Below are 137,398 nucleotides of genomic sequence, written 5' to 3' on the forward strand. Positions count from 1 at the left end.
ATTATTATTTGACATATTGCCTAGAGTTCTCGATGATTTAAAATTCGTTAAAACAATAAATGAAAAAGTTCTAACCATTACAATTTTTTCTTTTCCGAGGAGTTCTGTGCTATTTATATTGTTATTTGGCATATTGCCTAGAGTTATCGATGATTTAAAATTCGTTAAAACAATAAATGAAAAAGTTCTAACCATTAAAATTTTTTTTTTCCGAGGATTCTGTGCTATTTATATTATTATTTGACATATTGCCTAGAGTTCTCGATGATTTAAAATTCGTTAAAACAATAAATGAAAAAGTTCTAGCCATTAAAATTTTTTCTTTTTCCAAAGAGTTCTGTGCTATTTATACTGTTATTAATATAGCCGCACTGACAGCCACTATGACATTCTGACATTCGCAACACGAAGTTCAAACCACACGAAGTTCGAGCCAAGCGAGAGAACCAATCAGCATCGCGGAAAGGCGGCCTCAACTCTTAAAAAAAGAACTCCAAGAAGTTAACACGCCTTTTTTAGAATAGGATATTTAAACTTATTTCAATCTTTTCATAGATTCTTTGATTTGTAAAAGGAGTTCGCGTTTGCCGGTTACGCGAAGAAAAACTTCTCGATCTCGATTTGAATGACAAACCCCACGGTGACTTTTCCGCCGGTTCCCGCGATCCCTCGGCGTGCGATCTGAACATTAGAATCTCAGAGGAGGACTCTGAGAGATCAATCTGAAATCTAACACCTTTGTGTCTAAGCGCGGTTAAATATAGTTTGCGCATCCTTTACATTCCAGCAGCGCAGTTTGCGAGCAGACCTTCACTTTCGATCACTCGTAACTCAAGGACTCAAGGACTATGGATGTGCCTGAACAGTCTCGAGAGAAAGAGTGAGAGAGCAATTCACTGTCTCAAGAGAGAGAGAGAGAGGAAGGCTCGACTTTGAATTAGTTGAACAATTTTCTGTTAAATTATTAAAGTCGCGGTTACTCTTTATCGCACATTTATCGCATTTGACGATTTTGTATATTATAAGTACATATTTTATATAAAGAGAACAATAAATTTCGAGGATCTGGATGGATAGGCGACAGGCAGGACCCTCCACATTGAACCGCGCCATTTCCCGCTGATTTAATGTCTTTCTCTTTGCAAACTTTTGTACAATAGATATAATAATCGTGAGGCTCGAAATTTGAAGATCAGGTAGAAAGTAGGTGTCGTGTATCTTTTTCTTTCTGTTACACTTCACTCTTTTTTTATTAAGGAGAAAACGAGTTACATGACATCTGTCTTTTTCTACCTGATTTTCACTGCCAGTAGAGAACACGCTCGGTCTATTCTTACTATAGCTATATATAATGCAAACCAATAACCATAAAGATGATCGGACGACATGTTGGAAAACTAAAAAATATGAAAGGAACTCCAAAATAGGAAAGGAAGTTATTATATTATATTGGACACAATAAATTAGGTGTCTGCAAAAGTTCCTTATTAGGTCATCTTTCTTCCTTCTAAGGGTGATCACGCTCACTGTCCACAAGAAGTAGAACAGTAGGGTTTCGATCAATCGCGTTGCTCGATACAGTTGGCTCAGATCGAGCAACGCAATTGGTCGAAACCTTACTACGCCCTAAATCTTTCTCAAATATTTCTCTTTCTTTTCTGTTTTCAAATGGCGGGAATCCCGCGGGATACTATTAACTCCAAGCTGCAAACCTCGGAGTAGCCGCGACTTTAATTGTAACAGGAAATTTTTCAACGTAAACTATAATAAAGGCAATTAAAATTGCAAGTCACTCAACATACGATTCTTTTATCATCGCTAAATAAAATACAAATTGTGTTTGAAAAATGTAGGACAGAAGGAACAGTTTCAACGAATGTCCGACATTATTTTACAGACAACAACACTTTATCTGCTGTACACAGCTGGGATAAAATTAATCGTAATCGCGCGGCGCACGATTGTTGCAACCAAAGTCGAGGCCACCCGCGGCACTTGTTGCGAAGGAAAACTATGATTGCGAGATAATAAAGCTCTTTTTTCCCGTGGCCGCGACGAGAGGCGCGATTATCTCGCTTGGACTCGCAGGTTGCAGTTTATTAATGGATCTCGCGCGCGCGCGCGTTTATTTAAGTCGCTTTTGCAGATTTACACGGCGGGTAGGTCGCAAAAGTTCACCGGTGCGTACATGCGCGCCGAGCTAAAGGTTAATATTCCCGCGGCTGCAAATAGATTTCAATGCGCGTGATTCGTGGACTCGATTATAACCGTGGTATTCCTTGACCTTAAGTGAATCGAGTGCTCTTCAAGTGCCCGGCATTTGTCAGGCTCACGGCCGCAGCGCAACACGTCCGCAGCGATGTGTATACGGAGTGTCCCGTGAAGACCGGATCAACGCTTAAGGGTAGATTCCTAAGATGCTTTTAAGTCAAAAAGTTCTAAAATGTCGAGGCTATGATAGTTGCTAGTTCCTACTTTCCTTCCTTTTTTCTTTTGTACGCATGTTTCTTTCTTTCTTGTATTGTTATATATGTATCTCGTGTATCATATTTTTGGATCTAATATTCGAATTGTGTTTTTTTGTGCTCCCGTAGAGTTTTATGGAGACAGGAGGCCCATATGTAACCTAACTTAGTTCTAGTTAAACACTAAGGTGGTCCAAAGTCGTAAAGGTAGAAATTTTTTAGGAAATGAAAGAACGAAGTTTGGAACTTGTTTGCTTCTTGACTTATATGCGGTTTTGTGCAACTGTTCTCGCCAAATTTATCAAAGAAGAGGACAGAGGATAGAAGAAGAGGATAGAGGGAGCAGAGACGTTATGACGTTAATATTTCTTTTCGCTTTCCTTGTTAGCTTTTGAAGCGTAGAAAATTTCACAATGAAAAAAATCGATTTATTTGTGAGCTCAAAATTTTATGACACCATACGTCTTCTTTTGACTAAAGAAAAGTGTGACAACGGGCATAGAAAATAAAAGAATAAACGGTGGCATTTATGGTAGTGACGGTTAAATATATTTTTGTCAGTCTTCCGCAAATCCCTACGGAACAATTACGAAGGACAATGCAAGTTCATAATATTTTATAAGTTTCAATCTTTCGGTTGCCGCTGTATGTGATATATACCTAAAGTACGCCATTTTTACGAAGTCTCCAAAAGTTTATCACAGAGTTTATCAAGAGTACATCATTAGTTTATCACAAGTTTCATCTCTCGGACGAAAGATTTGGACAAAGAAATTTTAAGCTTTCCTCTTTGAATTGTTTTAATTCCGCAAAGTTTACGCCTATATTTGTCTAACATTCACACCATATTTTCAGCTCTGCAAGAGTCATTGAATTATCAGATTACTTGAAAATTGCTCGCTCCAGGGGTCTAACAACAGGTCAAAAAATATGAAAGACCCTGCTTATTAAGCAATACCTCCAAAGGGATAATCGATTCGTTACGGAGATTGAATTTGCTATAATATTCTGACAAATCTGTATATATGCAATGTGTGATTTTACGGTATTTCAACGGTAATATTACACCTACAATTATTTCACGGTATAGTCCGTTACTAATGTCAACGAATTCCCGATCATGTCCTCCTGAGCAACGCGATAAGTGCTCCTTTTCTTGCTGTCCTTTCTTCTTCTTGCATAGTTACAACGACGTATCTTCACCCTTATTAGCATCAGCACTATTGCGGTCCACTGTTGCGGTTGCGGCGCGACGTCACATCCGTCTCCATCGGAATTCATCGGCGCACCATTCTCGACCTAATTCCGCGTACGTCCCACGTTGATGTCGACGACGATGCATCATAAAAAGACGAAGACGTCGCCGCGCGTTGAGGAGGATGTCCACCGACGCGATTTCCCAGCCGAGGTCCCCGGTTCGTAATTTTAATCGATACTTCTTATGCAACTCCCGAGGCGCGGAGATGTTAATTGCGAGCGATGGAAATCACTGTTTGCGATACAATTGCGCGTTGAATGCGCCAATGTGTAAACTTTGCACTTTGTTCTTGCACGTATCAGGTCAAGATGAGATTTTCTCCTCACAAGGACACCCAGTATCCCAGAGATTTCTTTTGAATGCAACAAAGGTTACTTGTTGAATTGTTCCTTGCATTTTTCTTTATTATTCCTAAGTAGTACAATCAGCTAACTTCAAGAGCTCAGCAGGCAGTTAATTATTTTCAGGCTATTTATTGCTCTGGACCTACAATTTTCATACGTTACTGATATCAGAACGAAGGCCGTGCGCTTTGAAGAAATGCCGAAATATCAAGTTAGTTTATAACAAAGACCGGTGAAAAGAAGAGAAATTTTTGAGCAAATACACGTGCCCTTGTCAAACTATGTCAAAGTTTTCTTAAACGGATTGTGTTAGAAAAGGAATTAGAGAAACTCGAAGAAACAAGACGCGCTTATTCGATAACGAAGAACAGATTACCGAAACCGGGGACAATCTGCATACTTACGTGCTGAAACGAAGCGAAGAAGTTTATCGCGTGTTATGCTTGCGTTTTAAATCTCCTTTGTTTAGAGGGAAAAGAGCGGTTCTCTCGTCATCCCGTCGGGGGATGAGAACTGTGAGAACGGTGCAGTCTTCAGGCAAACGCTCCTCCGCAACCCCCTCGGCGTGTCTCGGAAACGCGGAAGCCGCACGTAGATTACACGGACCACAGTTAAACGAGGGTTGCGAAGAAACGGGAGAGATGCAGGAAGAGGAAGGGAAAAAAAAGAAAAAAACGGAACGCCGTAACACCGCTCTCGAGGGGCAGCTTGCTGCCGGCGTGCTGACCTAACGGGACCGCCGTAACCGCCCCTCCGAGGGGATTAAAAATAAAAAAAACATACGGGATGAAAGAGAAAAGATTCGGCGGTGCCCTCAACCCTTCCGCATACCAGTGTTAATCGCGAGCCATTTGGAAAGCACATTTCTCCGATCCGGTAACCGGTGGCCCTTTCTCCCACTCCCGCCGCCACCCTAGATTCAGGGGGGATTACCGATTTTTTTTCCTTCACGTGCCTCCAGCCACCGCTGAGCTTCCTTGCGCCGCCGTCTTCCTCCGGATCGCGGTGAGACCACTCGAGAAAGACTACTCTTCCTCCACCAGGTGCCTGAAATTTCGCCAGCTGTGTGCTCCTCGTCACTTCCTGCTCCGAGAAGCAATCGTTTCGTCTCGAAGACGCCTCGAAAACGCCGCGAAACTTTAGTTTCGATGAAGCAGAGAAAGCGGGACGCTTCACGTCGTTGTCTTAATCTGCACTGCTCTTTCAGTCTGATAAAGCAAACGTAAAACGTCAAAGACATCTAGAAAATGCATCTTTTTTTCTGAATATCGTCGGAATAATTTCATTTAGAGCGATAAAAAGTGCACGATGCGTACGTGCATACATCAGTCATCTTAATTCTGTAACCCTGCATGTATATGTTGTGTGTGTTTGTGTCTGTGTGTCGATTATCTTAAGATTCGTAGTCTCACTAAAGCGTTCAGTTCTTTGGCTTTCCTGTAAAATTGTAATTTTGTGAGATTTTTAGAAGGTTTTCTAATTAAGCCGACGATATACATGCAGAATGCTTCTATAAATGGAGAGTATTCACAACGGGAACGACTGCATCTTACGCTGCATCTTGCGCACGTTGTGACTAGCGGGACGCAAAAAATAATGACACTGTAATATTCTAATCGCGACTGTAAGTGCGAGAGAGTGCGCGCGGCAAATGTACATTAATCCGAGCGTCTCAATCAGCGCTTCACGGCCGCGCAGCGCAGCGCAGCGCAGCACTGCGATTCACCGCTGGCCGATTCAGACGCCAACGCTGACGCTGACGTGGAGGATGTTGGTCAACAGAATCCATCATCGAAACGGCGTCCCGTGCGCCTCCTCGGGATACATCACGCTCTTATGTTAATTCGCGATAATTACGTATGCGCGCGCCGCTGAAACCGGATTTCACCGCGTGCGCACCGCGGATGATACATCACGGGGTGCTATGATACATCCAGCATCCTCGGACGAGATTTTCGAGCAAGCGATGACATTCTTCTTTCTCTCGCGGCCAATGAAAATATCATAAAACGTCAACATCCTCATTCCATTCCGCATTCTCACGGAAACGAACGCGCGTGGAGGCGCGTGTCGCCTCGCGGACCTGATTTGCGAAGATGAATAAATATATTTATAAAAACATTTGCAATTTTTATCTGACGTCTCGTTTTTCGGTCGACGACGTTGCAGCAAGAGGACGCGGTCCACCTTCGATCACATTTCCAATATCCTATTTTCCCTCCTCGCTACTCGGATGAAGCGCAACTCGCTTGTCCCCCCCGCGACAGCCGAGATGATCGTCTTCCGTATCACTTTCGGTTTTAAGGAAGCCTGCCACGGCGTCCCGCGACAGGAATGTATGAAATCCGTGACGGCACCACGCAGGAATCTCCTTTCGAATCCTCGAGGAGCGAGGACGACGAAGAAGGCTCAAAGGTTGCTGCGCGATCGGTCGCGCGCGCGCATCTGCCGTCACGTCGATGATAAAGATCGACTTTGTCGAACCGACGAGCGAAAGTCAAAAGTGTCGCGCGAAAAGGTTCAGGGACGCCGTGGCCGCCGCCTCCGCTCTCCATCCTCTCGATCTCCACCCCGGTGGAGATCGATCTATAGCATCACGTCGCTCCGCGTCATGCAACTCTTCTTTTTTTCATTTCTCTCTCTTTTTCCGCCGTCTAAACCGCAGATGTAGTATACGACGGACCGCGCCGTGCCGCGAGCGGGGCTCACTGACCCCTGAAAATATGCGGATAAGCGGAGGAATCCTCTGGTATCCTAAGCACCTCGACGCCGAACGGACGAGCGCCCGCGCCGGTGCCCGAGCACGATGCATTAATCGGAGAGCGTGTGCGCGTACGCGAAATCGCAGTGGTACCTTGATCGCGCCAATCGTTTCCCTTATTAATTTCCGCCGACGATTATTCCGTCGTGCAATTATTCGGCGATCACGGCCGTCATCGTCAATGATCCTCGTGGACCGAGACCTCCCCGACCTCGGATTCTGCCGGGCCGAATGAAGACGTCGGCGCGCGAGCGCCTCTGAATAACGCGGTGGCGATTTATACGGCCGATTAATCCGCTCGGCGGTCGGAAGACGGGCGCGATGCATTCACGATGAAGATTCACTCACGATTCGCAATTTATCTTCGGCGAGCCGGACCACGCGCCTGCAGATCGAACGGGCGTTCGTCAGAGACGAGTTGAGCTCGACGAGCCGGTATGCTCTCTGCCGATATGCACGACCATATATTACTGGTGGTCCCACACGCGAGGGAGGTCACGAAAGCGCCGATTGCATTTAGCGAACACCAGGTCCATTGATCGGTTCGTACGAGCACACTGGCTGCCGCTAATCGTGCGTGTCGCCGCGTCTAGACAGGCTGTTTAGCCAGGGGCATCGATGCTTATTCATTAAAGGCGCCAAATATGCCCGATTTCCTCCCCTGCGACTCGTAATTTGCCATTTCGCTGTTGGCGAGCGGTGCGATCGCACGTAAAAATGTTTGCAGGGCTTTTTGCTTGTATCTACTTTTATTATCTCTCTCCGTGTCATTTGATTTTTATTTATTAAAAGTAAGCTTGTATACATATTTTTATTTTTCATTTTTCAATTTTTCTATATAGTTAAATATCAACGAATTTTAATTTTTTTTTATTATCAGTCGACGATCAATCTTGCTCGCGGCTTTCGGGGATGCTTGCTTCATCAACTGTTCATCAAACTAAATTTCACCCTGGAAAAGAAATTCTTCGGCGAGTTAGCAGGTCGTAACGCAGTGCGGCTCGGGAAAAGATTGACAAAGGACATGAGAAATGGAGAAAGAATCAAGCAACGTTGTTTCGCGATAAGGACGACACCGAAGACGACAACGACGAGGCTCCTTTTCTCCCGGCGAGATGTTGGGGTGCAATCCTAAGTCCGCTCGATCTCCCGCCCTCCCAAGATCGTTACTTATATCAAGAGCCGAGTAAATTTAGTGTCCTTCCGCAACGTCAGCCGCCTTTGATACCGATCGCGTGCGCGCGGAGCAGATCGCCGGAAGATCGGCAGGGAACAACAATGTTCCGCTCATTTCGGATTCTCGCGCGCCTCGTTCATCTCCATTCAGATAGCGATCGAGCGATCACGGCGGCGGCCTCGCACGGGAAACCTTCGGGGAGATCGAGGCGCGTTTTCATACTATTTGTGAAAACACAGCCGGGGAGGGCCGGGGATTGCAAGCCCTTTATGGGCAACCCTTCGTTGAAAACCTATCGATAAACGATGAAAGACTCGTGAGAGAATAGAGTCGTTAGCGGTGCCAAAATAAATAACTTAAATCGCTCCGCCGGCGACGTTTACCTGTCTCCTCCCCGACGCGTCGGAGAGATGCACCGCACCTTTCTTTCTTTCGCAGGTCCCATTATAAATCCGGCACTCGTCCCGCCTCGTGCTTTCCCTCGGAGGATTTCGTTATCGCGATCTGACGGTGCTGGATCTGACGGGCGGGAATATCGGCCGTGAATAGTCGGCGGCCTATTTCTGCTGCACCTGTTACACTGTGGCACGGATGGAAGAGAAACACGTTCGAAAGTGCTTCACTGCTCCGCAGGAAAAATTCGCTACCTCGGACGCATGAAATGCCACGGGGATTAAATGTCGCCCTGCAACCACGTAATTGCAGTACGCAATGGTATTATCGCCGAGAAACCGCATAATGAACAAGTTTCTGTACTTGTCTACTTTGTGCTTCTGGCGTTTCTCTTTGCACGACGCGAGAAATTGCCTCAAAGTAAAAGGTTGCGAGAGAGAGAGAGAGAGAGAGAGAGAGAGAGAGAAAGAGCTCCCCCGGAGCTCTGACACACGCTGACTGGTATCGCGTAACTTTGAGAAACGGGAAATCGCTCGTCGTGAAAAAAGTTACGGGGCGAAACCAGCTGAAACCAGCTGAAACCAGCGGAAACTGCGACTGAAGACACACAGAAGCCAAACAGAATACTGAGGAAAAATGTCAATTTCATTGCGTCACGTGTAAGAGAGAGAGAGAGAGAAACGGCGCTCTAACGCATTTATAAAAATCCCTCTTAAAACTGATCTCTGCGGAATAAAAACCCGCTGTTTTTAATCGCGTTGTATCACGTCGCAAAAATGGAGATTGCACTGTGAAAAACAATTGTCATCAAGGAAAGTGGAGGATGCGTGGAGGATGTCGTGGTCGGCACGATTCACGATTCACGTGTTATTTCGAAGGTCGCTGCATGCGGTCGTATTCCGGCATGCCTCGGCTCGGGACGCGGAGGAAAATCGCCGTTGGAACTAGCGCCGGCTAGAAAAAATTCCGCGTCGTCCCGGTGCACGCGTCAAATGTCACATCACGGCGCGATTAAATGTCGCCGCGCTGCACAAAGTAGGTAATGGTATTATCCAATCCAGCCGTACGATTATTATGGTGATCCCGCGGCGAGACGCGCTCAGGCACGCGGCGATCAAAAGGGAAGAACGCGAGGCGGCCTGCACGTTTTATTAAAATTCACTTGGCCGCACTTGGCGCGCGTGCAATTTTTTCACAGCGGGAAAGACGAAAGATTGTTTAACGAGCGCCGTAAAACGATATCGGCAAAATTGCACAATTCGCCGACAAGCCGCGGCAAGCGCATAATGCGCTCGCCGAGTGTCGGGACGATCGAGTATCAATTTCGCGTTACGCAATCGCGCGGGGAAGGTAAGGCAAGAGGTAATAGGGGCGGGGGGGAAGGGAGGAGAAGGGCGAGAGGAGCGAGAGAAAGACGGAGATGGAATCGAAGTGCGTCCCGCGCCGAGCTAGTCCACACAAACTTTCTTATTCCGCCCCGCAGCCTCGCTTCCGGTTGTGTAACAGGCGCCTACGCCGCGTGTTGCATCGTTCTCTCATCTTCCGTTCTCTCTCTTTCTCTCCGGCTCCGTCCGTCTCTTTCTTCGCTGCCGTCCTCCGGGCGCGTGCACTCGAACACCCCCTTTTACCGTGTATCACCACAAAAGATCGCCAGCTTTATACAGACTTTTTAATAGAGAAAAAAGGAGGCGCAGGGCACACGGCAAAGAGGAAAAAAAAGAATGCGAGAGCTAAAGAGAGGGCGAGAGAGCGGATCCGTGCAGCTTGACGATGGCTCGACAAATGCCGGCAGTTTTTCACTCGCCCACTGTCTATACACCAGAAACTGGGAATACGGAATGCAGGAAGTAACGTATCCTGTGCGATCGATCGCACAGGGGGTCGTCCGCGCGATACGGACACGCATCCCCCGCACGCTCACGTTCGATTCGACCACCTGCGCGCGCCAGTCGCTCCTCGACACCGGACTGCCTAGCTAATTTCGATCATGAGTCCGTGATGATGTTCATTTTGTTTCTTACATTAATGTAGATTCTAGAAATGACGTTATAAAATATTTCTTCATAAAGAATCTCCATAAAGAATTAACAAAAGCATTTCTATTTGAGTCGTTAAAGCGGTCAACCGTGTATCAGTGACTGGCGGTCGTACTCGCGATGAGTCATGCATCCCCTATATCTGAGTGTTCCGCCTTTTCGCGGAAAATCGTCGGAGAAATCGGGAGGATTCGACGCAACATCCGCAACGAGCTTCCTCCTTCCTTCGTTTTCGCGCGTTCGTGAGAAAAGCGACCGCGTGTGTAAACTGCGAATTAGCTGCGAAAGCTGGAAACGCGCACCGCTTCTCTTCCGCCCATGCGAGAAGAGAAAGAATAATTGCCGGCTAGAAAAGTCGATCTATCGTATGATCGTTTGTCGCAAAGCCGTGCTGGCGCACTAAACGTCTCCGTCGTTGTCCGTCGCAGGATCCACTGCGTGTTTCGGATCGCAAATGAGTCGGACGCGAAACGAGAAGGAGCTCCGTGAGGTCGACCGTGAGAATGTGGTCGCGCAAGAGAGTCCTCTCGAGATCAGTCTTCGTGACGTTTCGAAATATGCTGCTTAGGGCGAACGAATCGCGAAAGGCGAGGATATTTTTCACGAAAAGTGCAGCCTTTATTTTTATAACTACATCCGTCGGTTCGACATTCGTTATGCCCGGTCTACCGGAGGATGATCCTACTTGTGACTCATTCGAGGACAGTCGAAAACCATATGTTGAAGTTGGTTTGTCAATAATTAGAAATTGTTGGGTTGGTAGTATTGGTATGACTGAAAACTCTGAATAAAAAAAGTTTTTCTATTATTCTGGATTTTTTATTTTACTAGTACAACACAGACGCGCGCTATTTTATTTTTCAATATTAATAATGTTTTCGATTAATAATATCTATAAAATTGTTTTCTTTTTCCAAGGAGTTCTGTGCTATTTATATTGTTATTTGGCATATTGCGAAGAGGTCTCGACGATTGAAAATCCTTTAGATTTAGAAAAGAAAAAGTTCTAGCCGTTAAAATTTTTTTCTTTTCCGAGGAGTTCTGTGCTATTTATATTGTTAATTGACATATTGCCTAGAGTTCTCGATGATTTAAAATTCGTTAAAACAATAAATGAAAAAGTTCTAGCCATTAAAATTGTTTTCTTTTCCGAGGAGTTCTGTGCTATTTATATTGTTATTTGGCATATTGCCTAGAGTTCTCGATGATTTAAAATTCGTTAAAACGCGAAGACAGCCGCGCGATGGTAATCTAAACTGAACATAACGCACAACGTGAATCGAGATAACCAATCAGCGTCGCGGAAAAGAGGCCTCAACTATTCGATAAAAAAGAACTTCACGAAGTTAACATGTCTCTTTTAGAATAGGATACGAACCTTGTCTTGAAACTTATGAACCACACTTTCTCAGATTTAATGTAACGCGTCGGAGCGTTGAAATGTACCGATGAAACCGGTGGGAAAAAATCCGACAATGTGTTTCGCGACGCGGAAACGCAACGGGAATCGGCGGTATGTATAATGTAAGTGCGAAAGAAAGTCGGTAATCTAATGGTACCAATCATCGCGCGGGGAAAACTCGATCGCGAGCCTCACGACGACGTAATCGCCGTACGCGCCGCGAGTATACTCGCGCGACGGCGCGGCGCGGCGTACATACGCGCGCACCCGGAAACTCAAACAGCTCCGCGGCAGATCCTCGCGATGATTATTAAAATAATTTAACTGCGCGCGCAGCAACATCGCAGCGTAATAGCGTAAAGTTTGCACAATCGTGCACGATCTCGATAATGCGATAATCACGCTTTCTAGAGAACACGCGGGCCGACGAGGCGCGGGACATCGGCATTCGACAGGCAGAAATCGCTCCGCTCGCCGAAAAGGAGATCGGGTGCGATCGGATATTCTCTCTTACACTTCCGGCGTCTTAGCGCGCGTCCAGGAGAAATTGCACGGGTGAATGAATTCGAATTCTAGAATCGGTTCTCGCTTTCACTCTTCATCGCCTTACTCGCCTAAATTCCGCTAAACGCGACACTGACGATGACAAAAAGCTGGTCTCGAGGAGAAAGAAGAGAGAGAGGAAGAGAGAAGAAAGGAGACAGAGGAACAAGTGAGAGAATTTGAGAAAAAGCAGATTGTGTGATCCAAAGACAAAGGGACAAATGGGTCGAGGGACCTAACGTCGCCAGGATTATGTCCATCCTGTTGTGCCGCGCAAGTGTTTTAAGACTACGACGACTATTGTAAACCCTTTCGGTACGACGAAGGTACGCCGCATCTCACCTCGTGCTGTATTTACCTGTTATGCGCTTAAAGCAAAGCGCAAACTTTTACTATATCTTCTGGTCAATGTGCTTTTTTTCACTTACGCGAAAGAACAGTGAGAGTAAACCTGGCTGGTGAAAAGCCGTTTGTTTAAACTGAATGCCGACAGATTTCGGGATGAGAGATTGTCGACTGCAGAAACACAAAAGAATCGTGTTGAACGACCCAATGGCACACGCCTCCCATGGGATGGGGATTAACGATTTTTCGAAGTAGGGGAGATCGGTGTCGATTGTAACAAAAATTCAATAACATTTTTTTTCAGTAAACCGTTCGCAATTTTTGTTTCACATTTTTTTTGGAACAAACCGTCAAGTTTGGTGCTACTTATCAGATTTTTATAATATAGCTATCGGGAATCGTCTCGAAATATATTCCATTTTTATCATAGTGCGACGAGCGTTACTATCGACACCTCTCTGGTGTCAATTGTAACAAATACTTTTATTATAAATAATATCGAGTAAACATTGAAATAATGAAACGAGAACAATTAAATAAACGAACAATAAAGCAATAAGAACCAAACAAAACGAAATTCTAAAAACCAAGTGAAACATAAACAAAAATATTAATCAGAGAGACAATTAATACATATAAAAGAAACATTTTTATCAGTGCACTGAGATGTTTGGCAGATTATTCCCCTTTCGGTTTTTCTTGGTCTTGGTTTCACCATTTTTCACCCGGTAGCTAAATAATTACCAAAAAATGTATATTAAAACATACGAAGTAAATATGTATAGATCAATTGTAACATCCCAGGATGTTACAAACGACACCGTTTTTCGTGTTACAATCGACACCTCTATGCCATTTCCGAAATTATCCTGTTATTTTCTTATATGTTTCTTTACTTAAAATATCTAACCTACACAATAAGATAGTTCAGGCAACATATAATAATGGGCTGTTATCGAATTTTGAATAAATACAGTAACCTAAGTTGTGCACCAAAAAAGATTTGTGAGAGAATATTTACTTTTGGTCGCAATTTCCGTAAATTTGGGGATAACGTGGACAACAAGAACGTTACGATGACCACATTCGGGACGGTAATGCGAAAAGTTGTCTCTTATTACTTAATGAAGGCTACTTCGTGTTTTTATATAAGGTGGCTCTAAAATAAGCTCTGTTACATTTGACACCTGTTACAATTGACACCGGTCTCCCCTACGAGAAGAAGGAAAAAAAAAGAAGTTTAAATACTTTCTTTTAAGGAAATTGAGGAATAAATATTCAAGCATGTTTGAACGAGTTCTCACGATGACTACTCACTTTAGCGTGCGTCGGGTGCAACCGTAAGTTTATTTTAATCAGTGATTGAAATTCGAGAAAAAAAATTATTTATCTTGCAACCTTGCTGGATTAGTCGGTACTTTTGCGATTAATACAGAGGAATTTGAAGAATTGCAATTACTCGACATTTATTTTATCGCGTCGTTTGAACGCGATTGTTCAAGTGCGATTTAATGTTTGTATAATACGTAAATCAAGTTGTTTGAACTTGAAAGTTGTTTTCTGCAGAAGACGTTGAATGATCCACGGAACAACGGAAGTAAGTTGTGACGGTTGATAAAGAAGATAGATCTCAGTGATCCATGGATCACCGGTAGCTTCCCACATTGTAAGCGCCATCTCACATTCTCTTCAGTTCATTCTCCGTCCGATATTATAGCAGCCTTACCAGCCGAAGAACATATAGTTTGCAAAATCACAATATAAATATTTCTTTTTCAATAAGAAATATATATATATATATTTTCCTTCAGCTATAAATTTTGATAAATAAATACGTTTTCGTAAAGAATTATTATAAAAATTATTTCACTATTTTTAAAAGATGTAAACTTAATTCAGAAAATTTATATATAAATGATATGTCATATTTATCAGTTTAAATTATTTAAATTTGATATTTTTATATAATATAATTAAGAGAACTACTTTTTATTTATGATATCTTACAGAAACATCGTGAATGTATTAATTACGTAAAAGCATGCATTTCGTTTTAATTAATCATATTATCATTCTATAAAAATTTAGATTTGATCGTTCTCATTACATCCATTTAATACTCTAAGAATATTAAAATATTTTCACAGAGATGTTCGAATTGGAACTATATACAAAATACCAATTTATCTTTGAAAGGATGCTTTTATTAACAAATGCAAATATAATAAATAATAATAATGTCACATGAAAAAATACATGATCGACGTTTACCGAAGGAAGGATAATCTCACATTATTCGAAATATATTTTGGCGACGTATTCGTACATCAACAATCACCGATAATTAACGATTAATCCTCCGCTCCTCGTGATTAATGCTTTGTACACTTTAGTGCGTGCAAGGAGGATGGCTAATTAATTACCCTTCGATGCGTGCGTGGTGTACTCTCAAAGAGAATTAAATGTCGAACGGCTTCGTCGGTCCTCCGCGAGTGCTCCTCCGAAAGAATTCAGAGTCATCTGATTTTATTCGCGCTGACGCTGGTGCACGATTAAAAATACGCACCGGCCATCAATTAAAGCGAGCATCTCGGATTTCTAGAGGCCATCGGGAATTTAATCGAGGCAACTAATTTCTCGATAGGCCGACAGAGACGCGACACTTCGATGCGAGCCTTCGCCGACGAACCGACAAAACGATTCCACTTTTACAGTAGCCGACAGCCGGACTGTCGACAGTCTTTGAATGCGGAGCTCCCGTAACGAGGCCGACGAGGCTTGATTGACCAGCGTGGCCGATCGATCGCGAGCTGCTTCGTGATTATTTGGCGTGCGTTTCTTTGGTCGTGTCTTATTTGCCGACGCGCGATCGACGTGGACTCGTCTGGATGCTGTCAGACATACATCGATCGTCGCGTCGTTGGCGGCATCAGAACGACTCTAATAGTTCGTTGAGCTGCTCGAGGACGAGGACGACGGGGAGGAGCCTACCGAGCTGTACGAGCTCGAGCTACCGGGCGAGTAGTAGCTGTAAGCGAGGTTTTGCGCCTCCACACTGTTCGTTGGCGTCCAGACGCGGGAGTAAGGGCCGTTTCCATCCCACGTGTTGACGGGGTCGTAGCTCGACGTCGTCGAGGGCAAAGGTGGAGCGCCGTACGCCGATGGCGGTTCTATGGTCATTCCTGCGAGCAGAGAAATTTCACTTTTTCCACGCGAACGTACTCAGCATCGTGTGAACCTGGATCTCGTTCCTGAAATCTGGAACGTTTAATGTGGAAGGCTTCCTTTCGCGCGGCGATTAGCGAAACACGTTTCGTTCTTGAAATTTAGAGCGTTGGGGCAACGGTCAAGGACTGGCGAGTAACGCGATGACTAAGGATATCATACAATTCTCCTGAGAGAGTTTGAAGAGGACACGTTAAATATTGAAATTGTTCTCCTAAATTAGATGTTTAATGCCTTGATGAAGAAAGAAAAAAAAGCAGAAAAAATTCTTGTTAAAATCAGTAGGACGAAAAATTGTTTCAAGATTGAAATAGGCGTGTTAATAAATATAATAATAAAAATTGCAATTTTAGATTAAATTTCGGAGACACCGTATGCGCGTACGTACCCATCGGCATCATCATACCGCCCTTCTTGAAGAGTTGCATCGCGACGAATCCGATGACGATGAGAAGGGCGAGTTTCGACAGGATGAGTGCCTTCAGCGCCTTGATTCCGATGATGGCGACGAAGATGGGCATCAGAGCTTTCATCTTCAGCTTCAGCAGCAGCAGGAACGGCAGCAGAAGCTTCTTCTTCAGGAGTCCTCGAGCTTGACTAGTAGCCACTTCGTTATCCTTGAACTCGACATCCAGGTCGGCGAAGCTCCTGCTGGGCCGGTACTTCAAGCTCGCGTCGACGAAGGGCAGCCCAACCCCGTAATCAAAACTCTTCAGGTACTTGACGGTCCTAGCGACGATCGCCTCGTCGACGGTTTCCAGCGATCGCGCTTCGGTAGTGGTCCCCAGCCTGTCATCGAGATATCCCAGCAGCTGGTGCTTCAGACAGGACGTCCAGGAGTCCGCGCTCACGCACTCGTTCAGGGAACTCGTCAGGAAGTCGTGATCTGCCGCGCGGCATGATCCGCAGATCAGCAGAACGATCGCGCCTACTATCGATGCTACTAGTCGCATTGTCGGGATGCTTTTCCTTTCTTCGACGGGGGAGATCACGCTGTCCGCTTTTTCCGGGCTATCTTCTCTCGTTCTCTTGTTCGCTCAGGTACCGCGTGTCAACAGGTGCGATCGATCGTCCACCCGTGCGAGCGAGCGATGATCGGCAATCGAACTGCGACTGACGGAGGAGTGGCCCGCCCCTTTTATTTAATTTGTCCCCCTTGAAACTATGTTATTCGGTCGCGCATGCCGGGAATCGACGATCGAAGGGAAATTATTCAAATTTCACTGGCATAGAGCGTCGTGCCGGCACCTTCCCCGTCGGAACCCCCGCGCGAGCCTCCCCCTCGGAGACACACGTCCATTCACTCGCGTGCGTTACGTACGCACGTACACACATGCACACACGTGCTCACGTACCTGTCGATTGTTGTGCCCCGCGTACGGCGTACACCATGGCATGCGACGCGGGAAAACGGAACTTGCGTCTCTCTTGCGTTCCTCTCTTGGCTCTCTTGGCTCGTCGTTGAAAACAGCCAGGCGGCCGCTCCGCGGCCCGTATGCCTTCTATGATGACGATTAATGGAATGAATAACTGTTGCTCGTCGTAATACACGTGAACACCGCAAGCACCGTATGGCTGCGATTTAAAAGGATGCAGATGCTACGCTTCCGCGCGGCGTTACGCGCTGCAACACGTTCTCCACATTGTTCTCCGGCGATTACAGTGATTTACGCGCCGCGAACTGCACTGTGATGTTGCGAAGCGTGCGTAAATCTTGTCGCAAGGTTGTGGGAGATGATAAAATGCTTCGCATCGTGAGAAATTGGGTCGGTACATTTGTCACTTCTAGAACTTATTTTACCTGTATTTTTATCTTTTTTTATTAGTTGTATTTTTCCGGTTATCTAAAATGTGGAAATACGTATTCATGTATTCATGCGGAATAATGCGTCCGTGTATGCAGTAATAACAGTTTCTCGTTTCTGAAAATTGCAGGTCACGTAATATGTTAAAATAGTGAAATGACTCCTTATAAGGATTTGATGACTTTCAATCAACTTTCGTGAGAGTGAACGCATGAAAGTGATTGTGTATATGTATATCTCTTTAAATATTCTGCATATGATGTCTTGAATAATTCCAGAATGCCAGAAGGAACTCGATTGCCTCGTGAACGCGAAAGAAAATAGTTGACTTAAATACTATCTAGAAAAGCAAATGGAGTGTGATACATAGATCTTAAATGTAGAATAGGAAGTTTTAGTTTTAAAAAGGCTAAAAAGTATTAAAAAAAGAATGTATAACTTTATATGTAAGAAATTTATTTCAAATCTTACGAGCACGTTTATTCACCTATGTAACTCATGTATTAATACAAAAGACATTAATTAAGCATAAATCATGCATTGGTTACAGTTATAGTTTGTAAAAAAACAGCAGAAGCAAATTTAAAGCACAATTCGTTTTTGAAAAACCATAAAATATTTATAATACTAGTACAACACAGGCGCGCGCTATGCGCGCACTATTTTATTTTTCATTTATATTTATATTGTTATTTGGCATATTGCGAAGAGGTCTCGACGATTGAAAATCCTTTAGATTTAGAAAAGAAAAAGTTCTAGCCGTTAAAATTTTTTTCTTTTCCGAGGAGTTCTGTGCTATTTATATTGTTAATTGGCATATTGCCTAGAGTTCTCGATGATTTAAAATTCGTTAAAACAATAAATGAAAAAGTTCTAGCCATTAAAATTTTTTCTTTTCCGAGGAGTTCTGTACTATTTATATTGTTAATTGGCATATTGCCTAGAGTTCTCGATGATTTAAAATTCGTTAAAACAATAAATGAAAAAGTTCTAGCCATTAAAATTTTTTTCTTTTTCCGAGGAGTTTTGTGCTATTTATATTGTTATTTTTCATATTAATAGTGTTTTCGAATAATAATATCTTAATAAATAATAGATATAAGATATTATTATTCGATCTATTATTTATTATACGCACAATTATCACACTCTACCAAATTGTAACCTCCACGCGAACACAGCCGCGCGATGTTAATTTAAACTGAACATAACGCACAACGCGAATCGAGATAACCAATCAGCGTCGCGGAAAAGAGGCAACAATGATTTCGATTTGATTTAACACAGCTTTTTTAAGAGTGGATAATACATATTCTAAGAAAAATTTTTTAAAATTATCTTTTGTATATATAATTATATATATTTGTATATATATTATGATTGCATTCATACACGCATAATTTACTTTTTGAACATATATATATATATATATATATATATAAAACTTATATATAAATTTTACATATTAACTTGTACATATAATTCTCTTCTGTCTTAGATTTTAAACATCATGTATAATATTATAGTATCGAGAAAAGGAAGCAAATATTTATATGTACGATACAAAATGACTTGCAATAATAATTTATTAAATTATTAAATAGACAGAACAAATAGGAAACTAAGTATTTTACAAAAGCAGCATTTCGATGGGCGACAGTGGATACTAGGATTGCGCGTGAGCGGAGTATGCGAGGTTGTGCGCGAGTTGCGAGGAGGTCGCGAGCTGATCCTGATCCTGGAAGGACCTGTACTGCGCCTGGTACTCCCAGGGGCCATGGGCGATGGGCGCAACGTGGCCGTCGGCGGCGATCTTCTTGCACAGCTGGAAGATGGCCATGCCGACCGCGACGATGAAGCTGAAGAACGAGAGCTGCAGCGCGTTCCAGGCCTTCAAGCCGAGCACGCCGATCGCCAGCGGGATCAGCGTCATCGCCTTCAGCAGGACGAACACGACGATAGGAATGATGACCTTCTTCAGCTTGGATCTACGGGCCTCGTCGACGGCACGGCCCTGGCCGAACTTGACGTCGAAGGTGAGATGATCGTCCTCGATGTTGCGCGAGCTCACCTTCACGGTGGAGTCGAGCGGCAGCTTAAAGGTCACGTCGTGAGAGGCCAGGTAGGACTGCACGGTGTCGACGAAGGAACCCTCGCTGCGGGCGGAAACCTCCTCTACGGGGTGCGTGTTGCGCGTCACCTCCACCGTGTCGGACACCTGGAAGAATCGAAACGGTGAAAGCTTCAAAACGGAGGTCAGCTTCAACTTTTACTTCAGCTTCGAAACGAGAAGAAATTGAAAACGTTAGGTTCAAGGGTCATGCTGCACTGGTCACACTGTAATTCGCTATTTTAATCACCCAGATCATCTCGAAGAAGCGCTGCTACCAGCGTGTACTTGCCTTGAAGCTGTCCTTGCTAAAGATCTGATCGAGCAGATTGAACACTTTGAACTTCATGCAGGCGACCTCGTCGTTCTGCTGTGAACATTCGCTCCTAGACTGACCGACCATCTGGTCCACGGTGCTTTTCCAATTATCGTTCTTGGCCGGCTGCGCGGCGGCGAACGCGAGCAGGGCGCACAGGACGAACAGCTTCATGGCGCAAGGGGGTTGTGTATCCGCTCAAAGGGAGTAATCCGCGTGATGAAGGCTCCGCGCGTGCACCTGCGTGTATCCTCGGGGTTGATGACGAATGAGGACGATCGCGGCACGACGACTGATGCCGATGGGTTGGGCAGTACGGTATTTATACGAATGCCTATCACCGAATCGCGCGGGACGCACGTCCGTCGTCGTCGCCGTCGTCGTGTACTCGCTCGATGCCGCTCCCGAACGCCGCTTCCCCACCTCCATCCGGATGCGTGGATTTTCTTTTCGTTCAGTATGGTCTTCGATTATTGAGGCCTCGCCGGCGGATCATGCTTCGACTACCTGATGAGGGGAGGATAGATGGACAATCGCGTTGTGCGTCCGTCCGTGTGAGTGCGTGCGATCGTCGCGCGGCGTTCCGCACGCGACGTCGTGCGAATCGGGGGTAGCGGAATACGCACGATGCGCCGATAGGTCGTACCTTTGTTCACGAAACGCGATGGAATCTATGATATTAATGAGCAGTAGTTTGCTTTCTACAGACGATATCGGGGGACCCACTTGCCGAGCACTTTTTGGGCCACGGCCCGGAATTGAAGTTCTGATAAGGAACGCAGCCGGACTTCGTAATCGGCCTGAACCCGCCGCGACCCGGACGACGCGGGGGCGCAAGTGGAATCATTAAAAAATTATGTGTAACGTCAGCAGGAGAGAAAGCCAGTTCCTCGATCGAATGATGATCATGGAATACCATGGAGCATCGACAATTGGTTCGAATTAAAATTTCCGCTGTGACAAGAATAAGACGGTGTATGAAAAGTGCGTGTATTAATGCTTATAAATTATGTAATAATTTTTTCTCCTGTTAAGAACAAAGTTACGTAGTACTCTGTGATGATTATGTAACGGTGACTGCGACGAATTCATCTACATACAAAGCTAATTAAATCGTTCCTCAGTCATGCAATTTTCCCACGTTCAATGCGCTAACGTTTCATCTGTTGATTTTTCCGTCGATTTACAGCACGAAGAAAGCTGATAATTAATCATTTATTCGATGATTAATCATCATAAACGATGATTAGACATAATTCAGTAACATGTAAGAGAAAGCAAAGTCGACAAATTTCTGGAAAATAATTGTGAATGCAAAATTGAAGGTTTCATTGTTTCCCGCATTTAAAACGATTAACCGGAAGCTACGTGTTCTATTAAACACGCTAGAAAGAGTCCTTTATCCCTAATTGATATAGGAGTGACCGTAACATTGGCATTGAGTCGATCATTCATTCATGCCACGCTCATAACTTTCCACACGAGCGCCCCGTTAAAACTCCCCTCCGTGTCTCCCCGCGTCCCCTCGTCGTCGGCTCGACATCTAGACGCCGCTAATTTCACCCTGCCAGACCCAATTATTAAGTTGTAACTCCCGATCGCGCCTGAAGGGAAATAGCACGTTGGCGCATCAGCGATGCGTGTTGCGTGCGAGTTTCTCGCGCGGGTATGCGCGAGAAGAGACACTTCTGTGCTGCCCGACTTCTGCTTTGTCGCAACAATGAAACGACAACTGGAATTTTGGGTCGAGTTTGCATAAACATTCAGGCCGTCAGTCCGACGAAATGTCGATCGATGTCTGTCGCGTCTTGTTAGATCAATCTATTTCTTTCGAATGAATGAAATGTCTGCGGAATTTTTCTGCGATGACAAGTGCCGGGTAAACTGCAAAACGATGTGTTATTTATCGTGGACATCTTATTTTTCCTTCGGATATGGCATTTTAAAATGCTAAAAGGTCGGTGAACCATTTGACTGCTCACAGGACGAAATCGAAATGAAATTCACGCAGGTCTATTTTAATATTCGTAGGTTTAATTAAATAGTGTCAGTTATATGTTACGTATCTAGCACACACTTACAATTTCTCTCGCGATTCCTTAGTTCTAATAGATCGTTTGCATATCTCGTCGTTTAAATCACTCGCTCTATTAAAATGCAAGCTACTAATCGGCAAATTTCGCTTTCTCAGTTCCCACGCTCTCTATTTTCATGTATTTGTTTTCTACGAAAAATCACTTTCCGCTGCTAGTGAAATGTAGTCTTACAGCTGATACGCACTAAATTAAGAAAGGTTGAAAGGCGAAAGTAATCAACAAGATTCGTTCGATGGAACAGTGAAGAAATTTTTATTACACAATTAAATAATGCATGCGAGGCGCTGATGAATGAATATTAAATAAATATTAAATAAACAATCTAGGCGTATAATGCGGCGATCAATCTCTCGTTTGTTCAATATCATTCTATTTTCTATAGGCTCTATAAGGTCCATGAGGTGCGGTGTCCCAGTGAGGCGGATGTTCCACAGGTGGATGTCCGTAGTGCACAACCTCGTAAGCGACTTTCGGCTTAGTCAGCTTGAAGATCAGCATTGCTCCGCTAAGAACCAACGATAGGAGACCAAGAGTCAGCGCCTTCCATGTCTTCATAGCGATCAACGCCAGAGCGAGGGGCACCAAGGCGGTCGCTTTGAACTTGAGACCAAGCAGGAACGGTATCATCACTTTCTTGACGAAACCACGTCCTGCAAGCATAAATAAAATGAATTTATACACTCATAGCAAATTATTTTCAAGATATTTTTCCCTTGCAACTTGATTTATATTATTTGTCACGAAATTACCTTGTCCATTGGAAGAGTCGCTGAGGGGGATTGTGAGACTCTTGGGCATACTCTCCAGCAAAGATCCAGGAACGATGTTTGATCCCACAATCGCTTCCGGTAGTTTAGCTTCAAGCTGATGGCTCGACAGATACGCGTCCAATTTCTCCAGCATCAGCGTTCGCAGGAATTTCCTCTTGGACGGATCCGCGGCGTCGTACTGCGAGGGGTAGTAATCCTTCTCTGTACTATCCTGCGATGCATCTCGGGATTTAACCACCGCTAAGTCCTCCGTAATTGCCAATCTGTCCTGCTTTACAGCGTCAGTGACATAAGCCAGCACCTTCGGTTTCACGCAGGATAGCATGGATTCGCTATCCGCGCATCTGTAACGTTCAGAATTTGTATGAATGAAGCATATTGCTGCTCTGATTCATTAACAATGCCAATCAATTCATACATTAGTTATGATTGTCGTTATAACTTATTTTTAATTTTTAAATGTATATAGAGTTGTTAAAAAATTATGACTTACTTGTGATAAATTTTTTGCAGGAAGCTGACAGTAGTTTCTGTCTGTTGCGCGCCGGAGAGGGTGACCAGGAGGGCTACTGACGCAAAAGTGGTTAAGATCCTCATGATGGTACCACCGATTTGCCAGGCTAAACACCGAATGCCAGTACGAACGAAGACAACGGGGTTTTATAGCCGATGGCAGCCGCGTACGAACGATGAATTTTGATCAGGAACGTGTTGCTGACTGGCTGAAAGGAAAGAAGAAAGTCTCATTATCTGGGGTGTCGATATTTTTACGACTCTTCGCTCCTTTGTCCCTCTGGAATCATTTTGACATACGCAAAAAGAAATTTTATATTATTATATGTATTTGGTGAACTTTGTTCAAGTTACAATTGAATGAACTGCAAGCGTTTCGAAAAGCGTTTCCAGTTGGATTGCAAGACTTTGAATACTTGCAGGATCCAAGTATCAAATACTAATTATTATTTGCGCGATCCGAAATCCTTTTAGTCATGTATTGATACAATTATGTCATAAAAATTGATGATTTCATTACACGTGATTTTATTGCCTAATTATTATAAATGTATGAAATAGATAATTTAATGTTAATATATAATTTTGAATCGAAAACACATAAGCATTTCATAAATCTCTTGATTATATTATCGGTCGTCGGAATTAATAACCATTAAATTTTAACTTACAGCAATTATATTTGTATGTAAAAACTTCCAAGCTTTGTAAAATAATATTATATAATAATACATAACGTTTAGTAGTAACTTAACGTTTAGATATAACGTCTCTAACACATCTTTATGCTTTTCTCGTATTAAAAATCTATTAAATATTCTTGTCAATCAAGAAATAATAGAAAATAAAATAATTAAAACGTATTGATAGAACTAACTATGCACAATATTTTCGCTTAATATTGTTCAAGCGTAATGGAAAAGATGCGGCACGGATTATCGCTCATATTAATGATTTTAAGAAAAATTCAATGACACGAAAACATGTAATGCATGAACATATTATTTGTAAGGATAATATATAATATAACAGAAACATTAATTTAATTTTTTATTGCACATAAAGTAATATACATGATCGAATTATACAACTATTAAAATATTAATTTTTTACATTTCGATGTTGCGTAAGTTTGTGGAAAACTCAAGATATATAATATTAAATAATGGATAACATTTTTATTGCGTATGGCATCCGGATATGTGTGTGACAGTAACAGTGATTAATTATATTTAACAAAATAAATAGGCCTTACATTTATGCACCGGACGCTACTTAACTAATTTTTACATAGCATCACATAATGTAAGCATCTATCTTATTATACAATAATTTAAACCTTTTTAATTTCTTGTTGCATATCCAATTATCGCGGAGCTAGTTAATTTTACGGGTTGTAGAAAGATTGTTCACATCGCATTACGTTACATGTACTATTAAATTTTTTTTCTCGTTTATGAAACATTCGCATAATATGAAGCGACTTTCTAAATGAATAAAATTTCTCTTGCTATTTTTTAAATAGCCTGCATTGCAGGTAAAATTAGTCCAACAACTTATCCCATAAAATGCCACGTAATCCAATTCAAATCAGCGATTTTGTTGACAATGTGTCAATAGATTACGCAAACTTTGACGCATCATCGCACAAAATCCATCGATCTGTCTACTCTCTAAAGCCGGTCGCTAAATTCGAGAAGCTCTCTATCGTAAATCACGACAAAATTACATTCACCGTGCCGATCCCAGCTTCTTACAACTAAGCTAATTAGTACACCGGCGACAAACTGGCGACAAGGATTCGCGCATTCCGATTTAATTTCTGCTATAGGACAAAAAGAAGAAAAAAGAAAAGAGAGAAGAAATCCTCAAGTACGAGTTCTCGCACGCGTATCCGTAAATTAAAATCCGTAAATCATAATGCATGGCAGTACCGTCGGACTCCTCGTTGCACCGATATCGATTATTACGCAACGTTACATCGTTGATTTCTGATATAATTTCTCGAGCTCGATGAGCAAATGTATATGATTAGCGGCACCTGCTCCAAGCAACATCTGTCGCATGCGATCAGACAAACGCGGAATACATGCGAGCCGACGTGCGTAAAGCTCGTTGCACCAGCGTTTACTCGACGTTCACTCGGCGTTTACTCGGCGTTGCTGCGACAAGGATACGTTCTCAGGCAGTCTCCGCCGTCCTGGCCGTGCCTCGCCGCGCTCAGATACCTGTAGAACTTTTGGCTGGACGCACTCTCCGTCCCACCACGCTTGAGCTCCTGTGGATCTCTGCAAGCAGACGCCATAGCTCTTAGGAATTAATGTGATACCATCATAGCGCGAGGCAGCGCGATGTCTTTACGAGCGGCGATGGTCATGCGTCGCAATTAGCGTGCCCGCTTGTTCCGGACCGCGCCGACCCGATTCCGAGCGTTGCGTTCCTCGATCCTCGTTTCCGCAATTATTCAATGCAGCATGCATACGCAAAGTGATACGATTCTGACACGGCAGACTGCGAGAGTTAATCGAAGATCGAGCCGAATTTTCCGAGCCATTAAAGAAAATTCTTATTCGCGTACTTTCGCTCGCCCAGCCGTCGAGAGCCTCGGTCGCAAGCATCTTGATCCTAGCGTCTCCTCGATTGTCGGCGGGCTACTAATTGTAAGCGCACAGGTGCTCCTGGTGAGCGCGGCGATTCGCGATCGCCGTGTTCAAGAACCGGCAAAAAGGAGCGACGCGACACGAGAAAAAGAGAGAGAGCCAGAGGCAACGTGACCCGATTAACGCGATTCGGAGCGCGCGCCAGCGATCTCCACCTTTCTCTTTGTGATACGCGGGCGATATATCGAGGTATTTTAATCGATAATCGCAGTGTGCTATATTGGAGATTTACCTGGAGAGCTCGTGCGACACGATGTTACTGTGCGGCGAGTAGTTCGCCGGATTCTTGTACATGCTGCAGATCAGCATCTCCCGGCAGGTCTCCTCGTGGAACCTCAGCTGCCCGAAGATGTCCTCCAGCCGGGAGACAATCGGCCCGTAGTACTCGTCGTCAGCATCATCCTGACGAGAGATAGACACGCTCTTGGCCGGCGCCACCACTCGCTGATAATGATGATGGTGAGCCGGGCGCAGATTCGGCGCGAACACCGCGTACGGGTTGCTCGCCGATGGCTTCGCGCCGGCGACCGCTGGTCGCCGGTTGTACTTGTCGTTCAAGTAGCCGGAGTAGGCCAGGTTGTGCGCGCTCGCAGAGACCGTGTTGTCCAGGTAGGACGACGCGAGCGGCTTGGCATTCGCCGCGTATTGCGGAAGCCCGTAGGATCCAGAGTATCCGGGCCCGGAAGCGCTCGCCGACGCGGGAGCCGGGACCACGTGGTTCAAGTGCTGGCCCGGATCATTGTAGGGCCCCTCGTAGGCCTCGATGCCCCATTCCTTCAGCTCCTCCATGTCCTTTCGGTACTGGATGTGGGGATGCGAGTACTCGTAACCATCGTAATCATCGTGATCGTGGTGATGGTGATGATGGTTGTATGGGATCGCCACCGGCACCGGCACGTGATGATGATGGTGCGCGATCTGAAACGCGAATCATTGAGGAAACATTCTGCGAAATTTGATGGGAATTATTAGGGATATGTAGAGGAGCCTACTTGGTGGTGATGATGATGGAACTTGGTGGCGTGGGACGTGTAGTAACTCGAGCAGAGCTTGAAGATGTGCGCGAACGCGGGGATGAAGAACAGCAGCAGCTTGAGGAAGAGCTTCTTCGCGGCGCCGACGCCGAATAGGAACGGAATCACGAATAGGAACTTCACCTTGATCAGCTTGATGATGAGGAGAAGCGCCAGGAGGGCGGTTAGCAATCTGGTCTGTATGAACCTTTCTGGAAAAAGATGGATTATTAGACTTTCATTCGCAATTTATGATACATTTCATTAATTTTTTGTCACACTTTCTTCCCTTATTTAATAAAGGATATAAAGAAATTCTTGGTTCTTCTTACTGATTTTCTTAAAAATACGTCCCTGCTGCTGTACAACGGGAGCCCCGAAATCCACCCTTAACAGGGCACCGTTCTCGTCTATCTCGCGCGGGCTGACCTTCACAGTGGCACCCTCAAAGAAGAACTGCGGCAGCTGGATCTCGTAATTCCGCGTGGACAGGAACTTCACGGTTTTCTCTCTCAGGGCGTCCGTGATTTCCTCCAGCGGCGAGTCCGGTTCGTCTCGGAACTTTCGACCTTCCGCCTCCTCCGTCTCCTTCGCTTTCCCGTTGCAGTTGTCCGTTACATCGACGTCATCCACGAGGTTCTCGCGAATGTCGTGCCGGTTCTCCAGTTTCGGGCACGCGTCGTAGGTCACGTTGTTCCTCGTGAGTACGAGCCCGTCGAAGACGGTGATGTTGTCCCTCTCGATGAACGCGTTGTCGAGGTACGTGTACGCGTTCTTCTGTATGCAGGAGAAGGTCACCCTCTTGTCGCAGTCCTTGAAGAGCCCGTGCCAGAGCTCGTTCCCGGTCTCGTTGATCGCCAGCGAGTCCAGGCTCAGGATCCTCGCGTACCGGCGGAGTCTCTCGACGCTGAAGAGCGTCGCGCGCGATAACGTTATCGAGAGACACAGCAGGAACAACGTCGTCCCCCAATGCATCTTCGACGGCGCACCGCTCGCTCGAGACCACGTTCCTACGTCACAAACCTTATCGTGTCTCTCTACCCTTGGATTCGATCCTGTACTTAATTCCTTTGCACTTACGATTACGCGTGTTACACGTGACCACACACGTACGCGACTCTTCCGTTCGCCTTTACGCGTGACCAGAGGTGTGAGGTAACGTCCCGGAAGCACTGCACGCTCTGAATGTACACCACCGCGGCGGTAACCACACACACAAAAAGAGAGAGAGAGATAGAAAGAAGGAAAGAGAGAGAGAGAGAGAGAGAGAGAGAGAGGGAGACTATTGCTCATCTAGCAACTGGAAGCAGCGCGCACTTTTGATTTTCGCGAACGGGGTCAACGTCATCGCGCGCGTCATCCACGTGCACCCCGGGGTTCTTTGGTATCTACCAGTGCTCATCACACGTTCTTCTTACTTATGAGAGGTCGCACCGGGGACCACGGGATCCAGCCTCGAGATCCTACCCCTCCTCCTCCTCCACCGAAAACTCCACGGTCTTCTCCCACCGCTCTGCGGGCCTCTGGTGGTCCTTCTCCTCCTCTTCGTCGAGAAGGTTCCCTCCCCGTCGTCGTTTCGGCGCGGCGCAAGATCGGCAGGCTCCTACGCGGTTACGATCACGTTGCATCGCAGACGCCGGAGTCCGTCAGGGTGACCGGCGTGACCGTCGTCCGCGTATATCAGGTCCACGTCTTGGTCAGGTCTCCCGACCTGTCTGGTCACTCTTCTTCTCCTCTCTCTCCTTTTTCACCTCTTCTTCCCTCTTCCTGCCGATCTCGCACCCTCTCTCTCGCCTCCGGAGACGCGCTCCGTTCGATCTCTCCGTCCGCACTAACCACGAGGCCTCTCCGCTCTCGGTTACAATTCACCTGAGCGTCAAGTGTGTCAAAGGCCCTCCTACTCCGTCGGCGAGCTCCTCCGTGGAAGGTCATTATCGTCTCCTCTCGGACTGCAGCCGAACGAACGAACCTGTGGTTACACGTACATGCGCGCGTTTAAAAGCCGTTTAAAGCTGTTCGGCTTCTGCCTACGTGAGAGCTGGCCTGCACGGCAAGTGCGCACGCAGAGGGATACCTTTTCATCGAGTTGGCGGCAAACCGGCCAGCCCTGATCAAGCATGAATACCACGTAGGCGTTCTTCGATGTTGGGAAATACGGACTGCTCGAGTTCCAGAAGCCGATAACATCGGCAACGCGAAGTGCAATGGTCATCTGGTCAACTTTGGATGATCTGAAAAACCAGCAATGAAATTTAATTCCGATATTCCGATAATTCGATCATTTTTGGACGTTTGTATGTAATCAGCGTGCGATGTATTCTTGTATGAGAATTGAGTTATTTTCATGGAGCTCCTGATAATGTATTCTTTATTGTATTTTGCGCCGGCCGTTTCATAAATTGCACTATCTCGCGATAAACGTATTTAAGATTGAAGCGAAATTGGAATTTAACGCGCATTACATGACAGCATACAATGTTCTCCTAAGTCGTATAAAATAGTTGATTGTAGTCATTTGTAGTCTACGGATTGCAATTTACTTCCTCGAAAAATGATGGCAAAAAGTCTGCCCGCGAGTCAACACGTAGACGAATCATCACTATGGTTAATCATTTACACGAAATTGCACGAGAGTGCTACATGTTTGTTACGGTTGAAATCCAATTCAACTTCCTCAATTCCAATGTGTGCCGACGTGATAAATGCGTCTGCAACGCTTTGAGATTCGATTAAGATATAGTTACAATCATAAAAGGTATTAAGAAAAATATCAAAGCATTTTTGCGGAGATAATTAATTGCAAAATTAATAGATATTTGGGGAAAGTGCGAAAGAAGAAAATTTTCATCAAAACTTTTATTGATTTCTTGTGCGTATATGTATAATAAAAGAAGGTGATCTCAAACATTTAAGCTTTTATGGCATATACCGTGCAGCTATATTCCAAGCCTTCATGATCTTGATTCGAAATAAATGGAAACATAAGAATATGTTTACCGATGTGTTCGCAGACTGAAGTACAGTTACGATAGGCAGCCACGCGATGGAAATCTACATCCAAATAGACGATAGACGAGATTCCGCCAAACCCCATATGCATATATGTATAGATTACTAGAAACATCCTTTCAGATCCTCGAATGTAATAAAACACTCGTGAATGAATAGCAAATTGTGTGAGCGCGCATGTACGTGTGAATGACTTATTCCGCGCGCGGATGCCAAGGCGTCGCTCTTACACGCTCGGTGCTTTCTTGCCGGCGCGACGGAATGACACCATGTATATTAAAACGCACAAGTAAACGCCACGACACTGCACGGGCACCATGAAGCTGCAGATCGCTCGCAATCCATGTAAGTGATATCTAAATAATACAAATCATTTATCATTGATCAGCTGCTCGACGTAATAGACTTTTACTAGGCGAGCTAGCTCGCCGACTAGCTCTAGGAGACACTTAATCGAACGTGCTTAAAAACCTGCTTTGCAACACTTATCTGCAGCGGATCCGATATAAGTAAAACATCACGAGCTGATGTAAACACCATGCTGTTACATTTAACTGACCAGCCGCGCCTCGGGCTTTTCACTCACGCGGATTCCCGGTGAAGGTGTTCTCATTATTCCGACCAGCAGCTCCAACGTGTAGAGTTCATCTTCAAGCTGCAGCTTGTCTGGCATAGCTAGCTGACAGCTAAAAGCGTCTTCTACGTCTCGTCAGTAATATCCTTAAGTGGCTTCGATCAGGCGTATTGCGTTGACCATTACAATTTTACCATTCATTACAATCCGGCACCTGCACGCTGCTTTCCCGTGCATGAACAGCAAAAATTTAAGTAAATAAATTTCTGCCGTGAATTGAGAATTAATTTTCGACGTTGAAAAATTGGAAACTTTAATTGTAAGATTAAATTGAACTTTAATTTAACAAAATTCGAATTTTTTCGTGAAACAAGATTAAGTCTTGAAACTCATTAAATTAATTAATTTAAATTTTAGGTCAGAGCCTCATTTCAGTTTTGCTGAGAGGAAACATCAATTTCCTCAGCAGGATTTCATCACAATACGTAATCGCCTTTAATATCTCACGTTATGGGATCACGTTTTCGATTCAGTCCTCATGAAGCACGCAGATAGTAACGTTAGACGCTTTGATTTCCATCGCCACGTACGCGCGCAGCAACATTGTCCGCATGCAAATTGTCGAATGCAAGGACGCATTCGGGAAGTAGCGCGTTGATCTCATCACATGATCGAGATCTAACGTTCACGTAGGCATAGAGGTCAATACTACGTCAATGCCGGCGAGTATCCGTGGAGAGAGACTGAAAGTTCGGTCTCCCGCTCGGCACTCGCGCTGACCAAGGCGATCGGGTGGGCCAAAGCGAGTGAACGAGCACAGTTCGACCGGATGAATTCCATTGACCTACTAATGGAAGGTGGTAGGTAGGTAGGTAGGTAGGTTGAGGCGTATGACCGGCTTACGCGCGCGCGTGTTCGACGCCGAAAAGCGCGCGTATACGAGCCGCATTCAGCCGGAAGCCGGATTTCACGCTCGGAATTTTTCGTTCCGCCGCAGATTCGTCTTCGTGGTGGTGTGCTCTCGCGTTCCTGCCCGTTCGCCCGTTGACGAATAGTACGACGAAATGTAACGCGTGCGAGGTGAACTCTTTTTTTCCATTTCACTCTGCTCCTTCTCGGGGAGCTCCCGATACCCATGGAGGAACAAGGGGCCCGCTCGGTATTCCAGCGTAACCCAGATACGTCTCGGCTGCGCCATAATTTATCAAATGATGATGATGACGATGCAGACGACGACACTGCCGGATACTCCCGCGCCTCCCGCGTGGAAATGGAAGCAACAATGTCGCATGAAGAATAGCTCGTGCGCATTCCGTTTGCTGCAGCTCTCGACCGCCTGCGGTTACCATGTAGAATGTTCAACATTTATTTTTAACGTATATTATCACGGAAAGTATGCTGAGATATGTTTTTCTTTTTTTATTGCGAGTTGTTATTACGTTATTATTACTGTGCAAGGTTTGCGCGAATTGTGCCGCTGATGTACGCTTAATGGAATCGTAATTCAAGTTTGGCAATTGAATTGTGGGCAATCGCGCTCACGAGACTGACCGATCTCCTTGCTCCTTCATTATATGAAGAGCTTCTAACAACTTCTTGATAGAAGGAAGCAATTTGTGCCGGTCTGACTGTGGCGAACCGCTTGGAATGTGCCGGTCGCCCGTGACACATGCGACCGTACGTTAGAAAGTATTTCGAGTTTTAGATTTAACTGGAAAAATCGCGGAGCGCGTGAACCAGAAACGTAAACTTCAATGGTCGACGGTGGCCCCGACAGAAAGTATTTGTTTGCGGTGCACCGAAACTGGTTTGTACGTGCACAAAGTGAACCAAGCAACTGGGACGCATGTCACATATTGAGTAAACGAAAAAAATATCAGATTCATCAAGCACAGAAGGAAGCTTATTGTATGGTGATTGACGAATATTTATTCGCACACTTAGATGAATGCTCAAAAGGTTTACGATAGCAAACCTAAGAAGAAATTTTATTGTCGAGTTAATAAGCATAGACGCTAATAGACTTAAGTCACAATCAGCTGATCGAGGTCTTAATTACCTCGACGTATCTAGTTTACATGTAATTTGCTGTTGAAATATTATCTGTCAGAATGAATGGAATCTCCGTGAAACCGAACCGTAAAGATGACAGCCATAATTTCTTCATTCTCATTTTTTTTGACGAAGAGTGACGACGCGTGTTCACCCACTTTTACCTATCTCTCCTACTTCTGGCTATAGAATCCGGCGAACATGCAAATACAACATTATCGCACTATCTCTGACGGAACAAATAGCACATCGTGCATTGCCTCGTGTATTACGCGGACACAGACCGCCGTATAATTTCCGTTACGTCAACTGGTGAAGTGCTGCGGGGAAATGGCTTTCGGCTTTTGTGACAGACTTCCGATGTATGGGAAATATGGGGGAACAAGCAAACGGCGATGTCGCGTTAAAGATGTTCGCGGAAATAAGTATGGGCAACAAACGGCGTACTAAAATATTATAGCTGAGCCAATACTGAGCGAGTGTCATGACGGAAAACAAATGAAAAATTATAACACTCCTTCAAGCATCGAAAATATATTCCCTCGTGGCACAGAAAAGCGCGATTATTTGCCAAACGTTTATATCTTCGTAATTTCTATGACTGCAGTTTTTGTACATAGGGTCTTGTATTTTCAAGTTAGGCAGAGAAAGCGCATGAATATTTGATAGGCGCGAATAAAAGCTGACAAAAGTGTTACAAGCTATTCCTCCGAAAACTATTAGAGGCAGCGATAAAATTTATCGGCAGTATTTGAAAATTTAATAACTTAAAGGGATTTCGCCGTCCGAGGAAATAAAGAGGACACGCTGTTTATAAATCAAACAAGAAAGCTGCAAAATAACTCTTCAAGTTCCAAACTATCATAAACACATCAAATCGGATCTTCAAAATAGCGACGCTATTTATCTTCAAAACGGTTACGCTGCTACTTGCGAGTCTCGAGATCATTATCGCTACATCTTGATCTTGTAGATCCTCCAAGATCTGCAGATCTTGACGGTCGGCGGCTCTCGCGAATTGCGGTGGCGCAGGAAAGTGAACCGATCGATCCGAGAACGACGTCGCGCGTCGCAGCTATACTTCCGGTGCCGGTTTCCGGACCAGACGAGCACTTTCGCCGATTTTCCCGATCGGTCGCGAAAGGAGGAGCGACGTGGCCGATTTCGCGTTGCAATCGATCAGTAGGTTGGCTAACGGTGATTGACGGGCGACCTGGCGACTCGAAGCGGGCGCCTCCTCGTCGTCTGCGCGCGCGGAGGAGAGAAAACCGAATGTGCGCGGCCATAAACGCGCGTCTATCCGCGACCGAGCGCTGACAAATCCGCCTGCCGTTACTCTTTTCAAATCAGATCGCGTTGCCACCGAAAAGCCTACGTGTCGTGAGTCTCAAGAGGACGGTTCGACGCACTAATGTGGGTCGGCCGCTGCGAGTAAAAACCTCGAACGAGCCGGGAATTTGGTCGTGCGTTAGCGTTCGCGAGGCATAATTGAGTCCGCGCCAAACGGCGCGAAAATGTAAAAGAGTTAGAAAATAATAACGATGCGAAAGTATCGCGTGGCGAGGAATGCGTTTACGCTTGCTTGACATAATTTTTATTTTTCTTTGAAATTTATCGAAAATTAAATATTTTAAATGCAAGATATATGTACCTTTCAAACGGCTTTGTTTTATTGGGTTTGTTTTATTGGTCCTTCGCGCGTTGATTTGATATTCAATTTCTCAAGTTATTATTATGTATGCTTAATAAATTAACAATTTATTTATGTATTTAGAAAGCTCGTTGCCTGTACGGTGTCTCAATTTTTGTCAATAATTTTCTTGGCTTCGTAATATCGCAGTTTTATCGGGCATACATTTGCTTGCCGGACCGCGAGGGAGAATTTAGTGAATTAAGGAATGCAGTGAAACCCATTAACACTGAGAAGTAAATATGTTAACTGTAAGTAATTGCGTTAAAAGAAAAACTCGCGGATCGTGACGCGAGAGAAAAACCGTTATAGACCTGAAATATGTTTAATATGTCCTTCTTTGAGGCGATTCGACAGGTACATGCATCCGTGCAATCTTGAACTTGACCGAATGCGCGAATAGCCTTCGATATACCAGATGTCGATGTGACTCAGGCGGGGCCCCTCGATCGGTATACCCCATAGCTGTACTCGATAAAATGGATCCCGGATAGCAGCACTTCCGGCGACGTTCAAGGCCGGTTACTCGTCGTGAAAGGCGTGAAAGAAGAAGCTTGGAAGACTCTTCAGAAGATCGCGCCACTATCTTGCGTTTAAATGCAAAAAATTAAAGATTAAAAAATTTAATTCATGAAAAATTTGCAATGATTATTATTGCTCTAATAATTATTATTAATTTTCTTAAGTTTACTAACGAACGCTGGCTGCTGGATTTGGACGTAATTAATCTAACGAATTTTTCAAGATGATAAATAATATATTTTCATAAAAGCAGAAATTAACAATCTATTTTCAAACGCAACATCAGCTTGCGATGATCCATGATCTAATTGCCATCTTAAATTAAATGTTTTAGAGAGAATGCTAGGAACAATGCGAGACCAATAAAATTCTTTGCGCAATAGCTGCAAGCCTCCTTATCTAACAATAAATAATACGCAAGGTGATTTAAAAAATTAACAATAAATGATCTAAATTCCACGCAAGAGGGGCACATCCCTAGAGCGCGATTCGGTTCGTCGCAATTCGACTCTCGCGTGCGGATTCGACGACGAAACGTCGCTGGGATTTATTTTTTCGGCCATAGCTTGCCACTCATCCATGTACGCCGAATTTGCATCCTCAGTTGAATCAAATTGATTTGTGCTTGCCATCAAATCAACATTTTTCTCATCGCCAACGTCGGTTTTGGCGTTAGACGAATTCTCGTTAAACGCGAAGCCTTCACCTTTTGCATTCGTCGTCAATTTTAGCTTCGAGTCATTTCTCACGGAATTAACATTTACATTGTTGTCTCCGTATTCGTAAAAGGCAAGATTGCTCGTTGCATTCCAACGAGCAGTCGTGAAATTTGAGTTTGCGATTGGCGGTTCTTGATAGTCCTGATAATCGAGATTGTCCGTCTTCGAGGTGGCTTCTCCTACCATCAGAGTGCGATTAGAACCTTCCTGCGTCTTGATCACGCCATCGTATAATAATGTCATCGGTCGCTTGTTGAAGCTGCGGCCCCATCCGCCTCCGCCGTAACCTCCTCCTCCTGATGGGGCACCATAACTGCTGGCTGGAGGTGCACCGTAACTATCACTTGGTCCGCAACAACCACCACCACCACCATGATGACCACCTGACGATTTCGTAAGAAGCACGATCTCTTTGAGCTGGCCTGGAAAATGTCGTGAAGTGTGAGATGTAAATTGTCATTAAATATTTAATCATTATTACGTAGTAATACCATTTTATGAAAGTAATCGATTCTTGTATTACTTAATTTCTGTTGAAACATTGCTTTTACATTTGGCTTCTTTTGTTCTTGAATTGGATTGAATTCTTACGAAAAGTTTATATTAAATAAAAAATTTAATAAAAGTTTATATACAAATTAATCATATTCTTTTAATAATATAGGATGTCTGACATAAGGCGAAAAACCTCTCGCCCACAGGTAGATCTCGTCAAACTGAATTAAAAAGTCCTGTACCATTTTGCAAACCACGTAAAATTTCGAGTAATTAAGTAAAGAAAGTTCGCTAATTCAGCGGACGCGAGGGAAGAATGAATGAATAACGTAAAAAACGCGAGCGCTGGCGTATTTCTTAGAAGAACGCGATAGCGGCGAGTATCGGGTTATACCGGCAGGCGAGGCGACGCGTGGACAATAATTTCTCAGCGTCTCATTCACGCGCTCGAGTTGCCGAAAAAGTGTTGTCGTATTTCTTAGAAGCGTCGTCTCGCCTGCCGCTGCAATCCGATACTCGCTGCTATCGCGTCGCGCGCGCGGCTAGCCGGTTTTTTACGTTATTCATTCATAATTCCCTCGCGTCCGCCGAATGAGCGAACTTTCTTAATTACTCGAAATTTTACGTGGTTGTTTGCAAAATGGTACAGGACTTTTTAATTCAGTTTGACGAGATCTACCTGTGGGCGAGAGGTTTTTCGCCTTTTGTCAGATACTCTGTATAACCGCGATAAACAAAGAGGAATGGACAGAAGAATACCTCCTTGCCAAGGGCCGCCTCCACCTTGCCAAGGGCCTCCTCCCTTTCCGAATTTCTGCATCAGCAACATCATCATAGACATGCCGCCCATCATCATGCCTTTTATCGCCGCCAATCCTGTTGTATACCAGGTCCAATTATTTATTGTAACAAAAGTGAATTATTTTGTCACGACAAATTTTGCTTGTAATTATACTTTACTTTAAACTTTGATTCAGAAATTTCAGTAAAATTTATTTAAAATCTAATTAAGAATTTTGCTTAGAAATTTTGCAGGACAAAAAGATTTAAATAATATTTCAAAAATGTTTATAAAATTTGTAAAAACATGGAAAAACCGAATAGATGCAACAACATCCTTACCCAGTAACTTCATTTTGATCATCATTATCATGCCCATCATCATCATATTGCATCCCCCCTTCTTGCCTCCACCGCAGCCACCTAAACCACCGCCACCGCCACCGCCACCCTTCCTTCGTCCTGCAACAAATCACATGTACCGGACTTAGCAAAGCAAATAACAATAATTTAACCGAATGGAGAACAATAACTTGATAAATAATGCAACAATCTTTTTTGAAATTTGTCAAAAACAAGAAATCTCGAGATTCAAGATGCCTCTCTTAGGCATCCTTATGACATTTCTCTACATCCGGGTTACATCTGCACTCTCGCATCCTCTATACCTTCCACGGCTGTTTCGTCCATCATCACATCAATCTGATTCTTCTCCCGCTTGTTGTTCCATCTGGGCAGGGTGATACGCAGGATGAAGGAATCGAAGAAATCGTCGACGGTGCGCTGGATGCTGACGTCCGAGTCGTTCATGGCGCGGGCGGAGTCAGGCCGGCTCACCGCTCTGCTCTTCACCAGCTTCACATCTTGGCCATGCAGAGTAATCTCGTCGAGACTGCTTATCGTCTCCAGATAACGAACGAAGCGCTTCCTGATGCAGCCGAGCGAGAACTCGAAGATGCACTTGCCGATGTCTCTCACCGGAAACGCCGGGAAATGGTCCTCATCATCGTCGTCCTCGCTCTTCGCCGAGCCGTTCCTGTACGAAGGTATCACCTTCACGTCGACCTTGAAACCGTACTTCTTCAAGTGGAACAGCTGGCGTTCGACCGGCTCCTTATCCAGGACGTAATCCTTGATGTTCCGGATGCCATTTCTCTCGTACGCGTTCGCGTGGATCGCGCACGTGATCAGCAAGCAGAGGACGAGCATGGACATCTACACGCGGATCTGCACACAGCGGAAGAGATCGTCGCGGGCGAGAATTTTCGGAGGATCACCGACTGACTGACGCTGACTGATCCCCGGGCCATCATGATCGCTTATATACATCGAGATTTATGTCATTCGCGGTATCGCAACGGCGCGATTGTCACGATTGTCATTACTCGCAGCAAGACAAGTAGTCCCCTAATAATAGTCTTCTAAAAAGATTTCGAGAGGATTGGCACGAGATCGCTTCTTGAGTATCAGCTACTTACTATAATGCTTGATGGTGTACGTAACAGTTGGGCTAGACGTTTCCGGATGCGACATTGCGAGCTGCTCGCGATACGCTGACACGCTTAAGAGGTGGTCTCAAGAATGAGGCAGTTCGTGCCACTTACCAGTTGATTATGCTAAAACGAAACATGGAAATTGGACGTTCAATTTTTGCCGCAACAAGAGTAAAAATAAGCGATAGTAATTAAATTCTCGAGCTACTTGGTACACATTACTTAATGGAAACGTCCGGTGGAGTCTCTTCTCTCATAGAATTTTATTATTTCGTGCCGTATAATTGTTACAAGAACGTGGAAAACGGTAGACAAGCAGAATGCGATTACTGAAAACTGAATTAATTAAATCAGCCGATACCAGCCGCAATCTGAAAGATAAAAATAAAAATGCGGAATAAAACTGCGCGAGCAAAAAGACCGAAATATTTTCAAAAATGAAAAATTAAGGAAACGAATCTGTGTGTGGTGAATAAATTATACGGCAAGTGGATCCGCGTGCCAATCAAGATACCAGGATGTAGGAGCTCCACGATTTGGCCATCGATTTCATCGTGCATAACGTACACGGTATCGCGCCCGTTAAGGATTGCAGCGCTTCGTGATACGATACAGAACTGCTATAGCTGGTCCAACGTGGTGAAGGTGCCGGCCTTGTTACTTCTTAATTAGCCCGTACGTTCACCTTCAGGGATAGCCATGCTGAAGCGGAAGGATTAAATTGCCGTAACAGAAAGTGCGAACGCGCTTTTCAGCGCGTGATGCGCTTACGCTACACACACGATGCACTTACGCCAGGCAGTTAGGAGAACTCGACGTAATTTTCTCATTCAGACAAATCCTGCCGAGAGATGATTATCGCCGAGCGGCGATTATCGTGACAAGCGTTTTTGCAGACAAACTGGATCGTTCCGCGCGTTACGCGATTTCCGCGAGTACCGCGACGTCGCGGTCGCGTCGCGGCAATGAGAACACGGTGTGTCTTTACAAATGTTTTTTATTATTACAACTTTACACAGTAACGAAATAATAAATATTCAAAAATCATGTACATGATCTTGGGCGATCTCTGCGTGCACGGCGCGACGTGGTACGTTTCCCCCCTCGACCTGTACCGGTCGGGAATGCAAACGAGAATGCAACCGTAATAAATACCTACGTGACTATAAATAATAATAAGAGTGACAGAAAACTCGTGAAATGGATCGAGATGAAATGCGACCAGGCGAGATCTTAGAGAGAGAGAGAGAAAGAGAGAAAGAGAAAGAGAGAGAAAGAGAGAGACCGAGAGAAAGAACGATGGACAGGAAGTAAGTGATGGCGAGCGAGAAACGGAGACGGGCCGGCGAAAGAGAACGAGACGAAGAGGAGACAGCAGGGGAGCAGATGGAGGATGAAAAGGTGGTTGATCGACGGTGCAAGATGAGGACGGGAAGAACAGCAAGGAAACTCGGTGAGGTAGAGATGTGTGCTAAAGGTTTCGTCGTGTGCCGGCGAGCGCGGGGGTGGCCTCGTCGGGGTTGATCGGGATGATCGATTAATTCTGCAGGATCGATCTACGGTCGCGCGCGTTCCCGTACTTGAGCACGGCCTGCTGCAAGGAGTCGTGAACGGAATCCAGGGACCTTCCGTATCCGGAATGCCCGTAGGAGTGGCCGTGATGCTCCTCCGCGCTGTGCGTGTGCGAGCTGGAGTACACCGGCTTGCTCACGATCTCGTACGTGGTCTTCTTGTCGCCGCCGCTGGCCAGGGACTTCAGCCCGATGATGGCAGACAGCATGAGCGCCATGAGACCGGTCATCAGGGCTTTGCCAGCGAGAAGTGCTAGGGCACCGAACCCAACCGCGCCCAGGGTTCCCTTCATCATCATTAGACCGGCCAGCAGGCCGCCGTAGCCGCCCTTGTCCTTTTTGCGTCCTGTTGTTGAATAAAATTAACATAACCAGAGTTCTAAGACGTGACTGGTAAGAGATTCAAAGCAATTATAAGTTTATATAAAATAATATATAATTATATTATTTTTAAAATATTATAGTATCACAAAATATATATTTTACGTAAAAGTTTTAGTTTTAAAGGATTTATATTCTTGTTATTTAATACGGATAAGTAAATGTTTAATAATTTTCTTACCTGTTTCAACATTTTGGCTGCTACCGAAGCCGAGTTGCGCGAGCGCCTCCTCGTTGAAGCTCCTGGCTGCCTCGAAGGTCTTCGGATCGAACAGCTTGATGGAGATCGAGTGGCTGTTGAGGTAGCTGCCGACTTTGTGTACCAAATAGGCGTCCAGCCTCTTCTCGACGTCATTCGGGAAATCCCTCGCCAAATTGGCGACCACCTCCGACGTCGGGACGTCAGTGGAGCCGTTCTCCTTGATCACAGACACGCCCGGCAGGATGCCGATGTCCTCCTGCTCCGACAATTTATCCAGGAAGGACACCACGTCCAGCTTGAGGCACGTGGCACTGTACGACTTCCCGCAATCCTTGTTCAGGTTGGACGCCAGATTTTCCGGCGCCTCCTGCACCATTTGCCGGGCGGTGCGTCTCTCGATCTCCGCGCTGGCGCATCCCGAGACCAGCAGCAGCAGGAGCAGGTGGTGACAGCGTGACAGTTGGACGACGTATGTGACACCCTTCATCGTGACGTTTCGAGACAATCCCTCGTGGAGCCGGTTTCGGAGAGAATTCGCACGCAGGCCGTTTTTCGTCCTTCCAGGTGTACGGATCGCCAGCAGCGCGACGATATCCTCGCGAAGACGCAGGACCTTGAAGCTGACGGATGAAACGCGTATCGTGTACTGGACATACCCTCGGATAGTTGCAGTATATATAGAGCGAGTAGTCCTTTTTCCTTTTTGCCTTTCGGTCGTTCCATACATTCTCCGTAGTCGAGAGCACCGGCGACGGACGGAACTCTCTTCTTTGCGGACGTCGAAGCGGAGGCAGGGGCATCTCGCCGCCGTCCAGCAGCCGCGGCGAGAGGGAGCGTCAAATAGAGCGGAGAATTCGAATCTGAGTCAAATTTACAGGAAAAAACGTTCGCCAATGAACGCCGACCGCCGGGATGACAAATGAGAGCGAAGGCTCATCAGCTTGTTCAGCCATGTTCAAAATTATAGATGCGCCGATCGATCCTTCAGAATTAAATTATTTTTTCGCCGCGTATCATCCGCTCTCCATCTGCGACGTTTATCCACGCACCGTGCACCGTGAGTTTCTCCAGATTATTTCCAATATATTATTTCTTATACAATATTTATTACGAAGCGGCTCCACATACTGACCGCCACCGAAACTACATTAAATTTTTTGGTAAAACTTTTATTTCATATAAAAAATGTAATTAAATAATTAAATATAAATGTATGAAATGTATAAAAAATGTATTTTATTTCATAAAAAAATTCTTCGATCCTGATTAGATGGTTAAAAAGTATCTTCTAATTTAATGCATAATTTTTTTACAAAGCGACAAGCATTTGGGCTGCAATATAGGACGTGTAGTGCAAGGCATCTGTATTTCGCGGATCTGGATGACCTAGAAATTCTTATCGAGAGGAGATTAACCATTTTATGAGGGGGTGGAATGAAAGCTGGCTCGCACAAAACACAACGACGACGATCCAATCTGTCCACTCGAAACGCCCATTTCGAGGTCGCTCGTATCACCAGCGTCCGATCACCCGGCACGAGGAGGTCACTCTCGGTTTCAAGAGCGAAACCGCGAGGGCGAAGCCTAGGATCCTGAAATCTGAAAAGATGTCGCGTCGATACGCGGTGAAGCTGCTCGCGATTTTGCAATTAAGATTGCGAGACGGGCGAGGCGAAACGCGCGAGACCACGGGAAGTCCTACTTTAAATCAGCCCAGTTAGCCGGCTCGTAGGAGATCCGATTTTCGCGCGCCACGCTCGAGCAACGGCGCTTCAGACGGATCTGCCGATGTGAAAGTACGCAGTCGATTTTCACGAGACCGTGTGCCGATGAGGAGGATCTTTATCGCGGCGTGTGCGTATGCACACACGGCGGGGCGCGTGCACACGATCCCCCGATATCGCGCCGACAAGCGCGCCGACTTAGAACGGGCCAGCCTTCTTCCCGAGGCGTACATCTCGCGATTTGTTTCTCGCTTTTCGTGCACGGTGCCTTCCTTTCGTTAATAATCGCGCGCGATCTCGAGCACGTTCCTGTTCCCGCCCGGGAGAGAAGCTATGCGCGACAGATCGTGGCCGGGCGTCGCTGGGCGTCGGCTCCGTGCTCGTTAGCGTCGAGAGCGACGTGCCGAGGACCATTCTGCATTTTTATTGCTAATTAAATCGCAAAATTCCGGGAGCGAAGAAAGGTACCGCGAATCACTAACCATACGCGTTCATTCACACGCTCGCCGTTCGTGATTTTAGCCTCCTTTTATTTCATTCAAGTTCATCGATCGAATGATTCACGACTGTGCTTCTTGGTCATTTTTTGTGAGATGAGCGATTGACCAGTGTCCATCAATCGTTGATGACTCTCAATATTCGGCATGTAAAAAATGAAGTTGTGTTATCCCGCGATTCAGCATCCAGCAGCAGCGTGCAACAATGAGAACGCAAGAAGAGTGTGTTGTACCGTTTATATTTATTTATAATAGATTTATTATATTTCTTTGACATTGGCAACAATTTTCTCATTTCGAAATAGATAAAGTAATATAAAATTTCTATTATAAATTCAGGATTCAGAAATGAATTTTCGCAAATTAAAAGTTGTTCCTAAAATGAAATTCTTTCACGATTCAAGAAAGACAGAACATCGGGTGCTTTACATTTCCGAAAATAATGTGCATCATTATACATACGCAAGTGCGAACGGAATTTCACGGTGAATGAATTTGTACGAGCACCATGATCGCGCGCCTCGTAACACCGTGGTTACCCCGTTTTCAGTCGAAATTGCGATAGTCGTCGTTTCAAGAAAGTCGCTCGCGTTCACCCAACAATTTCCAACGATTCAGGGGAACGTTCACGCTGGATCGACGAGGAAAACGCGCCGATAATTCCTGCCGGACGATTACCGTGGCGAATCCGCGTTCTTACGTATATCGAAATTGTTAGGATCGTCGGTGGCGCGCGGTACTGTTAGGAATTTAAAAAAAAAATATACGTAACTCTCGGGGAAATTGATCGTCCTGGAAAGCTGGAAATTGCGGTGCATCTGTGCAACGTTGTTTACCACATTATCCGTTAATAAACGGTACCTGCCGACATTTTTACGGATGACTTGCCTCCTTCTGGGAAACGAAGTGTCCTTCTCTACTTTTGGTACACATATTCATTGCCATATAAATTGTTATCATCGTTCATGGGTGTTCATGGGCTTTGATACTATTGTTCCCCCGCCACAAGAAAATTGCAGGTTCTAGCGTTTCAAAGGAAAGTTTCAACAGGAAGTTCCGCTTTAATTCTATATATTTTCTATATTTGCGCAAAGATTTCTTTATTTTATTATATTTAGTTCTTCTGTAAAATGACTATTATTTTTATAGTAATATAATGTTCGCACTATTCAAGTCTACTTACAATTCAAATCAGATAACATAAATTAATACAAATATGTATAAATATTGAAAAAGAAGATTAACATTAAGTATGTAAATTTTCTGAGTAAGGATGTCTCATCTCTAAATACATGAAAATTAGTTATCAAAAACTAATATATCTAATCAAAAACTAATATATCTAATTGGCTCTATATAAGAGGATTATGCACATCTTTCGTTTGCATACGCTTTTGCGTCCTTCCTTTTGCATCGCGATTGTCAAAAGATGTTGTTGTCATCATCGAAAGTATTGTCACAACTCGGAAACTATTTTTAGAAAGTGTACGAATTGATGTTAGGAGAATGTGTGGTACGAGTACGCGCATGTAGTGCATACACGATTTATGCGACGAGGTGTGAAACAGGAATGAAAGAAGAAAGGTGATATTACTGCCTCTGTTATCCGGTGCTGCTCGAGTGATTGCATAGACCTCGTTAATTCAAGAACGCACATCCGTTACTCAAAATATTCTATGGCGTGCATTGGAACTTTCGCATTTCTTTCCGCAGCGATCTCAAGCGAACACCGAATGTTGCAGATTTGTGCAGTGCGCCAAAAGGTTCATAAAAAGAGAATGCTGTAACTATAGTATTGCCAATATCATTGTGTACGTTGCGGTTTCTCTCAATGAGCTCATTTCAAGCAGATTGATTGTTGGTTCGATGGTATTAATTCCGAAATGATTTATTGCCATGATTGTTAAAAACTTCATAAAGGATTTCGTGATATCTACTTTCCTAATTGAAATAAGAAGTCTATATATGAAAAGACATTTGTTAGACTGTACTTTAGTGTTATAAATTTGATGTACATGTTAGATCTTTTTATAAATCTTACGACATTTATAAAGTAATTTAGATTTTGTGAAGTTTCCGACAAGATAAAAATAGAATTCTAGAATTATATATGATTATATATTAAATATTTTTTCGCGCAACTTATTATTAACGATTTATTATATGTATAATGAGAGTTAACAACAGTTTGATATTGATTCAATATACGGAATCACATCGGCAAAGGCAAAGAGAAAGGAAAGTTAAAAGCAACATATACTATGATAGTAAAATAATATAAAGAGAATTTGTTAATCTCTTTTACATTTATATATTTATATGAAATATACTAGAGAAATCGCAAAAAATAACAAAATTACTTTTAAAAATATATATCGATATAGAAATTTATTATAAAACATTCCAAACTAGTTTTATCCAACTAGTTTTATTACATTAACAAAATTATATATTTTTAGAAAGTTGGAAAAATATCATAAACACAACGAATTGCACATAACAAGCTTAAACCGTTTTCTGAAAGTGCATTCAAAAAACTCTATAATTGAACCTTGAAATTGAGCCAACCGAAAACTAAGTCTAAAACTAGTCATCGCTAATTTCGAAACCTAAATAATTTAATCTAATTTCCATCTGAAATTTTCTTGGAGACAACATTCTCTTATGAAACAGCCTGCATTTAATGTGAAACTCAACAAGGCGAGTTCCTTTTTTAGGAATTGGCGGCGTGTGCTGTCCTAATAAACGACAACGACGACGATGATGATCAGAAGAAGCGAAGAGGCTCAGCAAAGACGAGCCGATCAATGCCTGCGTTCCTCATCGTGTGTCCGCCACTCCTCAACGTCCTCTCAAACAGTCTATATATACCCGTATTTCCCGTCCCACTCCTCCCTTACTCGACTAATCACAACCGATGCCGTTATTCCAGCTCCCACCAGGGAAGGCCACGGCCGCAGCCTCGCTGGAGCAAGGTGGAGGTGGTGAGCCACGTGGAGGCAATGACACACTGACCTTGATACTGACGTAGACGCTGAGGGGGAAGCTGTGGGACCAATCGCAGCCGCGATCCGCTTTCCTACCTTGCCCGACCCAGTAACCCCATTTCCTTCCTCTTCCTAGTTCCCCACCTTGATCCGATCTTTCTCCGGCGTCTCCCACCCCCGCAGCACCATCATTCTACCTTCTCCCGTCCGTGAACCTCCATCTAGGTCATTAGCCTTCTCGTCTGACCGACTGAGGAACCCGCTTGTAGCTATACATATGTGCGCGTGCGTGTGTGGGTATGTACGTGCTGCTATGGACTATTTAAATAACTTAAAGTAATAAATAATTTAAAATAAAAAGGAATATATATATATATAATTTTCTCTCCTTAATATTTTTTTAATTATTTGCGCACTGCGAAGTTTCTATCGTAAATGTTCCAGAGATAGATTTGTCATTAATGCTCTGATAATAAACCTCGAATAATAAATCCGATCCTCGTTATTGTTACCAGGAATTATGTGTAAATAATTTACAGTTGTTGCATTATTCTGCACAACTTGCGAAGTTAATAGCTAACGTCAATATTTGATCTTAACAATGTTCACTTCACAATGACGCAACAACAGTCGCCAATCAGAGATAAACAGTTACCAATCAATGATGCAGGCAGCGTTTTTACAAAAAGACTGCATTTATTGTAATAAATACAAAACGAATACGCGCAAGCAGGCAATAAATAAATAAATGGATGAATGATGGCAAGGACATCGCGATTTTTACGGGATGTCGTGATACGGGTATTGTTCGCCGTTGTATTCCGGTTGCCAGCCTCTGTAAGGACTGACTTCTTGTTCTGACCTGTGCCAGTGGTCATGATGAATTTCGTGCGGTCTTACGACTCCATAAGAGACCCTTGGTGGCGGCGGTGGTGTAAGAACGGCCTTTAGGGCTACCGCCCCAGAAATCAACAGCGACATGAGACCGGCGCCCAAACCCTTCAGGCCCACCAGAGCGATCATGGAGATTACGATGGGCAGGATGATCAGTGCCTTCAGTTTCAACAGCAGCAGCAACGGTACGATCATCCTCTTCAATTTCGTGCGCGCTGTAACACGCACAAATAAAAAATTAAATAATTATAAATAAAGGTAACATAAATAAAAGGAAGTTTGGGAGGAACTTTTATTATCTTAATATTTTTAATAATTTTTATAACAAAGCGAATACTTTGTTACAAAGCTCTAACTCTGATCGAATTGAAATTAACAGAAAGTTGATCATCGATAGCTTAAAGAAATAAATAATTAGTACGAAGGGAATCAAGCTTGAATTCACGAATTGCGATGGGAATTTGGAATTCCGAGGCTCAAAGGGACTCGTTAGCCACGAGGCCGAAATACCTAATGCGGGAAAAATGTAGGGCGCGATTAACACGCAGAGGCGATCGCGGTAATCGCGCGGAGTGCCTCGATGATCGAGGAGCGATTTTCTAAAAGGCGATAACGGACGTCCATCATCCAGTCTACTTTCTTCGACACGCGACACTCTCGTTCAAGGTTCCTCTTAGACGTCTTCCCGCGGTAGCCGTCCCAGAAACCCGGAATCCTGCCGGAGACCTACCAAATGCTGGTGACCCACTTTATTTCGCTCCCACCTCCGACATTTGTTTTCGCAGATGCGGTACAAGTGGGACGCGCGTCACGTTACGGCTTTCTATGTACGAATCTCTTCGTTCCGGTCGCTTTCTTCTCCCCCTCTCGAGTAGGGCGGTGCCGGTCATCGATGACCGTCAGTAAGGCGTACGCGAATTTTTCCCGGCTTTTTTTGGGGATCGCACGACAAATATTTTATGCATTATAAATATGTAACTGAGAGAAAGAGAGAGAGAGAGAGAGAGGGGGGGGGCGGAAAGAATTTGAGAAAATTTATGGACACCAGAAGAAAAAGGAATTAACTGTGCTGCGGGAGACGCGGAGATGTGAATGGTCGCGACCTAATCCAAAAAAGAAAGATGAGGCAAGTTACACTTTCCAGCCAATGGATCCCAAGATTCTTGGACTACTTAAAGCCCATTGGTGAGACTTTAGAAAGGTAAGGCGCTATAAGTTTGCGCCCACTGAATGATGTATTCATACCGGCCGGAGCGTCTGGGAAGAACAAGAACTTTTATGTCGGATCCACGCTGGCAGAATTCTCTTAAAAATCTGATGTTACCACTAATAAGAGAGAAAATACTAACAAGATCGACAGATTTTATTTAAAAAATAAAGTATAGAAGTAATGATTGACTGATCACACGATAAGTCAATCAAGTCTAGAGAGATTACATCTATTTACCAAAAAAATAAATTGCATAGGTGTTCAAAGGAAGTAGCGTTTATGCTGCGTTATGTAGAATGTTATGTAGAAAAATATAATTTATGTGCTAAATATAAAATTAAAATATATTTCACTTTGTAAATCAATTTTTTAAAGATAGTAAATCTTTAAAATTATATCAAACGTTTAAATTAAGAGAGATAAGTAGATTTGGAAATTTTAGGATGTTCCTAAATTTATTCATGGAGATATGATAGTATTGAATAAAAAGTATAATTAAATATTATTTATTCAACATTCTATAATTAAGAATTATGTTATTAAGAAATAAATTTCTTTTTGTTATACTCTTAGTTTCTATTATAGAATTCTTAAATTTTTAACAACTTCTTACATTATTAAATAGATACTTATAAATGTCTGTGTCTTATGTATATAGACTAATATCTTTATAAAACGTATCAGCCGGAAAAACTGTCATTCTGCGGACCTGCTTTTTAACAAATTGTTTAAAAAATTGCAATCTAATAGTTGTATTAATATTAAATACTATAATTACGCCATCAAAATGTATGCTACATAACATTCTCGAAACAATTTCAGTAATCCAGAAAATTGTCTATTATTACTCACATTTTCCCCCAGAAATTATCCCAATTACAGTCTTGTCATACAAATTTACAAATTTACAAAAGAAATACTATTCCAATTGCTTCTAATCTACAAACTTGCCAACTTTCGCTCTGTCTCTACTCTGTCAAACCTAAAACTATGCTAATTCCAGAGTTCCGGTCTTTTTCCTCAAACCTTATAGAAATTTTCTCTTTCTCAATCGTCATCGTTTACCTTCAGACGTTCCCTGCGCCAGACTCCGCAGCTCAATGTCGATGTTCCTCTGGCCCAAAGCGCGTCCGAACAAACCGGCAGTCGAGGTGTCGTCCGGAAGATTAATTTCTATCTTTCGACTTCTCAGGAATTTCTCGATCCTGCTCACGAGCGGATCCGCGCTGTCCTCCGACAGTTCTCTATCCTCCACTTGGACTTTTTCCAAGGTAATCATATCACCGTAGATATCGATGGTGCCCTTTCCGTTGAGCTCGTCCATCGCTCTGGTCAATTTGCCTTCTAGGTATTCCAAGCTGTTTCCATCTTCCCGGCTCGGATTGGCCGTCACCAACGTCACCAGTGCTAGGACGATGATCGCTCTGGTCCTCATTGTGTTGAAGGTGCAATACTTGAAGCGCGACTTCGAAGCGACGAATTTGACTGTTTGCCCCCCGGGTCCATTTTTCTTTTATACGATTCGCGATCGATGGGTGGTGGGGCCGGGCTGAACCATTTGGCAAGCAACGTACAAGAGCTGAAACGTCAAGAATTTTAATTTCGCCGAGACTCTTTCGAAAGAGCGAGCGCGCGAGCATGCACTGCGCGGAGAATCGCGTGACGTAGAATGCGCGCCAGCAGGAGGTGAATTTTCCTTTTACTCGCGGTCACTTTCAGGCTTCGTATCTAGAAAATTTGAGCCTCGCAGACTGGATCGCGATTGATCCCGGCATTGAGCAATCTGTCAATTTTTGCTACGACAGATTCAGTGATTACATGCATATTCTTCAGATTTTTATTTGTCAAATATACATGTCGCACATTCTTCAGTTGAGCAGGAACCAATTTTATCTTGTTAGCATAAAGTAAAATGGGCACATAAATTTAATGAAAAAATTTTACAAAATTAGAAAGTGGAAGCTCTCTCTTCTTTACTTCTAGATTACTGTTGAACTTAAAAGGGTTAAAATTTCCATAGAGATTTAATCACACATAATGATTCTCGTTGCCTTTCCGATCGCGCCCCGCGTTCTTGCATAAATCCATTTTGCTTAATGTCTCGTTTGTCTACGCGCACCTGCGGCTAATCCGCATGCCTATGCATACAATCGCTTGCGAGTAGCGTAAGTCGTCGCAATTACCATCTCCTGCCTGCGGTTTACGATTGGCATACATCATCGCCGCGCTCGTCCACGGGCTTTCTGGTGAAAATTAGATTTCCGTGTCTCTCGGTGACACGGCATGGTATGTAAAACCCGTGTGTCCTGAATCATGTAGTCGGAAGCCGGAGCGAACAAGAGAAATGGAACGAACGCGCGACAAAGGTGACGGTCGGAGGCGAAAGAAAGACCGAAGGTGACGGAAGTGGGGGTGCAAATGACCGGCTTGTCATCGATATCATCGCCGATACAAATCGCGCATGAGCTCGATCGCGACTGCAGCTGTCCCTCGCCGTCAATATTCCACCATTTGGCGAAAACTGATCACGTACGAGTGATCACGCGCCTCGTCTACGCATGTGATCATCGCGTATCGATGAATTTCTCCAAATTAGAAGTCTGACCCTTTCTTGCGTGCCGCAAACGCGCTTTCTGCGCGTCCGATAAATCCTCTGCCAAAAAATTGTTGCGAATTGCCGCAATCACCGCAGCACGAGCGCAAGTGTCGCAAGAAACGAGAGGCCTCTTCAGTGGATAATTTATTAAATACAAACGATTCAGTACACTTAATACACACACGATTGGTCAATAATTTATAATAATTATAAGGCGATAAATTACATGCTCGGCGTACGCATATAAATACTAATCTAGCAGTCGCAGGTGGGTCCAATGGCCTCGGGGAGGTTTTTTGGCTCCGCGGGAGATATGGCTTAATCACGAGTCCTTTGATGTCCCTCGCGAAGTACGAAGGGTCCGGGAGAAAGGTCCATTTTAATCGGCGCGATTGTCGACCAGAGCGTGCGCGGAATACGCCAGATTGTGTGCGTCTATCTCGGCGTCAGCGAGGCTCCTGTATCCTTGATGCTGCACTCCTGTTACGCCAGGGGCCCAACCGGCGGCTGCGGTATTGTCGTACCAGAGATTCGGTGTAGGATTCTTGCCGAAGCTAGGTAGGAAACTGCCAGCCGCGTTGCTACCGCCGAAGAGCCTCTGGAACGCCATGACGCCGGCGACCAAGAGGGCGATCTTGCCGAAGAAGAGAGCCTTCAGCGCCAGCAGGCCCAGGCCGCCGAGCAAGATTGGCACCAGCGCGAAGATCTTGAGCCCCGCTGCAGCGATGAGCGGTAAGACCATCTTCTTGATCTTGGCACGTCCTAAGCAAAAGGAGGATTTTCTTGTAGCAAGGAAAGTTTGTTTAATTTTAGTGAGAACAAAGAAATTAATTTTTCTGACGTCGACGCGTGAAATTAATCTACGAAAAATATTGTATGATATTAAAGGCATGTGATAGCTAATCTGTGAGGTTGAATTTTCTAAATTAATAAAATAAGCTATTATTTTTGTGCATGCCTGAGAAATATACAAATTAAGACATTAAGCAGATTTGAGAAGAGAATAATTGATTCGAAGATGGTGTAATTAATAAATGTGACTCAATTCTAAACACAATCTAATAAACCTTTTTGGATACATTTGAGAAGGAAAGCGAATCTCATTCTTTCTTGAAGAACGAGTTTATCCGGAACAGGTCTCCGTACATATAGATATTACGAAGGTGAAAGGCATGCTGAGGCGCTTATTCGTTTATACTCATGACGTCGCGAATCCGTGACGTTAATCGTCTAGACGGAATCGAGGAGAGATGGACGATTGCGCAATTGAGATATTTCAGCTTTTTGCCGAGGCGAAGGGAGTAAGACTTACCTTCGACCATGGCGCGGGAGATGGATCCCTCAGGCATGCTGAGCTTCAAGCTATGGCTCTTCATGAAGGAGACAGCTGAATCGTACAGCATGCCCAGAAGCTTTATCGTTCTGTCAGAACTATCACGTGGCAATTTATTCATGATCTCCTGCTCGGATTTCTCTAAACTCTTGCCAGCGCGCTCCACTGTAACAAGTTTTTGCAATCACATGTTAATTACAAGTGCAATTGAACTGCTATTTTCTCTTTATAATATAAGCGAAACTTGCGGACGTAGATGTAAATTTTATATTGCACATGATACATATATGTACACAACATATTCGTCTTTCTGTTATAAATTCTATTATAAGTTTTATTATTGTAGTAAGCAACTGAATAATTTCTTTCAATTGTATCACAAATTTTTGAAATTTTATACCAATATTTTTATAATTTATAGTGTACTAATTATTGTACAACAAGAAATTTAATGTTGCTCAAAATGAACGTAACAACTTACTCGGCGTCTCTCTGACGAAAGTGACGCCATCGATGATCTCAAAATCGCTGGATCGAGCCGCCCTGTCGAGGGCACTGACGGTCTTCACGAAGACGCAGCTGAAGAGCTCATTGTCCTGATCGAGACAATTCAGATCCTGCGACAGCTGCGCGGGTCCAGCCGTGGGTCCAGCGGCGGCACACGCGGCAAGAAGTACCAATGCCAGCAACTTGTTCATCTTCCTCCTGGTCTTAGCCACTATAGGTCGAGTCAAGTAAAGCAAGCGAGTCGGGCTGAATCGTCGCACGGAACCGAGCACGAGAGCCAGCGGCCGGAGCGAGTTGGTGCCCGGAAAATTTTCGGAACAAAGTGTGACCTGGCCCTGTGTCGCTTCAATCTTTATAGGCGTGTGCACTGCGTGTAGGACCCACCTCAAGTATCCCCCACTCTGGCCGACGACGATGACGACGACGACGACGATGGTGTACGACAACGGCAAAAGACGAACGACGAAACGAGCGACTCATCGCTGCAGGTAGACGGAGGTGCTGGGACGACCACCTCCTCAGAAAACTTTCTTCGATAATTTTTTAAACAAACGCACGCGCATGGAGAGACGCGTCATCGCTCTGGGCGGACCCTATCCGGGAGTAGCTCTCCCTGGCGTCTCTGAGCGATCGCTTCCAGCCGCTGCACGGTAACCGCACAGTATTTGGGTCAGTAGGGGAGATAATGCTCGTCAAGGATCGGGGATTATTTCTACGAGGGGGAGAGGGTCCTGGGGTCGTTGTATCCGAGAGTAGATAGTATCTGCTTTAATCGGGCTTTAATCGGTTTGATCTTCGAAGCGAATATTCGCGAGTTTGATGCGGGTTTTAGCTTAAGATGTAACGTTTCTTCATGCCTCCGTTAAAATAAATATATAATTAATAATAATGATTTACTAGTGATTTTTGGCATTCCTTCTCTTGGAAGAGGGGGCAAACTCGTTGAAAAGAATAGTAACGATAAATGTTTGTACAATACAATACGGCACTTTCTAATTTTTCCTAACACATTCGTGTGCCGCAAACTGCTTGGAGAAGCGGCAACAACGATGATGACAGGTTTACATACATTTCGCGCCTTCGTTCTAGACGTCATTCGCGGCTGCTGCACGTGCTTCACGGTCTTCTTTTACGGGTAACGTGTGCGCGTGCATTTAGGCGACGCCTAATGCAAATGGTTTCCGACAGTCGTAATTTTCCTTCCGACTGACAATAAGAACAAACTCAATTTTGCACACTTAATTGTAAAACGCTTTTATTCCAATTAAAAGAGAATTTCTAATAAATTCGAGGCAATTTAAAGCATCAGCTTCTTCATGAATATTCTATAACGTACTGATTTGAATTTAGGTTTCTCCTTGGGACGATCGAGACACCATGGCCCAGCTTCTCTCGCGGAGTAGACCAATGCATTCCCATATAACCACGTGCACCAAGAGCTGCTTGCCTTGACCCAGAGACACGCTCATCGGTAATACGTGAAGATTACGTCTTCGACGGGTTTTCTGATATAACTGAAGCTAATAAAATGTTTTTCGTTTGTTTACTTTTCATATCCTTATTTATCTCAATTTATCTCAAAATCATTATATCAGCGTGACACTTAACACACTCTCGAAAAATGGAGAACAGTTGATTGTAATAATTGCAGTCTCTCCTTGATTTGGGCGACTTTGATTGAACACGATTCTATTAACAGCACTCGAAGAATAAGCGTGATTCCGGATTGAGAGAAATTGGTGTCATATGACGAAACAATAATCCATGGTAAAAGCGTCATTGATGCTGCCTTGCAGATGACGACCACTTTGGAAAGGTAGCAGATAACTTATTCGCGCGAGGTATTCCATTGTGCTCCACACGGATCTCTTTAAATATTTAACAGGTACCCGGGCGACTTCGTCATCTTCGTTTAACGGTATCCGTTCCTTGCGGAAGGAACGGAGACAGTTTTGCGATTAATTTTCTGGGTTATGAGTACCATGGGCGCCGGTTACTTCCTATTACAACGAACGTGGTAATCTTCCGATGAGATTCATACGGCGATCCTCACTCGTGACGAATCCATCGACGTCTTCAAAAAAATACGTTTCCCTTTCGGAGAACGCTCGTAATTTCTTCTACTAATTATAAGATTACAGAAAATGATTGTCATCATGGCTGATGCATTTGTTCAATTAATTTTAGTTATAGATTGATAGCCAGTAATTATAATTGCCAGTACGATATTAAAAATTATAAGTGAGGCAACGTCGAAGTGCTCGTGTTCGAAGCGTGCATGGAGACCCTTGAAGGGCGTTTCCGAGTGCATAGGATTTGGAGAATCGAGGGTCGACGTCCTATATTCGGGTCAGAGTTCCAGCCTTATCTTCATTTCTTCCCGTCTTATTCTTCACATGTATTACTGACGTCTTTCGTTTCTCGCTTTCTCTCGATCCTCTGTCGCACGATGTATTGTTCGCATTGATGTATTCCATCGTAATCGTCAAAAACCACCGACTCCGAAAGGACAAACAATATAATAACAATTTTGCAATGACAAAAAATATATATATATATCTACAGTAATTTTAATATTTTATTTTCTCGAAATTAATAATGTATTATTTGTATCTTGATTATGACGAATCATTGGATTGTAATTGCACAGCAATGTCAAATTTCTCCTTTTGCTGTTGAACAATTTAACTTTGACAGTCACTGGGAAAAAGTCACGTTGCTTAGAAACTGGTTCCTCCACGGAATCAAGAAACTTTCTCCCATTCTTACATCATACCAGTGAAATGAGCTTGGATGCATGCGGATGACTCATCTTAAAAAACGACGTGGACTGTGCTTGTTAATGTCGAGATGCAACAAACGAATTGCAAGGAAATAAACTGTGTGTATTTGTAACGCTGCACCGAGAGTGCATTCCCGTTTACAAGCTTCATCATCGTCTTCTTCTGAAACTTTCACAAATGTGTACTGTCGATTATATCGCAATTAGCACAGTTAACACGAGCGGTAGCACAATGTTCATCGTGAAATTCTCTTTCATCGGCGGTAATTCGGATAAGAGGAAGCTTTTACAGCACTTGGTAAACTTTGACAACGATTTATGTACGAAGGTATTGTGCTTCTTTTATATTTGTTGTATTTACAATATCCAATTTTTACGTAATCGTATACTTAGATGCTAAGATGAACAAATTAACTAAATTAGACAAAATAAATAAAAAATTTGATTAATGCTAAGAATAAATAATACAAAATAATAAATAATAAATTTTACTGTTAATTTTCATACAAGACTTAAATTTTATATAAAATAGCTATTAACCTGATTTTTACGTAATCTCTTTTTTTTCTGATTTAGGATTACTGATGCTCCAAATATTAATATTAAAGTGAGGACAATTTCAGAGGAACCGACAAGGAATTTCATAGTTTCTAATTTCTTCTTGCTTCTATCTACGTTCTGTAATGTAAAATCTGTAAGGCTCGAACTCCTGCGGGTCGGTCACGAAATCGAACTGTCCTACTGTGTCCTGCCGTCTGTGCTTATTCCCGTCGTAGTAGCCTTCCTTCTGGGCGACCTTTTTCAATCCGATTATGGCTGCCAGTATCAGACTCATCAAACTCAGGACGACGGCCTTTCCGCTCAGGATGGCCAGCGTCTTTAACGCGATCGGCAGAAGGATCGATTTGATCAGTACGAATCCAACGATCAACGGCAAGACATACTTGTTCAGCTTGAGCTTCTTCTTGCGCTCTGAAAACAATAAAATAATAATAATAATAATAATAATAATAATAAACCGAAATGCAAAGGTATTTGCGATGAATCCAGGCAGCTTGTTGATTTGTAGCTCCAAATAATCACTGTCTCGTCGAATTCAATAATATTAAATTCCGAGCGTGCTCATGCGTAAACCGTGTGTAAGTGCATTATACATATATCGTAAATTTATGACGTCACATATCTGACATTTTTCGTAACGTGTCATTAATTACGTTGACTTCCGGACATTATGCTCCACTACGGAGGAGTCTTGCTCGAAAAAGCAGGATGTTGGGCTTCATCGAGGTATGTATACTTCCCTTATTAAGCACGCTCGTCACGGGAATTAATAAGACGAACTAGAGTAGAAAGCACTTATGTTTCTGCCCGGCATCGTAAACCCAAAAACGTCATAACATAATGGACAACGCGCGCAATTATACGCTCCTTTAACGCCGTTTGGTTAGCATGTACTTTATAACCATCGTTCGTTTTTACAAACTATTTAATTATCAGACAATTAAGTATGAAGTACCGTACTATATTCGCCATCCCGTTACCTCTCTAACGTAGACGGCACGAAATTTGTCGTAAAAATATGTTATCAAAATATATGATACATAAATTCTACATTATCTCATCTCTAGTTCCATATCCAGTAATACATTTATTAAAAATAAATAAATTGTAATTATATTCCTGTATAATTCCTAATTTATATAATTTATTAATAATCATAAAAGTCGTCCACGGTATCTTGTTCTTGAAATATAATGCGTACATATATTTTGTTTGTTTATGTACATCAATTTAATATAATATATTTTTAAAAGTATTTAATATAAAATCTACGTTAAAGTTTTAAAGAAGCTAAAATATATTATTTTTAAAGTAGATAACAGAGAACTTAAAATACGCGCAAAATATTATAAAACTGAGAATAATATTAATAATTAATCTCATGATAACGTTACTTCCATCAAAATTATCTCCATTATTTCATCGAACTCAGATATAAACTTTCTAGAGAATAAAATCAATTCTAAACTTTCTACCGAACATCAAACAATCGGAAAAGAGATCAATCATCTTTTCCCACAGCATCCGGTCGCAAAAATACACATTGCTGTCAGTGTACCTTCTGTGCCGCGTAATTTCGAAGCTGGAAGAAACGCATCGACGACGTCCAGGAAACTCTCGCCGATCCAGTCAAGGGCGTCGCTGGCGCCGTCGGCGCTCCGCAGCATCCGCTCGCGGTCCAGCGTCTTCATCGATCGCGACGGTTCCTGCGCCAGCACAGCGAGTACAGGCAGAAAGAGCAGCACGTACGGCAGTAACATCCTTTTCTCATGAGTCCTTTTGCCTGTTTTAGCTTCTCCTGGTATTTCTCTCTCCTCCTTTTTACGGCACACACCAAGTCCAACTACCCTCCACGCACGATTTACACGTCCCACGAGTCTCCCCGTGGCCGCTTTTACATCCCGCGAGAACCTACGCGCACCGACAACACCCGTTGCCAATAATATTGTCAACTGACAATCGTGGCAGACCGTGCCATTAGTTTATATAGTGGGACCGTGAAAAGCCCAGAGGAGGAGACCGCTCATCTAACTTGGTACTGACGCGTGACGAAAGATCCAACGTCCAGTCCCGGTGCCTCTCCCCAGCCCCGGGTCTGCCGCGATCATTGGATCGGCCGTGTTCGGAGGGATCTTCCCCGGAATATTTCGGCCAGGGTAAGTGGATCGTACCCGCCGTCGGACCGTGAGAGTATGCGGCGACCATTATCAATCGGGTTCGTTTCACACTCGAGTAGCCGCGAGTAGAACACGAACGTTTCGCCTCGGCTCTCAGCCGAAGCGACCTACGACCCGCTTACCCGCTAAAAAGTAAACCAGAATTAATGTAAATTGAGTCGTTTCATTCCGAAAGCGAGTGTAATGCCGAATCGGTCGAGCTCCGATTTTAATGGAACGATCATCGACAGTCATTGCGCGGTGAAATCGCGGAGCCCGCGATTTTGCATACATTGCGCTACATTGCAGACGTACATTAGATATTATGCTATACTATTACGTGATGATAAAGTGGCATTTCTTAATGGCATTTCCTGATGGATATATTAAGAGATTAAATATTACTAACGTGTCACGTATTTTATGTAGAACAATTGTAGAAAAATTGTAGTGCCACGTATAATAATAATTAACGACAGAAAAAACTTTGTTTTAGGATCGATGTTTTAATTAATAAATGCAAAGTAGAATGAACACTGCAAAAGACCGCTTCTCTGGTCATAAGGCGGTGCATTTGTTATCAAAAAATGAAGTTGCATTGAGAGAAATTACTTTTCCGCACCAAAAACGAATTGTCGGTGAGTTTTGTCGAATCTCATTTGTGCTCGTTACATTTTTCATTCGAAAAGCAATTTATTTGGAGACTTTTATGCGTGCTTAACTTTGTGGTACAACTAGGTACCTTTTATTATTTTATACCGTTACGGGTACTTAAAAAAATTTTCTTTAGAAATGGACCTGCTACGTCGCTAATGACAGGCTCCTCCTTTGTGAGTGTCTTATTCATCAAAATTAGGACCGTAGCTAGCGGTAATAGCAGTAATATAGTTTCACATGAATAAATCTGGTAAATGATATTCATGATAATCATACAATTTACATTTACAGTAACCACGCGGTCATTTCTTAATACACTATAATGGAATCTTACATTGCTGCAGTGTAGAAATACTTGATAGCTGGAAAAAATGTAATAACTAATAATTAATTAAACTTTATCTCGAAAAATACATTTATGACAATTATAATCAATTATAGTTATAACGTATTGCGTAAGACAGAGAATATAATTTATTTCGATTCCGATATATGATCGATCGCAGAAGTTAGCTTATTATAAAATTCTATCGTAATAATAAAAAGAATAATATTATAATAACGAGTGGTAACAGTGATTTGACAGGCGTAGCAGAGTGCGCAGCAACGTGCTCGCCTTCTCCACTTTGCATCCGGTGTCTATTCACTGGTCATTGTCATTTCCAAGCTCTAAGCTCGCGGAGGAAGCGGCGAAATTATCCTACGCTTCCTTTCCGGAACTTCAAAGTAATACGTCCAGGTGGCACATGAATAAAACTGCCGTCTCGACATGTGGGTTGCTGGCTTCATACACGAGGGACTCGGCTAATGTGCCGGTAGGTAATTTGTCGTCGAAAAGCTGGGTTTCAGGAGCGACAACATTGATATATAGCTAATAACGAAGAGGGAACCGATCACGACATCCGGGCCGAAGCGATAGAGCCTCATAAACAGCCCTCATTAGCGACGCGCGAGAAACGTGTGCCCGTCAGAAACGTCAGTCCTCTCGGACGCGTCTCTCGATGCCGGCACGCACAATTAGTGCGTGCCGATTTTTCCTGCGATCGCAGATGTTATGTATGGCTCTATCGCGGGATAGAAATCGGCTCGGCGAGCCGACTCGAGCGAATATCCGAGAAATGATGAAAGTCGCGCGGAGAGAGTACCACGAGCGCGCGATAATGCCCGCTAAACGTCGGTTTCCTCGCGAGAAGACGCGGTGCCCGCGCGTGGTTTTCAGAGCAGATAACGTTCTACGGGGGTAAAGAGGATAATATCGCGCGGCGAACGCGAAATCGCTCGAGACATTTGACGAGTATGCTATTAATAATCACCTCGGATGGAGGATGGAGATGCTCCGCGGCTCCGTCGCCGCATCAATCTCGTCCGTTTCAAGCTGTCCCGCGTCCTGATCGCGCTTCGCAATTTCATCGCTTTTCACCGTTCTTCCTCGCTTTTTCTGCTCCGACGCGCATTGAGAAACATTATCCATTATCCCGAGCCTGCTGAAAAGCAAGACGGGAAATTTACTCTGCCGCGTGAATTTCAATCTTCGCGTTTCATCGCGAGCGATCTCGCGCGCGTAATTCTGCTGTTTACGGGACAAATTGCACGCTTGCGAATTGTTCTTTTCTTTTTGCAAAATTATTTTTCTTATGTGGAAACTATTTTATTTTTGCGTGTTCCAGATTGACGTTAAATAAAATGCGGAGAATCTACTGGACCGATTAGCTGATGCTTGATATCCTCGTTGATGTCTCAAACGTTGCGACTTGTCAGTTCTCGACATCAGTAACATCTTGGAAAACCGCGAATGGAAAGTGACTGAATGAGCAACGCGCACATAAATATTTTCGAACCCATATACCTAGATACGCAAATGAGTGCATTAAACGCAGCAGGACGAGAGTATCCTCGAGCTGCAAGGATCATTTGAAGCTGTTGCGGCTTATTAACGGCTCGCGTGCCTGCTGGGCGTGACTGTGAAAAATGGATTCCGCCAGAATCATCAGGCGAGCGTCATTTGCGATTTTTGCATATTGCACATGTGGATTTCTAATTTCTTATCCTGCGGGTAATCAAGATACGTGTTTATATCGCCGACTGTTACGGCAACGTGCAACATTCTGCCGCGCATTTGAGCGGAACCACGTGCTTCGGGTATGTCCAGATGATCCAGATAAATATGTAGCAGAATGTAGGATATGGTGCAGTTCGCGATGCTCTCTCATGGATGCAAACTCGTTGATGAAAATGATAATCGGTGCATCAGTATGATCCTCTACGACGGAATTGAAAAGCGAATCGCGCTGAGTGAAACGGAATAACGCGAATCTGTTGGTATTACTCCAGCCAGAGAAAAAAGATTTATTCAAAATTATCAAGGATGTGTGAATAATAATTATTATTTTAACATGCAGAGACCTTATTCAAAGGTAACATTAATAATAATATCTAAATAATTTAATTTAATTAAAATTGTAAGTTAGAATTGATTGTAATATTTTACGCAATTTTTCAGCAAATTTCGGTAAAATTTTGGCCAGACGAAAAGGGCTAATGATTTCTAAGACGCTCGGAATAATCCTGCAGGGTAACATAACTAATTGCACAAGAAGATTATCGGTTACATATAAATCCCCGGCGATCGGCGATAAGCGGGGGAATAATCAGGAGCACACGCTTGAACACGTGTTATTGCACATTATTGCAAATTGAAAAGTTGGCTGCAATAGTGTGCGAATCGCTTTCTCTCGAGAGCAGATAAAAACGATCGTCGCCGGAGATCCGATCACGCACGATCGGGTACAGGAGACGCGAGACCATTTCCAATCCACGCACACACACTCTCGGATCATTCATCGAGTTCTCGTCGGCCCGGATGCTTGTCCGGCGTAACAGAGAAAAATCGCATCCGTCGCAAAACGACGGCGACGTCCCACAAGATTATTTCCGCCCTTATAACGCGCTCGCTCGCGCCGAGGCGCTTCACTCCCTTTCTCTTGCGCGGCGGAAACACCCGCGGGAGCAACCTCAAGAGGAACGACGCGAGCGACGACGACGTCGGTGACGGGTCCCCGTGTGCCGTCATTTACCGTTCCGCGATATAACTTGACACATATATCGGTACTGACAATTTGGATCGTAGTGTTTACCGCGTAAGCGTATACCGTCGCTGCCTTCGGCCGGTCGGAGCTCATTTTTCACGGACTGCCGATTTTCCCGGCAACTGAAGCGTGCTATCCGACGTGGTATCCGCGTGGCCGTCCGTCCGTTCGTTCGTCCGTCCATCCGCTCGTCTGCTCGGGTTTGTCGTCGCGGAATCAACGGCGGATCGGTTAGTCCGCGGTTGTTCGTTGCACCGTCCATTGCAACGCTTGCTGTCCACGCTTGCACGCCCGCTTGCAGTCGCGTGGACGCCCTGCGGCCATCGCTCGTTGTCATTGAGCCAACGACAACCTGGTATCTTGCGTAAATCAATCAGCCGCGAGCCACTGATAAAACGTCGGCTGGACGAGCGGAGAGAAGACGAACGCGCGCAGCCGGCAGAAGGGGATGACAGCGGAAGTGGCGTGACAGTCATCGTCGTCTTCAGGGATCGCAAGAGGTGAAACTTGTACTCGGATGTCACCGTGATCCTCAGGTGAACCCACCCCGTGCTCATCATTTGGACCACCGTGGACCGCTGAAGGATGCCTTGGCGATGAGATAGGAGGAAGCACCCTTCCCCCCACCCCCTCACGAGATTCGCGCGGAGCGAAGCGCCCGGAGCGGATTCCGTCAGTGAATTTCCGGCGTGAGCCCGTTCTTCATGAACGCGAGGAAAGATGCTGTCGGGAATTAGCTTGGCTATCGCGATACTGCTCGCCCTGAATTGCGCGTGTCGCGCGATGGACCATCCATCCATGGCGGCCACGGCCACCCAGGAGAAGGAGTGGGCCCTCACTTCCGGCAGGAGAGTGCACAGGCACGCGTACGAGAACGTCACGTCCGACGTCGTGAGCGTCATGACCGACGTCGCCAGGGACGCGGATGAGGGCGAGCTGACGTTCGACAGCCACGAAGACGACGTCGAGGACGCCGATGGCGCGCAGTCGAAAATCGGCGTGGAGGAACGAGGTAATCAAAAGCCGTAGCAATCGCGCGATCCGCAATCGTAGCGGTATAATGATGGTAATAACGTCGTCGTATAACGTTTAATGGCAGAGGCGTTCTTCCGCCGGTCTGCAACGTCATAAACACACCGGCACGAGAAAAAAATGCACCGGCGAGCATCAGGTTGTCGGATTGTCGCCTGGTGAAGCATGATGAAGGGTACCGTTGTCTAACGGCTTCCTCGGCGTCGCGATGCTTCTTATTGTCGAAATCTATGCACTCATTGCTTGTACTTTTAAATACCGGAAATCCGTGATCATCAATGGGGCCCCCTCCGACGCCATTTTATGCGATGCGTGCCAATTTCTTCGTCCGTGCATAGCACACGCTGTAACCGTTGCGAGGAGTCTCTTCGGTGATCATGAATCAATAATATCCTCCTCGATTATGTAAACTCGTGAAAAAAAATCCCTTCACATTTAATTAACTAATATTAATTTTTTCATACGAATTAATATTAAACGGTCTGCCATAATAATCCGAGGATTTCGCAGTTTCGTGAATTTAGCTCGACGAGGATGCGCGAAGGGCGGTTTTCACTTGAATCCATTGGGATTTTGCAGATCGGCCCCTGCACAGGAAACGAAGGACAGGAAAGGACAAAACGATGATGGCGATGCTGCTGGCGTACAAGCTTAAAATGATCGCTCTGATACCGATGATGCTCGGAGGTCTGATCCTTCTGAAGGGAACGACGCTGCTCGCAGGATTCTTCTTCGCCCTGTTCGCCGCCGTGCTCGGGCTGAAGATACACTGACGCACTGACTCCAGTGGGATCGTTGGAGGGGAAAATCGCATGGAGAGAACACGCAAAGAAGTGAGAATGACATATGACTTTATTTCGTAATAATTTACACAATCAGGTTAAAGAAAGAAGCTCACGTGTAAGTAACAGTAATCGTTATCGTCGAGAAAGTATCGAGCGCCTGTGCGTGCACAAAGTAACACCTTATGCCGAATTTATAATCGCTTCTCGGGTATCAAACGTACGCTGTTAAATCGTATACATCGTCTCGCGGCGCCGAGCGTCTTTATTATTATTCCATGTAACAATCAATCCAATCAAATTATCTGTCGGCATCTATGAAAATAGCATAAGTGAGATACGCGAAGAATTGATGCGCGCCTGAAGATTGCAAACTGCGAGAGCGCTCTCTGAGAGAAAATGTAACATATATATATATATATATATAAATATAAATTATTATTATTATTATTATTATTATATAATAAATATTGTGTCAGACGGAGTTAGTACTTGTTACTCACTACGTTCTAACACTCGAACGTTTTAGTTGTCACGCTTATCCTACTGAACACACGATTTTAGTAATACATATGTATGTCAGCTGTTGTTATTCGTGTAAATGATCCAGAGCAAGTTACCTGTCGCAACACGAGCGACACGTTCCAAAAGCTACGGGCTACCTCATAATACGTCTACGCAATAAATACGCGTCGCCGTCCAGGTATAAATTATGTTATAAATATATAAATTATAATAACACTTGTAATATGAAAATTATAAGTGCATAAATATCTCTCCCGCGTGCTGAGAAACGACTGCAAATTCGGCTAGTATAAATAATGTTAATAGCGAAGTCGAGTATCGTTCTACTACGACTTCGTGGCTGATCGCGTTCCGATTGTCAATACAAAAACCACCGGCCGGCACCGTTAGAAACTCGCGTGCGTGAAAATTACTCTCTCGCTATCATTTCGCTGGATCATTTGCCGAGACAGCCGGCAGTGGAAAATATCGCAAACAGCTGTCGTTACGCGAGTTCTTTTGTTTTACTGTCTGCATTGCTGCTGCCAGTTTGCACACGATGTCCAGCGATGGCCCACGCATTTTTTTTTCTCCAGCTAATTATCCGTTTACTATATCGTTTATTATATCCGTTACTAATTATACATGCAGGCAAGACAGCAAGTTATGTTATACTGACGAAACCGTTAATTTCAGAAGCGGGGAATCGGTAATTTTTAATCGTATCGACAATCATCCGGAGGCGATCAGGCTCCTCGAAAATTCACGCGTGTGAGAGACAGTTCGTCTACTTGCGCACTTCTTCTACTCCTTGCTATTCCCGCCACTTGTGTCGTACTTTTATCGTATTTTACTAGTTCAACGCTGGTGCCATTGCGAGAACTTTACACTCCTCCTCCCTCACGATATTTATAAAAAAGTGTGACATTTTACAGACGGTACATCATAGAGATTTCTCCTCAAACTACATCAAGTAACTAAGTCTACTTCGAACTGTCTCTGAAACCGCGTTTATTATCTGGTCCTTTGGATACAGGCATCGCTCCCTCTTTCCCTCCCAGTACCTAAAAACCTCCCATTTGCTCCCTCTCGCCGTCTCGTTGATCGTTCAGTGCTTCTGCCGCGCGCCGTACGCCAGTGTCTGCGCGTACTGGCGATCAGCTTCCGTCATTGACGGAACTGGTGTACCGACGACGTTCTTCAGGCTCCTGTCCCATCCTCCGCTCTGCTGCCAGCCACCATGGTCATGACCACCCTGCTTCTGGCTGAGCAGTTTCTTCAAGCCGATGATCAGCGACAGCACCAACGCGATCTTGCTGATGATGAGAGCTTTGCCAGCCAGCAGGAAGAGCACGCCGATCGCGATCGGGACCAGCGCGGCGAGCTTCATCGCTATCCCCATCATCATCATGCCCATCATCTTCTTCATCTTGCCGCGGCCCTCCTCGACGCTCCGCTTCAGCTCGCCGGAGTTGGTCTTTGGCAGGCTGATCTGCACGTTGAAGCTGTTCATCAGCGCGGCCACGCGCTCGAACAGGATGTCGTTGAGGATCTCGTCCGTGGCGCCGCCGTTGGTCCTCGCCAAGGTCTTCTCCAGGTCGGAGAAGCTCCTCGAGCTGTCGTCCGGCAAGGGCGCAACCCTGACCAGCTCGAGGTTGTCGCCAATCGGCAGCGTCTGTATACGACCGAGTCTCTCGAAGAAGGAGATCGCCTTCTTCTTCAGGCACGGTGACACCGCCATGTTACGGTGCTGACACTCCTCGTAGACGCGATAGAGAGCACGGTATCCTCGCTCGAGCATACCGCCGTCCTCGTTGCCGTGGACGATCGCACTGCAGACGAACAACAGCAACACACACTTGGATAGACTCCCGATCGCCGACATCCTGGACCTTCTTGGTAGCCCGTATAAGATTCACGCCGAACTCGGAGTAAATCACAGAATCACCTCGGTGGTGGAGCTTGCTCGAGGGGTGGCGGACACGCGGCGAGACACGCGACGAGGATTCTAGCCGAGCGAGCGAGGAGGAGACGCGCGCGGATGATCCACGTGGCGGATGATCCTCGACTAGAGAGAACTGGCGCCAGGACGAGGTCTCCGGGCCGATATATACCAACCGAGAGATCCGAGCCATCCTCTCCGGGTGCCATCCTTCTCGAAGGGGGTGAGGCGCATCTCCCGCGTGTACGAGCGAGGACGGATGTGCCGGTCACGTGTCGACGCTGCGGACTTTCGCATGTATGGGTACGCGGATGATCCTCCTCCATCCTCTCCCTCTCGCGAAGCCCCCCTTTGTCCTTTCATCCTTCTCTTTCGTCTTCAGCGCGCGCTAGGCAGCTGCCGTTGCACGCGCGCGGCGACGGCGGCGGCGGCGGCGGCGCGCGGGGATGGGGTAAAAATTCTCATCGCTCTTGAGGAGCATGTGACCCTTCGTGACACAGAGACCCACTCACGCCTCTCGGGATCGAGACATTGAACGGCCGCCACGCTATTCGTTCATTAAATTTCGCCGCGACGACTACGTCCGCCTAGGAAAGTTCGCGCGCGCGCGCGTCGAGATTCGTATCGTCGTCGCGCGAGAGGAGAGGTGACGAGGAGATGAGGATACAGCCGGAAGGGGGATCACATCGACAGCGTACCTGGCACCGTGATCTCACTGACCCCCCGGCAGAACGTGGGGATGCTAGAAACTGGTTCCCGGTTGCGCGGATAGCCCGTGACCTTCCTATTCGTAGGTTCCCCCGCACGGCGCGGGACGCTGCGAGGACCATCGGACGTGGATGATCTACTTTCCCTGCGTCATCTTCGTGCATCGCGGTGCAGCATCCCGCGCGCGCGAGGAACAATGGACCAAGCGTCTCGTTTTTTACGTTAAACTCTTTTATTTTTCCGCTAACGAATCGCCGCGGGTTTCGTCCGCGTTTCGGAGCGCTTCTCACGTTTTATCGATTGTCGCCATCGCAGCGCTCTGGACCAGATTGTAAAATCGCGCACACGTGAACGCGAATAGAAAACGTAGGAAGTTATGAAGTTATTATTGTTTTCTTGCCGAAGCGTAGTTTCTTTTTCAGAGGCGAGGCGTGTTCCGTTTCAGATTTATTGGCAGAAAACGCGCAAAGCGAGGCGAGCGCGATAACACGCTCAGCAATTATACTCGATCCCGAGCATGGTACTGTTCTGTTGCGCAACAGTAAATTTGCAATTGCGTGGCGCTTCGCACTTTTGCATAAATTGCGCCTCGATGTTGATGCACGTCCATCAACACACTCGTACACGTATCGCACGTAAAACCAGTTCGCGCTCCTGTTGCTTTTCGATGCGATTGAATTGAGCGGGAATTACCAGTAGCATATGAGAATGCGAATTACGCACAGTTATGCATTAAAGCAGATAATCAGCTGATTTACTCAGCTCCCCTGCCGGCGCGGCGTCTTAATGTGCATGCTGCACACACATGATCGTGATTGCACCGAGATATTTATCACTCGCTCGAGACTCACCGCCGCATATTTTCACGTCAATCCGCAGCTTAAAGGATCAGTGTCATTTTCCTATCAGATAATTAAATGAAAAAGGATTTTCGGACTTTTCAATTAAAGGAGGTGTCATTTCCAATCAGATAATTAAATTCAGAAAAGGATTTTCAGACTTTTCAATTTCAAACATTTGAACATTTCCCAGTAATTAATTTTTTAATTTTTCGATTTTTGAAGTAATTAACTGTGGAATGAGGTACAGCCGGGCAACAAACGTTTCTCGTTCCCCGCAAAAAAAGATCGACACAGAATGCACGCGCGCATCAAGAGGATCGCCGCGGGTCCTGGGGGTACAAAAAATCACGGCGGTTGACCTCGAAAGGATTTGATATACGGTACATCCGGTATTCCACCGGAGGAACGTAAGTGCTCATTGCGAATACGATTTTCGTCGATATGTACCACCGTATTAGGCGCACAGGTATTATTATACCCCTTTTTCCGTTATTAAGAATACTGACGTTCAGGAATGCCCATAACTTATCCGGCGGTGTAACAGCCGCGCAGGAGAACGATCGGGCCGAATGTATTCTATTTTCTGGCATCACGGTTCGTTAGGAGCGTGAAGCCCGACAGACTCGATCGAGGCTAGCGCATCTCTAATGCGACAACAGCCGACGATGCATCCTCCACGCGCTCTTACCTACTTCGCGATTATCCCATAGCCGGTGCCATGGTGGCCCCCACACGCGCGCGCACACACGCACGCGGACGGGAGTTTAACTGTATTAAGGCCCGCGTGCCACATCTCGTAAACGCGCAGTTACATTCTCACGAGATGCGGTGCGAGAAATGAATTCCGAGCCGCGGGTTCTTCTTCTGCCTACGCACGGAGGAGCGGACGGAAGAGCGAGCTCATGCAACACGGTCGGGCCTGAAATTATTATTCGTTATCCGACCCTCGACTTCGAGCGAGCGAGTCGCGCGAACTTGGACTTTCGATTGTTCGCAAAAGTAGACAAGTGGAGCGTCCCAGCCGCGGGGACGTTTATCTTGATGACATCGCGAATTATCTCAGTCAGTCTTTGCTGCTGTACGAGTCGCAGAAAAAATCCCACCGGAAGGGCAATTTCGTGAACCGCCGTTAGGCCTGACGCGCGACTTGAAGCTCTTCGTGAACAAAAACGCTCATTAACACCTGGACCGCCTGGAGGTAATTTCAAGCGCGAGCCTTGTGATAATTGTTCACTTGGTTTTTGTGTTAAAATATAGTTTATTGGGTTGCAACGTATATTTATCTTGTTTTTTAGTGTTTAATAACGAATATGTATTACAGCCTATATTATTAAAAATGCTAAAAAATGGGACGAATATATGTTCCAACTCAATACGAATGATATTTTAATATTATTCAATTATTTTATTTTATTATTATTCAATGTCTGAGCAAACGATTGATAAATCATTCCTACTTATTGCAACCATGATCCATGTACGGGTGACGCGGCAGTTTAGGTGTCAAGTGGCTTGAAATGGAGAGATCATGGAGAAAATGATTGATTTTGCGATTCGATCGCAATAAACTGTAATGCACAAAGTCCGGAAAAAAGTACGGCTTGCGTAATGATGGCGATTCGAATGTGGGTGCGTAGGCCTGGTTTACGGTGGCGAACGCAGGTTTCCGGAGTAATAAAAGTGAGGCAATGGGTTAAACCGTCATGAGCGATTTCCTCGAGAGATATTTTAGACAAGAACCAGACGTTTCTGCCTGTTATTAGATTCAGGTCAACGATCCGCGCAACAGGTGTTACCGCTGCCGATTCGCACGCGGCAGCTCCTCTGGCTCAGATCATTACTGGATCATGCTCGCGCGAGCGCGATCGTAGAATTTAGCGCGCTCGGCAAACCATGGGAATTTACATCGAGCTTTGTCCGAGATTACTTGATCGAATGACTTATCGCGTAATGCGGCTGCGAACAATCGGCGAACGTGATCTCTCGGCATGATTGTCAGAAGAAACCAAGCGATCCGGAGAGATCTCAGAGGTATACGCGTGCAGGCACTGCAGATTTAAGAACAGGTCCATGTAGCAACGTTGCAAAACAAATTTTTTTACAGAGTAGCGCTGCTCGGAAAAACATTGTAAAATTATTTTCGAGGAGAACCGGCGGTTCTCTTGATTGACGTGTCGTGTTGATTTACAACGAGGATCGCCGGTTAGGCATTAAACTCATGCAGGAACCGCATTCTTCGCAACGTGCTAGGACACGGACAACCAATAGCTGGTAACCTTCGGAGGCTGTAACCCTGCATACTCCGAGTAGTGAATCGAGGATGCTCGATTGGCCCAGTGGCACACAAAGCACTGGTCGAAGAAAAAGATGGTGCTTTTTAGGCCTTATTCTCCACTTTCCGTCGCGGAAGAATCGTGGGAGCTGGAACAAGTGAAAAGCAAGCTTCCTCATTCACTCGGCGACAATCTACTTATCATTCTAATTCAGCTGAGGTATGCATTTAATATGCAACCGCGGTGAGTAGTAAAATCGGAGCAGTCTCTCGGCCGTAATCCAACGTCAATGATCTTCATTGTTACTTGTGTATGGCTGAAAGCTGGCGGCAAGGAGAGGCATTTTCTTCGAATTGAAACAGCGCGAGAAAATTGCCGCGAAATTATTATTATTAACATAGCGGAAGACTCAACAATTAATTAGCTGCTATATTTTCTCAAAAACATTTCTCCTACTATATTGACACATTGTACATATATTAAAATTATATTTTACATATTAAATATAAAATCGAAACGGTAACTGTAAGATTAGAATGAAAACGTGTAAGAAAGTAAAAAACGAATGAATTACAAATTAGAACTCTCGGAAATTACGCATGGTTGGCAAGATAGAAATTACATGTTATTTTGGCATGATAAAAATCAATTAAATTTTCCGTTTCACGTTACTCTCTACTTTCCTTAAACGTTTTCTATTATCGGTCTATTTGTGACATAGTAAATAAATTACCTTTCTCGCGAGCAGCAAGCTCATAACAATTACGTATAACAGATAAAACTAGTTGCCAACTCTGACCAAGATATTCATCGATGCCTGGCGTTCGATTTCGATAAACCCTGAAATTTCATCCACTCAATTTTCTCCACATTGTTCCTGTTCTGACTACCTTGCTTCCTTTTCTCTGTCCCTTTCTGTCTCTCTCTTTGATTCAATTGAACGAGCCAAATATGAGAAAATATTTTGTATTTTTATTAAAAATTATCCTCGTTAAAATAGTGAACAATGCAACATATCCATGTGTAAATGTAACAAATTGTTAAACTGAGTTAAATTTATAGTCATTTAATCTAAATATTAAAATAACATATTTTACATGTAATAGTAGAAATTTCACTCCGCAACAATTATTGTATATTAAGTCAACCTTTTTTAAATATTAACGCGATGACGCACAGTGCGAAATTGTGCGAGCTGCACAAATAATGCCTCGATTTTAACAGAAATGTAACGTTATTTTTCTATGTAACGCGCACCACTCCTACGCATGCACTCCTACTCATGATTTATCCCATTTGAAGATCAGCGCAGCACAGTGATGCGCTAAAATTTAATTTTGCTCGTCACGCCTCGCGTAACACTCCGATTAACATTGTAAGTAATCGCGATACTAACTGCTGGCCGCGACACGTGCATGCGTGCAATAACATGCGGAAGTTTTGCGGCAACGGCGGAATAATTTTATGTGCATGATGCATTTTATCATAGACGCATTCACGCTCTGTATGTCGTAACACTGCTTTGTTCCACCTTTGCCGCTAATTGCTAGCGCCTATAAATAATGACGATCTCCAAGAGGCTCCAGTCCCTGTCGAACATGCTTCGGCGGATCTTCGCGTTTTTGATATTGGGCGGTCTCGTCGCCGTTTGTTCTTGCGAACCTGTCAATAGAACGCTTTTGCTGGAAACTGCGGGGACCATCAAGTGCACCGATGATGAGGGTGATACGTCCCCATGCCGCACCGGTCAGACGACGATCGACACTTCCACGCTAGAACCACGCGAGAATCAAACGCGGACCGGCAGGAAATTCGAACGAACATTTTTGGAAAACAGCGATGATGCTACGAGTAAAGGTGAGAAATTCTGCTCTGATTTTTTTAAATACAAATTTGAGTATTTATATGTGTAACACAGCGCGTAAGAAAGTTACTTCCACTCTCTGTGGAATAATTTTGTTAAGAACAGACACAATTTTAAAGAGAAAGAGAGAATATTTCTAACGATGGATAATCGATGGATTGAAAAATTTGATAGATGATGATCTTTAATCGCAAATCTTAATCTTTATTCAAACGTTGACGGACTGCAATGGCAATGTTTGGAGAAGTTGTACCAACAAATAATTAAGAATTGTAAATTTGTTTATTATATATATATATATATATATATATATATATATATGTGATAAATTGTTTCTTTAAAGTGTAATGATAGTCGCAAACGTGCTATAATGTATACAATCTTCTATCGTAATGTCGAGCTTAATGTTATCAATAAATCTATATAATTAATTTAATGACGTTTAATGTAGAGTGATTTGAACCAGGTGGTATAATTAATAAATAATTGTGATTTTTAGTTTCTGCCCGAAAGAAGGGTAGACAACGTTTCGGCAGAATACTATTATACCTGCTTGGAGCTATGAAGGCAGCACTGATTTACGGATTATTGCATGGAGTTGCAGCACTTGCAGGAAAGGCAGTACTAGTTGCTAAAGTAGCTTTGGCCCTTGCCATTGCTGCAATTATAAAAAAGAATGGTACGTAAAGACATGGTAGGTAGTTGGAATCATAAAATTACACTTTGCTTTGCTTACAATTGAAACTCATTTAAACTTTCATGATCAAAAGACCTCCGTATGCGTGTTTTCATTATGCGTAACGATTAATTATGTACGCAATCGTTAGAATTTTTCAAAAATACTTACGAAAGTAACTTGAAGAACTTGGAGAAATATTAAATATAGATTTTATGAAATTTTATGCAAATTTCAAATTTATAAATTGAATGCAAATTTATTATAATTTCTTAAATTCTATTCTCTCATTTTCCTGCATGTAAAAATTTATAGTTACAAGTTTGAAACCTAAAAAATATAAAAATATTTAGTAATGTGTTTTATAGTTGTTGCAAATTTGAGATTTATTCTATGAATATTTTTATAATCAGAGAAACTTGGAGACTCCTCATTGTCTTACAATAAATAATAGATTTTGTACTACATGTATATCATACGAAGCGATTAATTGTTTATATATAATTCAAATACTTTTTAATTAATATTTGAAACTCTCTGTCTTTTCAGATCACGAAAAGGTATCTTATGAAATAGTAAAACATCCACATCACAGTCACTCACATACTTACAGTTCAAGCATCGATTACGATCATCGTGGCGATTTCGGAGATGAAGGCTATGATCATCGACAGCGACGGCGAATTCTTCCATTGAAGTAGATCTTAAACATTTTTAACGACTGACAAGTGTAAGAAATATTAAAATAAAATTATTCGTAATTATTCCCCCAAATTGTTTGATGTTAAAAACCGATAGAAGTTACCAACATACATATAATTTTATTATATGTTGAATATTATATATATTTATATTACATAATATATTGAATAATACATATTGAATAACTTTATGAATTTTAGTATCTTTTAACAAGAAATTTGCTTATGCATCTAACATTGTGTAATATCTATAGCTTCTATATATTGTGTAATATTATACAACATCTAACATTATGTAAATATCTTTAAACATGTACGGGTATATATATTATGACAAAAACATAATATACATATTATAACTATGCAATTAATATTTATATAAATAAATTTTATTTTATTCCTCTAACGTAACTTAATTTTTTACACAATGTACATCGGGTTTTCATGACATAAATAAATAAAAACGCATTATTTCATAACTGATATTATTAAAAAAAACAACATTATATTACAGAAAATTAGGTAAATTGAATAAATTAAATCATAAATAGATATAAAACTTAAATAATAATAATATAAATTCACACACAAAACGTTATACCTTGAATGCAAACACAAAACTTATCTTTCTTGATTGCACACCGCACATTAATTGATACATAATTAATCGATGCGCATCGATTTATCTGCCAAAAGATATAATTCTTGCATCGATCGAAAATCTCCAAAGAAAAGTATTTAGTAATCAACCTACCCTCCTTCGAACATCGTTACGGTATACTTCTCGCAAAGTAGTACGTTCGTCTTGCAGCAGAAAATAATGTACACAGAAAATAATGATTCGATTGCTATGCCTCGAAAAATCGATGCCATTAGGACGCTACGGATGCATCAAGAAAGACATGTATACGGTAACTAAATTATAAAGCTCTCGAAATTGTGGATATTCTCTGAATATGTGATTCAGGTTGGTGAAACCGCCTCCATCGCTCGTTGCCAGCCGCCGTATCCACCACCACCTCCGCCGCCACCTCCATGTTCGGACGCCGTCGCGTAGATTACCTCATGACTACCTCCTCCGCTTGACACGAGCTTCTTCAGACCGACAATTGCGCTCAAGACCAAAGCCATTTTCGCCGTCAGCAAAGCTGTACCAGCGAGGAACGCTATTTTTCCGTAAGCTAGTTGCGCCATCATGCCTGCAAACAAATGACTTGTTAGTTAATCTGGCTCGTTTTTTGGAGAAATTTGCGTTCTCTCGAATGTAAAAATGAGGGCAGAGATAAAAGCTTTAAACAGAGTTTCCAAACAGTGAATCATATCTCGTTCTTTTCCATTTCCATATTAAATGGACTGCATTATTTTCTGTTTTCATTAGATTAATTAGAGCTGTGAGATTGAGAGCATTGATCGAGAAAGTTTCGCTGAATGAATCGAACTTTCTACCTTGATCAGAACAATGAGTCTTTATTTTCACGCATTCCACATATTAGAATATTAATGTTTCGTGAATGAAATTACCTGCCATCACGGCAGCTGCTATTAACAGATGTCCGTGACCCCTCCTCTTTTTCCTTCCTGCAAACATAGCAAAAAATTTTATTTCGATCATTTCCGTTCAAAAATAAAAATAATGCAAAAAATAATAATCCCGTTCAATAATATAAAATTATTCTCTATTAAATGAAGCCATAGATATCTATTTTTCAAACGACATTAATTATAAAATATTTAAAACTGCGAATCGAAATACGACTGAATTCAAACCTGAAGCATACTTTTAATTCCGCGGTAGCAGCGATTTAAAAGCAATCTAATAATCAGAATTGCACAATTCATATCCAATCCAATAATTCAATAATAATCTAATCAATAAATCTAATTGCCTGCAGACCTTCGAAAGCGTTGCCGGGTATCGTGAGCTTCAGACTTCTCGACGACAGATACTCGTAGAACTTGTTGTCCAGCTTCTGGTCGAGGCTCAGCTCCGTGTCGTTTTCCATCCCCTGATGGCTCCTCGCGGCGCTCGCCGAGTCCCTCGTGATCGATACGTAATCGTTGAGCTTGTACACGGTGTTATCCTGGATCGCCGAGTCGAGGATCTCCAGGGCGCGCTGTTTGAAGCAGTCGAAGGTGTTCTTCTCGTTGGTGCACCGCTCGAACAGCCTGGTGAACTCACTTTTGCCGGCCGCGAGATTGCATAACAGCGCGAGATGAAGGAACCGCGTGAACCAGACCGACTTCATCGTGAGACTTCGACGAGATCCCGAGCTCGTATGAGTCTCCTCTTCCTCGGCGGATTGTCGAGCCAGCGCGTGATGATCGATGAATGATCTTCTTTCCCCTGTCTGTGGTTGATCCCGTTCTCTGCTAATGCTGCTGCTGCTGCGGTTGCTGGTGCTGGTCAGCTGCTGGTCAATGCTCGATAAATTCTACCCGCAAGTATCAGCTGGCATCGTAACTTATATAAGTGCACGAGGGCGGTGTTTAGCCTCTCCTACCAGTCCGCATTAAAATTCCCGGTGTACGCGTTCTTACCGGGCTGATCCACGCGCTGTTTAGCGGCGCAACAACGGGAGGAGAGGTCCCTCAACCAAAACAATGTCGTACAGCACCGTAAGTAAGTATCGCTCTGACCCGCTTGTCAAACGAGCCTTAAAAAGCCCGCCGTGCTAACCGACGTTAATAGCGAGGTATCATCAGAAATCGCATCGGAATGCAGGTAGAACAAACGATACTCTCCGACCGGGCATGAACGCGGGATCGCCGCAGGAGACGGCAGCAGATCTACCCGCCAATTTGCATGCCTGAGCAGGCTCCTCGCCGCGGAATGGAATATCGTACGGAAGTATATTTGTTTTCGTTGCTGGCCAGAGACCATTACGATCTCTCGGTTACGGGCCGAGGTTAATGTGGAATGATGCACTTAAAATGAAAGCTAATCCATATTTTTTCCTATATGCCTTGTGGTGCACCCAGCATTCTCCAGAGTGAACGGTTCGGTGATCGGTGTTAAAGACTTTATCTCTTCATTAAAATGGAAGAGATAAAAAATGTTTCATTGCCGAATCTTGATTATGTAAGAGTGACGAAATTAATTTTGATTTTAAGGAACGCTTTCATAATACTATTATAATATTTTTTTTTTATATGCCCTGATGCACCCAGCGTTCTCCATAGTGATCGGTGTTAAAGAATTCATTAAAATGGAAGAGATAAAAATGTTTCATTGCCGAATCTTGATTATATAAGAGTGACGGAATTAATTTCAGTAATACATTTGAGAGAAAGCTTTATATTATATATTATTATAACATTTTTCTTATGTGCCTTGGTGCGTTCAACGTTCTCCAAAATAAACGGTTCGATGATCGATGGTAAAAACTTCATTAAAATGGAAGAGATAAAAAATGTCTCATTGCCGAATTTTGATTATGTAAGAGCGACGGAATTAATTTTTGTAATACAGTTTAGAGAAATGATATAATTATTATAACGACTTACAAAAAGGACTCATAAAATTATGGGCGGATGAATATTAATACGGAGCAATCAGGCTTCTGACAGCGTTACGCCGTTTTCTCTTATCTGTTATATAATTTCAGCCTCGGAGATTAAAAATGATGAGATTAAAAACGCTTCAATATTTTATTAATGAGTACACTGCTGCAGATTACAACGTGCGCTGTGCGCTGAAACGTTGCGCGCTACGGGAAAAAAATATACCTGGATAACCGCGAGAGGAAATGCCAGTCGATCATCTCGGGTGCGCCGATAATCCGATCTATAAATTATTACCGAGACCAGTCCGAATTATCATGTATAACTGTTACATGCGTAATATTATACAACTATCGAGGTCAAGAAACTTATTAACGCAACAGCTGAGATACTGTTAATCCGACACAGATTACGATCCGTGACGCGCTACATTCGGAAAACAGCTTGGGCAATTACACTGTAATGGACTTGATTAACGCTGTCCACTGTATTCAATGCATTTAATTTCCCTCAGCTTCTTTGTGAATGTAGGCTTTGTCTGTCACCGGGTTCCCCGTTTCCACATTCTCGCGTCATCCCGACTCGTGAATGCCGAGCCGCGTCACCATCGATTATTACACGAGGCCGAGTACTCATTATTCACTTCACTCTTCGCCACTTTAATGACATAGTAGGAGCAATTATGAAGAAGAAAGCGCCGTGCGTAAGTTTTCGTCACGGCCTCGTTGCTCGATAGTATTGTCAACAACAACATTGTCATTCACCGCAAAATGCAATTTCCGCATAGGCTGCATTTTCCGCTTGTCAATAATTTGCATGTGTACATTTATCCACTGTTTCTGCATATGGAGGAGGATCCTCCGTTTCTTTTGCAAAAATTTAAATATGCATTTCTATAGAAATTTATAGTTCAATTTTTTAAAATTCTTCACTTTGATGGAATGTGTCTATCTAATTTAACAACATTTAATTTATCTAATCATTTTTTTATTAATATATTCCTCGTCTTCAGAGATTACATTCTTTCTAAATCAGTCAATGGAAAATGTTTACTGCCATTAACATCAAGTACACGCACATTTATTAATAATACAAAAACGTACAAGTGTAACAAGTGTAAGAAATAATTAAGTAACAGACACAGGCGGTGAGTTCGCTCGCGGGCTTTTTTCACCTTTCGCCAATTTACAGCTGGCGGAGGAAATTGCCAGCACGTGGCCGTACGTGTATTCGCATGACCGTAAAGACACGGTAGTATTTCCCTTTACTAGCAAACGCGTTTCCCGGATGTGGCCATCGCTATTCCTGCGGATGGTGTAAGTAAGAAACCACGAGGTGAGGAGGGGGAAACTGGTACAGTTAGACGACCGAAAGAAAGGACGACGTAATAATGGACTGAGACTAATGGTACCGCCGAGTGAAAACGCTCAGGATAATCTCAGTGACAATCCTTGCTAGTACAGGTACTTGAAATCGACAGTGAACTCGTAATGAAGACCGTCATTACGATGCAGACGAAGAAATTGATTGTAATCGCACGGTTCAAGTTGAAACAAGACGCTCTTAGCGTTGAAAAATGAAAACCGAATATAAAATACGTTTTCTTTTCTTTGGTAATATATGTTTTTTTATATTTTGAGCTCGTAAATTTTAGCGGCGTTTGCGGTTGATTTTGATGAATGATGTGAGATGGCAAAGGTATTTGCAATGTCTATGCTGCAATATTATTACTGTGGCATTCTTTGGCGCGACTGCAGCAACTGCTTATGCATAACGCATTTTACATTATATACCTTAAACAAAAATCCATGTCTTAAAAACTACGTGATATAGAAATTGTTACAATACTGTCGCATTTGGCTTTCCGGACTGGCACTTCCGGATTCGCATTTCTTATCATTTTCATTTATCATAATATTGCTATAAGCAATACTAAATTTAGAACAAGTATAATATCTTTATAACTTTGGCATTGATTGTTGTTCTGCTCTTTCTCCGATTATCTAAACCTTATCGCATAATAAAAATCTTTTTTAGAGCGCACTAATTAATTTTTAGCCCAAACGAATTTCTTCTGTCTGCTCTGTCCCGAGTCGCTGTTTCCGTCGTAAACGTTCACCACTTCCCTGATCACGTGCTGATCGTAAGGGCTGAAGTCCTGCAGCGTTCTGTAGGGCTGCTGCTGCGGGAAATGATCGTGATACGAGTACGTGTTGGGAACTTCATGTCCATAAGCGTGAAAGCCATTGAACCCGCTCGCCGAGTAAGGCGGCGTGACACTGGAGAACAAGGTGTTCCATCCTAGAAGGCCGCTGACGAATAACGCCATCTTCGTCAGCAACAGGGCCTTCTTGGTGACGATCAGCAGGAAGCCGAACATGAGCGGGATCAGGGAAGCCAGTTTGAACTTGAAACCCAGGAGAAATGGTAGCAGGAGGTGCCTGGTCAGCTGTCTTCCTGAAATCAGTATACTCTGCCTGAGTCAATCTTCTTGAGTCTGCAGTCAAGGTCGCGCGGCCTTGACCGATGCTGCCTGCTGGAGAACGTTCCTGAAACCAGTTGGCGCGCGTACACCTTAGTCGGAACAAGAACCTGCTCGAGGTTCGATTCTGTGCTAAAGCGGCGAGCGTAATTTCCCGTGTAACAGGCGGCGATCTCCTGAAGCGAGAATTTTACGCTTCTGCATTACGCTCGCTTTGTGCAATCAAATTGTGATTCGCAAAAAAATTTTTGTAATAGTAGAATCTCTTGCGTACGTTATATTGTCCGCGTAGAGTTCAATTTGCATAGCCAAGAATAGATGAAACAAATAAAATTGAAAAAGATATTTTAAATTTAGATACTTTTAAGATGTTTTTAATTTCTTTAAATTTGTATACCATTATTTCATAATTATTTATATTGGGATTAAATTTAATTGGATTGGAATTATATATAGAAATTTAAATGTAACAAATTATTATTAATTGTATCACATTTAAACGTTATGACATTGCAAAAATATTTTATATCTTTGGGTCTGAAAGGAAACTTTGGCATAAACTGCTCTTAATTATAGTTGCTCCGAAAATTGTATGATAGGAGATGTTTTACTTTGCTGAAAATACTCGAGCTGTAAAAATATATGATTAAATTTGAAATATTTATTAATTTTACAACTTACCAGTGCCGGCCTGCCTGTCGCCGTACGACGCGACTCTTTCGTCAAGCACGAATTCCAGCACGCCGTTTCCGTTCAACATCGGTCCAACGTGCATCTGCAGTCCCGGATACAAGTTATCCAGACTCCACTTGATATTTCGGCGTTCCATCAACGTGGCGGCTGCCTTCAGGACATTTCCAAAATCCTTCGGATCGTAGTCCAGGTCCAGGAGGTTCCTCTCGTAGCCCTCCGCTCTGTCCAGCCGTACGTGTCCAAACTCCAGGCTGTCCCTATCATTTAAAGACTGCAAGGCGCTCAAAATACCGCGGTTTACGCACTCGAAAGTGCCGTGTTCCCGCTTCGCCACGCACACGCCGAAGGCCTCGTCAAAGTTCGGAGAGTTTTCGTTCCCCAGGGTGACGTGCTCCTGCGGTTCCATGATCACCGTGATGCTCGTGGAAACGAGAACGAGCAGGCAGAGATAACGAAGTTCGCTTTTCATCCTGAAGCTGGCCGATCCCACACGCGTGCTCAGGCAAGACCGGACATTGGAAAGAAAGTTGATAAGAACTCGAACCGAACGGGATTATGTAGGCGGCATAATTTGTGAAAGCTTCCGCGCGGCTGAACTTGTTTCGTCCCGAGAGAGGAAGAGAGACGCTCGACACGGGAATAACTATTCACACTCGTTGAAGCGGAACGGTCCCCGACAGAGTATTTAGCATACCATTTAAAATATTTGGAATTAATTTCTTAAAATTATTAAAATTATTTGGAATTAATTTCTTTTCTTTCAGAGGCTCTGTTTCCGTCACACCGAGCGGAGACGAGGTTCTTTTCGCGGTTCTCGTAAAATACTGCTCGTCCTGCTGCTAGGATCACCCAGCTATATAGGCGACAAAGGGGCGTTCGCACACGACAGAACAATCGGTTTCACTCGGAAGATTTTACAAGCAGCGAAAGTATATGCTTTGTTTGTATTGTACTTCATGTACACGGCAAGGCGCCTTGGTCGATACACCGGATGCACCTGAAGAGAGTGATTTCCGCCGACCGAAGAATGGAGCGCTGGAAAGATCGTTATATCGCCAGATTGATGGGGCAGGGCTGATAGTCGGACAGGAAAACTTCGGGGCGCAAGTAGGGCGGATATAATTGCCGAATTCGCGTGGCGAAAACAGGCCAAACGAAGTCTAAGGATCTCTCAGTTAAACAAAATTTGTAAAAATAATTATAAGCTTTCGGATGTGTTTTTATATTTAACAATTTTTATATTTAAATAGTTTTGTTCCAAAATCTTTTTTACTGCAAAGCTGTATTTGCAAATTCTTATAGTAACGCATTAAACTATCTTGGCACGTTTCTCTAAGAAACTCGTGCTTCTCGTGGTGAGGAACTCGTCGCAACGACGAGGCAGGTATTCGGGTGGAAATGAGATGAGAACACGGCGCTTAATATTATACAAAAATTACAATTTATTTATAAATAATGTGATAAGTTACATGATGATCCCAACGGGGGGTGATCGATATATAAATAACATCATTGGATTAAATCTGGTGTACCCGCGCGAGTACTGACTACAAGTCGTTCCGCGTGCGACAGGCCGCCGCGGAGGACTCCGAAAGGATACCGCGCGGGTGTGAGCGAGGAGGCGCGACTTCTACCATTCTGACAGGTTCCACCGAGTAATCCTGAGAGTCTGCCGAGATCCTCTCACTGCCTCTGGATCGCCAGTGTCCTTCGTGTAATCAAGTGATCGATAATCAAGCTCGGAGTCGCCGGAATCGCGCGTCGAGTCTTCATCCATCAGTGGAATTCGGATATCGATCGTCGGCTCCGGTGTCTCGTACGGTCGTCCGGTTTTCGTCACGTTAATCCGGTCAGCGCAAGATCCAGTAACCGTCCGTCGAATCGTCGAACAAAGTCGTTCAAGTCGTGGAGCTGCGTTCAACCAGGTGGTTCTCGTTGTCGTCGTCGTCTTCGTCGTCAGGACAGTCCTCGTCGCGTCGGGGTTTGGTCAAGGGTTGGGTTTGTCCGCGGATCCCTGAGAAGCTGAGCCGCGCCGGCCCCGGGTGATCGCCGGGTTACGGGCGATCACTTTGGCGAATGAAGGTAGAAAGTTAGAGGGAGGGGAGGTTGTACATGGCATTGAGCTATTCAGAGGGCTTGTACGCTTTGTACGCGAGATCGGAGCCAGCCGAAGACCTCGCCCAGCCGTGATGGTCGTGGTGCACGTCGTGTCCGTAGTCGTGGACGGGATGAGCGACGACCTCGTAGCTCTGGTGTTTCTGAGCGAGCAGCTTCTGCAGACCGATGATCAAGCTGATGATCAGGGCGATCTTGCCGATCACGAGGGCCTTGAAAGCGATCAGAGCCAGGGCGCCGAGGGCGATCGGAATGAGGGCGGCAGCCTTCAGTTTCAGCAGCAACAGGATCGGCAGGAGCGATTTGACGATCTTCTTCTTCTTGCCACGAGCTGAAACAGAATTGTCAAATGCGAATGAAGCTTCCTGAACGACTCTAATTTGCATGTTCTCCAAATTTGTACCTCCAATAGCAGAACGTTACGTTTGACCGTGATCTTGATCGAGAAAGCGGGAAGAAAAATGAAAATAAAATCTTTTGATGTTTCTCTCTTGTTGTTACAGATTGAAAATCCTTCAAAAATTAAGTTTACCTTCATCGAAGGAGCGGGAGACTTCTTCAGGGAGGCTGAGCTCGACAGTGTGCGTGGACAAGAACTTGGCGGCTCTGTCGATGATGGCCTGGTCGACTGCGGCTTCTTTGGCTTCGGTCTCGGCCGGTAAGGTGCTCTCAATGTCATTAAGGGACCTTGCATTGTCAGCGCGGCTGAAACAAGAGAGGAGGATGTCTTTATCTTGATGCATCTGCATAAGCGTTTCACACGTATCTCTGAAAGCCCGACTCGACGACTTTCTATGCTAATTTTACGACGATCGAACATTCAAGTTTCCAATAACGCAAAGTAACGTAGTCGAGAGTTACATTCATCGATTACAGCGGCAATGAAGTGAGAGTAAAGACTCAATCCCGAAATAATTCAATCGTCTGAACTCGCGAGTTCCTCTCGTGCGGCTCGCGCTCCAAGTAGAAAATCCGGCTCGTCGAAATTACTCAATTCCACCGAGCAATTAATCAAGCCGAGCCGATCGAGCGGACCGAGCACGGTAATTGCTTTATTCCCGATTCTTCGCGCCACGTAATCTCGCAGCAGCGATACAAAAAAGGAGAAAAAAAGAAAAGATATAATGCGTGCGAATCCCGTTCACGTGTTCACCACACGAATAATCCGGCGCGTTTCTCACGTCCCGATTTCACTCGGCGCCGGCCCGGGTGCTGCCGTAAAGCGCAGCATTGTACGAACGCTAGGCCCCGATCACTGTCATTACAAATATCCCCGAAACGAGCCCGCCGCTTACCTATTCTTGGCCTCTTCGGTCTGCACGATCTTGAAACCGTCGATGACGTCGATGTCGGCCGCGCGTGCGGCACGGTCGACGAAACGCAGGGCCTTCAGCTTGAGACACACCGCGATGCTCGACTCCCCGGAACAGGAAGCGTACACGTCGAGGGCCTCCTCGAGGATCGAGGGTGGCGGCGCCGCCGCGGCGTCCTGCGACGCTGGCGCAGCCAGGACAGACACCACGAGGAGTGCGCCGATTACCGCGTATCTGAACATCTTGACGTGAGCTTGCTGTCGATCGGACGACGCGAAAAAAAAAGATCGAACTCCGGATCGGAACTCCCAAACTTGTCCTCACTTCGTCGCCTGCGCTTCTCTCGCACGTTGAACGCTCGAACGAGTACGGCGATCGTATCGACACTGCCCGAAAGAATCACGATTGCTGCCTTTTATCCTCGTCGCGAAAGGGGCCCGCGTACGTTTTTGAAATTTTGATGGCCCCCACCGGGTGGCCCCCGCCTGCCGCCGGGTTACAACCCATACGAGCTATTGGTTCTCCTCCAGGCGGTCGTTCGTTCGTTCGTTCGCTCGCTGGTGTCGTGTGCGTCTCTCCGTTGACGCGCCTCCACACCGCGCTCTGGTCCTTCTCCATCGGCTCTCCTTTCCGTGCCCGTGTGTGCCTACTTACTTAGGCCGTTTGTGTACACAACGGGTGTGTTGGCTCCCGACAAACCCGCCCTGTGCGTGTGCGTGGCGTGGTGCACACGCACACACACGCACGCCCGAGAGGTGGAGGACGGGGGAGAAAGGTGAGACAGAAAGAGAGAGAGAGAGGAAGAGGAAACGAGAGAAAGATGATGTGTGCCTACGCATGGACCACCGGCCCCTCTTCCTCCTCCGGACGAGATCGGACCACGATCGGATCGAGGGAGAAGTTTCGGCGCGGGTCAAAGGCACCGAAAGTACGGATGCCGAGGATGGAGGATGCTGTACGTGCCCTTCGAGAGTTGGAATTGATGAGACGCACGGATTTATTCTCGTGTGAGTAATGTGCGTGACGTTAATCGCGATTTCTTTGTACTCAGATGATTCTTCTTGCAGGCCCATCATGCAGGTGACCCACCGCGCGGAAACTCGCGCGAAACTCTCGCGGCGACGCGGCGGCGGGAAAAGAGCTTCAGCTGTTACGTCTCGCTTTTTCGCGCGATTCAAATGAAGAAGCCTGGTGAAGGTACACCAGCTGCCACGGGAATTACCTACTTGTCGGGACTTTCAAAAAGCCACCTGTGCGAGATGCTATGCATTAAAGATGAATTATCTGCGGGCAGCGGAATGACTTATTTGGCATAGTCTCCGCGTGCGATTCTCGTCGAGCGTCAATCGCGGCTTCTCAATGGAATGAAAGAGCGCTCCGTGTTCTTATTCCCCCGTCAAACTTCCACCATACGTCGCGGTACACTTTGAGAGAAATTTTAAGCAACGCAAATCGCAAACGGTTGTTCATACAATTAATAAGGTGCCACGCGCAAGACCACCATCGCGCCGACAACAGGGGGAAGCAACAGTTGTACTTGAGGGACGCGCAACAACAGTCGGCTTATGATTTCGCTTTCGACAAGATATATTACGGCGTGCAGTATCGCACGGCGCGTATGATATTCCGCCTCGTACGCCTCCGCAACTTTCCAACGTACTTACAATGTTGATACGAGATGCTGGCTCCGGGTAGCTCAAACGCCTTGCACGTCCACGGTGTCGGTACCGGCGTCGGTGCTCATTATTATCCGGAATCGCGACATTCCTAACGTTCCCGGTGTGAGCGAGATATGTACCGTTCCGCTCTCGACCCGGCCCCCTCCCCGGTCCCCCTCGCTTTATCGGGGTCGCATTTTTAGTATAATTTTAAGCGGGCGTGCGTCTCCTAATATAACGCGTCCCAAATTTGGCTAATAACTGTAGTCTCGGATTAAGTATCTCGCGACACGACATTCCTATCGATACTGAGGCGGCTCCGCTCCGCATCACCATTTCTCTTTTTCTTTTCGCAATCACCGGAAGGCGAAGACGCAGGAGGTCCCATTCATCTCCGCGCGTTAATCCTACGACCTGGAGAACGCACGGGTTAAGGTCAACCTCTTTTTCCCGACCGGCTGTCCGGTGCCGGTCGCGGCTCTAGTCAATGGTCTTGGAAATTAATGTATTCCAGTGGCTGTCGCGCGGAACGTTTAACGGTTTTTCACATGGAATGCGCGTACACGCATCACCGTGCGAGGCGATTGTGTGTGCGAGTTGGGCCCGAGCCAGGGGCCTCCTCTGGGAGGGCGAGGCGAGCTGCGCCTTACGCGTCTCACCGAGACTCGATGGCCAACAGACCCCTCTTGTCTAGGAAAAGGAAAAAAATCTGTCAGAAGGGAGGAGACGTGACTCAAAAGTGTTTCATTGCTGGGGATACATATCTGTGCGCGGGGGAAGGAACCCGTGCGTGCGACTGACTTTCTCCCGCGCTTCCAGCCCGAGGATGATGCGCATACGAATCTCTGCACCGCGTTCCCACGTGCGTCCTATCGAAGAATTTGCTCAGGGAACGGTATTCCCGGGGATAATTCGTTATCTAAACGAGATTCACGGTGCTAGGTCTTTCTCAAAAAAAATGGGAAGAGAGGTCGAGCCGAATGGGTCTCGAAGCCACGGAGAGGCGTCTAGAATATACCTGAAATATCGAGACAGATTTCCAAAATTTATCGAGTGTCAAGCATAGACTTTTTTCTCGTTTGGAGTATATTTGAAATATATTTATTAGGAGTGTGATTTAGTTTTGAGGGTTTTGCAACAGATGGCTGTAGTGTCAGTTTGTTCCAATAGCTGTTTCCGATAACTGTTGTTTCTTACAGTCTTGACATTATCCATCACATTTAGTAGCATTATAGCAATAACAGTCGTGTTTATATCATCGTAAAAATGCAACTTCCGAAAGAGCATTTTCGACATGCGTTGCTTTTGTTTTTTAATCAAAAGAAAACTGCGGCTGACGGTTATAGAATTCTTGTGGAAACTTGTGGTGATTCTGCCCCATCAATTAAGACGTGTGAATACTGGTTTAGACGCTTTAAAAGTGGTCATACTGATGTGAAGGACAAAGAACGCTCGGGACAACGAAGAAAGCTTGAAAATGCAGATTTCCAAGCATTATTGCACGAAAATCCAACACAATCCACTTCAGAACTTGCCAGAGCATTAAATGTTGATCGTACAACAGTTACCAAACATTTACATGAAATGGGAAAAATTCAGAAAGAAAGGAAATGGGTTCGACATGAATTATCGGAAAGTGCCATTGCGAACCGGTTGAACATTTGCATTTCGTTGATCGCCAGGCAAAAAAAGAAGAGTCTTTTGTCTCGGATCGTTACTGGGGATGAAAAGTGGATCTATTTTGATAATCCGAAACGCAGAAAATCATGGGTGGATCCAGGCGAACCATCAACATCCACTCCGAGACGCAATATTGACGGTTCAAAAGTAATGCTCTGTATTTGGTGGGATAGTGTACTATGAGCTGTTAAATCCGCATGAGACTGTCACGGCTGATCGTTATCGACACCAATTGTACAAGTTGAAGCAAGCATTGGACCAAAAACGACCACCAATTGCGAGTAAACGACGGAAAGTGATTCTTCTTCGTGACAACGCTCGACCTCACGTTGCGTTATCAGTGAAACAAACTATTAGAGCTTGAATGGGAAGTCTTACCGCACCCCGCGTATTCTCCGGACATTGCTCCATGCGATTATTATTTGTTGCAACACGCTTTAGAGGATACACACTTTCATAATTTGGAAGAAGTGCGAAAATTCGTCGACGAATGGATCAACTGAAAAGAAGAGTGATTTTATCGTGGTGGAATCCATCTCTTGCCAGAAAGATGGGAAAAAGTGATAGAAAACGAAGGAAAATATTTTGATTAAGGTATTCATTCATTATCATATTTAAATACATGCGTTTTTGAGTCAAAAAACCCTCAAAACTAAATTACACCCCTAATAAAATATTACAAGTGACATTTTTCACATTATTCGCGTTGCATGTTGATTGTCGATGTGATTTCCATGTTTAAAGCGGATGCTTCGCTCTGCCAAGATAAACACGAAAAAATCAATTAAAATATTAACTTTAATATTAATTAATCGAGAGAAATTCAAGCCTGTGCATCTCGTTACTCTAAAATATCATCGCTCTTTCTCTCCCCCTCGATTACTCGCAATCTGATTGTTATTATTGCTACAAGGTGCATTAAGTACGGAGCTCTCCGACTTTCACTTTGTCTCCGCAATTGTTTTTTCCGCGGTCCATCGCGCAAAAAACGCGATGTTCTCCGTGAATCGCATCGTATTCCGTCGTCGCGTCGCAGACTCGTCGGCGTCCCGGCTTCTCGCTTACGAGCGACGAAACCAGGCAGGTTTCACCGTCTCGTTTGCATCATAGGTACACACATATATTCCATACGGCGAATTACGATTCGCACGTGGCGAACTATCATCAAACACTAATCCGAGTGGTACATCGAGGCATCGGGGCGGCAGCCATGCGCGCTCTTGCTTGATGGAACACTTTCCTCTCGTCGACGCCGGCGAGAGTGAACTCGTCCGAGGATCGAGGTCAGGTCAAGGCCCCCACGGAGTGAAGCCTCCGTATCTGCGAGTTCTCGCTCTCCTGCCTGTTCTGCTTCTTCCCACGTTGCCTCCCGCTTCGTCCGCTTACATCCGCTCCGTTCGTTCCTTCGTTCGCCCAGTCGCTTCTCGAATCGTTGCTGCTTGAGAAGAAAAGACGCGCAAAGACGGACGAGACCGAAGAGAGAAAGACTCGTCCGTATCCGTCGATTATGCGAATGGTCGAAGGAGAATCCCTTGATCCCTTTAGGTCCGACTGAACGACCAGCGAATGCATATGCAGGCGTTCGATTTTGTGCAGCTGTGTTATGTGCGTTACGCGTCGTTATGTGGGTTGGTAAAGACCGTGGTATCGATTCACCTTGCTTTCCTGCGTTTTACCGTTGCAAGCACAAAGTGGAGTACTCAGGAAAGAGAGAGAGAGAGGAGGATGAAAGAAAAAAAGGAACATTCGCACCTCGCGTCCGTCGTGCACGCAGGCTGGTTCAGCGCGCGTGAATGAACGAAACGAAAGTTCTCACCTCTCCTTCGCGCCTCTTCCTTTTCTCGTGCGTCCCCGTGATTTTCGTCCGCGTGATTAGCGACTCGCCTAGCAATTAGTTCCCTCCCCCCTGGGAGGATTCATGCGAGGGAGACCAGGCGTGCGATCGCGAGAAAGAAGGAACGAAGTTGTACGGATGAATGGACGCCAGCCAACTCGTCGTCGGGATGACACCGTCGACGAGGACGCGGATAATTAGAGGAGCGGAGCCGCATGAACAGCTTAATAACCGCCGTCTCGTAATAACAGCGCGCGATACCGCGGGATACGGGTTGTTCTCCGCATAGTGTTCTAAATTGTTTACGCGCCACCGAGGAAAGCAGCGATATTAGTACTTTCACGTGAATAAATTTGCGCTTAATGCAAACTCAGACGGTGCTAATTCCCCGGCGGCCTACATAGGATCTACTACTCTGTCCCGCTCATCGGCCCATTTCGATTCGTCCTCGTCCTCGCTAGATTCTCCTTTTATCTTAGAAGCGTCATCGGAATGAAGCGAGTAAAGTGAAATTCACATTGTAGGTACGATCATGATGCGAATGCGTTTACCATGATATTTACCGGCGATCATTCCCGATCTCCAGGCAGATCGGAAGGTGGCAGGAGAAGGATCGGGATCGCGAGAGCGTCGGAGGAATTTTCGGAAGCCAAACGGACGGCCCGCTGGCGTACATCAGGAACGAGACCACCTGGCCGGAGTGCCTGCGTTCCTGGAGATCCGCCGGATCCTCGTGAATGAGACGAAGAGGTCGACTGGTGAGAACGCGGGACGCGGCGAGCAGGAAAAAGACGGGAGGAGACACGGGTGGACCACGGCGGACCCAGGGGGACCAGGGGGGGACCAGGAGGCATCGACTTTTTCTCCGGTATGGTAGAGAGTGTTAGGCGCACCTTGAAAAGGCTCAGCGCGGATGCTGACTGGCCCGATCGGTCTGCTCGGCCTGGTTTACTTCCCGAGTGTGTGTCCACCGGCTGGTCCCGCGTCCTACGTACACGCGGACTTTCGCGTACGCGCGTTTACACGCTCGAATACGCGCGTGAGCGAGCGAGCGCGCGCGCGCCGGATCCGTATTCGCGCGGACGACGGATCGAGAGTCGAACAAGTGCGTATGGTGGCCGGTGGCGTGGTTTTCGCGTGGTTTGTGTCTCGTATGTAGGTGATGCCGCTCTTTCTCTCGGTCCCCCCGGGCGTACCCGCTCTCGTTGCTCTCGCTATTTCGTCCTTCTTCCGTTTCTCCGGCGGAAAACGTCACGCGGAGGCTCCCGAAGAGAGAAAAAGAGAGAGAGAGACGAATACTATTCGAGTTATGAAAATTTGTGAAAATTTATAAAAATAGAAATTTCTCGTATTACGATATTTGCCTCTCTGTCTGTCCACATCCGATTTTTCCCCCGCGTCTTTCGCTGTCCTCCCTCATCGTGCTCGCATCTCGCTGAGCCTTACTTTCGATCGAGTCCCGAATTGATCGGTCATCAGTCGGTCAGGCTCCAATTCTTTTGCACGCCTCGTCCCCGCTCATCTCTCCTCCTCCGCGAGCGCGCGTTTCGCTCTTTGCTCGTCGACTTGCTCTCTCTTTCCCCGGTCTACGATTATAGCGTGTCCGGCGACTTCCGTTAGTTTCACCCGAATTTTAAAGCGTGTTTCGCACAACGGCGCAGGCGGAACGTCGAAGGAATTTCGGAGCGTGAACGCGCTAAATGCTCAATTACGATCATATGCGCGGCTTCAGGAAGCGACCGAGCACACGCCACGCGTGAATTTCGTTCACGAAACGCAGGGTTCACCCATGGGAAATTGCCCGAATACTGGTCAATAGTGGTAAACAGGCGGAAATACGCCATGTAAATCGTGTTCGTCAGTTGATAATCTTAATTTATTTGCGTACTTATAAATATACATATTGCGTGCGGCGTGGCGAGCGTGCATGAGGCAATAAATAAATACTGAAGATGATTCGACCGCTCCCGCACGTGCAATGATCCAAAGATAGGAGAGAAGAGTGAAAGAGGACCGCAGACAGGCGCAGACGGCTACTTGCGCGAAGAAAGGAATAAAGAGCAGATTACTTAGGATGAGAATAAATAAGACGGGAGAAAGTTTCGCGAGGGGGGGGGGGGGAGGTGCGATGACGGCGAAGACGAAGAGAAGTGTTCGAGATGACGTCCGAAAGAAATTTTGTTCTCCTAGGTTGACGGCGGTTTGTACGCGGAGTAGGCCAGTTCGTGCCCCGATCTCGCCCATCCGCTCGATCCGTGCCCTCCGCCTCCGACTTGAATGACCTCGTGCCCGTGGTCGTGACCGGACACGAGTTTCTTCAGGCCGATGATGGAAGCGAGGACTAGCGCGAGCTTGCTCACTATCAGCGCCTTGCCGGCCAGCATCGCGAGGGCGCCCAGTGCCAGGGGTACTAATGTGCCGCCAATTAACAGGGGGATGGCAAGAAGCCCTCCCATTCTATTCTTCTTCTTGCGACCTAGAAAAAAGTAAGGCAATTACAACTCGTCGGGTGGAAAGTATTTAATGAAAGGAGAAACGCGATGATCTAATTATCGTACTATCGCTTAATAACAAGATGCTAAAAGATTATGAAGGCTGAGGCAGCAAAGTGTGGTAATAGTAAGCTGTTAATCACAGTTGTATTTCAAATACAGCAGAGATTAAATTAAAATCTAAATTAGTTCATCAAAGCGGTCAAGATTTAATCTGTTCAGCATTAAGTTATCGTAAAATCACACTCGCGAGTTAAATAACGTTATGGCACCGCGTCTTCTTACCCTCTTCCGTGAGACTGCGTTGAAGCTCCTCCACGTTCGGCAACTTCAGCTTCAGAGTGTGACTCTGGAAGAATTTGACGATCTTGTCGAAGATCATGCTATTGAGAGCGTCTTCCTTGTCCTTCAGCGCCCGCGGCAGGTTGGCTTCGATTTCCTGCAGGGATCTTTCCGGCTCGGACTCGTTGGTGGTCGACTCGTCCTGAACCAGAGTGATACCGTCGGCCACGTTCAGCTGCGCGTTCCGGGAGACCCTGTCTATGGCCGTCAGGAGCTTCAGCTTCAGACAGGGGCTCAATTCCGCGCCGGCACATTCCTTGTACACCTGATAGACTTGACGCAGTTCGCCGAGCACGCCGTTGCTGCTCGATCTCGCAGTTTGTTGCTCGTTGATGGAATTGGACGTGGGATTGGTCTCGGCCGACCTCGCAGACGCTGTCGTCAGCAGCACAGCCAGACACGCGTAATAGTGTGCGAACCGTTTCATTTTTGTAAAGTGGATACCTGTGGAAAGAGATCAGTCTAATAATATCATATGTATTAAATAGTAAATTAATTGGTGATGCGATTTCATGACTGGAAATTATCAAGTATGATATGATGGAGTAATGACTCGATAATTCAAAGATCTTAATAGCGCGAGCTAATCCGGCAGTTGCTTGATTTCGAACGCGGAAAGACAAATGCTTGGTCCCAGACTTAAACCACGAGGCAATTTTTATTGCTGCCATCGATCATCGTTGAATTATCATTAATCGACCGCGAATTACAGAGCTCGACGACGACGAGCTTGGAATTATTTCCGCGAGTTCTGTTCTCCAAAGTTGCTCATGCGACGAACGCGAGTCTAGCTTGTAACAGTCCTCCTGCGAATTGTTCAAACAAGTGGAACACTGCTGCATTACTATCCTGATCGGTCAGCGTACGTTCATGCGAACTTGTCGCGCGCGAGACAGCACAGAAAGATCTAGATGAGAACTCGTCACTTGCTCGTTCAACATTCGGATCACGTTCCTAACGTTCTGGCCTGGACCGAGTCGCGAGGGTATCGGTCGTATCTCCCGCGGCGATTCGAGCGTCACGAACCGAACTCTCTGTTCTCGCCCCCGACTTCGCGAGGAAGCTGGAGCTGGACCGATCGCGCAATCCTACTGCCTCTGATCTGATCTAAGTTGATGACACCGCGCGTACTACCGCGAGTGAGAGATGCGTGTATACCTGAGAGTACTCTAAGTAGACTGTACGTAACGGAAGCCCTGCCCTAGCTCTATATATCTGGTCAGGTGTACCTCCGTACCGGACGATATTCCCCCCACTCGTGCGATTGCGGCATCGGTTGCTGGTACGCACCACCATTGCGCGACCATTTTCATACCCGAGCACGATTTGAGAGCGGTTGCGCCTAGACAACCACCCGGGGGACGCGAGAGCGGAGAGCAGCAAGGATATACGCGCGCGGAGCGCGAGTGCTCGTCCCCGCGGGTCCGCTTGTGCCTCCCACCGCGCGGATACGAGACGCGTATTGTGTATTCCGATCCCGCCGGGGAATCCACCTCATCGTTCTCATTGTCCGCCGATTTAATTCGACCGGTCTGACCACATCTCGTCGTATCGCGGTGCCGTTTCTCCTTTTGCGCGCGCTCGTCCCGGTTCGTTGCTCCCCCGCTTCTAATTCCTGTCTTTCTCTCTTTTTCGCGGTCGCCCCCGTTGCTCCGATTCGGCATCCGAATAAGATTGAAACTGAAAGGCACGTCGGGCCCATGGATCGATCCGCCCTCGAAATCGGCGAGCGGTCGCTCGTGCGAGCCACGCGCATCAGCTGTCGAAGCTGCCGCGAGCAGCCGAACAACGCATATCGGATATCGTTGCGCGTAGAAAGCGCTCGAAGCTCTTCGCCGGTCGCTGATATATTTGATAACAGGAAGCGCAATAAAATATAAAGTGTGTTATTGGCACGGTCGCATACGCCCGCTGATCATTGCCCGCCGCCTTCTTATTTACGATACGCCGTAAAATACGCCGCGCGTTCGTTGAGTCGCGAGAAGACCGCGAGCTGATCCTCGGGACGCGTCGCGCTGATTGTTCCTCTCCAGGCTTGATCCGCGGCGTATTGATACGCATCGCACGTAGGTATGCGTCAAACTCGGCCTGTGATTGAGCTGATGTCGACTCGGAGCTCCGATTAAGTGGAACTCGCGCTCGGTAAGACGATCTTAAAATGCTGCGGGAGAAGCTTTCTTCCGCAAGCGGAATCGGGCCAGCCAGCGTGCAGATGTTCCGAGATGCTATACTCTTGTTACTTTGATTTTACTTGATATCGCATCTCTTATTTGTGTCGCGCCATTTCATCACGCCATTAAATTTTCCGTCATTCATTATCGTATTATTTCGTTTTGCTTTTCTACTACGACTTCTACGACGTCGTGTAGGATCATCGTGCGATGCGCACGATCGGCCGCACAACCGCGTCTTCTGCGCTCTTCTCGGGTATCGAAGTGCGCGTGCGGCGGTTAAGCACCGTTGATAAATCGCTAAACTCGCGATTCTCGCGGCGTTCTCCCGCGAGCCCGTTAAATCAGCGCGACAATGCACGTTCCACTTTTCGTACGGGAGATCGGACAAACGTTTCCCCTTTTACGCGCCGACACGTAATCACGTCGTTGAGAAAGAGAAACGATGAATCGGCGAATTAACGTTATACCGTTACGCGCGTTAGGCACAATTTCTTCTCCGTCCGATTAATCATCTAATTCGCATGACGTTTTTCAAGTCTGCCACTTGGGCCGCCTCCCCCCACCCCCTCGCCCCCTCCGTCCGTCGTGTCCGTGACTTTTCATCCTGTCCGATTTCGACGTACTCTGCTCGGAACTGGGTCAGCGCCAAGTGAAAACGCCGCGGCATGCAGATACATCACGACCGTCGCGTCGTTTCCAGAAAGAAAAAGAGAGCGCGGGAAGGAACGAACGGAAGGAACTTGAAAAACGTACGGGGCGAGGGAGAAGCCGAGGCGCAGTGAGGCCGCGACACGCGAAGAGGAGGGAAAAAAAAAGCGAAATCCCGGACTCTCGCGTTATCTCGCGGTAAAAACGAGGCTGGCTTTATCGCGCCGCGGTAACCCCTTCGCCTTCGTTAGACTCGCCGCGTCGCGTCGGGATTGCCGGGGCATGACGTTTTCATTAGAGCCGCACGCGAGCGGAGACGGCCGCGCGAGAAAGCATCGCGCGTTCCCGGATTAACGCGGATAAGCGGAGAACGTGCGGAGGAGAAGCCGCTTCTTCCCGGCCGCCTCCTCATCATTTCGCCGCGCGATCATGCCGGATGCTGCCGGACTTGCATACCTGCATAACACGTCGCGTTACCGATTTCTCGCACCGCGAAAATCACCCCCCCCCCCCTTCCCCTGGCCGGCACGGCGAAAGCCGATCGAGGGTTTCTCGCGAAACGCCGTCCTTGCGCTCTCCGCTAATGACCGCGCTAATAATCGGGCTAGTAATCACGTGCCGCCGGAACGTTCCCGTCATCCTCGTAGTCATTAGTTTCCGGTTCGCGGAGCCGACCGCGCGGTCCCGAATCCCATTTAGTGCGGCCGTTTTGCCGGCCGTACCGGTGATTTTCCTCGATTTGCCGGCGTTCCGATACGCGTGGCTACGCGGCCAATGAAACTGTCGTTATTGCAACTCCTCTTCTTCCGCCCTCCTCCTCCTGCTGCCCCGGGCCACCCCTCTGGAGGCCACCGTGCCGCGAAAGAAGAAACGGAAGGAGCAACGTGCTATCCGCGGTATGCAGGTTACCAAGTTGTACTTGGTTGCACTCGCACATCCGGTTTCAACAGCGGCAACAGGGTGGGGGACGACGGGGGGGTTGAAAAGGGGAAAGCGGGGAGGCAAGCACCGGGTTGCGAGATGAGTATCGTGGACGTGGACGTGATTACCGCGCATTATATCCGCGGACCGGAGAAGCGGGCCCTCATCCCGAACCCACGAGCGTGTTAATTGCCGTCCTCGCGGACGTTAACGGCAGCGGCCGGGTCGCCTGTGTCTTGCGTTTCGCGAAACACGGGTATTTTCGGTGCCGGCGCAGAGACCGCGACACACTCGCCTGCGATTAGGCCTTTTTAACGGTATCCCTCTCCCTCCCTCTCTCTTTTCCGCCGCGGAGTAATTCCGTGGATACCAGATCGCGAAGACTAATTCTCCGGTATCTGGATGAGGCGGCGCGCCGATTCCGATTTTTATGCGCCGCGCGCAGTATCTCGCAGTATCTCGGCGAGCTGATCAATTCCGATGCCGAAGGTGCATTAATAACGGCGCAGAAAAAAAAGGGCAGCGAGGCGTGTAAGGAGAGCGCCGTGGACGTAAAGTATTCCCGTACCGCAAATCCGTGCGTATAAATCGCTCCGCGGCCCCGTATGTATCACGTGGCCGACGTTCCGGGCAATAAAACGGCCCCGTGCCGCGCATTCCGCGACTACTTTCACCCGTGCGTGCCCGTGAACTTTATCCCATTCCCATTACATTACATGGGGGGGGGGGGGGGCTACTTGCGCCACTGGGAATGTGGTACGGCACATCCGGCGCGCGCGATCGAGCCTGGTGGACCGTGCCCGATGGAATGATGTTCGATGGCCTCGCCATCACGAGTGCAAGTGCAGTACTCGAGTGTATAAATAGAAGCGCACGGTCACGGATCACGGTCACTGTTGCGGCCGCCGGAAGGTAGGTACGTCGGATTTCCTCGGACGTCGTCGGCGGGGGGTCTCTTATACTTCTGGGACAAGACTTGGGAGGCGTCACACTGATTTGTGGTCTCTTTTATTAGAAAAAAATAGGAAATAACCAGAGAGGGTGGCGGTAATTAGAAGCACGCAGTCGCAAACGTCAAATAAATATTAATCATGTAAGAGTACAACGAATAAATAACGAGCTCGCAACGTAAATCTAATACACATAAAACAATGAGCATTTCCCAGAGGTACTGGTGACTGGCCGTGGGATGAATCGACCATTGGTGTAAGGTGAAGAAGAGGGAAACGAGGCGAGAAAGAGAAAGGACGTGAGAGAAAATTAGCCAAAAGGACGAAAGGGAAAAGGGAAAAAGAAAACAGGAAATCGAAGTAAGCTCGATCCTCGAGTCAAGCCAAGGTGGCGGAAGATAGTGGGACCTGCAAGAGAGCTCCAGCTTTCTTTTCCGGAACGAGAAACGGACCGAGCATCGTAGCACAGTAGCGACATGGGAAATGACGAGATGGAGAAAAGAGAAAATTCGATAACAAAGATAAGATAACGAAGAGCAAGCGGGGCGAGAGGAGGCAGGAGAAAGGAGAGGAAATCAAAGAGAGAGACGAAAGGAAACGAGAGGGAAATGAGGGAGATGAAAACTTTCTACGATTAAGCCTGTGCTTGAGGTTGATGGGCGCGATACGCGATTTCGTGGGCGTCCTGCGGTAGACTTCTGGCCCAGCCGTGTCCGCTGCTGCCGCCGCCGCCGCCGCCGTAGCCGCCGCCGTAGTCGCCACCACCAAAGCCGCCACCATGGCCACCGTCGTCGTGGCTGACGACGTGGCTGCTGCTGTGATGCGGGTGCGACACCACCTCGTAAGTCACGTGCTTCTGCTGGGAGCCGAGGAGCTTCTTCAGCCCGATGATGGCCGAGATCACGAGGGCGATCTTGCCCACCAGCAGGGCCTTGCCGGCGATCATGGCGATCGCGCCGAGGGCGAGGGGCAGCAGGGCGGCCGCCTTCATCGCCATGGCCATCATCAGTGGTCCCAGAATCTTCTGCGCCTTTTCTGTAATTTCGGACGTTCGTCTTTTAGTATCGCACAACAATCAACGGTGAAGAATAATTTTTCTACATTTATCAATATTTTTTTAATAACACGACAATCTTTGAATTATTATTGAGGATATTATCATAGCGTTAGGGTGATTTAAACTTGGATCAGCTGCGGCGAGATATTATATTTTGCTTGTGCGTCCTCTTTGCGCTAGAAAGTAGTAAATTATATATATTTAAAATATGTTTCTTTTATGTACGCTGAAGATTATCCTTTTCCAGGATTTTCTAATAAATATATGAGAAGTTTATTAGTACGCGATAAAACTTGCCACATACGGGGCACGGTTGGCTTGCATGTTAAGCGTAAAATGTGGGGTACGAATATGGGTCACGAAGATTGATATTATCGTTACTCTCTTTTCACACTTTTGTGAAAAGGGAGAATGTGAGTGCACCGTGAGTGTATCATGCAACATAATAGACACGTACATTTGTATATACGTACGTATTTTCTCTCCATGATACCAATTATCTTATTACGAGACGTATTATCAGGATACCCGTTTTCACAGAGCAAATAGAAAATAATAAGCGGTGTGGAGTAAGCTGTTTATGCAAGAAATGCATACCCGGCCTACGTTATTATCATTTATGATTGTTTTGCGTTTACGGCCTTACCGAGCCTTAGGCATGTAACTTACAAGTAATAGTTTCATATCAGTTTCAAACTCGACTCCGGTTGAAAATTTAGATTACGAATAACAGTATCATTCCCGTAATGATAAGTTTCAAATCACCGCAGAAAGTCCATAAATTCATCCGGCATCGATAAAATTAGCATAAATAAGACGCGAAAGTGTTACAAGATCTTTTTTATCGCAACGCAACGAGATAGATATCGAAATAAACTATACAAATTTGCATTCGTAAGTGACGCGGCATGAAATCTCAAAGAAATTCCTATCGAAAACTGCTCGTTCCTGCTCGCCTTCTGCGTGTGCTCAAATTAATCATCAAGTGGCAACAATAGCGATTTTCAGATTGGAGTCATTGAATCCCACGTGCGAGTGATCGTCCACGTGATGGCAGCGACAGAGGCAGTCCGTACATCACATCGAGCACAGCGCGATACGTGGCGGTAAGCCGGTACTTTTCAAGTGGACTAGTCGAAGGTCAAGGCGAAGTACTACGGGTGGAAAGTGTGTCAAAAATCTCGCGCGCGCGGCGGGATCTCTCCCCATCCGTCCATCTCTCTCTCTCGCGCGACCTTTCAGCATTGTCGGCGCTCTCATCTCGATCCTTCTCCGTCGAGAAGGTTCAAGGGGAAGCGGAACCAGTTCCTCAGTGGGTCAACGGTCTCTGGCCGGGTACATCGGCTTCCTCGTCGTCATCGCCGGTCGTGCGCGAGCAGCGACGACGAGCAAAGCGAGAACTCTCGCACCGCAGCTGACGTTGCCCCGATGAACCGCGATTACCTCTTCGGTATGCGAAAAGCCTATTTCTCTGCCTGCCGTATTCTATCATATTCTCGCGCAAGGTGTTTAGCGCTTTTCTGTAGAGTAGGAAAATTCAACTCGGCGACAAAGAGAGAGAAACGTTAGCAGAAAAAATATTATTCGTTTAATTGCGATACGTAGAGATCGAAGAGAATCTAAATTATGAGACCGATAAATAGAATAAATTTATATAAATAAATACAAATGAAATTAGAATATTCAAGCTACAAATCAGAATATACAAGATACAAGAATAATTATAGTAATTTAGAATAAATTAATTATTAATGAATCTCTTCCAGATCACAGAAATATGTTGAAGAATTCTCAAGTGTATGACGAATAATCATGTAAATGAGTCTCGTGCATTGCGGGATCACGTGTCTCCATAAAATGCCGGCACAAGATCAGTTCCTCTTTCGCATTGCAGACGGCAATAATTCAGAATGCCGCTCATCACAGGTAAATGTTACGTTTTAATGAATTCACAGCTCGATTAAGGATGACTCGATTACTGCACCGAGTTTCGCTTTCAAGACGATCTTCTATTTGGCAGATGGCGAGCAGTCGTCGCGGCGAGAGGAGTTTCCTCCGCAAATAACAAACTCGATGAAACGTAATTAGATACCGCAATGCTACCGCAACCGGTTCCGTATCACGTCGCAGCGCCGATCCCCTCGAGTCACTATCAGAGAGTACGAGTATACGTTTCATGCGTGTCTCACGGAGTGTACTTACTCTTCTTGCCGCGGCTCTCGACAGCGTTGTCGCTGTAGTCCTCGAAGCTGCGCCCTACGGACTCGATCGCGCCCAGGATGTCGCTGCCCTTGAGGTCCACTTTAACCGTGTGCGTCCTCAGGAATCTTCCAAGCCGATCGAACAACAGCGTATCCAAGTCGCTGGACTCGATGGATCTGCCAAAAATACGAAGGTAAGTGCAACATTCTCCGTGGAAGGGACGACGAAGCGAATCCTCGAGGATGTGCTCGCGCGCGCGACAACCAACCTTGGTGCACCCTCTTCCGCGTTGGACGTCTTCACCACGGTGATACCCTCGGACAGCGTGATGTCCTCCTTGTCGGCCAGCATCTTGTCGACGTACGTGAATACTTTGTACTTGATGCAGCTGATGGACTCCTTCTTCAGGCAGTCGGCGTATATGCTCGCCATCAGGTCGTTGTCACTTCCGGTGGTCTTGTCGCTCGTCGGTAGCGCCAGGACCGCGGTCAGCGCCGCCGACAGCCACAGTAAGGTCACGAGATCCTTCGCCATTGTCGTTCAATGTCAGCTCCGTAGAAGGTGCGTGCGGATAACCAGCGAGGAAGCCGAAGAGGATAACAATCCCGTGCGTCGGGTACACCGCGTATGTCCACGTGCCTTGGCTCCTCGTGCCCCAACGTGCAACAGACGCGCTCGTACGTGGGTCAGGCACGCCAGGATGCGCCGATGCTGCCTCGTGTGTTACATCGAAAAGAGGTTGCTTTGCTTTTATACCGATGTATCGCACGAGGGGAGTCCTCGTGGGCCCCTCGTTGCCACTCGGGGGTCCGCATTCGCGTCGCACGCTCTCTCGCCTCCCTCCATACCTGCTGTACAGTAACTCCTCTCTCGTTACCCCCCACCCCTTTCTCTCTCATGCTCCGTCGAGTGTATCGGGTGCTGCAGGATCTCCCCACGCTGGACTTCCTCCCCTTTCGTCGGCCGTCCTCAGCCCGCTTCATTTTGGCAAGACAAAAAAACCCCTGCGGGCTACTGGACGAGAGAGAAGAGGATCAAGATCAAGAGCAGAAGCAAGAGAGGCAAGACCGGAACGGAAGACGTATATAGCACAGAAAGATTCCTCAACCCGCTTGCCGAGGGGCATCTCGCTGCGTCTCCAACATTCCTTGGCCCTCCCCGAGAATTCTTCAGATGAACGCGCGTCCTCTCGAGCTCCTCTTTAGCGGCCGCCCTACCCTCCGGCCTTGCTCCTCTTCGTCTACGTGTCTTTCTCGTGTCTCTCTCCGCCCACTCTTCGTGCCGACATCCGACGTGTTCTCACGCTATGGACCTACTTCTGGGCCGCATTAACCCGCGCGCGGCGCCGATAGAAGGGGAACCGCACCGGCGCATAATCGAGACCAGATTCGATGAGGGAAACCTGCGTCACGAGCACGACCAGGGAAACCCATGGGCATCCAGGACGACGGAAAAAGTAATACACGGTGGGTTCCTATGTGATTTGCCGCACCACTTCGCCGGAAGAACACCTAGCCAGCCATCAGCTATCGCAAGAGTGTCGCGCGCGCGCGACTCGGATGACCATCGCGCGTGCAGCGGGGCGTAATGATCCGCCCGGCGTCGCGACGTCATTGATCCGCAGGGATTCAGAATCCGATCGAGAGGTTCCGGTCAACGTGGCGAGGCTCTACGAGTCTCTACGATGCCGACGACAATGCAACGCCGTGCAACCATTTCGCGGAACGAAATACCAGGGCGGAATTCACGGTCGCCCGCTATCTCTGGCGATTCATTCAAATGAGCAGACGCGAGCTCTGCTCCAGATATTCAATCAGGTCGCTCGCGTTTTTCGTGGTTTCGTGGCGCGGACGAGCAGATGAGCGAGCGAGGATTCGCGCGTCGGCGGATGCAATTACGGCGTCCATTAGCGACGACTGATGACTCATGTCTCACTACTTCTTGATTAATTCCTCGTGCTAAGTAGCACGATGCGCCGAGGGGTCTAGATAGGCGCCGAGTAGATAAAAGCTTACGGTAAACTGCAATTATTTTCGTTCCTTCACGCGCGCGCTCCCGGGCTGCATGGGAGAGCAGTGCGCGGGAATTCTGGGCGGGAACAATGAGGAATTATCTCGCCAGCTGATCTGTCCAATTTCTGAGGAACCAACGAACGCGAATCCTTGCAATGCTTCGGAAGTACGTTCATCTTCCTGTGGCCAGGTTTTCAATACGTGACGTCTCTCTGGCGCGATGCATCGGCGGCACCTGGCTGCGCCTGTAATTGTCGCAGGTGATACCGGTCCGCCACCGAAAAATTCATCGGCAGATGATGAACACGAGATATTATCCCTGGAACGAGGTCACTCACCTATTTATAACTGGGTCGAGAGCGCTGGGCGATCGTTTCGGTCTCTCTTCCTGCGGTTCTCCGTCTCTTGCCTTCTTGCGATGGCACCGTCTCTCTCTCTCTTTCTCTCTTTCTTTCTCTCGTCCGGGCCGGTCTTTATCTCGCCGTCTCTCTTGGTCGTTCCTTCCCACAGTAACGATGTTCTCGATCCCGACTTCTCTCGGGGATCAAGATCCCCCCGGTGCGCGAGAGCGAATGTCGCCTTGAGCGAAATCACACACCTGACGCGCGGCGTGTAACCCAACGGGCTCTTTGAAACTTCGCCTGCGAGGTGAACAAAGTGCCCCGGAGTGCCATGGAGAGGAAATCACGATCGCACACCTTTAAACAAAAGCGAACGCGTTGCGTATAACTGCATGAGGAAATGACTGATGTCTTCGTGAAACCTTGACGACCGTCTATTTCACGTCAAGTGCATAAATAACGTTGCCTGGCACTCACGGTAGCGTAACGTAATATTGCGGTACCGGTGTATAATTTAATAATTGGACTAAAAACGTAATGAGCGCAAATAAGCAGATGCAGAGGAACTTGATGAATACTTGGACTATAAATATTTAACTACTTGAATATTTCACTAAAATTAACGTTAATAATATTTTTTAAATATTTAGATAAATACGCACATTTGTCTAAATATATTTAATTTCTAAACCATCAAGAAAGTTGTCGAAAGTCACTTCGGCTCCGAAAATACTTCAGGAACCACACGTGCCGTGCGCGAGGGAGACGAGAGGGGAGATCTCGAACACGGGGAACGGGAGAAACTCGGGCTCGAGTACCGCGACGCCCTCGGTGATACCAATTAGTCAATCGCCGAAAGCAATTAAGCACGAGAGCGCCAATTAGATTGCCCTGGTAACAGATAGGTACAACGACGACGCGATCCTGCTCGTAAAAATCGTCGAAAGTCACGGTGGAGGTAACGGTCGGCCGATTGTTTCGAAATCGCTCGGCGCTCGGTTAAGTTCAAGGCTTGCCAGCCGCAGATCGATCCATAAAATTAACGTACCATTGTATGCGGCAGTAATGCGTCTCGTAAATCGTGGCCGGCAGGTATCAAGATCACCGATCGTCTGGCAGGCACAAGTGAATCTTGTGAATGAAACCTATCCCGAATTGTAAGAATTGTATACACGTGTACAAGAATCTTAGGACTATATAATTGTATAAATAAATTTTATATAAAATGTATATACAGGGTGTCCTATGGGAAGTTGCTGAAAGTAAACGATTGGTTCTCCCCTCCATGACTTCATAAAGGGTCTTACGGTTAACGGTCGTTCATCTGAGTGTCCGCAGTTTTATTCTGGTGTGGTAGATGCAAGTCCGTGCGCGTCAAAATGAGTAATCTGACGACGGAAGAAAAGATTTATCTTGTCGAGTGCTTCTTTTCCAGAGGAAAAGTTTATAGCAATGCTTACAGGGGGTTTCGTACCAAATACGGAACACATAAAGTTAAGAGCGAAAACACGCTGAAAAGGTTAGAATTTATTATTTCTTTAAACGTATGCGTTACGTCACTCCATTTTTTGGCAATAAATCTGCATTAAAATAATGCTTTGTGTTATTTTAATCAGAATTATCGATAATTTTATGCAGTATGGAACTATCCAAGACCGTAGACATGATCTGCCAGGTCCTTCTGTGTCTGTAGCTGCAGAAGAAAACATTGAAGATATTAAGAAGTATTTTGAAGAGAATCCAAATTCTTCCATTCGGAAAGCTGCTCAAGCTCTTGAAATATCCAAAACAACGTTACACAGGATTTTAAAACATTTCCTGAAAATGCATCCCTATAAAATAACATCGCATCAATTGCTAACCAAACGCGCTATGACGAAACGTGTGGAATTCTGCAAGACGATAAATGGAATGTTTGAAGATGGAGAACTTGATGCGAAATTGATAATTTACACGGACGAAGCACATTTCTGGCTAAATGGTTATGTTAATAAACAAAATTATAGATTTTGGGGGTCGAAAAATCCCAACGTTTCCCTGGCTAACCCTTTACATCGACAAAAAATAACAGCATGGGCTGCGATCTCGGTAAAAGGAATTTATCTGCAATTCTTCGAATCAACAGTCACTGGTGAAAGTTACAAGCAGCTTCTCGAAACACAATTCTTCCCTCATGCAAAAAAAAGAGGCCTGGTCAGAGGATTTCATTTCATGCAGGATGGAGCGACACCACATCGAACCCAAGAGGTCTTCGAAACAATCGATAAAGTTTATGGCAATCGAGTCATCGGTCTGGGATACCCCAAATTTGCCCAGGGGGGGGGGGGGGCTAGAATGGCCACCGTACTCGCCGGATTTAAATCCATGTGACTTCTTTCTTTGGGGATACATTAAGGACCATTGTTATGCCGGAAATGCAGAAACAGTGTCAGATTTAGTAGTAGCTATTAAAAAGGTCGTCAGCAACATTAAAGACGACATGTTAGAAAAAGTTTTCACAAGTTTTCGTAAAAGAATTGATTTTTGTACAAATTCAGATGGTGCACACTTTGAAAATATTTATCATTAGCTTACTTGATTATTAGCATATTTTTCATTAATAAAATAAACTGATATACAAACATTTTGCTAAATTTTATTTATACCCATTAAAAACTGCAGACTTTCCTCTTTCCAACGCAATTTTTGTTTTTTCAATAACTGCATACGTTTAAAAATGACAGCTGATTAGTTTCAGCAACTTCCCATGGGACACCCTGTATGAAATCAGACACGCAAGGCTGCAGAAAACGGTAGAGTGAACACGGAACGAAATATAATAAATGTAAAGTGCGATAGACGCGCGCTGGACTTTCTACTCGTAGATTTCGGTAGCAAATGGTATCTAAATGATTCCGGACGTTATGACGAATACAGCACGGTCGCCGAGGAGAAACGACTTTGTCGCGTGCAAAGTGGATCGCGAGCCCACGCACAAAATGTCAGGAAGCCATTCTATGCCGATCGGCGATGCAGCGATTCGCCTAATAATGGCCCACGAAAACGAGCTGTCGCTAGAAAATCCAGTAACCCGGTGACGCGTGCATGAGAAACTCTCGAGACTAATCGTGAGAGCACCGCACACTCGGATTCAGATACGGGCGAAAGACGCGATCGCGTCACGGGACTTTATTTTACGACTCTCTAATAACGAGACGCGCGGCGCCATGAACACGGTGAAATTCCGCTTTTGTGAGCCTGAAGAAGAACAGCTCTATTCATCCGCTTGCACATCCGTGACGGGTGCCGCGCGATGCCAATTTTCATGACACTTTTTTCCCGCTCGCTCTACGCGCGTAGCGTGAACGCGAGGCGAAGGAACGATATTTTCCGTTTCCCTCGCCGAGAGAAACCGAAGATCTCTATGTCGAGTTTCTAATGTCACAGACAAGTCTGCGGTCGTATAAAGAATGGCAATTAAACTTGGCTATTGAAATAGAGATTTAAGTGAATTTACAAGGTTGCACAGAGAGGATTGACGCCGAAAGCGAGCCAAGACACATGTCACGAGACACGTGTTATATCTAAGTGTTAATCTATGTTATATCGAATACGAACAATGATTTTCCAAAGAGTGGAATAATTTGTACGTGGAATAATTTGAATAATAATATTAAAACAATTAATCCCAGAATTTTTCCAGGCAGCAATGAAATTTGCGAGATTTCTTGGGGATCAGAGTAGTCATCGGCGGTGGAATTAATACAGCGTACTAAGTTAGTACTACTAACAATAAGTCGCGCTCGCTTTACCACGAACGAAAGTAACTCCACTTCCTCTCGGAGCAATTTTCATCTTTTTCTTCATTGTCCTTCCCGGGGCCACGTCGTGGTTGTCGTGGTTGTCGAGCCGTGACACTCGCCTGTTTTCCACTCTTGCTCGTGCAAACATCTCGCACCGCGTTTTCTATGAAGTTAATTGTCCTCCCGTGCGTTCCGTTTCGTGCGCGATTTTAACGTGCACGTACTCGTGCACACATCCCTAGCGTGATTCGCCTAGAAATTGCCTAGCGTGATCGCGTCATCGACGACAGACGGCCTTCATCGACGGCGGATGCGGGAAATGATCGGCCTCGTGGCACCGCCACTCCCCGGCTCGCCACCGATTTTTGCTCCTCTCCTTTCCTTTAACCGCTCATCATCCTGTCTTTTCATTTTCCTGCCGGCGATCGCACTTTTCCACGTCGCGTGAATGCCGGCGACCGGTGTCCATCATCGCCGTCCTAGAAAACGTCAAACCGGCCGGCCGGCCGGCACAGATCCATTGTCGAAGTAAAAATTCTTTTTACCGCGCCGGCATCGGGCATTCGCTCGGAAGAAATGCGCAATTTTGCCGCAACCTCCTTTCCAGCTATTTGTTTTTCCTCCGATGCGGCACTTAGGGAGATTTGTACGCTGGCCCCCTGTCTCCTCGACCCGATTAACAGTGACGGACGCGAGGCGCGACCTCCCCTCGACCTCGTCCTCGTCCTCGTGGTCGTCTATGGGGTTCTACAAAGTGACCGGATGCACCTGAGACGGATGCACTTTCGCCTGGCTGCATATCTCTCGGCCGCGGCATTTCCATCTCGTCGGCTTCATTCCTTGCCGCGGCCGAGCCTCGTCGGAGAGGAGAACGGGATATCCGCCGACGTATTACCGATTTCGAATGTGCTCTTTATGCAACGCGGTCGCGCCGCGAGCAGTTTCGCCTCGCGAAAAGGAGAAAAAATGTTTTCGACGTTCCCGGAACGCTGGAAAGTCGCCGTCACGGTGATTTCTCTTTTTCGAGGCATCGGCGAATAATCGGCGGATTTGACGACGGGAACAAGGACTGTCATTAGAATGACGAGCGCAAGAAGCGCTTCTCTCTGTACGTCCGCGAATCGGCAAAGTGTTCGTGTAGCGGTCGAAACTTTCGCTATTTTAACTGAAAGATCTGTCATCAGCTCGTTTCTCAAAAGAGAAATATTGCCGAGAAGATATTTCGCGTTTTGTTCTACATCACGTTAATTTTAGGAAAATATTTTTATTTCGCAAGGAATGCATTAAAATATTTATCATGTTTTTTGATTTTTATATCTGGACAGTTTGAAAGGAACGATATTTGTTTTTGAATACAGGAGAAACAGGAGGACTTGCATAATTGACAGACACGATAAGTTTTGTACAAATAATATTATATTAATAAACATGCATATTACAAAGCGCACAGATTCGTGGGGATAATGTAGCTTATTGCGTTTCATATACATCGTATTGGACTAGATGTAACTGTGTAGATTCGTCAACTGGTGGTCGGGTGAAGTAACAGTACGCGCTATCCGCATACGGATAGCAAGGCCGTGATTTTGCAAGTTACGACTCCGTTGTCGAACGACGTTGCGACTAGCCTCTCAGTTTGATTCGATTACCATTGCTCTCACCCGCTTGATCGGTTGATTTCGCGGGCGCGCACGCGAGCGAGCGTGTGTAATATACGCCTTATGTACACCGCGCGAGAGGGCCGGGCGCCCCGTGTATTCACTATTTAATGATAAATAAGAATAAATATGTCCACGAACAACGAAGGGCCAACGGGAAGCCTGGAGACACCCGGCTTCTCATCGCCCATTCTTTAACGAAGAAGAAGAAGAAGAAGAAAAAGAAGAGGAAAATAGGACAGAACGATCAATCATCAACGATCAGCATCGATCAGTGATGATATCCTGAGTAGGCCTGGCTGTGCGAGTAGGCATGAGGATCCTCCCAACCCGCGGAACCGCCATTGGACCATCCACCGCTGGAAACGGGAGCGGACCATCCACCGCCGACGCCGCCAGACCATCCAGCGGAACCGCCGGCCCAACCGTTGTTATAAGAGGTGACGTCGTGATGATAGACGCTCTTGCTACCCCCTTGCCAGAGCGACTTCATGCCGACGAAGGCAGAGATGGCGAGAGAGATGAGGGACGCTAATATCGCTTTCTTGGCCATAAGACCGATGGCGAAGTACGCGAGGGTTGCCAAGACGCCGAGCTTCACTTTCGCGGCGATCAGCAGGGGCAACAGTCCCTTGATACCCCCTTTCTTCTTGCCTCGGCCTGTGAATACGGGAAAAACAATTGTTACTAGTTGAATTACTTATGTAATGGTAAATTGACTTGACAATGTTACGTGTGCATCGACGTGAACTAAAGAACACAGTGAACATTATTCGTTACCTTCAACAACCTCATCAACGGCCTGACGAATCTCCGATGGCATAGACTCGCTGATGGCGCGAGCCGACTCGCGGAACTTCTCGAACGCGGGCGCAAGGTTGATCTGAAAGAATTATTCCAAGCTCGATTATCGAAATCGAACTCGATCGTACTTCTAAACGACAGATACGAAAGAAGCGTTTCGAGCAAATGTACAAACGCGACAATAAAATCATAATTTTCAAAGAAAACGTTATCGACTTGAACTATCGCGACGTCTCGTTGCGTAGAAGCGATTATTTACCCTAAGGCTGCGACCGGTCAGGAACTCTCCGGCTTCGTCGCTGATAAAGTTCTCGAGGGTGTTCTGCCTGTCGACGATGTCATTGGCGGCGTCCATCTCCTGATCGTAGACGAGTTCCTTGCTAGACCGGGAACTCCTGGCGTCGGTGTTGCTCTTCACCAGACTGATCCCGCTCACGAGCTCCAGTTTATCCTTGGCGAACAGCTCCTTGGCGGTCCTGTAGAGGGTCTTCTGCACGCAGGATATGCTGTCCTGCTTCAGGCATTCGTCGATGTTCTGCCCACTGACGAGGACCATCGCGGTCGTCAGGATCAACAATTTCTTCAGCATCTTCAAGCTCGTAGCAAGTCCCTTCAAGGCAATCGACACTGGATACCGCGCGCGTCGCGTTAATCAGTCGGATCGATAAATCCACGAGGTAGAGGGAGTCAGAGACTGGTTTCTGGACGCTCCTTTCCGAAAGTCGTCCCGAGTCGTGCGTAGTTAAATTTCGTTGTGGTCCATCGGGCAATCTCTTTAGCTTATATTTGGCGGGCCCCTCCTCTGCCGTGTCCACCAGTGAGCGCCCCACCGCCTCGTTTTTTTTCTTTCATTCTTTCTTTCTTCCCAATTGGCATACGTGAATATGCGTGAGCCGGCTCGTGCGACCCGCCGTTCGGCTGCACGCATGGTGCGTAGACGTGTTCGCCCAATAGACGATAAGTGTACCCACGAGGAGAGGCCCGACCACGCCGCCCATCGCTGATGTGCGACCTGCGACCTGCCTACGACAGAGCAAATAGAGGCCGGGCGTGTTGACGCGGGGCCCGATGCCTCGAGCGCCAGTAAAAGCGCTTTCTTCCGACAACGCACTACTTCCTACGTGCTGGACCAAGCGTGCATCGCTGCGATGCTCATGCTGGACGCTGCAATTCATCAGCCGGCTGTCGGCATCCCGCCAGCTGAGCGCAACGCGTAGAAAATGAAACGGCCGAGATTGATTCGCACAATGCCTCGTTACTGGAAGGATTATCCCAATGCCGCGGCCGGGTCGCGCAGAATAGAAAATGTCATGCGTTACAAGTGGGACACTTCTCCTCTCCTCTCCTTTACGTACGTGTCGCATATGTGGAATGACTTTATTTGCCGTTCGGCTTTGAAGCATCAAACATGACCCGGTTCTAATAATAACGTGAATCCAATGCACTTGTTCTATCAAAGACGATGGCTCTCAATATAATTTGAAACCAGAAATTATGCACCTTTTTTCGTTCATACTTTGCATAATGCGATGTTTTTTATACTCTGTATGATAAAATAGATTACTTATCGTATTGTATTATTTTTTCCTCGGAAATTCTCATTTCTCGATTTTATTCCTTAAATTTGCAAGTACGATAACTGATGTTTTATTCAAGTAAAACGTGAAAGAATCGTGAAAAGAGAATTACGAATTATTAACATTTAAGGATAGATTATCCTCGCTCTCGGATCCCACGGCGTTCCACGCTCGTTCCGATTCCGTACTCCGTGCGCTCACGCACGCAAAATTGAAGAACGGATGGGACCCAAATTTCAAGAATGTGTTAAATCTCGTGTAAACAGACTTTCGAAGAGGCTCCGGCAGCGATATTAAATTCCAGCCTTAATACCAACCGGCTTTCGTGCACGCCGGACCCGTGTGACTGTGCTTATTTAAGCGTCCTTCACTATCATCTTTAATGAAAGATAATTTTGATGACAAATGATTAATCAGCATATTCATTTCCGAGCCGGTCGGGCATCGCGCGCGCCTTAGCCTAGAATAGAAAGCGTATGCGAATCGACGTTTAAGGAACCAGTTACGAGGTCTCCGCGCGGCAATAATGCATTCATTACAATCTCTACAAACAGCCATAAACCATGTTTAATTAACGTTATCCCCTCTCTATTCCTGAGGAAAGGAAGAAAAAGACACGAAACCCACGGAATAGTCGGACGAGTCCTCTCCGCAACGCGACCTCTCCGCCTGATTAGATCCCTTACTGCTGAAAGCCCCATTCGTGAGAACACTGCAAGGAAGAGATACACGAAGCTATCGTGTATCGCGGAACGAGCAGCCACATAATGAGCGATAACTTAAGTGGCTCAACTAGCGTCCTCCTGGACGTTGCAGGCGATCGTCGAGCGCAGCTCACGAGGAAGAGCCCCGGAAATCATCGTACTCTCTCCTCGTAGGTGGGTCCCCGCGTGGCGTTGACCCTCCGGACGCGCGGCACTCCGGATCCCGGCATGAATGAAAGAACACTGGATCAGGTTCAAACATCCCGGATGCGACCTTCATCGCCGCGCACACGGACACCACTTTCTACTCTGACCCTGTGACTCTCAACCGTCTAACCGTCCAACCGTCCGCGTCGCCTTGTCGTTTTCATTACACTTCCCTCTGACCCTCTGCCTCTCGCTGCGAATGGCGAACATTGCTGGGGTAACCGAAAACACGTAACGATCATGAGGATCTTCGTATGCAGCGGACGCCTTCGCGCCGTGTGGGTTCCCGAATTTCGAGAAAGTGAAACACACTTGTCGACCACGGAGACATGTGTTGATGACTTGTGTGGTCTCATGGTTGGCAGGAGTCTTCCAGTGTGGAAGTCTGATCAGGAATGCGCGTGAGATGTGCAGGATGTGAGATGTTTCACTTCTGCATTTCCGGGTATATTATATTTAATATATTAGGGGTGTGATTTAGTTTTGAGGGTTTTTTTTGCTCAAAAACGCATGTATTTAAATATGATAATGAATGAATACCTTAATCAAAATATTTTCCTTCGTTTTCTATCACTTTTTCCCATCTTTCTGGCAAGAGATGGATTCCACCACGATAAAATCACTCTTCTTTTCAGTTGATCCATTCGTCGACGAATTTTCGCACTTCTTCCAAATTATGAAAGTGTGTATCCTCTAAAGCGTGTTGCAACAAATAATAATCGCATGGAGCAATGTCCGGAGAATACGCGGGGTGCGGTAAGACTTCCCATTCAAGCTCTAATAGTGTTTGTTTCACTGATAACGCAACGTCAGGTCGAGCGTTGTCACGAAGAAGAATCACTTTCCGTCGTTTACTCGCAATTGGTGGTCGTTTTTGGTCCAATGCTTGCTTCAACTTGTACAATTGGTGTCGATAACGATCAGCCGTGACAGTCTCATGCGGATTTAACAGCTCATAGTACACTATCCCACCAAATACAGAGCATTACTTTTGAACCGTCAATATTGCGTCTCGGAGTGGATGTTGATGGTTCGCCTGGATCCACCCATGATTTTCTGCGTTTCGGATTATCAAAATAGATCCACTTTTCATCCCCAGTAACGATCCGAGACAAAAGACTCTTCTTTTTTTGCCTGGCGATCAACGAAATGCAAATGTTCAACCGGTTCGCAATGGCACTTTCCGATAATTCATGTCGAACCCATTTCCTTTCTTTCTGAATTTTTCCCATTTCATGTAAATGTTTGGCAACTGTTGTACGATCAACATTTAATGCTCTGACAAGTTCTGAAGTGGATTGTGTTGGATTTTCGTGCAATAATGCTTGGAAATCTGCATTTTCAAGCTTTCTTGGTTGTCCCGAGCGTTCTTTGTCCTTCACATCAGTATGACCACTTTTAAAGCGTCTAAACCAGTATTCACACGTCTTAATTGATGGGGCAGAATCACCACAAGTTTCCACAAGAATTCTATAACCGTCAGCCGCAGTTTTCTTTTGATTAAAAAACAAAAGCAACGCATGTCGAAAACGCTGTTTCGGAAGTTGCATTTTTACGATGATATAAACACGACTGTTATTGCTATAATGCTACTAAATGTGATAGATAATGTCAAGACTGTAAGAAAGAACAGTTATCGGAAACAGCTATTGGAACAAACTGACACTACAGCCATCTGTTGCAAAACCCTCAAAACTAAATCACACTCCTAATAGTTACTTTCTTTACATATCCTTATCTTTTATCTTTAGCTTTTCAAGGTAGGAGATGAAATACTTTACAAGTTTTTACATTATATGATTTAATATTTTTAAATTTTATATTAAAATTCTGATCAAACAAGAAATTTTTTTTAACAGAGAAGAAGAACTGAAGAAGCTGCCTGTTGTTCTCGCACGAATCTGCTTGTCAATGATGCACGATGCGCGCAATTATTGCGGAGTAAAGAAGATGCAATCGCGCCGGTTGGCGGATCTTCTCGACGCCGAAAGGGATTCAATGAAAAGCAGACGTAAAGCGCGTTTCCCATCCTTACGTCAGTGCTCATTCATCCTTTCTCGATCGTTGGATACCGCCCAGAATCCTTTCGTCGATCCTTCACGCCCGCGGAGAGAAGGAGAGATGAACAGGCCTTAAAAAGTAAAACTACAGTTTCTCCTTTACGCAGAGAGCAACGATCGTTAAGCTGCGGGCACGCCCATCGCTGTAAAATCACTATGCTTAGCACGGGGGGAGATCGAACGTATGATTCCGTTCAGTGAAACGTACATCAGCAGGCGATATTTCCAATAAACTGACTACGCCAACTCTCGCTCTTATCACGCGGTTTACCGCTAAAAAACGCGCGGTACTGTAAAGTACAAAGCGTCTCTTCGATCTTAACTTTAATCTTATCTCGGTCGTGAAATGAATATTCTTTCGGCTCAATGAGGCTATCCTGAAATTACACGCAAATTAGCAGGTGAGAATATTTTATTGCGGAATGTCTCTCCTGAGGATAAAATATATACATGGGATGTTAATACGTACCTCGTGAATATTCCCGGGTACTCCCAGATCGCAATATTTCTTTCAAATTAGTGGGCCAATGAATAAAGATGCCGTTTGCAAAATTTCGTGAATGAGGAACGAAGCCGAAGAGCGTATCAATGAGCGCCGATGAAAGCGCGTCTATTCGGCGTGCGAATGCTTCTCGTCCTAAATTAGAAAAGAAACAGTGGTCGTGTCGAATATGCTGGCTGTCGGACTTGTCAGTAACTAGTTTAATGTCCATAGCTCGACGGACGCTGCGCTGGGAATTTCTGATGCAACGTTCGATGGATCGGTTTCTACGACGTTCATCGGCGTTGGCCATCGACGCGTATGACCTGAAAAATCGAGCGGTAGCCAAGCAGTTTCGGATTTGAATTTTAAATTTCCTTACGAGATTCGTAACGAGTGTGGAATGTAACGGGGCACTCTTCCGCGTCCGATTAGTTTCATCTTTCCCTCCTGTGGACCATAACGCAGTTGCTGTGCCAGAAAAACCGGCGTTCACCCTTTCAATTTCCAGTCAAAGCGCGATGCGTCGTTCAAATCAACTGTACTATTTGATATTGTTGGTAAAATTGCTTATATTGCAGCAATGGACACGCAAATACAGAAGACATCTAATAGAAGAAGATATTTGATTGAATGGAATAATATATAAATTATTGGCAGAGAACGCAATTTAAAAATTTAATTTTCTCAATTGAAAAATTGAGTTAAGAGGACAATAGATTAAATAAACGTAGTATGTTTCATTTCCAGTCAAAAATTGTCAAACTACAAAAAGAAATAAAAAGATCGACAATTATTACAATGTGTAGGATCTATCGAAAGGGAACGAACGCCTTCATTGATCACTCTCAATAGGATTACAATTCATTTTTACCAAGCAATTCATTGTTACCAAGCATAATAAAAATTCGGCAGTCAAATTGCTCGCGCATTACCTTTTTCCCTCTCATTCATGCTCAAAGAGGGCGACTCTACAACGATGCATGATTAAAGAAAAATTAAATGCATGATTGAAAAAAATTAATGCGCATGCTAAATTCCCACGATTAAAGTTCGCCTGACGGGGACATCTTGCGAAACCTTCTGCAATCCGAATTAGCGCAACGGAAATTATAAATTAATTCCTATTTTTGCATAGACGAGGTGTCTGGCGAGGAAATCGCATCTCGGCGATTGCGCTCGCAGCGCAGCGATCGGCTCCGCTCGGATCCGCTGAGCGGTCTGAGCTGCTTTCAACGCCGGTCCCCACGTTTTATGATATTCGAAACGTAAAAAAGGAAACGATCGGTATGTGTGCCAGTGGGTCTCAGCCGGTGTTCTTCCTTCCCCTTCCACGTGGAGAGAGAGAAAGAGCTATGGAGGCTACAGTGGGAGGAATCCAACGCGGGGAGACCAGGAGATGCACGGAGAGAGATGGGACGACGTGTTCCTCTCACGTTTTACCTCCTTGCTCGGCCTTTCCCTCATCGTGCCTCTCCGTTATCTTCTTTTCCCCTCGGTGTTTTTCCTGACATCGAGCTCTCCGATCCGTTTCGTATTGAAAGAGAGAGATCAAGCTGAGATGATACATCGCGTTTTCGCAACTCATTATGAATCATCCGCGATTGATTTATCACATCCGGAAGAGCTCGCGATTCATAATTGAATCGCTCGCGAGTGTCGCTGCGGACTCAAACGCTCTCCGCTCTAATATAAATGAAACGATTCCAAGACAAATGTGGATTATGAGGAAAATTCGTGCGCCTGCCACAACATCCTGGTGCACGACCGTGATTAAACACGCGAAACGCGTAATGAGCGTCGGTGCAATTAATCGGATTCGCCGCGTGTCGTCTCGACGGCATCGTCAACAGCTTAAGTTTCGACGCGCTGTCGCCGTTAATCCACTTAACTGGCTGAATCCGCTATTATTGGCCTCGCATCGTGCCATTATTCGGCTGCGTCGCAACGAACGACGTTAGTTGGGTAAACGCGCGTACGCAGGTGAATATGCAACGTGCGACATGGCAGGTCGCCGGCACACTTTCCTCGTTGGCTCGATTCGTTACCTCGTTCCTGCGATTTTCCAATGCACCGCGTGCAAGCAAACGGAAAGCATCGGCAGGCCGACGAAGGCCGTGCCGTTCAATTTCCAAAGATATCCGAAAAACCGTCCGCTCCTCCTCGCTCGCAAATGCCTTTAACGAACGTTTTCTAATAAGCATGTGCACTCTTTTCGAAAAATTATATACTGAATAGTTTAAATCCAGTTTTAATTTATAGTATGTGCTTGTAAACATATGAACGTTACAAAGTTTTTCAATTATAAAAGTATAAATTATAATTATATGATACATTCTTCCTTTCATGAAATTAATGATAAATAATATCGAGGATCGCGCCTCGATCGGGACGTTAATAAGTGCAGACATGGTATCCTTCAAGCACGTTTGCTTTATTAATGTGTGTGTATGTGTGTGTGTGTGGGTGTGTATGCGTGTGTTGCAATAATAAATACAGTGTGTAGAAAAATAAATAAATAAATAAAAAAATCGAACAACGTACTTTGGTTTCTTGCGTCGAAGCTTGCGTCGCTGCGTTGTCTGTAATTGTTTGTTCACTCGAGAGAGAAACAGAAAGAGAGAAAGAGAGTCCTGTCGTGGTTGCGGGTCGGGGTATGGGCCAGAAGGAATCGAATATCACATTTTTGTCGTGAGCGGCAGATGCGGCTTGATGCGCATCAAGCATCACTTTCTACCGTAGCTGTCAATCGTCAGTTCCTCGGTCACTGTCGTCTCGTCGACGTCACTGTCACTGATTTCGCGTCACGTTCTCGTCATCGGTCATCCTCCAGCGCCCATTAACCCTCCTACCGCGACTGACGTTTGCGGTTTTACGGCCAGGAGAAAAGCCGGACAAGGGGACCACGTTGAAAGAGGCGCGCGTCGCGTTAGAGAGATGAGCGAGAAAAGTGATGAGGGAGGCGATGATACAAATGTGATATGAATGAATTATGCAATCGTCTCGGCGCGCCACTGTCAACGTCGGGTCTGTCCGTGGTCTATCTTTAAAGAAAAGAGCTTCAAGAGGCGCTAGGAGAGTCAATAGATTTTTGGAGCAGTCAGTTCAATTCCGCGCGGTCGATGCTGCAATCAGCGAAGGCATCAGGACGCCCGTAAGTTAGCGTAGAGATTGGCGTATCCCCGGTAGGGCAGCAGTGTGGAGTCATCATCATCATCAATCGATCTCTTCTTGCGATGATGATGGCCGACGTCCTGCGCGTAAACGACGTGATGACCACCGTGATCGTCGCCGCCGCTCGTCAGCTTCTTCACAGCTATGATCAGCGATAGCATCAAGGCCATGGCCGAGACCATCAGCGCCTTCATGGCCAGGAGACCCAACGCGCCAAAGCCCATCGCGGCCATCATCTTACCTAGATTAAAGAAAACCGGGGGGATTATAATGCGGACTCCCAGTTGCGATTCGAAATTGAGCGTGATGTAAGATACGTCAAGAGAGAATACGCAATGACATGTAATGCGTAATTTGATATGTTTAATTATATTAAAATGATCTATAATATAATGTACGATATCGCGTATATAATATTAAATTATTTATAAAATATAATATTGAATAAATGGAAAACTTTAACATACACAAACTCTTGTAATTAATTTAGCGAGTAAAATCTCTCTCGAGCAACGGATGTTAGATGTAACAACAATTTAATAAATATCTCACGTTTGCAATATTATTATTATTCTCAATATTTCCTCTCTTTTGAAATATTTCAAGAAAATGTGCAAATATTTACACGAAGCAAAACGCGATGATGTAGCGCGGACATAAAATAGCGTAATCATTATTTCCGTACGTTAACCGTCCATTCATCACCGGTAATCACCCGCTAATCATCACTGCACGCGGTACCAATCATTCACGAGCACTTACCCATCATGAGAGCCATTAGGAGGAGTCCGCCGCCGCCGCCTTTCTTGCCACCACCGCCACCACCGCCGCCAAAACCGCCCAAACCGCCTCCCTCCTTCCTCGCTGCAAAATATAAATTCTCAAGTTCCTCTATTATGTATTAATCCTCTACGCAAATTTCGTTCGCAAATAGACTCGACTTGAACTAGAATAATTTCCAATTGCAGTAAGAAATTTATTTACTGAGTTAAAATAATTTATTCTAGTTGCTTCACTAGCTAATCTTCTTCTTCCACGTACAATCCACGCGATTAACAAATTACCAACCTTCGGCCTCGGACGGCAGGCTCTCCTTCAGGGCGCTCTCGATGTTGGGAGGCAACAGGGAGGGTAGTTTCACCCGCAGTTCCCTTCCCTCCAGGAACTGCAAGAAGGGTCCGAGAGTGCCAAAGCCCTTCAGCACCCTGGCCTTTCGGGAACTTCCGGGTACGTCTACCAAGCTCACGCCCTCGAACAGTTCAATGTTCCGCTCCTTGGTGGTGGTGTCGAGCAGCTGCTGCACGATCTTCCGGACGATTCGCACCCCGTGACAGGAAACCGACACGTTCTTCGCGTCCTCGGCGGCGCACGAGGTCGAGAACTCCGTCCACGTGTTCGCGCTGTCCATGGAGGCGGTGGCCGCGGCGGCGTTGATCGTGTTAATGATCGACAGCGCGCAGATCACCAACGCCAGGTAGACGCGCGGGCTGATACGGCGATGATTGATCATGCTGCCGTCTATCCAAAGCATCTTCTCGTCGTGTTCGATGAAGAGTCGTCGAAAGGAGAAACGAGACGCGGGACCGCGGTACTTCCTGTCTGCTTCCTCCTCGCACCGGACGTCGACGTTGCGTTACGCGATCGCGGCGGAATCGCGAGGGTAAAAAATCCCGGCGAGGTAGATGATAAGACTGTCTCGAAGCTGCGGAACCTACGGCGGAGGTCCGAGTGCTGCAGCGTACGAGCTTGCAATTCCCATTTATATAGATCTACGTGCCGGTCGGTGATTGTACCAAGAAAAAAGCAAGGAGAGCGCATTGGTACGGTGGCTGCCGTTCTCTGCTCTTGCTGTGCATTAGCCGGCAATTTTTCGTTCACGTAGACGCCGGTCTATCTATCTCGTCGTAATCGCGGGGCGATTCGTTTAATTCTTGTTTCGGAGCGGAGTGTTTCAGAGCGTTACGGCGCGACCGGCACTCCGCTCGCGCGGGAGCCCATCATCGACCATCGGCGAGGATGACGCCTCCGTTGCCTCTTCAGCTCCCCGTCCTACCCCGGGCGCATGCCCCACCCACCACCCCCCGTCGCCACCCTGTTCCGGCGGCGTAATCCGCGCGCAAAAGTCGCTCGCTCGCTCGCCGTGGCGAGAGATCTTTAACGCCATTCTAGATCACGGACCGCCGGTTCCCGGATCATCCGACTCCGGCTCCGGCTTCTCCTCTCCCTTTCTCTCCTTCCGCGCTTTAGTGGAGCGGAAGAGAACGTGCCGATTTCGAATCGCGGAATCGCGATCGTACACGCGAGCGTGACGAGCGCGGACGCGCCGGGCGCGGAAATGATACCCGCCGCGCGAGTACATCCGCGAATATGCGCTCTTGATTAGCGCTTCAGAGATTCTTCTCCGCGCCTCGTGTCATCGTCGCCGTCGCCGTGGTTGAGGACCACCACGAGGATCCTGATCCGACAGGTGGACAGGCTTTCATGGAGCGACGGTCGTTGCATGCTGAGCAGGCTGCTTCTTGCGGCTGGAGGGAATGTGAGAAATATTACGAGCGTGAGACAGGGCCAGGGTGTGGATGAGGAAACGAGAAAAGGAGGCGAGCACGCCGCGACGACGAGGACGAGGAACGTGGAAGGAAAGGAGAGATGACCATCCGAAACTAGTTCATCTCTGCGGCCTTTCTCTTCTGTTCCACTTCCCCTCGCGTGCCCGGTACCGCGGTATATACGTAGCAGAGCCTCGTAGGTATAACTGCAGACGGCTCGAAATCGTTCCACCGTTCCTCGGGACGACTCGATCGCACACGGACGACCGTGATCGCCCTTATAAATCGTGATCGACGGGGCTCCGAGGGCCGGCCCGATCTTGTCGATCGATTAGGATTTCGGCGTTCGTTTGCAGACGGTAAATACAGAGGTGTACGTACATGTTATACATACGTGTACGTGTAGGTGTGGAATGACCGTTTAATTAGTAACGCGCGCGCCGCAAGTGCGTGCCATGCTCTGCTTGCTTTAAAGCACGCACGACGCATATCTGCGTGCCCGCGTATCTGCATTTTGCATCTTAATTCGCTCGTAAGATTGGGGTTTATTGCGAGTCCATCTCGCGCCGTACTCGCGTTCAGGATTTAACCGGGTCGTAGCGGAATCGCGCGTCGCGACGTTATCACCTCTGAATATTCTATCTTCTCGATGCACGTCCTTGTCGTTTGTTCAATTTATTTTATACTGTCGCGAAGCTTGAGGAAATGTTGATGAGATAAAGGATTTTTAAGTTTCAGGTGTTTGCGAATTTCTTTTAAGCCTATTTAGTGTTTCAATAATATTTAATTTAATTTGGCTGGTTTCTAAATATTAAGGGAGAGAAAGAGATAGGTAAATTATTTATGAAATATAAACATTCGAGTTATCAAATCGATAATAATAAACTAACGCAGCTAATTCGGTTAGGCAATTGAACAACAAATTAATATTTGGTTTTTACAATACAATGTTAGGAAGCAGTGCGTTATGCAGCATCGTTTTCACAAATTAAGCGGAGCCACTTGATACCTCTGAGGAGCAATATTTATTGACTAAACTGCCATCGTAATAATTGCGTAATAATAAGTCTTTCATAAGAAATTTTAGCTATTTTCACCAGTTTGCTGCGACGTCAATCGGTCCGCGCGGTCTGCACGTGATTACGTCTGTAGGAGGCAAGAATCCGGGTTACCGGCGACGATCGACCCACATAAAATCAGAAATCAACGGTTAATTCCAGATCCCTCCCCGCTGATCCCTCCGTCCGCCGTAGCGCCAGCGTTAATTGCCGCTTGGCGCGCGGCGACAAATATACACGGTAATCAATCCGAGGCAGCGATCCGTCGCAATAAAAACCGATGGACGGTAACAGCTCGTAATGACAGCGCTCAGGAGCGGACGGGTCGTGGAATGCGTTTATCAACGAGCGCGATATCCGTATGCGATCGAGGTTTCGGACACACCGGACTTCACAGTCTCTTCCCAGCTCTTCGGCGCTACACGTGCGAACGCCTCGCGAGAGAAACGAAAAAAGAAAAAGCCGAAAGAGAAGATGAAAAAAATCGAGGAACTGGGTCAAGTCCGCGATCCCCCGTAGGTCGGAAATCGAAAGTCGATTTCCTGAACGGCACGAGATCCGCGTGGCCCTCCATCCTTCTCGCTCCGCTCCGCGGCTCCTTCTATTCTCTGTTTCTCTCTTTCTCCCTCGCTCTCGGGTGAGGATATCTCTCCCTTCTGATCCTTGCTGATCGGGATGGTGAAAGCGCGAGAAAGGAGGCCGACTTTATTTGAATGAGAAACGCTCGGTGCGCGCATCGCGCGCGGTCCACTGCTCGATCATTTTCCCTTCGATCCAACAACCGGACGCGCCCAGTTCTCCCCGAATTTCTCAGATTCCGGCAGTGCCGCTTGAATAACGTCAATACATCTCGCACGTGATATGTCTTGACGAACTGATAATTTCCGTGTAAATTCGAAAATAAATTTTTTTTTTAAGTATGTCGAGATCGAATGATTATTTATAATAATGACAAAACAATTTTTCGAATCCTCGATGCGACGATACTACAGGAGCCTGCAATACCGCGGTCGCAAAACAAAAAAAGGTGCACCGTGCCACGCACAATAAGCTATTTAAAATAATCACACGCCTGAAACGCTTAAAAGTCCCGCTAAGGGTCACGGAGCGGAACGCTGCGCTTGACGTTCGATATCTTCACGGGCTTCGAGAGAGCTTCCTGTATACTTCGCCCCGCGGATTCGCTTTGCAGAAACGACAAATGAATTTTTTCGGCAAACCTTCCGTGCTCTTCCTTTCCACGCTGGCGAAATCGCGAACGAAACGGACTCGCGCTCGGACGTGAAATCGCGGGAATTTGTATCCTCGCGTCTGCGCGATGCTCTGTCCTACAAGTTCGGTCTACAGGCGGTCTTAAATAGACCACGACTAACGATCGTGACTAAAATGCTTACCGAACACTGTAATGCCCGTATCGCTCGCCGAGACTTATGTTTAGCCGATGCGTGGTCGAGCGTGTCTCGATCGTAGACTTACTCGAAAGTTGTTTCACCAGAAACATCAGTCATCGCGATTAAAAAAGGAGGACAGCCTTAATCGATAGCTCGATACGTTCAATCTTTTCGGCAAATGTCATTTGATGGTATATAATTAACGTTACGAGAACAACAGTGACCAATTATAATACAATCATGCATCTACTATTATTTTTTTATATTGATTATAATTTTCTCTGATAAATAGAAAAAAGTGATGAGATAAATTCAGGCCTTCAACGAGAATCGGGATCCTAAAAAATTCTATTAAAAGCAGGAAGTAATTCTTATTGATTTAGAGACGCTGCAGTATCGGAATGTTGTTTCGAGAGGGATGAAGGCGATTACGTGATAATCTTTCTTTTTTTCTTTTTTAAATGTTAGAGTACAGACGTTTTTTTTAAATTCATTCGTCAAGCGCAGGTATAAAAATTCGCCAAATACAGAATTGCATTATTACCATGTATATAAATCAAGAGATACAAAAGTAACGCTATTTTATCTGCTTACACCATTCTCTGTAACTGTAAGTATGGCAGACGAATGCGCAGTTCTATAAAAGTAATAAATATTTATTTGTTTAAATAGAAAAATAATATATAGAATATATTATTATACACTTCGCAATCTCGTTAATTAGATGTAAATTAGACGCATATTAATATAAATAAAGCATAGTTACACGCGCTTCAAGTGGTTTAGTCGCTATTTCTCGTCATTCTAGCGTGCTAACGTTCGAGTTTTCTGTCGTGCCGTTAAGGAATCGTCCAGTGTCATAAACGTGTACATAAATTTGTCCGTCTGTTACGTCAAACAGATCGCTACAAGACTCTCCGTTGGAAGCACGTTCGAACCCACGATTTACAATCTGCAAACCGAGTGATCGCGTCATCCTAATTTACGCGCAATTTGTTTTACGCACTGAATTTTACGACACCATACTTCATAATTCATTATCACGAATCATCATAAATCATAATCAGAGTTACATAGGTCTCTAACAAATTACCTTATTATAGAGCACGAGAGTTCTGAATTCTCGATGTTGCATTGCTCTTTGCGATAATTTTCCACCACAAATATTTTACCAAATATATTTCTACATTTTTCGCGCATATTTAACGCCAAAGGTGATTATCCCGATCTCAATCCGCAACCTCATGAATAATCTCACGTCAATGGAAATAGATATTATAAATAATGCAGTTAGCGCTACATAATGTATATAATGCCACTTGTATATAAAACAATAATCGCGCGCGCGAACAATAATATTCAGCCAAGGCGAGAACCTGGCAAACCGTCGAGAGTCGAGTAATCACATTTGGCGTTCAATGCGGAACGTACAATAGATCTAAGTCTTCGAGAAGATATCACAGATCGAAATACTGAAGGCAAGAGAATTTGTGAGGACGCTCGTGTCTGACATCCCGAGAGAATCTCGCAGCGTGTCCGCAGTTGTTCACAAGTAGAGTCACGGAAGTAGGTAGAGATCGGAATCTCGCGATGCGTATCCTCCGATGCGCATCCTACGCACCCGAGGGAGTCCCCTCCACCTGCCTGCGTGTACACCCACCAGATACGTGATGATGATAGCATCGCAGGGCTGATATCAGGCCGTAAATAAATAACGTACGTGCGTCAGTGACGTGTCCGTGCATCGTGCAATCCGTCATTCGGAAATTCGGGCGTGATAGAAGAGAGAGAGAGAGAAAGAATTGCCACAATTGCGGAATCGTCCGCAATCGCGGAAGACAAGAGAGAAGACGAAGGGGGATGAAGACGAAGAAGCTACGTGCGAGTAGCGCAATAAATACTTTACGGAGGGGGGGAATCCAGAAGGGTGAACCCGGAAGAAGAAGAGAACGTGCAGATCCGAGGCACGTCAAGGTCTCATCTCTGTCGCCGATCCCCGGGTCCAGCTTCCGCTTCGACGACGACGGGGGACCGTTCACTTCACGTGCGCCGAGTAAGCCAGCTCGTGGGCATCCGGTTGTCCGGCGAGTGGCGTCTGCTCGTGGAAGCTCCTCGCCCACCCGCTCGAGTAGCTGTCGTGGCCGTGGTCGTGGCTGGAGCCGTGATGAGGGTGAGCCACCACCTCGTAGGTCACGTGCTTGCCCTGCGAGAAGAGCTTCTTCAGGCCAATAATACCGGCGAGCAGGAGAGCGATCTTCGAGAGGAGAAGAGCCTTGCCGACCAGAAGGGCGAGTGCTTTGAATGCGAGACCGCCGATCAAGCCAATCTTGAGGACGGCTGCAGCGATGAGCGGGCCCATGTTGTTCTTCTTGCCGCGACCTACAAAAGACGGAGCGATTACAGTGTAATTTTCGGTGAGAGATGGCTGAGCGCATCCGTTAGCATGTATATAATTACACTTTCCACGGAGAAAGCAGTAAAGTTCGGTGATGAGCAGATGAATGAGCTATGAGCAAGCGAAAGCTATTTGTTTATGCAGCCGGTGATACAACTTTACGCGCGTGAACGCGCGCCGAAGATCGAAACCAGATTAGAACAGACACGTCATTTAAATAAAGCATGCAAGAAGCTGGAGACTGTCCGCGCGCGAACAGAGTGATGGCTTACGTCTAATGTTGAAGTAGTGTCATCATTTTCTCACAAAAAGAACATCAACTCTAATTTTTGAATAATTAAAATAAACACAATTTCTTTGCAAATAATTTTATAAAATAAAAATAAGTAAAGGGGAATATCTTTCAAACATATTTTCGAATTTTAACTCAAAGTCCAAACAAAATTTCTGACATTTAAATCCTCTATTTTACACGAGATTTTTCCAAGAAAAATATTGTATTCTAGAAAAATATTTTAGAAAAATGCAAAATTTTGTAATTACCATCTTGAACGGGTTTATCGGCGCGTTCGATGGACAGACCCAGATTAAACGAGCCCGTCTCATCCTCCGACGCGGACACGACGATGTCGTCCTCGGGCAGGATCCTCCACTTGATGCTTCTCGACTTGACGAAGGCGTAAACCTTGTTCGTGATGAGATCGAGGACCTGGGTCTCGTCGTCCGTGCTCCTGCCAGCCTCGAATGTGATCACGTCCTCCGAGGCCTGGCTCGTCTTCCTGATCTCGATGTCGTCCGTGAGCTCGATCGAGGCCTTCTTCAGCAACTTGTTCATGTACGTCACCAGCTTGAGCATCACGCAGCTGCTCATGTCGTTCTGCGAGCATTTCGAGTTGAGCTTACGTAGAAGCTCCTCCTCGTACTTGGCCCGATCCGTCATCACCACGGACTGCTGCTCGATGATGCTTATCTTGTCCTTCTTCTCCAGAGGATTGGCCAGGCACGCTCCCAGGCCGCATAACACCAATACCAGTATCGCCTTCATGCTGAAGCCGCCTTGTACCCTGAAACATTCCACTACGTAGATTAACGATCCTTGAAACCTGATCACCGAGAGGCATTTTAATTGAGCATATCCCGAAGACGCACGTTGACAATGATTAACAACGATCAACACCCAGATCGAACACGGAGAACGGCTTAACGCGACGAGATAAGCTTGATCCGATGGAGCTGCGCGGGTGACCGAACCACGATGATCGTAATGATCATGGCACGTTTACCGATCTGAATGCTGATCGAGCGTGAGCGAGGTACGACTGTCGTGTGCCTTCGAGCGACGAGCGTGCGTGCCGACGCGAGTAGAGCACATTCAATGATCCACGAATAACGGAAATCATATAAACCGACCCACCTTGCCGGGCCCGAGGGCTACGGGGGCGCGAAGAAGGGAGACGGGACGAAGCCGAAGAAGGGTCCTCCTCTCGATAATCGATCGGCCGGGTCCGCTGCAGCACCGTTTACTCGTTCCGAGTGCCCTTTGCGTGCGGGAAAGAGTGCGCGCTTCCGCTCCGATCCCGATCCCGGTATATCGAGGTGTAGTACGAGGCTTTCTGACACCGCGTCTCGCCCCGACGACTTTATATACGTAGATCCGCCGCGTTAAGGTAGATACGGAGGTGTGCGCGACGTCTCGGGTATACGTCGACCCACCACCTCCCTCGTGGGGAGATATATAGGGGCCCTCGCCGAGAGACGTCGGACCAGGGGACGAACGGTAGTGGTGCCCACTTTTGCCTTTGATATAGCTTGGGGAACAGTGACCGCCACCGCCGCCGCCGCCGGTGGCCCCGATGGTGGGATCGCGAATCGTGCATGACTGCCTTACGTACGTATTGCCTTGCGACCTCGCGCGGAAGAGGGAACCGATCCGGCGAAGGATATACGCCGGATATACGTGTCGGCTGTCCTTTGCGCGCCAACCGGCTCGACAGCGACGTTGTTCCCGTCGACGGGAACGGGGCACGCAAGGAGAATAAGCGCATCGCCCCCCCCCCTTCCTCGAAGGGGGCACGTTCGTTCCTCCGCTGCGTGCACCGCAAACTGGTTCCCAGCACGATGCACGATGGGCCGCGCGTCGTAAACCGCCAGCTCGCTGCACGAGGCTTCCCGCTTGCCTGCTCGAGCGAGTAGCGGCTCGATCGCACGCTCGTCCTTGTGTAGGTGAAGCGGCGCGTTACGGGGGGCGCGATTCATGAACGGCCGCATGGAGGAACACGCGAACCGCCATCGCCGTCGTGTCGCCGCCACTGTCTTTCTGATGGTGGACCATTAGCCGACCTGCCGCGAGAACCGTGTCACGGATGTGGAGCACGCACGCCATCCATCCCCCCGGGGCTTCCTCAGTGCGTAGGCACCATATACGCGCGCGAGAGCGTGCGACTCGCGCGCGCGTGGCACGTTAATCGCGGATCTACTAAACAGCCACCACCTCCCCGCGGACAACGCAATTACGTGGACTTTTAGGGCTAACAGATGAAACTTGATCGTCTGCGTTACACGTCTGCGGCACGCGGATGGAAAGCCGGGATGCTGGGAAAGCCAGGATGGACGCGAACGCAGCATATCATTCAAAGAAATTACAGAGGAACTCGTTCCGAGGGGAAGCTGCAAATTTCCTCCTCAATACTGTAATTAATAACAAGCATTAGTATATAAATTATCGTTTTATAATTGATTATATCCTCTTTTTTATTTTAGTTTTATATTATATTATATTATTTTTAGATTATTATTAAATTATCAATTTATTAAATATTATTAAAATAGATTATATTATATTACATAATTTATTCCATTAGCTATCATTTCTAATTGCCAATTCAAGTTTCCTGAAGAGACCAGGTTCTTTCGAGAGTGGTCCACTTGAGGCTGAAGAAGAATCTTCACCCAGAGAAGAAGAATCACTTTGGCGAAGAAACCCTGCACTGCCACTTCTTCACTGCTAATGGCTTCGCCGCGGATTAACACACTTCGAGCAGATAGCAGGAGGCAGATTGGCAGCGTGTCGCCGGATGTATGCCTGTTCCAGAATGACGGGGATGCAGCACGTTAAGGAGAAACTCTCTCGCGTATCGATGCTCGCGCGGGTACACCTAAGCAAGCATGAAATATACACCTAATTACACGTCACACACAAGTTGGCGCATAATCGAGCGACTCTCGAGTTCTGATGGATCGTTACGTTGGTTCCGTTCTTCCTCTTGGCACCGGATCCTCCTCGAGACGGATGCGCTCGCTCGTCATTCACGCCCGGCCGTTCATGAATCTGCCCGCGTTACTTGTTTGTAAAACGAAATGAAAACGCGCGCGTAGAAAGCAGCTGCGCGGATAAAAATCACGAAGAAAGTAAAGGCAGGCGAAGAGACGAACGGTCTGTGATAGCGCGGCTTGTCTATCACGTTGCGATCGGTTAAACGTAATCAATGTACCGTAATCGAGGAAACGAGAATAATATTCAGACATGATGCACTGCTCAAGATTGAATTGAAAATAAAAAACGTCGAATTTTAATTTAGAATTTTAATTTAATGACGGACCACTTTGCACAAATGGAAATCGTCGGTCTCTCCAGAAAAAGGATTGGCACGCTCGGACATCATTTGCCGTGCTTATCCGTTTCCCTTAATAGAATCTCTGTGTCGGATACGTCTTGATTATTATGTATTACCTCAGTATAGATAAAATGCAAGATTACATAGAATCATACTAAGAATATTTCATGATAATGATAGCGCAAACTGTCATTGAACCGTTCACCGTGATGCGTTTTGCGCGATACGTCACAGCTGCAGACAACCCGATTCGAATGCACGCGATGTCGTGTGATTAACAAAGCGAGACTTCAGGTTTAACGCAAGGAACGATTAAGCTGTTACGTGCAAAATTATTTCTCACTAAGCCTGTCTCGCAGCACGCATCCCTCAATATTTTCCTGCAAGAAGCCGGTATGAAAGCATAGAAATGCTGTTATATAAAGTATAATAAATGCGATCCATGATAACGATCCATTTAACGCCGATTTATGTTCTTGTGATAGCTGCTTTGCATTTTTGTAATTATTTAATAATTAAATACTGAATGAATTTGCAGACGTCTCCTGACCGAGCTAGAATTTACGACAGCAATAAATAGATCGTTAAGGAGCAAGATAACAGCAACGTTCTGCTGGCAGAGAGAGGAAAGAAAAGAGAGATTTTAATTTGCAGATAAGCGTGTTTAAAACTTCTACGTAATAACGTTAAAGCTAGCACGATTCTCACGGGATTTCCTTTGCCTAAATTTTCAACATTATTATCTCGACTCCTAAATAAGAAGTAGCAAAATATAATAGACGTGTTCAAGCGATCCTCCTCTAGTCTTCACGAGAGACGATATTTAAAAGCATAATCTTAAGTGCCTCCTAAACACATCGGATACTGTTAACCAAGGGGGCGTGTGGGGGAAATCGAGGAAAATGAGCATGTCCGCCTCTCCTGTTCCTGAATTTAGTCCGTTCTCCCGTAAAAGCGGCTTTCGCAGTGGGTAGCAAAGGTTAACATCGCGACCTAGCCGCGAAAGCTCGTTCATATTCGCATCAGCCGATCTTTCCGCACCTGGATACTGCATGCTCGTGAGATCGAGACGGAAATCACGTCTTCGCGTTTTCATGCCCCGTGCACCGTTACGTCGAATGCCAGACGGACATTCGTTCGTCAGAATCGTCGGCGCGCCCTCGACTTATCTGAACGAAACAACCCCGAAACGCAGCTGCAGATCATTATACATGGATGAAACCATCCGATTTGTATTAACCCGATTAACATTACAATTGCTTTATTATACAAAATATAATAAATGTCAGACACATGAATAATGTCAGACACAGGAATGTAAACTAGGTGACCTAGGAACTAGGTGGGATGCAGAGCGTCTTGCGCAAGAACTCTCGTAATTGTTTGCATTAATTTGCGTGCACGCATAACACTTAAACGCGCGTCAGCTACCTGGATCCCACACTCGTCATACGTGATACTTCAGCACTTTAGCACCGTTGGCGATGGCGAAAAAAGATAGCGCGATCCTGTCGATCGCTAATTTATTATCTGCTGCTTATTATTTGCCGCGTGTGATTGTGTGATATTTTGCTTAAGACACAGAATTAAAGTGCGCGCGAATCAGCTGACGTCACCCAGAAAATGGAATTGGTGAAATTTTCGAAAAGATAATTACACGAGCCTCCTGCTTGTTTTTTCTCCACAAACACATCCGGCAATTTAATAGAAAGTACAGAAAAGCTGAAAAGTCGAACAGCACATTTTTCAGATTGGCATCGCTTTCGCTGGGTGGTGAGTAGGCTTGCGGTGAGTTGAATGCCACGGTGTCCCTTTGGCGCACGCACACGCACGCGCATACGCAGGAAAATTTATATGATTACAAATGCGCCAATTCGCACGCGCTATTGCATTTTCTCCGACGCGACGCAAGACGGCGAAATAATCGCATTGTAAATGTCGCGGTTCTTGCTCCTCTTATTTCCTTTCACTCCTTACCCGCGGGTTATCTCGTAAATTGGGAAATTAAGTACCTCATTATCGAATACAAATTCTGACACTTCGAACTACCATGCAAGAATGTAGCGGGAAATAAGGAATGCCTCGGCTAATATAAAAATGCCTTTCGATGTAGCATTCCTTCTGTATTAATTAATTTTCAAGGAATTGGTCAATAAAAATGTTACAAATGCAATATCCAATTATTTAATATAATTTAATATTATTTAATATTATTTAATTGTTCTTCATCGACGTAATAATAATACACATAATACTCGAGAAAGATTTAACAACATTTTACCACTTTCTTAACTTCTCTCACCTTCGTTTTACGCAAATTTAGATAAAAACTAGTAGAACACAGGCGCGCGCTATTTTATTTTTCAATATTAATAATGTTTTCGAATAATAATATCTTAAATAATCCTTTAGATCGCCAAAATAAATGAAAAAGTTCTAGCCATTAAAATTTTTTTCTTTTCCGAGGAGTTCTGTGCTATTTATATTGTTATTTGGCATATTGCGAAGAGGTCTCAATGATTGAAAATCCTTTAGATTTAGAAATGAAAAAGTTCTAGCCATTAAAATTTTTTTCTTTTCCGAGGAGTTCTGTGCTATTTATATTGTTATTTGGCATATTGCCTAGAGTTCTCGATGATTTAAAATTCGTTAAATCAATAAATGAAAAAGTTCTAGCCATTAAAATTGTTTTCTTTTCCGAGGAGTTCTGTGCTATTTATATTGTTATTTGGCATATTGTCTAGAGTTCTCGATGATTTAAAATTCGTTAAAACAATAAATGAAAAAGTTCTAGCCATTAACACTTTTTTCTTTTTCCAAGGAGTTCTGTGCTATTTAACAAGCCAGGTTTGGTCAAGAATAAAGGAATTTGGTTAATAATATCTTATATCTATTATTTATTATATGCTAATTATCACACTCTACCGAATTGTTATCCTCCACGCGAAGACAGCCGCGCGATGGTAATCTAAACTGAACATAACGCACAATGCGAATCGAGATAACCAATCAGCATCGCGGAAAAGAGGCAACAATGATTTCGATTTAATATTTACGCGCGCTATTTTATTTTTCAATATTAATGTTTTATTTATCAATATTTTATCAATATAACCGCACTGACAGCCACTATGACATTCTGACATTCGCAACACGAAGTTCAAGCCACACGAAGTTCGAGCCAGGCGAGAGAACCAATCAGCATCGCGGAAAAGAGGCAACAATGATTTCGATTTAATATTTAACACGGCTTTTTTAAGAGTGGATAATAAACCGCAGTCATGTATCGCGATTGCAACGGATTTAAATTTCTGTTTGTTTGCAGGTACGAGAGTATCGATGCAATTAATGCGTGCGGCGGTTGAAGGGTCAGGATCGATGCAGGCGCGATACAAATTTCCATCAAGTTGCTTTCCATATATCGCCGTGAGCCAGCCGACGCTTCCGATCTTCTCAGTAAACGAGGCCACTTGGTCAGCGGGTCCGTTCCATCCGATTCTCTGGATCGCGAGTGAGAATCGTATCGGACCGGTTCACCGGTACAAGATAGTTCCCCGTACACCTGAGAGAGAACCGGTGTGATATCGCGCGCACAGAATTTTCACGCCATTAAAGAGGCGCTCTTCGACAATAGCCGAGTATCCGTGCTGAATGATCGTGCGATCGAGGATGAAACTATGCGCTTTCAGATGGCGATCTCTTTCGCGAGATTACCTTAATAAAACTGAAAAGTATAATATTTTACTCACGATTGTATATATATAACATTTTTAATTGAAAGCCATTTCGTCGAAAGTTAATAATGCTGGCGTTGAAATTTATAACATTTTATATTTAACTTTATATCTGTATTACTTAAATTTATCTGAAATCCTACGATTCAGTACATCAAATTTTACATTCTTAAAAGAGAAATTTAAAAAAATGCTTGCTTTTCTAAAACTTATAATATAAACCGATGCTATATACTACCTTAGTCATGGATTTTTGATGTAGAACTTTCATGAGCAATTTACACGTTTAAGTGTATATAATTCATGTGTGACTATCGCAATAAAAACAGATAAGACAAGTGTTAATACCTAAATAAGTAATTTATCGACAATATACGTCAATAGAAAGTCATGCAAGAATCATAAGATCTCGATTAGTTTTCCTTTCGATCGCCTCTGCTCGATGAAAATTGTTTTGTCCTAATTTTTTCACAGAATCCGTTATGAAGATATTAAAAGATATTTCTCTCAGTTTCACAACAAACTCATATATGTAACACTTTTCCTTAATAAACATTTAATCAGATTAATAGCAATTATGCAATTATCCAACACGAAAACTTTCATTGTTTATGAGACATTAAACTTTAAGCACAAATTGGATATATTGCGTACGAGCGATAATCTCTGTCCAGTATATTTATTTTAAATAAAATTTATACAACGCAGAGAGCGAGGCAAACACCGATTAAGCGCGCTTATTTGTTTAAATGTCTTAAATATTCATTGCATCAATGCAATGAATATTTAAGACATTTGATGTAGTCTTTACAATTTCTACAAACAAATTAGAGTAGTATCACGTGAACGCGCTGTACATCGATCTTCGAAATTGTGAGTCCATACGTGTCGCAAAAGTGGAACAGAAACGACAGTTAGAAACTAAGGATAATAAGGATGCCAATCATACCTTATTACGCATGAATGTGTAGGCAGGAATCCCGATATTTCCGTCCAACAGACGTAAAGAAATTGGCTGCTCGTATATTCTCTAGATACGCCTCGATATTAAACTAACAACATACAATTAACAGCAAACGAGTCGCAGTGGGCATAAAACTAGAAAACAATGCGTCTATCAAACCACTTTACGCATTTCGTTAATTTCTACTCGAAAGAGAAAATGTCTAAACTTACACATTCACACCTTTAACTATATATACAACGCATTCGCGATTCATTTATAAATAATATACAATTATAACGAATAGAAAAATACGCGCTTACGCTCTACTTGAGCTCTATGACGTAATAAATAAATGAGGCAGATTATGAGTTGTAATGCTGGTATCCGCGATATGCCAAATCCTGGCCGTAGTGATCTTCGTGGTAGTCAGCACCCGGATGCGCCCCGTAGTGAGGATGGCCGATGCCGTTTTTCGTGTACACTGGCGGATAATAATTCTGGTACGGTTTGTAGAGCTTGAAGAAACCTATGACACCGGGTATGACGATCGCTAGGAACCCGAGGAATTTCTTGAACGAAGCCAGCCCCAAAATCAAGGGGAGGAACAGTAGCAGCTTCAGCTTGAAGAGTTTCAGCACGATCAGCATTGGTATCAGCAGCTTTCTGAATTGATGACGAGCTGAAACAGATATAGAATTAATTTTGAGAATAATCGTTAGCTTATATTGCAGATTATTTAGTAAAATTGTTTTAGTAAGCCTTTGCTTTATTTTCGTCGATTTCTCGAAAGATTTCTATGCTAAATAAATATATGTATTGCTTATCAAAAGTAGTAAAAATCTTTAATTTGCGTATAACGTTATTTTATACTTTTATCATATGAATTTCAGTAAATCATTTGAATAAGAAGATGTATTTCAAAAATTACCTCTCAATTTTACGTAATACTCTTTTAGCGATGTCTAACTTGAAAATATTTAAGAATATTGAAGTTAAAAATATTTAAGAAAGTTTCATGTAAAAGTAAGCGCTTACAAAATAGCGTATCCTTCTTATTCTCGAGCGTATCGATCTCATCGGCGATCTCGTCCAAAAATTTTGGTTCGTACGCGCCACTGCGGCCGGTCTCCGAATCGGGTATGGTCAATTCGAAGGACATTGTTTTGACAAACCTTTCCAACTTCCTCTTCATGAAATTAACCATTTGATCCCATTCTGTCTCGCTGGATCTGTCGAACACGTTTCAATCTTAATCCACAATACATATTAGCACGAGCCAAATATTTTTCAATACTATCGGAACATTAAAAGAATTATTTCTCAATTGCACGAATTATTTATCTTACATTTATCTCAATTATTATATCGCAAAATATTTTATAAAGATGTACATGCACTTGCAAACATCTCTCACCTATGAAGGCAATGCCGTACCTGGGTTCGTTAGAATATTCATACGGCTGAGCATATGCTTCCTTTACCACTCGATTGGTCATCCGTTTAATTCGAACGTAATCAGTCAAGGAATACTCGGCATGGTCGAAGAAATCCGAGAAGTAATTCAAGGCGCGCGACTTGAAGCATTCTGCCAGGTCTCCCGTTAAGCAACGTTCGTTGATCTTCGCCAAATATGGATCCACATTTCGTCCCGTTCCCAAACCAAGGTACTGGAACAGATCCTCCACATGCTGAACAGGATTGAATCCTCTCTGTTGCGACGAAACATCTTCGACATTCTCTGAAATCATGTACTCAAATGTAGCTCTTTCTCTCTGTCCCATATGTTGTATTATTTTCAATTAAATATTTTTGTTTTCAATTAAAACTTTTAATTTTAAACTAATGAAAAGAGTTCGCTATTACAGTTTCAATTTTTTGGCAAATATTTGGCGCGTTATGTACATATTTAATACGTCAGACATTTAATTGATACGAATGATGACCTAGATTTTATTTATGCAATGTCTTTAAAAATTAAGATGCCTTACCTTGTTTTTCTGTTTCGTGTCCGAAATCGTTGTTCTGGAACGTAACTTTGCCGGTAGATTGACAACGTACCAGCAAGGACGATATCAGGACCGCAAGAATTACCAGCAATCGTCGTAGCTGCATTCTGCTCTTCTGGTTACTCCACCTACAATCGCATATCTTGTCAGTTTGTGTCTTTTATGACAAAATTATGCATCAGAAAATAAATAAATAAAAGAGCAAATAATATTAGAGCAATTGATTAAAGCAACACGATTTTTCCATTAGTTCTGAAGCAACATGTGCATTATTTTAAATTTCGTTTGGCGACATTCCACTTATTTAATTTATATTTTGTCTTCACAATATCACTTTCGTATAATTTGATTTCAATAATAACACTAACTTTAAAGATTCTGAAAGTATCTGCACAAAATAATATTATCTATATTGTCACGCACTGCATATGACATATGTTCATCGTTGCTTCGAGAATTTGTTTTTGTCCCTTTCTTAACAATTATTTGTACCTTTATTCCAACTTGGCAATAATGATTTGAATTTAACGATAATAAGAAATTGATGTCGAAATATTTTAAACGTACATAAAATAACAAACTATGTTTTAACACAATCACTGCTTATAATAATGATTTTACGATTCACGTGGCTTCTTTTGAACAATGCGAATGCGAAGAAAATTCCTCACCAAACTGTCAACTAATTCGATATTATTATACGACATCCTCGGCAAGAAAACACGCTCGTGGTGATCCTCGAGCGGCACTCGAACGTCTGCGAGATCGACTGTTGGCACTCGACGTGCTGGTTCACCAAGTGCCGTTAGATGAGCGCACCAATCAGAACTGAAGGATGAAAAGAACCGGGTTCTCGATTCTCGATTCTAATCACGCGCATTCCACTTGAATAATAATGCACCCCGTCGAATTTCAATTCGCAAATCATCTCTCAGACCACGAATTTTTCAGTTTAACTATTAAAACTGCCAGGCAAACTGTTATTCTCCGCGAAATGACTGAGAATTCCAACGACGTTGACGCACCTCTTTCAGATACACCAACGAGCGAATTACACGCGCTCTTGCACGAAAACTGAATAAACTAAGCGCTGAGTAACAAATGGAAAAATGAAATAAATTGAAAGAATCGCAATCCTCTTTCTCGCAACTGCTGACTAAATGTTAAAAAATGATAGAAACATCAATTTAAAACCAGATACCGACGTGTGTAAAACTTACCTCACGCTAAATCAAACCACTGCAGTGAGAAAATTATTAATTTTTCCCGTAAATTTACGCGCGCAATTTATTTATTGCGCGTAATTTAAACGTCAATTTAAATCTCGTTTAAGTTTTACAGAAAAATCAAATTAACGGTAACCGGCAACACGCACTGGACACTCAAAAGCCATGTGACGCCTTGACCCATGTACCATCTTTATATTTATATGGGGGAACCACCTTGCCCGAGGAAGGGGAAGGATCCGCAAGTCGTTCCAGGAATGGCGCGACAGGATGATGTACAAAAATCGAGAGTGAAAGTGCCCGGAATACGAACCGGAACCGGGCACTCTTACGGGAGCGGAGACGGAAGGTGCATCACTGTAAGAGAGAGGAAGTCAATGTACTTTCCTCTCTCCGGTTTACGAGCCGGGATGCGTCACCGCCTTGAGAGATCTCATTCTTTTCGTCTTTCGTTGATGTTCCTTTGATCTCGCGCCGTAAATTACTCTCTCAGATTTGTACAATCTAACATTTATAGTCTTCTTTCTGCGGCACATTCTCTCACACACACACACACACACACACACATTCTCTCTCTCTCGGCGCCTTTGATGCACGCATTGATTGACAGACACGTCGCTTTATGTGACCATCACAATTTACATTTCTAACGGAAATGCGGGAAGCAAATTATACTTTCTCAGCGCTTTATACCTTAACATTAAAGCTACGTTTTCTATTTCATACCTTGGATAAAGTATAAAATAGAAATATTTTATATCTATTTTAGATCTCTTGGATCTCTTAAAGTACAATAGCGTAAAAAGAGCTGCGCGATTCTGATTATATAAACATGATTATATCACACATCATGACGCATCGCGTAGCCTCATTTTGGAGAAACTGGCATAGCTGACGTCACGAATCTTTTATTGACGTGCTCTCTCTGTACATTAATTTATAGGTATACTGGGGAAAACCACGCACTAATGGTTTTAATCCCGCTCTTTTAAATTAAGAGTAGAGTTAAATCTTTAATCTCTAAATGCACATGCGCTCGGCGCGAGCGTTGCACGCTCGGATTGAATAAATTAGCATTCTTCATCTTCACGTCATACAAATAAATAATGTTCTCGGCGTCACTATCATTCATCGCAAAGTAAAGTCATCTCGTGCACGACGATAGTTTCAATAAATAAATTAAATTATTATAGTATTAATTTTAACGCTATGCCGTAGCTATACAGCTCATTACATAATAATTCATTTACGTCATTAAATTAGTAACCGATTGTACATCTGTGCAAAGAATTGATTAATGAAATATGTTAAAATTTCTTTCCGACGGATTTTTACAAGAGTTTTGCGCGAGATAAAAGCATTCAGATTACTAATTACAAGAACTTTTTTAAAAATTATATAGAATAAGAGCTTTTCTGACAATATTTGCACATTCTAATCATAATCGGATGTTATTTTTAAATCGTGTATGTTACGTGAGAAGTAGGTATTGAAGTACACGTACTTCTCTCGTAATCCAAAACCAAATCTTACGTAAATCGAGATCCTCTTGATTTGTATCAATGCAGTCTCCATTTACGACCGAAACATTCAGAAAATAATATTAACATATTAATAATTTTCTGATCATTTTAAATGATAGAATAGAAACGTTGATTTTAGAAATTTACACGTGATACCAAAACCAACTCGACATAAATAAAAAGCCGGTAATTATCATAAATGACAATTTAGAAAACTATATGCAATACATAAAGAATCAATTAATTATACAAGTTGAATGTTTGACGGTCGTAAATTAAAACTGACTCAAGGGCTTCATGTGCAAATCAATTTTAAACCCTCTCAATTAGGCTGTCTCACCAAGACTTAAAATATCAAAAAACATGTTTTAAAATCGTCTGAAATATTATTTTTATAAATTAATAGAAAATTTATATGATTCTAATTGAATAAATTAAAGTCTAATATTTAATGAAATCTTTGTGTCTCGAGGCTCGAGGTCGGATGAACGTTTTTACAATCAGCAGGCGCGCGATACATCTACAAACGAATGTTCAGTCGTTACAACAAACGCTATAAATTCTCTTAGCGATCGCGACGGACTACATCCAGTCAGAAATGTACGCGCGCAATTAGTTCTAAAGTTCGCGATCAGTTGGAGGCGCTTCTTCTTTTCTCTTTCACGGCGGCGACAGCAGAAGAGAAGCAAACGGCGATCCTCCTCAGAGCTTCCTGGCCTGCACGAGCTTGTTGATATCCTGATACGTGGCCAGCATCGCTTGATTCTGCTTCATGGTCTGATCCTCGCGAGCGTTCGCGCAGTTGGCGTAAACGTCCTCGCACTTGACGCCGTCCTGGCCATCCTTGGCGGCCTTCATGTACCTGAAGAAGCGCAGGACGTCCGGATTGTCGCTGCTGGGCTTCCTGAGCTCGTTCAGCTCCCTGGACAGCTGCGCGGAGACCAGGTTCGAGTAGGGTGCGAATCGCGCTGGGCTCCGGTACATCGCGCAGACGGCGTACTCTCGGCAACCCTCCGTGTTGTGTCCGAGACGGGAGAAAACGGCGTCGAGGCGCGACAGCAGC

General features: G+C 45.2%; 21 protein-coding genes and 1 long non-coding RNA gene across 23 annotated transcripts in view; 3 read left to right on the plus strand and 19 right to left on the minus strand.

Annotated features, from left to right (window-relative positions):
• Positions 1-490: 490 nt before the first annotated feature.
• LOC113562555 lies at positions 491-22,738 on the plus strand. The gene is made up of 3 exons (XR_003406970.1): positions 491-2,404; positions 3,678-3,880; positions 22,659-22,738. It is a non-coding gene; the product is annotated as an uncharacterized LOC113562555 (long non-coding RNA).
• LOC105279066 lies at positions 14,907-17,064 on the minus strand. Its single transcript, XM_011338606.3, has 2 exons — positions 16,338-17,064; positions 14,907-15,906 (listed from the first exon to the last, which is right to left on the minus strand). Exons 1-2 carry the CDS (start codon positions 16,900-16,902, stop codon positions 15,665-15,667), a joined length of 807 nt encoding a protein of 268 aa, XP_011336908.2. The 5' UTR covers positions 16,903-17,064; the 3' UTR covers positions 14,907-15,664.
• Positions 19,402-20,354, minus strand: LOC105279067. The gene is made up of 2 exons (XM_011338607.2): positions 20,157-20,354; positions 19,402-19,972 (listed from the first exon to the last, which is right to left on the minus strand). Exons 1-2 carry the CDS (start codon positions 20,352-20,354, stop codon positions 19,421-19,423), a joined length of 750 nt encoding a protein of 249 aa, XP_011336909.1. The 3' UTR covers positions 19,402-19,420.
• LOC105279069 lies at positions 21,957-24,530 on the minus strand. The gene is made up of 3 exons (XM_026972281.1): positions 23,540-24,530; positions 23,026-23,390; positions 21,957-22,926 (listed from the first exon to the last, which is right to left on the minus strand). Exons 1-3 carry the CDS (start codon positions 23,641-23,643, stop codon positions 22,646-22,648), a joined length of 750 nt encoding a protein of 249 aa, XP_026828082.1. The 5' UTR covers positions 23,644-24,530; the 3' UTR covers positions 21,957-22,645.
• Positions 24,531-24,599: 69 nt separating this feature from the next.
• LOC105279071 lies at positions 24,600-31,063 on the minus strand. The gene is made up of 6 exons (XM_026972278.1): positions 30,828-31,063; positions 29,307-29,463; positions 27,565-29,201; positions 27,212-27,444; positions 26,452-27,137; positions 24,600-25,847 (listed from the first exon to the last, which is right to left on the minus strand). Exons 3-6 carry the CDS (start codon positions 28,523-28,525, stop codon positions 25,709-25,711), a joined length of 2,019 nt encoding a protein of 672 aa, XP_026828079.1. The 5' UTR covers positions 28,526-29,201; positions 29,307-29,463; positions 30,828-31,063; the 3' UTR covers positions 24,600-25,708.
• A 4,278-nt stretch (positions 31,064-35,341) lies between these two features.
• Positions 35,342-37,300, minus strand: LOC113562552 (major prion protein-like). Its single transcript, XM_026972279.1, has 2 exons — positions 37,053-37,300; positions 35,342-36,220 (listed from the first exon to the last, which is right to left on the minus strand). The coding sequence occupies exons 1-2, from the start codon at positions 37,147-37,149 to the stop codon at positions 35,529-35,531; spliced, it is 789 nt and encodes a 262-aa protein (XP_026828080.1). The 5' UTR covers positions 37,150-37,300; the 3' UTR covers positions 35,342-35,528.
• A 2,254-nt stretch (positions 37,301-39,554) lies between these two features.
• Positions 39,555-41,907, minus strand: LOC105279064. The gene is made up of 2 exons (XM_011338603.2): positions 40,700-41,907; positions 39,555-40,483 (listed from the first exon to the last, which is right to left on the minus strand). The coding sequence occupies exons 1-2, from the start codon at positions 41,445-41,447 to the stop codon at positions 40,104-40,106; spliced, it is 1,128 nt and encodes a 375-aa protein (XP_011336905.1). The 5' UTR covers positions 41,448-41,907; the 3' UTR covers positions 39,555-40,103.
• A 4,757-nt stretch (positions 41,908-46,664) lies between these two features.
• On the minus strand, positions 46,665-49,467 carry LOC105279063. Its single transcript, XM_011338602.3, has 2 exons — positions 49,098-49,467; positions 46,665-47,037 (listed from the first exon to the last, which is right to left on the minus strand). The coding sequence occupies exons 1-2, from the start codon at positions 49,465-49,467 to the stop codon at positions 46,709-46,711; spliced, it is 699 nt and encodes a 232-aa protein (XP_011336904.1). The 3' UTR covers positions 46,665-46,708.
• Positions 49,468-50,840: 1,373 nt separating this feature from the next.
• LOC105279062 lies at positions 50,841-52,749 on the minus strand. The gene is made up of 3 exons (XM_011338601.3): positions 52,443-52,749; positions 51,941-52,126; positions 50,841-51,390 (listed from the first exon to the last, which is right to left on the minus strand). Exons 1-3 carry the CDS (start codon positions 52,657-52,659, stop codon positions 51,008-51,010), a joined length of 786 nt encoding a protein of 261 aa, XP_011336903.2. The 5' UTR covers positions 52,660-52,749; the 3' UTR covers positions 50,841-51,007.
• A 708-nt stretch (positions 52,750-53,457) lies between these two features.
• Positions 53,458-57,571, minus strand: LOC105279079. Its single transcript, XM_020031521.2, has 2 exons — positions 57,370-57,571; positions 53,458-56,222 (listed from the first exon to the last, which is right to left on the minus strand). Exons 1-2 carry the CDS (start codon positions 57,569-57,571, stop codon positions 55,918-55,920), a joined length of 507 nt encoding a protein of 168 aa, XP_019887080.1. The 3' UTR covers positions 53,458-55,917.
• Positions 57,572-62,430: 4,859 nt separating this feature from the next.
• On the plus strand, positions 62,431-63,515 carry LOC113562653. Its single transcript, XM_026972635.1, has 2 exons — positions 62,431-62,722; positions 63,322-63,515. The coding sequence occupies exons 1-2, from the start codon at positions 62,431-62,433 to the stop codon at positions 63,513-63,515; spliced, it is 486 nt and encodes a 161-aa protein (XP_026828436.1).
• A 1,621-nt stretch (positions 63,516-65,136) lies between these two features.
• Positions 65,137-80,443, minus strand: LOC105279078. Its single transcript, XM_026972636.1, has 6 exons — positions 79,699-80,443; positions 78,601-78,992; positions 74,929-75,466; positions 74,556-74,612; positions 74,032-74,233; positions 65,137-65,860 (listed from the first exon to the last, which is right to left on the minus strand). Exons 1-6 carry the CDS (start codon positions 80,177-80,179, stop codon positions 65,137-65,139), a joined length of 2,394 nt encoding a protein of 797 aa, XP_026828437.1. The 5' UTR covers positions 80,180-80,443.
• LOC105279060 lies at positions 71,333-73,369 on the plus strand. Its single transcript, XM_011338600.3, has 3 exons — positions 71,333-71,650; positions 72,157-72,336; positions 72,883-73,369. Exons 1-3 carry the CDS (start codon positions 71,356-71,358, stop codon positions 73,032-73,034), a joined length of 627 nt encoding a protein of 208 aa, XP_011336902.2. The 5' UTR covers positions 71,333-71,355; the 3' UTR covers positions 73,035-73,369.
• LOC113562553 lies at positions 73,575-74,742 on the minus strand. Its single transcript, XM_026972280.1, has one exon. It carries the CDS (start codon positions 74,229-74,231, stop codon positions 73,998-74,000), a length of 234 nt encoding a protein of 77 aa, XP_026828081.1. The 5' UTR covers positions 74,232-74,742; the 3' UTR covers positions 73,575-73,997.
• Positions 80,444-81,128: 685 nt separating the features above from the next.
• Positions 81,129-83,500, minus strand: LOC105279059. Its single transcript, XM_011338599.2, has 3 exons — positions 83,121-83,500; positions 82,358-82,530; positions 81,129-82,156 (listed from the first exon to the last, which is right to left on the minus strand). The coding sequence occupies exons 1-3, from the start codon at positions 83,378-83,380 to the stop codon at positions 81,834-81,836; spliced, it is 756 nt and encodes a 251-aa protein (XP_011336901.1). The 5' UTR covers positions 83,381-83,500; the 3' UTR covers positions 81,129-81,833.
• A 6,713-nt stretch (positions 83,501-90,213) lies between these two features.
• On the minus strand, positions 90,214-91,660 carry LOC109610951. Its single transcript, XM_020031555.2, has 2 exons — positions 91,088-91,660; positions 90,214-90,786 (listed from the first exon to the last, which is right to left on the minus strand). Exons 1-2 carry the CDS (start codon positions 91,569-91,571, stop codon positions 90,497-90,499), a joined length of 774 nt encoding a protein of 257 aa, XP_019887114.1. The 5' UTR covers positions 91,572-91,660; the 3' UTR covers positions 90,214-90,496.
• Positions 91,661-95,957: 4,297 nt separating this feature from the next.
• LOC105279077 lies at positions 95,958-99,636 on the minus strand. The gene is made up of 3 exons (XM_020031554.2): positions 99,365-99,636; positions 99,097-99,272; positions 95,958-96,872 (listed from the first exon to the last, which is right to left on the minus strand). Exons 1-3 carry the CDS (start codon positions 99,628-99,630, stop codon positions 96,472-96,474), a joined length of 843 nt encoding a protein of 280 aa, XP_019887113.2. The 5' UTR covers positions 99,631-99,636; the 3' UTR covers positions 95,958-96,471.
• A 6,993-nt stretch (positions 99,637-106,629) lies between these two features.
• LOC105279058 lies at positions 106,630-108,451 on the minus strand. The gene is made up of 3 exons (XM_011338598.1): positions 107,953-108,451; positions 107,670-107,772; positions 106,630-107,549 (listed from the first exon to the last, which is right to left on the minus strand). Exons 1-3 carry the CDS (start codon positions 108,280-108,282, stop codon positions 107,161-107,163), a joined length of 822 nt encoding a protein of 273 aa, XP_011336900.1. The 5' UTR covers positions 108,283-108,451; the 3' UTR covers positions 106,630-107,160.
• A 6,506-nt stretch (positions 108,452-114,957) lies between these two features.
• Positions 114,958-117,781, minus strand: LOC105279057. The gene is made up of 3 exons (XM_011338597.1): positions 116,965-117,781; positions 116,659-116,760; positions 114,958-116,137 (listed from the first exon to the last, which is right to left on the minus strand). Exons 1-3 carry the CDS (start codon positions 117,425-117,427, stop codon positions 115,866-115,868), a joined length of 837 nt encoding a protein of 278 aa, XP_011336899.1. The 5' UTR covers positions 117,428-117,781; the 3' UTR covers positions 114,958-115,865.
• A 5,145-nt stretch (positions 117,782-122,926) lies between these two features.
• LOC105279056 lies at positions 122,927-124,331 on the minus strand. Its single transcript, XM_011338596.1, has 2 exons — positions 123,830-124,331; positions 122,927-123,270 (listed from the first exon to the last, which is right to left on the minus strand). Exons 1-2 carry the CDS (start codon positions 124,329-124,331, stop codon positions 122,927-122,929), a joined length of 846 nt encoding a protein of 281 aa, XP_011336898.1.
• A 6,382-nt stretch (positions 124,332-130,713) lies between these two features.
• On the minus strand, positions 130,714-133,798 carry LOC105279055. Its single transcript, XM_026972433.1, has 4 exons — positions 133,569-133,798; positions 133,015-133,318; positions 132,616-132,809; positions 130,714-132,259 (listed from the first exon to the last, which is right to left on the minus strand). Exons 1-4 carry the CDS (start codon positions 133,690-133,692, stop codon positions 131,943-131,945), a joined length of 939 nt encoding a protein of 312 aa, XP_026828234.1. The 5' UTR covers positions 133,693-133,798; the 3' UTR covers positions 130,714-131,942.
• Positions 133,799-135,415: 1,617 nt separating this feature from the next.
• LOC105279054 overlaps positions 135,416-137,398 on the minus strand; it is a 6,470-nt gene continuing 4,487 nt past the window's right edge. For both annotated transcript variants that reach the window (XM_026972411.1, XM_020031552.2), the window contains exon 5: positions 135,416-137,398. This exon is cut by the window's right edge and continues 62 nt beyond it. In XM_026972411.1, coding sequence (XP_026828212.1) covers positions 137,038-137,398 — 361 coding nt within the window. In that variant the 3' untranslated portion in view covers positions 135,416-137,037.

The sequence above is a fragment of the Ooceraea biroi genome, chromosome 9 (assembly GCF_003672135.1).
Source record: "Ooceraea biroi isolate clonal line C1 chromosome 9, Obir_v5.4, whole genome shotgun sequence".
In the NCBI taxonomy this organism is placed as follows: Eukaryota; Metazoa; Arthropoda; class Insecta; order Hymenoptera; family Formicidae; genus Ooceraea; species Ooceraea biroi.

Excerpts from the sequence above, each read along its gene's own strand:
- LOC105279069 (XM_026972281.1), bottom strand. The coding sequence starts at position 23,643 with ATGAGGATCTTAACCACTTTTGCGTCAGTAGCCCTCCTGGTCACCCTC. Across the intron at positions 23,391-23,539 it reads CTGCAAAAAATTTATCACAA|ATGCGCGGATAGCGAATCCA; the intron begins GTAAGTCATAAT and ends TGAACGTTACAG. Across the intron at positions 22,927-23,025 it reads CGACTCTTCCAATGGACAAG|GACGTGGTTTCGTCAAGAAA; the intron begins GTAATTTCGTGA and ends TTATGCTTGCAG.
- LOC105279057 (XM_011338597.1), bottom strand. The coding sequence starts at position 117,427 with ATGCTTTGGATAGACGGCAGCATGATCAATCATCGCCGTATCAGCCCG. Across the intron at positions 116,761-116,964 it reads CCTGCCGTCCGAGGCCGAAG|CGAGGAAGGAGGGAGGCGGT; the intron begins GTTGGTAATTTG and ends TATATTTTGCAG. Across the intron at positions 116,138-116,658 it reads CCTAATGGCTCTCATGATGG|GTAAGATGATGGCCGCGATG; the intron begins GTAAGTGCTCGT and ends TCTTTAATCTAG.
- LOC105279062 (XM_011338601.3), bottom strand. The coding sequence starts at position 52,659 with ATGAACAAGTTGCTGGCATTGGTACTTCTTGCCGCGTGTGCCGCCGCT. Across the intron at positions 52,127-52,442 it reads TTTCGTCAGAGAGACGCCGA|TGGAGCGCGCTGGCAAGAGT; the intron begins GTAAGTTGTTAC and ends AACTTGTTACAG. Across the intron at positions 51,391-51,940 it reads CTCCCGCGCCATGGTCGAAG|GACGTGCCAAGATCAAGAAG; the intron begins GTAAGTCTTACT and ends CCTTTTGCTTAG.
- LOC105279077 (XM_020031554.2), bottom strand. The coding sequence starts at position 99,630 with ATGGCGAAGGATCTCGTGACCTTACTGTGGCTGTCGGCGGCGCTGACC. Across the intron at positions 99,273-99,364 it reads GCGGAAGAGGGTGCACCAAG|ATCCATCGAGTCCAGCGACT; the intron begins GTTGGTTGTCGC and ends TATTTTTGGCAG. Across the intron at positions 96,873-99,096 it reads CGAGAGCCGCGGCAAGAAGA|AAAAGGCGCAGAAGATTCTG; the intron begins GTAAGTACACTC and ends CCGAAATTACAG.
- LOC105279058 (XM_011338598.1), bottom strand. The coding sequence starts at position 108,282 with ATGCTGAAGAAATTGTTGATCCTGACGACCGCGATGGTCCTCGTCAGT. Across the intron at positions 107,773-107,952 it reads TGACCGGTCGCAGCCTTAGG|ATCAACCTTGCGCCCGCGTT; the intron begins GTAAATAATCGC and ends TAATTCTTTCAG. Across the intron at positions 107,550-107,669 it reads CGTTGATGAGGTTGTTGAAG|GCCGAGGCAAGAAGAAAGGG; the intron begins GTAACGAATAAT and ends CCGTATTCACAG.
- LOC113562553 (XM_026972280.1), bottom strand. The coding sequence starts at position 74,231 with ATGATGGCGCAACTAGCTTACGGAAAAATAGCGTTCCTCGCTGGTACA.
- LOC105279066 (XM_011338606.3), bottom strand. The coding sequence starts at position 16,902 with ATGCGACTAGTAGCATCGATAGTAGGCGCGATCGTTCTGCTGATCTGC. Across the intron at positions 15,907-16,337 it reads CGGTATGATGATGCCGATGG|GAATGACCATAGAACCGCCA; the intron begins GTACGTACGCGC and ends CTCTGCTCGCAG.
- LOC105279064 (XM_011338603.2), bottom strand. The coding sequence starts at position 41,447 with ATGTATGGAACGACCGAAAGGCAAAAAGGAAAAAGGACTACTCGCTCT. Across the intron at positions 40,484-40,699 it reads CAGCCAAAATGTTGAAACAG|GACGCAAAAAGGACAAGGGC; the intron begins GTAAGAAAATTA and ends ATTCAACAACAG.
- LOC105279067 (XM_011338607.2), bottom strand. The coding sequence starts at position 20,354 with ATGAAGCTGTTCGTCCTGTGCGCCCTGCTCGCGTTCGCCGCCGCGCAG. Across the intron at positions 19,973-20,156 it reads TTAGCAAGGACAGCTTCAAG|GTGTCCGACACGGTGGAGGT; the intron begins GCAAGTACACGC and ends CGATTCTTCCAG.
- LOC105279063 (XM_011338602.3), bottom strand. The coding sequence starts at position 49,467 with ATGAGGACCAGAGCGATCATCGTCCTAGCACTGGTGACGTTGGTGACG. Across the intron at positions 47,038-49,097 it reads GGCGCAGGGAACGTCTGAAG|CGCGCACGAAATTGAAGAGG; the intron begins GTAAACGATGAC and ends TGCGTGTTACAG.
- LOC105279059 (XM_011338599.2), bottom strand. The coding sequence starts at position 83,380 with ATGTTCAGATACGCGGTAATCGGCGCACTCCTCGTGGTGTCTGTCCTG. Across the intron at positions 82,531-83,120 it reads ACCGAAGAGGCCAAGAATAG|CCGCGCTGACAATGCAAGGT; the intron begins GTAAGCGGCGGG and ends CTCTTGTTTCAG. Across the intron at positions 82,157-82,357 it reads CTCCCGCTCCTTCGATGAAG|CTCGTGGCAAGAAGAAGAAG; the intron begins GTAAACTTAATT and ends ATTCTGTTTCAG.
- LOC105279060 (XM_011338600.3), top strand. The coding sequence starts at position 71,356 with ATGACGATCTCCAAGAGGCTCCAGTCCCTGTCGAACATGCTTCGGCGG. Across the intron at positions 71,651-72,156 it reads CGATGATGCTACGAGTAAAG|TTTCTGCCCGAAAGAAGGGT; the intron begins GTGAGAAATTCT and ends TGTGATTTTTAG. Across the intron at positions 72,337-72,882 it reads TGCAATTATAAAAAAGAATG|ATCACGAAAAGGTATCTTAT; the intron begins GTACGTAAAGAC and ends CTGTCTTTTCAG.
- LOC109610951 (XM_020031555.2), bottom strand. The coding sequence starts at position 91,571 with ATGAAACGGTTCGCACACTATTACGCGTGTCTGGCTGTGCTGCTGACG. Across the intron at positions 90,787-91,087 it reads ACGCAGTCTCACGGAAGAGG|GTCGCAAGAAGAAGAATAGA; the intron begins GTAAGAAGACGC and ends ACTTTTTTCTAG.
- LOC113562552 (XM_026972279.1), bottom strand. The coding sequence starts at position 37,149 with ATGATGATGGGCGGCATGTCTATGATGATGTTGCTGATGCAGAAATTC. Across the intron at positions 36,221-37,052 it reads AGGCGGCCCTTGGCAAGGAG|GCCAGCTCAAAGAGATCGTG; the intron begins GTATTCTTCTGT and ends GACATTTTCCAG.
- LOC113562653 (XM_026972635.1), top strand. The coding sequence starts at position 62,431 with ATGCTGTCGGGAATTAGCTTGGCTATCGCGATACTGCTCGCCCTGAAT. Across the intron at positions 62,723-63,321 it reads AATCGGCGTGGAGGAACGAG|ATCGGCCCCTGCACAGGAAA; the intron begins GTAATCAAAAGC and ends GGGATTTTGCAG.
- LOC105279071 (XM_026972278.1), bottom strand. The coding sequence starts at position 28,525 with ATGAGCAATAGTCTCCCTCTCTCTCTCTCTCTCTCTCTCTCTCTCTTT. Across the intron at positions 27,445-27,564 it reads ACGTATTTTTAAGAAAATCA|AAAGGTTCATACAGACCAGA; the intron begins GTAAGAAGAACC and ends ATCTTTTTCCAG. Across the intron at positions 25,848-26,451 it reads GTGTCGCACGAGCTCTCCAG|AGATCCACAGGAGCTCAAGC; the intron begins GTAAATCTCCAA and ends GTCTGCTTGCAG.
- LOC105279056 (XM_011338596.1), bottom strand. The coding sequence starts at position 124,331 with ATGAAGGCGATACTGGTATTGGTGTTATGCGGCCTGGGAGCGTGCCTG. Across the intron at positions 123,271-123,829 it reads CGATAAACCCGTTCAAGATG|GTCGCGGCAAGAAGAACAAC; the intron begins GTAATTACAAAA and ends CGTCTTTTGTAG.
- LOC105279078 (XM_026972636.1), bottom strand. The coding sequence starts at position 80,179 with ATGAAAAGCGAACTTCGTTATCTCTGCCTGCTCGTTCTCGTTTCCACG. Across the intron at positions 75,467-78,600 it reads AGAGCAGACAGAAGAAATTC|AATTTATCGAGCATTGACCA; the intron begins GTTTGGGCTAAA and ends ACTTGCGGGTAG. Across the intron at positions 65,861-74,031 it reads GGTGGTGGATACGGCGGCTG|TGCGATCGTCCACGGCAACG; the intron begins GCAACGAGCGAT and ends GTTCGTCTGCAG.
- LOC105279079 (XM_020031521.2), bottom strand. The coding sequence starts at position 57,571 with ATGTTACTGCCGTACGTGCTGCTCTTTCTGCCTGTACTCGCTGTGCTG. Across the intron at positions 56,223-57,369 it reads GAAATTACGCGGCACAGAAG|AGCGCAAGAAGAAGCTCAAG; the intron begins GTACACTGACAG and ends TATTGTTTTCAG.
- LOC105279055 (XM_026972433.1), bottom strand. The coding sequence starts at position 133,692 with ATGCAGCTACGACGATTGCTGGTAATTCTTGCGGTCCTGATATCGTCC. Across the intron at positions 133,319-133,568 it reads ACACGAAACAGAAAAACAAG|AGAATGTCGAAGATGTTTCG; the intron begins GTAAGGCATCTT and ends ACATGATTTCAG. Across the intron at positions 132,810-133,014 it reads GAATATTCTAACGAACCCAG|ATCCAGCGAGACAGAATGGG; the intron begins GTACGGCATTGC and ends CGTGTTCGACAG.